The following is a 144,179-nucleotide window of genomic DNA, read 5'->3' on the forward strand; positions in this document are numbered from 1 at the left end:
ATTCCTTGTAGAGTGAACCAAAGTGAAAGTTGGAATTGGGCACTGTGGGAATTTGGCAGTGCTGGACCTAGAAGACGTTCTGAACTTGGATATTACTCCTGTTAATACCCACATGCACTTCATTTTTTACATTATACAGTAGCATACATTTTCCAGTAGACCCACTGAGTTTAAAAGGGGGAAAACACCACCATGGTTCTGGCTGCAAATTTCCTTGTGGTCCTGACTTCAAGTATTGCAAACTCAGCCCAGACTGCACATCAGATCCTGGATACATCCTGCTTGTACTCTGGACTAACAAATGAGCTAGATTGTAAACCATACAGATCTCTGAATGATTAGATGCTGGATTATCAGTTTTACAGAAGTATTTTTGTTTTTCAATACACTGCTCTTTCACACTCAAGCGAACTTAGTGTTGGTGGCATTAGACAAAGTTTCTACCAAGCTCAGGGATTTGTTCTCAACAGAGGCAACAATTTTTCTCTTTTGGCTAGGGAACAATTGAATTTTATCTGTCAAAATGAGCTGTCTCCATGATTTGCACATTTTGGGCAGAGGAACTTTAGAGATACGACAAACAATTAAGCCCTTCAGCCGACTGAACCCCCACCATCGCCATCCCTTCGCACAAGTTCTGTTATTCTACTTTTTCATCCAATCCCTACTAAGGGCAATTTACTATGTCTCCACTATGTTGATTAAGTAAAGGCTCTAGAATCATCTTTGAGATTATTTAATTTTTACATTTCTTTTTAGTTCAGAGACAACAGGCCTTTCAGCCCACTGAGTCCACACCGACCAGTGATCCCCACATTCTACCACTTTGGTACACTTGGGACAATTTTACCAAGCCAATTAGTCTATAAACCTGTACATCTTTGAAGTTTGGGAGGAAACCAGAGCTCCCAGAGTAAACCCACGCAGGTCACGGGAAGAACATACAAACTGTACAGACAGCACCCGTGGTCTGAAAGGCAGAAACTCTACCATTGTGCCACCTGACAATCCAATCTCTATAATACTAAAACTCTCCCAAAAAGTAAAACTTTTGTGTTTGTGCTGACGATGTGCCAATCTGCTTTTGCTATCTTCTTCCAAACGCTAGGCCGCAGCCTTCCCATTTTCACATCTCCTACTCACATTTTCCCCGTGGTGGCGATAAACATCTTCCAGTCATATTTCCGATGATATTACTCTTTAAAAATTTTAAAACTCACCCATTTTGGGAAAAAAACCCCGAGTGACGTCACAATGCACTTGCAAGGCAGGACGGGACACACCAGCGCTCGTGGTGGTGGCTGGTGGCGCCCGACACATGGTGGTGCCGCGGGCCCTGGCTGGAGCCGAGCCTGGTGCTCAAGCTGGAATGAGAGCCGGGGATGGGGCCATGGCCGGGGCCGAGAAATAAGCCGCCGCTGGAACCAAGGACGAGCCTGGAGATGAAGTTGGGGCCTACATTGGAGCCCAGGTGGCGGCCGAGCTGACGGCTGGAGTCTACAGCCAGGGCCACGCAGAGTACGAGAACCAGGCTGAGTTCCAGGCCATGGCGCTGCTCTATGACCCGAATAGGTCCTGGGGCAGGGAATGGGAGTGAGGGGAGGAGGATGAGGGAAATTAAGAGGCGGTAGATGGGTCGGGGAGTGGGGTGGTAGAGGGAAGATTGGGGGGGGGGTTGTTGGAGGAGGGAGTTGCCGCCTCCTCATCTACCTTCACTACCACCCTCCCCCACCTCTATCCCTCCCTCTATTGCCCCCTCCCTCACCTCCCTTCCCCCTCCCCCCCCCTCCTTCCCTCTACCCTCTCCTCTTCCCTCTCTTGGGATTGAAGGGGGGGGGGGTGGGGGGGGGGTGGGAGGAGAAATGAGCCGCGTCTGCGCAGTTGGGGGCTATGTTTTAGTGGTGCAATATTGCGTTTGGGAACGGATGAGTGTTGGAATCTTGCATTGTGGGACCAGTCTGCACTTGGTCTAGTTAACATATAAAACTACAGGGGTAAATCAATAGGAAGAAATCTCACCAAAGAACTGTGAATAATTTAGATGGTATTGCATCCAAATGGACAAAATGAAAGACTACTTCCTGCAAGTTGACTTGAAGGAACAGACTGTAAAGTATAACAATACATTGGATGAGGTCTCTGCACTGTGGGTTACGCAGTGTGCTTGGTGCAGTACTGAACCACATTGACCTTGGTTTATGATCAAAGAGTCTGCAGGTTGTTTTGTTTAATTTAGAGATACAGCACGGAAACAGGCCCTTCGGTCCACCGAATGCGCATCGATCAGTGATCCCCGCCTATTAAAACTATCCAGCACACACTAGGGACAATTTATACTTATACCAAGCCAATGAACCGACAAACCTGTACGTCTTTGGAGTGTGGGAGGAATCCGAAGATCTCCGAGAAAACCCCCGTGGTCACGGGGAGAACGTACAAACTCCGTAAAGACAGCACCCGTAATCGGGATCGAACCTGGGACTCTGGCGCTGCGAAGCAGCAACTCTACCGCTGTGCCGCCACTGCAGGTTGTAAGCGGCAGTGTTAAGTGTGTTGCAATTGGACAAATTATTGCAATAGGAAAGGACAAGTTAAAAAAAAACAACTGCTCCTGACCGTTACCTCACTTAGAGTAAATTTATTTAGAAATGCAGTTATATACATAGTACAATTAAAATTAAATTAACTTTGTACAAATATTAAAATACTATCTTGACACCCATTGCAATATACAGGATTCCAAAGAAACCTTAAAGCAAAAGCCAAAGATGGACAGGTCTGAGTGACCCCAACACATTCCCAAGCACCACTCCATTACACTAACAGGCAAGTTACAAGAAACAGCGCACTTGTCTCCGTATCAGCAGCAGTACAACCCCCGCTGCACAATGCCATCCTCTTCCTCATTTGGAAACGCTAGAGAATGTATATTTACAAAAGAAATGGCCAATCCCACTCAATCCCTCCTCTCCTCTACAGCCAAGAGTCCAAGGTACAGGCGTGTTACAAAAAAAAAAAAGCAAGTCAACCCAAGAACACGATTTGGATGCACATTCACACGTCTTGGCACACTGGAAGCCTCTCGAACATCAGGGCCAGGAAGATGGGAACACCTGGATTCTGGCTAAGTTCACTGCAGGTTTGATCTCGTTGCTGTGGATGAGGTGTGGGCTCATCAATCCCTCAAGGCATGGTGAAAATGTAAAATTTACTACCATAAGGCAAAGTCAAAAAGAAACGCTGATAGGGTTAGAATTAGATTGGTGGGCAAGATAGCAGGATAAATATTGCTATGGTCCACAATGACTGGTGTCCTATAAAGGTTTCTCTGTTCGTCAACAAACACATTTTGCACAATTGCGGGAAACCTAGTTCCGACTGGTCAGGAGTTTGGGTGGATATAACTATACTCAGTAAAACTACTGCACACTATGGGACCAGAGCGTAATTTGCTGCTTAGCAGCCACCCAAGCTACAAAGCAAAGAATCAACAGATTAGTGGGGCCCTTAGATGTACAGAAAATCACTGCCCTCATGTGGAGGTTTCACAGAGAGTAAGTTTATACATGGGCTTTGTGAAAGAGAACACCGTAATCTTCGTCTATCTGGTCAGCAGTCATCAGCCAGTCATCAAACGAGCAGCTGGCTAGATCTACTCCCCATAGTCACATGTTCCTAATCTTTCCCCATTTCCATAACCTCCTCCAGAATCTTAAATTCTGGGATTTCCTCCCTAAAGTTCACTGCCTCTCTACTCCCCATAGTCACCCCACAATCCCATGCCATGTTAGGAAGATATTTATTTTTCAGTTTTGTGGCAACACTCCCGTGAAGTGCCTCAGGAAGAATTATTTTGTTACAGTAAATAAATACAAGTGTATCGTGCACAGATGCTTTGTGAGGACAATATTTAAAAAAATAAAGTGATATGTCCATGTCTACTGTTGAGTCATAACCTGGGGCCCAAAATCTCCTAAAGTGAAGGCTAATGCAAGTAAAACACACACACACACACACACACCATTTAAATCTGCAAGGCAAAAAGATTAAATATATAGATTCCCAATTTCCCTTTTATTTACACCACATGAGGGCGAAGAATATCCACTGGTATTTGGTAATCCAGCCATGGAAGTTTGCAGGCATTTGGAGTGGGTGTGAGGAGGATTTCAGATGTGGACGCCCCAGCTTTGATCTTCGCTTGAACTCATGGGGTCGGCTTTAATGGTTCATCTGTGATCTAGGGTGGGGAAAAGGAGCAAGCCGCACAATGATCTCACGGCTGAGATATAGCTCACCTGTCAGCCTCTCACATGGTTGTGGATGCAAGTCCATCTCTAGAGACTGAAGCACAAGTCCAGGGTGGGCACAACCCAGTGCCCATCTGTGACAATGCTGCACTGCCATTTGCACAGTCATCAGGCGATGTTAGACTAAGGTACCATCTGCTCTCGTGGGGAGATGCAAATTAGCCCAATGTTTCTATATTGGTAAAGAATTTAAATTTCAAACCAACAACTCTGAAACGTATCTTTTTGGTGCTCTTATGAGTGACTAAATAGTTATGACCATTAATTCACAATGATTGTGACTATTAATAGTTATGACTATTAAGTATCTAATTTGGTGGTAAAACGTTTGAGGCATTGGGACATCGTGGACTAAATACAAGTTATTTCTGTTGAAGAAACCAACTCTCTACCACCATTTCATCAATCATGCAAGCTTTCCTGATCCCAGATCAATACTTGTGTACTACAGGTGTCGGGGATTATGGGGAGAAGGCAGGAGAATGGCTATATTTAAGAGGGAGTTAGATGTGGCCCTTGTGGCTAAGGGGATCAGGGGGTATGGAGAGAAGGCAGGTACGGGATACTGAGTTGGATGATCAGCCATGATCATATTGAATGGCGGTGCAGGCTCGAAGGGCCGAATGGCCTACTCCTGCACCTAATTTCTATGTTTCTATGGGGTTCGGAAGGAGAGATAGATCAATCAGGATTGAATGGCGGAGTAGACTTGATGCGTTGATGGCCTAATTCTACTCCTATCACTTATGACCTTGTTTGTGAACTGTGTCCCTCTGCGTGAATGGTTACCTGCTGAAATGCTGAATCTGGTTTTCCGAGGCCAAGTGTGATTTATTAAGTGGCCAGAGAACCTGGGAAGAGGATGGGAGGGGGGGGTTGAAAAGTGCTAAATGGATTCAGCACTGAGCAATTTTCACCAAATGTCACCCACTGATCACTATATCTCATGTTGTCCCTCGCAAACAGTGTGTGCTTCATGTGTTTTATATTGGTTCCCACCTGAGACAGCTTTGAAGTGAGAGAACACTGCAAGAAAATGAAAAGCTGTTCACTTTGGTCAGCAGAACAGAAAACCAGAATATTTCTTGACGGTGAGAAGTTGGCAAATGTATGGAGAATCTTGGCATGGAACTGGAGATGCTGGAATCTTGAGCAAAGTACAAAGTGCTGGAGGAACTCAGCAGGTCAGGTGTATCTGCAGAGGGAATGGACAGAGGACATTTCGGGTCGGTACCCTTCTTCAGATTCAGGAACTAGGCATAGAAATTCATGAAATCCAGGAAGTTAATGTGCATTGACGGTGGGAGTTAAAGATTAATGGTACGTTGGCCTTTAAGGCAAGGCAGAGCGGTGACACAAGAGACTGCAGATGCTGGGATCTTGAGCAAAAAACTATTTGCAGGAGGAACTCAGCGAGTCGGGTAGCATCTGTAAAAAGGACAGATGATGTTTTAGATCAGGACATTTCGGGTCCCAACCCAAATGTCCATTTCTTTCCACAGATGCTGCCTAATCCGTTGAGTTCCTGTTTTTTTTTTTTTACAAGGCAGAGGGGATACAATTGGACTCTAATGCAAATACATTGCAGTTTTATGAGCACTGTGCGCTGTTTTGGCCCGCATACCCAAAGAAGAACAGTGTGAATTAATTAGATTGATTCCTGGGATAAGGGGATGTCTCACCAGATTGATGAATACTGTGTTTTAATAGAACGAGACACGAGTGAAATGAAACTGGCCGGAGTGCCCCCATCTAGGAGGCATGTCTCAGGAAAAAGGATCAACTATTCATGATCACGACATGGTAAAATGAGACGGCTGTAAATCTTTGGAATTCTCTAGCCCAAAAGGCTATGGATGCTCAGTCATTCAACATGCGCAAGACGGAGATTGTAGTAGTTTTGGACAAGTTGGGAACTAAGGGAGAATTGTGCAGCAAAGTAGACAAGGTACAGAATCGGTCATGCTGTTATTGCACGAAAGACCGTACGATCTAATGCAGGTTCTGCTTTTGTTCTCAAGTTTCTATTAGCAGCTGGAGATAGGCGAGCATGCCTTTAAAGTGGACCGGGCAGCAGCTGAATAAGATGGATGCAAAAACGGCACTGAGGGCCAAACCAGAAAGTGTGGATAAAATGCACAGGTCAAGCTCTCACCCACCATGTTCCATCAAACCCCAGCCCTGCACTGCAAATATCAGGGTTATTCATCCCTTGCTGCACAGTCACCTCGCCCAGAATTAACCAGCGTGAGTGAAGGCAACCTCTGGGTCACACCGGTTAATTCCACTGGCAGAACATACCCAGAACAAACAGCGTCACTATCACGTCCCTGTCACCAGTGGGCAATGAGCATCTCTCTGGCTTGGGGTCTTGGAATAGAGTGAGTGAGTGAGCTGGAGATGGAGGATCAAGTGCTGAAGAGGATGGTGAAGCTGAGCAGTATACCTCGCACCCATCATGTTAAGCGTCCTTGAGCAGTGGAATATCTGAAAGAAAAGAGAACAGGGTTTGAGTGAAGCGCAAATGGGTCAAGAGACAAGCTAATCATTCATAACCTTACAGCAAACAAGAGAACATACTATCATCTCTGGAGGGAAGGAATGGGTGACATTTTGGGTCGAGAATGGTCTCAACTCGAAACGTCACCCAATCCTTCTCTCCAGAGATGCTGCCTGTCCCACTGAGTTAAACCAGCATCTGCAGTTCCTTCCTACACATACTATCATCTCCCCGGTGTGAAAGGCAGCCTTACCCCACACTGCTGCTATAGTCACTTCCAGCCCCAAAGCCCTAAATATCTCGTACCTCCTCTGATTCCGCAAATCTCTTTCCCCTTAAAGACTTCCAGTTTCCTGCCCTGATATCCGGATCGAGGGCCCGCGCCGCTGACCGGGAACCCACCCGGAAGGCCCGTCTGGCCACCCCAGAGAGGAAAGAGTCAGGCGGAGGAGCGGTGAGCAGACCGGCTGCAAGAGGCTGAGCGAGTAGACTGAATGCCGGCTACATTGGTGGAGGACACCAACAGCTACACTTGGCCGAATGGCCTCCTGCCGTCTCTTACAGGTTCCACATTATTGTTCTGACCCGTGTTATTTCCCCCCGTTGATTACAACCTGATGTGGGGGCAGTGAGCAGAGCGAGCCACACGCCATGTTGGTCATCAAAGTAGGACCTTGATCTGTTGGGCAGGTGGGCTGAGGAATGGTTAATGGAATTTAACACAGAGAAATGTGAGGTGTTGCATTTTGGAAAATCTAACATGGGCAGGACCTATACAGTAAATAGCAAAGCTCTGGGGAGTGTTATGGAGCAGAGGGAATTAGGAGTGCAGGTGCATGGTTCCTTGAAAGTGGCATCACAGGTAGATAGGCTTTCGGCACATTGGCCTTCATCAGTCAGAGCATTGAGTATAGAAGTTGGGAGGTCATGTTGCAGTTATATAAGATGTTGGTGAGGCCACATTTAGAGTATCGTGTTCAGTTTCGGTCACCATGTAATAAGAAAGATGTTGTCAAGCTTGTAAGGATTCAGAGACGATTTACCAGGATACTGCCAGAACTCGAGGAGACTGAGATACAGGGAGATTTTGAGCAGGTTAGGGCTTTATTCCTTGGAGCACAAGAGGATGAGGGGTGATCTTATAGAGTTGTACAAAATCATGAGATGAATAGATTGGGTATTTTTCCCAGAATAGGGGAATTGGGAATCAGAGAACATAGGTTTAAGGTGAGGGGGGGAAAGATTTAAAGCAAACTGAAGAGTAACTTTTTATACAAAGGGAGGTGGGTGTATGAAATGAGCTGCTATAGGAGGTAGTCGAGGCAGGTACAATTGCAGTGATTAAGAAACATTTAGACAGGTACATGGATAGGGTGGGTTTAAAGGGATATGGACCAAAACCAGGCAGATGGGACCAGTGTAGATGGGGCATGTTGGTCACCATGGGCAAGTTGGGCCGAAGGGCCTGTTTCCACGATGTATGACTCCAGGATTCTATATCTAATTCACTGTGTACTTGGAGATTCTAGACTTGAGAGCGTGGAACGAGTCTTGTCCACCAGATGGAAGCACTGATGAAGAATGACATAGCTGAGGGCAGTGAAAAGGCAGAAACAAGAGCTCAGTAACCGTAGGCATCAAGTTAATCCAGAGACACAAGGGACTGCAGATGCTGGAAGGCTTCTAAACCAGGGTGCCGACTAAAAACGTTGTCTGTCCAATATCCTCCACAGATGCCACTCTGGTAGTTTTCTTTTTTGACCGAGTTAATCAGGCCCTGATCACAACCTGGATACAAGGAACTGCAGATGCTACTTTACAGAAAAAGTCACAAAGTGCTGGAGTAACTCAGCGGGTCAGGCAGCGTCTCTGGCAAACATGTTGCCTGACCCGTTGAGTTACAGTAACACTTTGTGTCTGATCTTAAAATGCCCCTAATTCAATTCACTAACTTCCAGAGGCTTTCGGTCAACAGCAGCCCGACTATGATCCAATTAGCCCACCAGTTCTGCCCTGTAATATATTACACAGACTTAATTTGATACAACATCTAAGCCTGTACGTTAGTTAGGAGCTCCTATACATCCGCCTAGGCATACACGATCTCCTGGTTGTCAGAGTGAGGCGACAAGCAAAGTGGAGGAGCATCACCTCATATTTCACTTGGGCAGCTTACAACCCAGCCGTATGAATATTGATTTCTCGAGTTTCAAGTAACCCCTGCATTCACTCCCTTTCCCCGAACCCCAAAGCTAGACGTTCTACCAGTTCCACTGTTCACATTATCACCTCTACCCCAGCCAACAATGGGCCATTGTGGGCTCCACCCTTCCTTGGTCATCTGTTGCCGACCCTGCTTTGCTTTGTTCTAGTCCTTTTGTTACCTCCAGTTCCCTCCCTTCTACTTTCGGTTTGATGAAGGGTCCCGACCTGAAATGTCACCCATCTTTTTCTCCAGAGATGCTGCCTGACCTGCTGAGTTACTCCAACTCTGCCTTTGTTCAGTCTAAGCCAAGCTTATGGACCCCCCCCCCCCCCCCCACCTCTAGTGCAGGTATACACGTGCCTAGGCATTGTGGGAAATGTTGGTCACCGTGGGCAAGTTGGGCCGAAGGGCCTGTTTCCACACTGTTTGACTCCAGGGCTCCATATCTAATTCACTGTGCACTTAGGGATTCTAGACCTCCCTAAAGGTATCATGGTGCATCTACTACTAGGTATGCAACGTGAATCCCATTAGATGCTGTGAAGATCAGAGCGTAATACAGTGTGGAAACGGACCCTTCGGCCCAACTTGCCCACATCGGCCAACACTAGTCTCACCTGCCCGTGTTTGGTCCATATCCCTCCAAACCTGTCCTATCCATGTACCTGTCTAACTGTTTCTTAAATGTTGGGATAGTCCCAGCCTCAACTACCTCCTCTGGCAGTTTATTCCATACACCCACCAACCTTTGTGTGAAAAAGTTACCTCTCAGATTCCTATTAAATCTTTTCCCCTTCACCATAAACCTATGTCCTCTAGTCCTCGATTCACCCACTCTGGGCAAGACACACTGTGCGTTTACCAGATCTATTCGTCTCATGATTTTGTACACCTCTATAAGATCACCCCTCATCCTCCTGCACTCCAAGGAATAGAGCCACTGCCTACACAACCTCTGCCTATAGCTCAGACCCTCTGGTCCTGGCAACATCCTTGTAAATCTTCTCTGCACCGTTTCCAGCTCTGGTGAACCTCCCCGACCACCAGCTTTCAGTGCCCGTAGAGACAACATCAGGCCAAGAGGTTCCCCGCTCACCGTCAGTAGATCCTGCGGGGGAGTTGAGAGACAGGAGACTGTGGACGTCACTGCTCTCCGAGTCCTGAGTGTCGGAAGACTGTGAGAGCCTGAGTGGTCCCCGGCGGGAATTGTCGGGCAAGGAGGGTGCGGGGTGGTGGATGAGTACAGTCTCTGAGCGGCTGCTGCTGCTGCTGGTGATGTAGGGCTGGGATGGGCCGGGGCCACCGTCCCCCCCTCCCCCGGGGCGGGGGACTTCTGCTGCCGCCTGCGCTCCGGGCGCCGGGCCTTCGGCCATGACGATCTGCACCCGCGAGCCGGAGGGGGCGATGGCGGCGCCCGAACTGCCGTACACAGCCTCTTCATAAGAGGGCAGCGAGACGGGGACTCCGTCCACCACGATGGAGACCTGGTTGCCGGACACGCCCTGGTCCCGCCTGGCGGCACAAACACACGTCCGTTAGTCAAATTCCCCATGCTCCCCGCAAACCTACTCCTCTTCCCCATGGCATTCCCTCAATACTACCTATTCCCCACTCCCGCTCTTTCCCCCACGCCACCCATACTCCCCGCCAACCCACTCTGCTCCTTCATGGTCTCTCTCACTACTACCTACACCCCACACGCTCCCCCATTCTCCCCCTGCACTCCCCTCCCCCTCGCGCCCCACTCTCCTCTCTCACGCACCTCCCCGCCAGACCTTCCCTCACCTGCTGTGGTGGAACGACTTGAGTTTGGGTTGCAGCAGAACAAAGAGGACGACCAGGAGGAGGATGAGGGCAACAGAGCTGGCCGTGGACGCCACGATCGACAGTGTCGGCACCCCGATATTCTCCCCGCTCTTTTTAGCTAAACGGAGAAGGGTAAACAGAGTGAGCGCACCACGTGAGAGGCAACCAGAGCACCCGTGCAGTCACACGGAGAACATGGAAACTCCACACAGACAGCACCAGCGGTCAAGATTTAACACGTGTCTCTGAATAGGAAATGGAGAGTGCTGAAGGTGCTCAGAAGGTCAGGCAGGGACAACATTTGTTAAAACCGGAGGGATCAGGTTTGTGGAAAGGGAAATAAAGTTGGAAAATGCATGAAATGCCCAGCGGGCCAGGAAGCATTTGCAGAGAGAGAAACAGAGTTCACGTTTCAAGTCAGTGAACTTTGATCAGAGCTGGGGAAAGTTTGAAACTGGATACGTTCTAAATTGTAGAGGAGGAGGACTCCAGAGAACAAAGGAAATGTCTGTGAAAGAGAGGTGGGGTTGGGAATGAAACCAAGACAAACAGAATGACACAAGTGTTGCTGCCTGAGAAGAGGGTGATGAGTCTCTTAATATCAGCCAACCTCCAGAGGAGGTATAACAATCATTATATCAGTAAAACAGGTACATGGGCAATAAATTATTTGACAATTTTTTGAGGCAAGGTACATGGACACAATTCATATGATCATAAAACACAGGAGCAGATTTAGGCCATTTGTTACATCGAATATCTGAGATTTTCATAAGGTTACTTCATCTAATTGAAGGTTAGTTCAGATTCAGGTGGTAACCTTCAATCTTATGAAGTAACCTTTGACAATCTCAAAGAAAGATTTAAGTTTATTGTGAAGGAAAGAACTGCAGATGCTGGTTTAAATCGTAGGTAGACGCAAAATGCTGGAGTAACTCAGTGGGACAGACAGCATCTCCGGAGAGATTTGTGATCAATTTGTGAGCTTAATATCCCTTTAAGGTATTCATGAGGTTATAACATTTGCCCATGCAATGTTAAACCATTCATGCTATTGCTATGTACAACTGCAGGCCAAAATAAGTCAAACATAACGTAGGGAGTGAGTCAAGGGCCACAGAATACCAAGCATTATTGTACTGAACAGCTGACATCTTACTCGGGTGGACTCTCTTCCCAGTTAAAGGTCAGGAGATGAACAAAGGAGGGAGTGGGCAGTAACTTGCACCGTCATCTTTTGTGACCTTTGGCCCTGGTTGTAAATGTGCACGACTTCTCATCTCAAGTAAATCTCAATGCACTTTTGAACCAATTAGGAGCTGATGATACGTTTACGATAGAACTTTATTTATCCCAGGATGGAAACTGGTCTGCCAACAGTCACAAAACACAACAACAAAATACATGAAACGTGGAATTAAGGAGATCCAGGTAGATTAAGGCGGACTTAGCGGAGGTGTTCAGCAAAACGATTGCTGAGCCTGTGCGGATATAGCCACAGGGAAAAAGGATCTCCTGTGGCGTTCTGTGCTGCATCTTGGTGGAAGAGCAGGTACTGGACTTTGTGTAGTGATCACCCCGTACACTAGCACTCTCCCACACACTAGGGACAATCTCACCGAGGCAACATGAACTTACAAACCTGCACATCTTTGGAGTGTGGGAGGAAACCGAAGCACCCGGAGGAAACCCACGCGGTTTTACAAACCCTGTACATACAGTATCTGCAGTTAGTATCGAACCAGGGGCTGTGAGGCAGCAACTCTACCACTGCGCCACCCTGAATTGCAAGATGGGCCCAGGTTGAAGCCAGGAGCCCGACACTGACCTGGATTTAGTCTGCAGCTGACCTCCATGGCGGGCTCCCATTCTCCACTCTTGCAGGTCAGGTACTTGTAGTCCCCCTTCAGTGTGTAGCCCTCATGGCAGAAGTACTCGATGACCGTCTTGGGCACAAAGTCGTTGCAGGTGGATGGGTGGCAAGCAAAACCCCCATTTTCCGGTTGAAAAGGGTGCCGGCAGTTGGCTGTGAAGAAACAGGACAAGGATCAGAGAATGCAGGGAGCTGGGATTCACAGACAGCTCTTCAGTGAGCTTAGTTTAGAGATACAGTGCAGGAACAGGCCCTTCGGCCCACCAAGTCCACACCCGACCAGCGAACCCCATACACTAACACTATCCTACACACACTGGGGACAACTCACAATCGTTACCCAAGCCAATTAACCTACAAACCTCCACGTCTTTGGAGTGTGGGAGGAAACCAGAGCTCCCGGGGAAAACCCACACAGTTCACGGGGAGAGCGTTCAAACTACGTACAGACAGCACCTGTCGTGAGGGTCGAACATGGGTCTCTGGCGCTGTATGGCAGCAAGTCTACCGCTGTGCCACTGTGTTGCCCAAAGGGCTGGAGCTGGAGATGGCATGAGTCCATGCTGCCAGTGACACAGCTCATATCCTCAACTGGTCTCCTCTGGTCCACGTGACCTTCCGAGACTACAAAGGCCTCCCCAACACCGCCACCTTACTTGGCCTCCCACCCCACTGGGATCCTCCAGGCTGACCACCCATCCCCACCTGCTCAGCAGTCTTCATCTAATGATGCCATCCCTCTGAGCCATCCCTCACCAGAGTCATAGAGTCATACAGCATGGAAACTGGTCCTTCAGCCCACCTTAGGCGGCATCTGGCCCAGTGGTTGCCGTAGCAACAGCCACGGGACCTCTTCAGACACCCACCGGGGATGATTAAAAGAGGTCGTCATTCAGAGCTGGGCAGTAACCACGCTCGAGGCACAGGCCAAGGCCGAACACGGTCATTCATTCACCAACAAGACAATTAATCTCCAGTGGGAATCCCCATCAGCTCAATGCTAAAAGCACTGCAGATAAATAGATTATTGGTTAGTACGGGTGTCAGGAGTTGTGGGGAGGAGGCAGGAGAATGGGGTTAGGAGGGAGCGATAGATCCGACATGATTGAATGGCAGAGTAGACTTGATGGGTCGAATGGCCTAATTCTACTCCTATTCCTTATGACTGTTGGGTTGTTTCCAGCTTCAGGTTCCTGGGGGTCAACATCTCCGATGACCTCTCTTGGACCCACAATACCTCAACTCTGGTCAAGAAGGCTCACCAGCGTCTCTTCTTCCTGAAGAGACTGAAGAAGGTCCATCTGTCTCCTCAGATCCTGGTGAACTTCTACCGCTGCACCATCGAGAGAATCCTTACCAACTGTATCACAGTAAGGTATGGCAACTGCTCTGTCTCCGACCGGAAAGCACTGCAGAGGGTGGTGAAAATTGCCCAACGCATCACCGGTTCCTCACTCCCCTCCATTGAGTCTGTCCAAAGCAAGCGTTGTCTGCGGAGGGCGCTCAGCATCGCCAAGGACTGCTCTCACCCCAACCATGGACTGTTTACCAGGGAGATGCTAACTGCATTTCGTTGTCTCTGTATTGTACACTGACAATGACAATTAAAGTTGAATCTGAATCTGAGTAGGAGGCTGCACCTACACCACTCTGAATCAAGCTGGGACATTGCGGGCCAAGACATGGTCTCTCAAGATGTGGGCGACAATTATAAGAGGAGATTGTATAGTTTAGAGATACAGCGTGGAAACCAGCTCTTTGGCCCAGCGAGTCCGCGCCAACCAGCGATTCCCGTACAGTTACACTATCCTACACACACTTTGCAATTTTACTAAGCCGATCAACTTACGAAGCTGTACATCTTTGAAGTGTGTGAGGAAACCAGAGCATTCGGGGAAAACACGCACGATCAGGGGGAGAACGTACAAACTCCGTAAAGGGAGCACTTGTGGCTAGGAATTGAACCCGGGTCTCTGGCGCTGTACAGCAGCAACTCTACCGCTGTGCCACCTTCCCCATCCATATATATAAGTATATAAAATTATATGAGGCTTAGAGAGAAATGACAGTCAGAAGCTTTTTCCCCCAGGGTGGAAATGTCCAACACTAGAGGGCACAGCTCTTAGGTGAGAGGGGGAAAGTTTAATGGAGATGTACAGGGCAGGTGTTTGTTGCACAGGGAGTGGTGGGAGGGCTTGAACGCAGTGCCAGGGGTGGTGGTGGAGGCAGATACGATAGTGACATTAAAGAGACTTTTAGACAGACACATGGAAGCACAAGGAATAGAAGGATCACATAATCACATACAATGCAGGCAGATCATTGAATCTGAATCTGAATCCGAGGCAGATCAAATCAGTTCAACTTGGCAGCATTCATGTTTGGAACCAACATTGGTTGCTGCCTTCTTTAGTCAGAGGGTAGTTAATCTGTGGGAACTCATTGCCACGGAGGGCTGTGGAGCCCGTCAGTGGACATTTTTAATGCAGAGATAGACAAATTCTTGATTTCAATGGGTGTCAAGAGTTATGGGGAGAAGACAGGAAAATGGGATTAGGAGGCAGAGATCAGACATGATCAATGGCGGAGTAGACTCGATGGGCCAAATGGCCTAATTCAACTCTTATAACTTGTGAATTAGTGACCATTGTGGGCCAAAGGGCCAGTTCCGGTGCCTGTACTGGTCTATGTTCTAATTGTCAGCTGAGGTTCAGTTGGCCACTTGTCCACCTGTCGGGCAGGCGGCTGTGGGTCAGAAGTCCCACACCAGAGACTGGAATATAAAACCCAGCCGGTCATCCTTAAACAGCCCAGAGGGAGTGTCATCGGAGACTGGTATAAAAGATCCTACGGCTCCATTTTGTACAGCCTCTTGGTTATGAAGCGTTGATCAGCTGTGTCCACATTGGCTACAAAGCATTTCTACATTAAGATTAAAAAATAGGTGGCAGAAGCATGATATCAACACCTTATGTCTGAAGAAGGGTTTCTACCCGAAACGTCGCCTATTTCCTTCGTTCCATAGATGCTGCCTCACCCGCTGTGTTTCTCCAGCATTTTTGTCTACCTTCGATTTTCCAGCATCTGCAGTTCCTTCTTAAACACCTTATGCCTGATCTGCTACTCGGTAAGCTCATGGCTTCCTTGCACTAACTCAATATGTAAAAGTCTGTTGGTCTCTGTCCTGAATATCATCCGTGACCGAGACTCCACTGTGCAGAGAATTCCAGAGATCCGCCACTCGTTAGACGACAAGATTGCTCCCCCTGTCTGAGTATCTAACCCCTCATTACAGAATAATCAGACTCCTAAAATACCTCATTAGTTGTCAACCGCGCGTGGCTGGGTGCTCCTTGACAGGAAAAGTCTTGCAAAAATGCAAGATCTTCCTTTTCAATCACAAACTAGCTCGCTGCTACAGCAGAAAACAATATCACCAAAAGTGCCCTGGACAGCTGCCACATTCCTGTCCAAGTACGACACAGCCCATTGTTAGAGGGATTGAGATCAGACAATGCGCAGGACATGGCTGGGTTAAAAGCTGATCTCACCCTCCACGTTCATCAGACTGAACTGGGCATGAGAGACTGACAAGGGCTGGAGGTCAGCCTAAGATAGACACCAATTAATACGAGGGGAATGATCGCACACAGCTCACAGGCAGGACAGGGCAGAAATGAGTGGATAACCACATAAAAAAGAATAATCACACGCACGAACGTCCTAGACACGCACACACACGCACCAAGAATGAGATATAGAGGAATGGTACACAGACACACAGGAAAGTGATAGAGATACAGACAAAGACACACAAACATGCCGATGAAGGGAAGAAAAATAGACGTACTCCCGCACAGGAAAGGTAGTGACATAGCTACACACAGACACACCGGAATGTGATAAAGACACAAGACCACACACACACAGGAAATACAAATAGGAAAGAGATGACACACACACACACACACACACACGCCAAAGAAGGATACATTTGAGACAAGAACAAGGCAAGATTTCAGAGCAACCCATAAGCATTACAGCAACAATCATGAATCATGGCCACATTTGGGAATCATAAAGCTATTTGTACCAATACATCCTGCAATGTGTTAACAAACGGTTTGGCTTACACTAGGGACTTGGGCTTTGTTTTGATTTTGCACCATAGTGGGTCTTTTTATGATTCAACTTTTTTTAATCTATTGAACACTGTGTTTACAATGCTGTTGTGGTGCAGCAAGTAAGAATGTCATTGTTCCGTTCCGGGACATATGACAATAAAGCACTCTTGACTCAGGGAATAAGTCAATCATTTTAGTCATGTTGGTTTGAAAATAAAACACTACGCAACACACTGGCAGGATGTGCCCTGCTCCTAAATGCAGGCACCTGAGAACACAGGCTTGGTTTAAACATCTTATCAAGCGGTGGCGTTGTGACTGCGAAGACCCCCTCTGTACAGCGCTGGGAGACCCGGCCTTGATTACCTGCTCAAGTTAGGACGGCACACTGTGACGCAGCAGTAGAGTTGCTGCCTTACAGCGCCGGAAACACGGCTTCGATCCTTATTACAGCTGCTGTCTGTACAGACTTTGTACGTTCTCCCTGTGACTACGTGGGTTTTCTCCAGGTGCTCCGGTTTCCTCCCACACTCCAAAGACGTACACATTTGTAGAGTAATTGGCTTTGGTAAAATTGTAAATAATCTCTAGTGTGTAGGGTAGTGCTAGTGTAAGGGTGATTGCTGGTCGGCGCGGAGCCGGTGGGCCGAAGGGCCTGTTTCTGCGCTGTATCTCTAAAGTTCCTGCACAGAGACACTCACACCGAGTTGGACAAACTTCATTTCATAAAGGGCCTGTCCCACTGTACGAGGTAATTCAAGAGTTCTCCCGAGTTTCCCCTGATTCGATCTCGGAGAATTACGGTAATAGCCGCTCATAGGTACTCGGGCTCTCGTGGACATTTTTCAACATGTTGAAAAAACTTCACGAGCTTACCGCGTTTCCCGGGTACCTGCCGTTAGCGTTATGAGCCGCTAAGAGACGTCCCGATCTCCGACGTACATTCTACATACTTCCCGAGTTTGATTTTTTTTTTAAACTCGGGAGAGCTCTTGGGTAAATTCGTATAGTGGGACAGGCCCTTAACTGAGAGAAACTCTCTCAGGAACAGGCAGAGTGGACCATGCGGCCGAGGGAATTCAAGAGGGAGCGGCAGTCAGCAAGGCACTGTGTTTGATGAAGATAAGACACAAAAAGCTGGAGTAACTGAGCGGGACAGGCAGCAACTCTGGAGAGAAAGAATGGGTGACGTTTCAGGTCGAGACCCTTCTCCAGACTGTGTTTGGTGAGCTGTGCAGCAGGGCTGTAGTTCTGTTTCACTTCCCTAACCATGGAGCCTGACGCAGCTGTACTCCTGCACCGTGTAAACACAATCAGACCTTTGTACCAACAGCACTGAGAATGTGAGCACTTGTGCAGCCCCACAAAGATCTGTTTTCCTCTCCATGAGATGGGACAAAAAGATAATGACTCCAAACGGCAATCACAGCAGTGAGCCACTGAGTAAAGGCGTCAGAGAGAGGGGAGAAGCATGGTTCCAGTAGTGGGAGAGTCTAGGACCAGAGGGCACAGCTTTAGAAGAAAAGGACGAATAATAGAGTCGAGGAGGTTCTTTAGACAGAGGGCGGTGAATCTGTCGAATTCATTGCCAACAGATGGCTGTGGAGGCCAAGTCATTGAGTATTTTTTTTTAGAGATTGATAGTTTCTTGATCAGTAATGGCGTCAAAGGTTATGGGGAGAAGGCAGGGGAATGGGGTTGAGGGGGAAAATAGATCAGCCGTGATTGAATGGCAGAGCAGACTCAATGGGCTGAATGGCCCTATTCTGCTCCTATGTCTGATGGTCTTTTCTTTGGAAGTGAACCGTGGTGCAATTGGGGCTCAAATCTCCATTAAAAATGATTCCCTCCCTCCATCCCCCAACATTATCTCCCTCCCACACCCTAGATAAACTCAATGGAGTCAAGTTTCATCAAGAACAGGCCAGAGAGGGGGGTGTGTGTGTGTGTGTGTGTGTGTGTGTGTGTGTGTGTGTGTGTGTGTGTGTGTGTGTGTGTGTGTGTGTGTGTGTGGTGTGTGTGGGGTGGGGGGGGGGGTGAGGGGGTGGAAGTTCAGCATCTCAGAGGTTTCCACTTTGTTCCCCCTCCCAATGGTTTAACTGGAGCAGACAGGACCTGTGCCTGTGACAAGATGAAACTACCTAGGGCAGAGGAGTGGATAACGAACCAGGCAGGCCAACCTACTTAGTCATGGTAGCTTGCCCAATACTGGAGCAACTATCAACATGCAACGACATATGCAATCAAAATGCACCCAGGCACTTCACAAGAGCAGAACTAAACCATATGGGGCACAGAGCCACGAGGAAATCTTAGGGAGGTAATTAAGTGCACAGAAACTTGACCCAGAAGATAAGATTATCTCACCGTACCTCAGTGCATGTAACAATAAACTAAACTGAGATTCTCCAGAGGATTGTCACCAAGGAAAAAAAATGCCAGGCTGCTGCCCCAATATTGGGGCCGTGCTATCAGTATGACTGTCTTTAAGATAAGATTGTAAATGTTGAGAAGTATGTAGGAAGGAACTGCTGATTTCTTGATTAGTACGGGTGTCAGAAATGATGAGGAGAAGGCAGGAGAATGGGGTTAGGAGGGAGAGATAGATCAGCCATGATTGAATGGCGGAGTAGACATGATGGGCCGAATGGTCCAATCCTACTCCTATCACTTATGATTTTACACTGGTTTAATCCGAAGATAGACACAAAAAGCTGCAGTAAATCAGGTCAGACAACATCGCTGGGGATAAGGAATAGGTGACGTTACAGGTCGAGACGATGTTGGTTTCATTTTTATCTGACGTGAAGAAGAAATCCCCGAGGCACCACTTTCAGTGGGGATTCTTTGTGCCCCGGCCAATTTTTTCTCTCAGTGAACCGGTTAAATAAAAGATCTGACCATTGAGAGTGTGGTGAATGCCATTGTGGCTGGTCTGTTTCCTACTTACCAGCTGTGGCCACTATACAAGTGGTCTGATTGTAAAGTGCTTGAAATACAGTTATGCCTCAAAATATTCCAAGTTCTTATCTGCCACTTTAACAAGGAAATTAATGAGGTGGATACATTTAGTTTAGTTTAGTTTAGTTTAGAGATACACTGGCACCGGGACCAGCGATCCCCGCACATTAACACAAGCCTACACACACTGGGGGCAATTTACATTTATACCAAGTATACAAACCCAAGCCAATTAACCTACAAACCTCTATGTCTTTGGAGTGTGGGAGGAAACTGAAGATCACAGAGAAAACCCACGCAGTAATGGGGGGGGGAGGGGGAACTTAAAATTCCTTTCAGACAGCAAGGAATTGAGAATTCGGGATCGAGCCTGGGTCTCTGCCACCGTGCCGTCCTTAGGAATTTAGGGAGGGAATTCCAGAGTCTGGGAACAAAAAAGTCAAAGTTGCATCAATGAATAGCAGTGTCTTGGAAGCGAAAGGAATAGGAAGAACAATTAGGAATAGGAAGAACTGAACATTGCTGGAATCACTCAGCAGGTCAGGCAGCATCAGTGGGTAGCAACACAGATGGCTGATCTAGCACTCTGGTGCCAGGAGAACAGCCTCCTCTTGAACATCAAAAAAACGAAGGAGCTGATCATGGACTTTAGGAGGGCACATCATCCGAGGACGTACACTCCATTGAGTATAAATGGGGATCCTGTGGATAGGGTGAACTGTTTTAAATATCTGGGAGTCCACATCTCTGAGGATATGACATGGTCATCACACGCCTCAGCACTGGTGAGTAAGGCAAGGCAGCGCCTTTACCACCTCAGGCAATTGAGGAAATTCAGAGTGTCTCCGAGGATGGGCCAGTGCTTCTACGCAGTCGGCGGTGGAAAGCATCAACCCCGGGAACATTACCATCTGTTTTTCAGGAATTGCTCTGCCAAGGACAAAGAAGGCTCTGCAGAGAGACTGTTCGTTATTGGTACAAATGACGCACTATGGGAACTTCACTCACCCCTGCAGGAACTATACAACAGGAGGTGCAACTCCAGAGCAAACAAAATCATGAGAGACCTCTTCCACCGCTGCAACAGACTGTTCCAGCCACTACGGTCAGGCAAACGCCTCCGTTGCCATGCAGTGAGAACGGAGAGGTTGAGAAGGAGTTTCTTCCCAGAGGCAATTCGGACTGTAAACGACTTTCTCACCAGGGACTAACTGTACAGAACGTTTTTCCTTCTTTATTATTTATTATGTAAAATAATATGTGTGTTATGATTGTGTTTATAATTTGTTTGGTTGTTTTGTTGTTCCGCGAGCATTGACACTTTCATTTCACTGCACATCTCGTATGTGTATGTGACAAATAAACTTGACTTGACTTGACTTGACTTGACTTAAGAGCCAACTTTTCAGGTCAACATTTTGAATGGTCTGATTCACCAGAATAGCACAGTGAATAAAGTACACATTACAAGTACAGTATCTCAGTACACATCACAATAATAAATCAATACTAACATCACTCAGCCCCACAATCTTATCTTATGCTACCATTGGATCAAAGCTAAATTGTATCTTAATTTCATTTATCTGTCTTTGTTCCTACCTTTCCCAAACAAATCTTGTCAATTTCAATTGTGACTTTTTGATGACCATTTTTTGGGAGGGGGTATTGTGTTATCCGAGTACTGTGTTTGCAGACCTGTCATGCTGCTGCAAGTAAGGATTTCATTGTTTAGTTGGGGTGGGAGATTGCAACCTTCACGTGGTCCGCCTTGTTTCGTCTAATGCAATCAACCCAACGTGCACAAACAAAGAGATGTAGTGTTTTGGCGACTTTAGGCTGTGCACGCCATACGCAAGAAGACGACTGTTCAGTTATTGGTACAAATGACAATTAAATCTTGACTCTTGTCCCTGCAGCTTTTTAGAAAGGTTCCCACTATTCTTTATGCGAAGACCTTCCTGACTTTAATCAGTAGGTTGGTCCAATCCTTAGACAATGAACCTCGTTATGGACTCCGATACTGAGTAAATCCCCCAATATAACTTTCAAGACATTTGAAACAGCTCATTTATATCATCCTTTACCTCTTCCACTGCCAGAGCATTGTATGACATTACACTATGCATCCTGCCCATGCAATTTAATCCAAACTCAGTGAACCCCCTATTTGCTAATGAACTCCAATTCCAAGTTCTTATCTGCCACTTTAACAAGGAAATTAATGAGGTGGATACATTTAGTTTAGAGCTACGTCCGGATGCTCTTTGTGGATTATAGCTCAGCTTTTAATACAATCATTCCGGACATTCTCATTGGTAAACTGGTCACTCTCGGCCTCCCCACTGTCACATGTGCCTGGATAAAGGATTTCCTCACCAACCGGCCCCAGACTGTGAGACTTGGCCCCCACCTCTCCTCCACTCGCAGGTTGAGTACCGGCTCCCCACAGGGCTGTGTGCTAAGCCCCCTCTTATACTGTCTCTACACCTACGGCTGTAGTCCGGCCCACAACAACAACCGCATCGTCAAATTTGCTGACGACACTACTGTAGTCGGACTTATTTCAAAGGGAGATGAGGCAGCCTACAGAGAGGAAGTCCTGAAGTTGACAACCTGGTGCTCAGAAAACAATCTGGCTCTGAACACCAGGAAAACAAAAGAGCTCATTGTCGACTTCAGGAGGCACAGCACCGACTTAGTCCCCCTGCATATCAACGGCGAGTGTGTGGAGAGGGTAAACACCTTCCGGTTTCTCGGCGTCCATATCGCGGCTGACATCTCCTGGACAGACAACACGACAGCGGTCATCAAGAAGGCTCAGCAGCGGCTGCACTTCCTGAGGGACCTCAGGAAGCACAACCTGGACTCTAACCTGCTGCTGACCTTCTACCGCTCGTCCATCGAGAGCCTGCTGACATACTGCATTACAGCATGGTATGGCAGCTGCACCATGGCAGACAGGGAGAGGCTTCAGAGGGTAACTAGGACAGCGCAGAAGATCATTGGTTGCCCTCTCCCCTCCCTGATGGACATCTACACCTCCCGCTGCCTTAGCAGGGCAAAGAAGATCATCAAAGACAGCTCCCATCCTGCGTTTGGACTGTTCGACCTGCTGCCCTCTGGAAGGCGCTATAGGTGCATCAAATCCAGGACAAATAGACTCAGAAATAGTTGCTTTCCGAAAACTATAACTACTCTGAATTCAAATTCACACATGCACTGACTTCACAGCCCAACACCCGGACTTCCATCTGTATATATGTATATAGCGCTGCAGAATTGTGCACCTATCCCCCCCCCCTTCTCCCTTCTGTTTTTGTTTTTCTGTTTCTTGTTTTTTGTGCTAAATTGTATGTATGCACTGAGTACGAGCAGCTTTCAGTTTCACTGTACATGTATAGTGACAATAAATGGCATATCATATCAACTCAATGACTGGTGAATCTGTGCAAATATAATCCCCTCTCACTTTTCGCTCCATCTTCCCCATTTTTTTGTTGCACTTCCTTTGAATGTAAAGCAAAAGGAACCAGAATTTCACCCTGAAGGTCAAGGGATTATCCTGGGAAATCACCCCAATTGCAACCTGATCTGGGAGGGTACTACCTTTGTGTTGGTCCTTTGCTTAATACTGCTCTACAGCGGCGAGAAGCAAAATTAGTGTATAATTTAGCTTAGTTTAAGAGCAATGATCACCTGTACACTAGTTCTATCCTACACACTAGGAGCAATTTAGTTTAGTTCAGTTTATTATTGCCCTGTGTGCCGAGGTACAGTGAAAAGTTTTTTGTGTGGTATCCAGTCGGCAAAAAGACTACACATGATTGCAATCAAGCTGTCCACAGTGCACAGATACAGGTTAAAGGGTGTAGCATAGTTTTAAAAGATTTAAGAGAGAGAAGTGGTTCCGCTATCATTCATTGAAATCGCTCCAGAGACCAGCAAGGAAAGAATCGCCTGGCTTCGGCTCCATTTTGCCTTGCACGATTCACAGAAACCAATTAACCTACAAACCTGCACATCTTTGGAATGTGGGAGGAAACCAGAGCACCCAGAGAAAACCCACACATTCACGGAGGGAATGTACAAACTCCGTACAATCAGCACACGTAGTCAGGATCGAACCAGAGTGTCTGGTGCTGTAAGGCAGTAACAGTACCGCTACGCCACCGTGCCATCCCGCGCCGACTGTCGGGAAGACACAAGGACAGGGGATCTCCTGTTCCCAACCTCAGCCTCCTGGATCCAGTGCTGGCAGCCCCGGATCACTGCACATGGACATGGCTGCCAACATGTCGCAGGAAGGCCGCACTGATTTGAAAGACTTACGGGCACACCAAAGAAAATTCACATCACGATGACCAAACCTCAGCACCTGAGACTAGCCTCAGACGAGAGTCACCCTGTACAAAAACTCGACACAAAGACCGATCCCACTGAACAGCACACAATTGAAAATGTGTGCAAGTCATTCAGACATTGAAGAAGTTTTTGGCTGAAATAGTTTAAAAAAAGAGGAACTTGCATTGAAGAGGTTTGACAACACACAGCATAAAGTTCTACACTTGCTCATCTTCGCCTGAAATCTGAAGAAGGGTCCCGACCCGAAACGTCGCCTCAATTGGTTCATTTATTAATGTCCTGTGCATTGAGACAAAGTGAAAAGCTTTGTTTCCATGCTACCCAACCAAAAGACTATACAAGAATACCTATCCTTGTTCTTTAGAAATGCTGCCTGGCCAACTGAGTTACTCCAGAACTTTGTTTCTTCTTTTGCAAACCAACATCTGCAGTTCCTTGTTTTTATATTTAAACTCCACACCTTCTACAGGATGCTGCCGCTGCACTGTGAGCCATATGGTGCGGGTCTCCCAAACGCAATCTCCACCTTCTGGGGTGGGGTTGTCAAAGGCACTCAGAAATTTCACAACTTACGACGTGTGTCTCTGTCTGGAACCCCTTCCACCGCTCAAAGCATCCATTCTCCCCACCAGGGGCATGCATAGCTACAGCATGCACCATGCACAAAATGCACTGCAAAAAACATCCCCTGGTGACTCCCAGGGCACCTTTGTTCACAAACCTGATATATACCTCCTGGAATGAAAGGGCAAAGTAGTAAGCAGCTGGTCTCATTGTTGTCTCCAAGCCCTTGCCCCTTCACTTTCCCTTCCTGATGACAGTGGAAGTCCAGCAATTGCAGAGATGCATCTGGGCACAGAGGTCCCCATTTCAGATTCAACACCAGCCATGTACAGGTCCGTGGCAGGCAGTGGAAGAGACTGACCGAAAGGGTCATAAGTAATAAAAAAAACAGCTACAAGCTCGTACTCTGCAGGCTGATCAGTTGTGTGAAGAGAATCTTCAGTCCGACTCAGTGACACAGCACAAAAACTGGCCAGTACTAAATACTAGTATCTTCACGAATCCCATTCCGTTCCCTGCACATGTTCATTCCATCACTCACCCGCACACTAGGGGCAATTTACAGTGGCCAATTAACCAACCAATCCAAAAAGAGACACAAAGTGCTTGAGTATGAGTGCTCATGGACGAGTCACACCCTGGCCACTCCCTCTTCTCCCCTCTCCCATCAGGCAAAAGGTATAGAAGTGTGAAAATGCACACCTCCAGATTCAGGAACAGTTTCTTCCCAGTGGTTATCAGGCAACTGAATGGGTCATCCTACCACAACTAGAGAACAGTCCTGAACTACTATCTACCTCATTGGTGACCCTCGGACTATCCTTGATTGGACGTTGCTGGCTTTACCTTGCACTATTGCCTTATAATGTATCTATACACTGTAAATGGCTCGATTGTAATCATGTATTGTCTTTCCGCTGACTGGATCACGCGCAACAAAAGCTTTTCACCGTACCTGGGCACAAGCGACAATAAACTAAACTGAGTAACACAGCAGGTCAAGCAGCATTGCTGGGAAGCCTGGATAGGTGATGGTTCGAGTCTTACTCTAGCACTTTGCATGTTTTTTTTAAAATAAACCAACATCTGTTGTTCCTTGCAGCCACAACCTACCAATCCACACATCTTTGGGATGTGCGGAGAAACCAGAAAACCCTGGGGAAGAATTTCTACTGTAGCCCAAAATCCCAGAAGCAGATTAAATGTCATACCAATCCTCTTTGTTCAATAAGCTCTTAGCTGGAATAAAAGGGTGCACCCAACCTATCAATTATTAATCAAGTTGCGATCAGTTGAAACCAAAATGCAGTCACAGTTCACAGCTTCGTCGGTATCAGAAGCTCGGTAATTTAAGGCCCTGCTCCAGGGACTTTGATGCATAATCAGGGCCGACATCTCAGTGCAATGCTGATGGAACATTGAACCGGCCGGGTGTGCTGCAATAAGGATCAGACATTAAACCCAAGTGCAGTTTGCTCTCTACATGTGCATAAAAGAGCCCAACAGCACCGCTTCAATGAGACCAGGGCTGTCCAACGTAATATTAACTCCCACAAGTCAGCCAGGATTAAAAAGGTTACCCTTGGCTCCAAATCAAAAATGAAAGACAGAAAACACTTGAAACAGCAGGTCTGGATACACCAGTGGGAAGTGAAGCCATTAATGTTTAATGCAGAGGAGTCAGAGTTAACCTTTCAGTTCTGACGAAGGATCTTCAACCTGAAACGTTAACTGTTTCTCTTCCCACAGCTATGTTACCGAGACTGGTTAGCACATTGCTGTTACTGGCATCTTGCTGTGTAATGAAAGATAAAGTTGCATTTACATACCTCCTTTTGTGTGCGTTTTTTTTCATTTAAAATTCCCAAACGCAGTCGCCAAAGACACAGCAACAAAGTTAAAAAAAAGCAAGGAGGAAGTTCAGCATCCAATTATTGTAGAGCCATTTCATAAAGCTGTTTTGGAAAGGTTGATTCAGAGGCAAGTATTAGCTAGACATCTTCCTTACACAAAGGAAGACAATGTGCCGGAGTAACTCAGGTGGTCAAGCAGCATCTCTGGAGAACATGGATAAGTGACATTTTGTGTCGAAACCCTTCCTCAGATCCGTACTCCAGCACTTTGTGTCCTTTTGTGTATTAACCAGCAGCTGCAGTTCTTTGTTCACTCCCTTGCACTTCCTCTAAACACTGGAATTTCCTGAACCTAAGAGTGTGTCTGTTTAACCATTCCCCCCCACCCCAAAATACAGCATCTCTGACAGTGCAGAGCGCTGCAGGTTAAGCTGTTTGAAGAGCATCTTGAATCTGACTCAACGAGAAAGTGTCAAAGAGTCACACATCACAAGAACAGGCCCTTCAGCCCACCAAGTCTATTCCCATCACCAGGCAGTAGAAACAAGGAATGGCAGATGCTGGTTAGAAGTCTCCACAGAAGGCTGTGGAGGCCAAGGTATTTTAAGGCAGTGATAGAATGGGGTTAGGGGGGGGTGGGGAAGAGATAGATCAGTCATGATTGAATGAGTAGATTTGATGGGCCGAATGGCCTAATTCTGCTCCTAGCACTTATGACCTTATGAACCCGAGTTGCTGGAGCTCTGAAGCAGCAGCTCTCACCAACTACGCCACTGCACTGCTTGCTTCTTGTGCTCCCGTTACACTTACAAGGGCCACTTTCCCACTTACATTTAAATTCACCGACTGTTTCCCATGCTCCCTTTCAAGTTCACTGGGAAATATATTATTCTGTGTAGGAAGGAACTGCCCATGCTGTTTTATACCAAAGATAGACACAAAGCACTGGAGTAACTCAGCAGGTCAAGCAGCATCACTGGAGAAAAGGAGTAGGTGACATTTCGGGTCGGAGCCCTTCTTCAGACTATTAATCTACTGTATAACAAGCAAGAAATGAAACAAGTGCATTTGGGTATTAATAGACGTGACATTTAACAGAAACTCTGTGGGCCTGACACCACCACAGACACTGGGGAGTCTGATTATTGACGTTGTACTTTAGTTAGCTCTGTAGCACTGAGGGAGACTTGGAAGTTACGAAGGGTATCAGAGGAAGAGTGGCCTCAGGACATCTCAGTTAAATAGTTTTAGGATACTGATGGTCGATGGTGAAATATTGACCAAAACACAGGAGAGTGCCCATCTCCCATCACCCCAACTTGAGAGTGAAGATGGGCTGTCAGTTCAACAGCTGCTCCAACAGTGTCAAACTCAAGGCTCAGGCACTTTACCCATGAGACAGCGAGGCACTAGTGAATGCCATTGAGTGTTGGTTGGTACCCATGTAAGATCCCTCCCCACCAGCTTCCCCCACCACCTGAATCAATGGAACCAGAGCCAATTTAACAGGGTGGAATAATGCAAAGACGAGGCGTGTCTTAGCAAAGACTAGATGGCATAAACTCCTTGCGAGGTCACGCACTGCAAGGTCGCACGGTGGCGCAGCGGAAGAGCTACTGCCGAACAGCGCCGGAGACCCGGGTTCGATCCTGACTATGGGCGCTTGTCCGTATGGAGTTTGTACGTTCTCCCCGTGACCTGCGAGGGTTTTCTCAGAGATCTTCGGTTTCCTCCCATAGTCCAAACACATACAGGTTTGTAGGTTAATTGGCTTGGTGTAAATGTAAAATTGCCCCTAGTGTGTGGAGGATAATGTTAATGTGCGGGGAACGCTGGTTGGTGCGGATACGATGGGCCGAAGGGCCTATTTCCGCGCTGCATCTCTAAACTAAACTAGACTGTTGACCAATTATTTATTTATTTTTTTTTTTTTTAAATCGCTTGCTCCCCTTATAGTAATTATACCTCTGTGAGGTTGGCCTTTTCAAGAAATAAATAAAAGCCCAGTAGAATATTCATACCAATGTAATTACTGCAGACTGCAACTACAGTGAAATTCCCACATTGTGGGATGACTTGGCTTTAAAACGGCAGCAGTTAATTATCTTGGGAGAGGGAGAAGCCAATAAATTGTATTTCTCAGCAATGCGTAAGCAAATGGAGCCAGTTCACTTCCTTGTAATAAATAATTCTTCTGAGAAATGAGTATGCATGTAACCCTTTCACTGCCTTCACACTCTGCAGCCAAGTACCTTTGAAGTGTAAGTCGCTGTTGTAAAGTAAAGAAACAAGGCACTGCGAGATCTTGCACACACTTTGATCATACCCAGATAATCTATCTCTGCAGATAGACATAAAAAGCTGGACAAAAGGAATAGGTGACGTTTCAGGTCGAGACTGTTCTGCACACCATCCCCATGTTGTTGACCAAGAGACAAATGTTAACCAGGGCACTGGGTGGTGCGTCCCTGCTCTTTGACACGGTGTTGTGGAATTATTTATACATAGTGGAAGTCAGGGTTTAGTGTGGGGGGGGGGGGGGAAGCAGTTATATTACCACATCACCACACCAGGTACGAGTTCAAATCCCTCCACTGGCAGCTGTGGAAGTTACTACATGGAAGAGTACAGCACGAGAACAGGCCCTTTGGCCCACAATGTCCACACCGACATGATGTCAAGGTGGCCTAGTTCCTCAGCCTGCACTTGATCCATATCCCTCAATTCCCTGCATAGACACGAGTCTGACTAAAAGTGACTTGTGTGCCATTGCCGTATCCGCCTCCACCACTAACCACCACCCCCATGGCCATGGGTCCCAGATTACCACCCGGGCAGTGGGTACCGGACCTCCACCACTCACAATGTAAAAACTATGTGCACATCTCCGTTAAATGTTTCCCTCTTGGGGGGAGGGGGGGATCCACCCTATCTATGTCTCTTGCAATCCAATAAACATCTAAGATCTCCTTTAAACCTCCTGTGCTCCTGAGGAAACAATTTGTCCTTCCAACTAATAACCTCTAATCCAGGCAACAGTCTGGGAAACATCTTCTGCACCCTCTCCAAAGCCTCCAAATGGCTGATGAAGGGCCTCGACCCGAAACGTCACCCATTCCTTCCCTCCAGGGATGCTGCCTGTCCCGCTGAGTTACCCCAGCTTTGAGTCACTCCTCCATATCTTTCCTGCATGGGGCAACTAGAAGTGCGCAGAATAAACATTTTTTATTCATTTTATTGAAAGAAATGTACTTATCAGTAGTGATGATCACAAACTACCAGATTGTTTAAAAACCCCATCCGGTTCCGTTATGTTGTTTTGGGGGAGTAATGGTATAATTCTGACGCTGCCTGACCTACATGTCAATTCAGACCCAACAACGGAGTTAACTCTTAAATGGCCGTCAAGTGAGTCACTTAGGAATGGGAGATAAATGTTGGCCTTGCCCCTGGTGCTCAAATGCCGAAAGCCAAATAACTTTAGAGGTCTCTATTTTTTAAAATAAATAAAAAATAAAATTGTAGGGAAGAAGCATCAGATCAGGCAGTATCTATGGAGAGAGTAGCAGAGCTACTCGGTCTTGTGAAGGTTCACAGACAACCGTTTTTCTTGCTGCCTGACCTGCTGAATGTTTCCAGAATGTTCTGTTTTTGTGTGGGATTTCCAATCTGTACACTTATTTTGACGTTGCTTTTTCTCATAAACGTCCACCCAAGCCACAATGCAAGGCTGCCTCGCTGCTACCACGGGGTTCCATGGCAACGGTGATGACCTCTGCCCTCTGTGGCCCTGGCCGGGCTGACAGAGCAAAGTGCGGCCTTCAGAGAGGCCCAGCTGCTTGCCGTCTTCAGCTGCCGCCAGGGCCTCTGCCTGCAGAGCGGGCCCCGTCTAGCACCAGGCAGACGGTCAGTGGATGCTTCACAAAGCTTGGCAGCTGCTACGCTCTTTTCTCTCTGCTCTCGAGAGGGATGCGGGTGTTGAGAATGATCAGGAAAGAGGGCCGGTGTATCTCGGTCCCGCAGCTGCTGCTGCAGCAGGATGTGGCTTTGTCTATCCCTGGGCGTGAAGCTTGAGGCACAGTCCACCCCCCCACCAACCTCCCCGCCTGTTGACGCAAATGAAAGTGGTGACAAACCCCAAAAGGTTGCTGCCATGCTCTAAACACTGATCGAGCCAACAAGACACTATAGTTCACTCAAAGTGCAGAATGCTGGAGCAACTCAGCCGGTCAGATCCGGCAGCATCTTGGCAGGGACGAGCCAACATTTCTGGTCGGGGCCCATCTTCAGACTCTCACTCTACCTCTCACCATCACTACATCACCTTGCTCTTTAAAAATCACACATTGCAGCATCATTAGTCTTTGCCCCTTGCCTGCTGAAATTCTATTGCAACAGGACTTGAGGTTTTCACAGGAATAAATGTTAAAAATTCTCTCTCTCATGCTGTAAACATTACACCTCTTAGTAAAAACTGATGCGTTGTTTTCGCCTCATGTTTTTCATTAAAAGGAAAGACATATCGCAGCTATGTTAAATAGCAGTGTGCACTTTGGTATAAACGAGGCTGATGCGAGAACAGGAAGCTTTCTGGTGAGCAAAGAGCTTTAAACTCCCTCCCTGTCGCAGCTTATGTGTATCCATGGCTGCTGAGACAATTCACAGCCAATGAAGGTGTTGAAATGTGGCAGCTGTTGAAGCATGGGATAATGAAAGGGAGAAACCAGTTTTTCTATTCAGGCAGCTGGTGATCTATTGGTAGCACTGGAGGAAGCACTGCAGCTTGCAGAGCTGGTGCCTCGCAGCTCCAGTGACCCCCCCCCCCCCCCCCCCCCCCCCCCGGCCTCCATTCCATCCTCACCTCCAAGGCTATCTGAGTGTGTAGTTTGCATGTTTTCCCTGTGACTGTGTGGGTTTCCACCCCGAGCTCTCGTTTCCTCCCACGTCCCAAAGAGCTGCCGATTAGTAGGTGAATTGGCCACTGTCAAGTGCCCCGAATGCACAGGTAAGTGGTGGTCTCTGGGAGGAGCTGATGGGCCTGTGGGGAGAAGGAAATGGGATTAGTGAATGTGGGTGCATTAGTCTGAAGAAGGGTCTCAACCTGAAACGTCACCTATCAATGTTCTCCCGGGATGCTGCCTGACCCATTGAGTTTCTCCAGCACTTTGTATCTCTTTTTCTTGTTAAGATCATAAGTGGTAGGAGTAGAATTAGGCCATTCGGCCCATCAAGTTTACTCCACCATTCAATCATGGCTGATCTATCTCTCCCTCCTAAACCCATTCTCCTGCCTCCTCCCCATAACCTCTGACACCCGTACTAATCAAGAATTTATCTCTGACTTAAAAATATTCGCTGACTTTGCCTCCACAGCCTTCTGTGGCAAAGAATTCCACAGTTTCACCACCCTCTGACTAAATAAATTTCTCATATCCTTCCATAAACGACATCTACATCCACTCTATGCAAGTCTTTCACTATTCTGTTTGTTTCAATGAGATTCCCCCTCATTGGGTTTGATCCTGACCACTGTGGAGTTTACACATTCTCCCTATAAACACATCCCAAAGACAAGCAGGTCGGCAGGTTCCCAAGGCACTGTAAAGTCTGGTAGAATCCAGCAGCTCCACCACACTGCCTTGTTGGAGTTCAGCTGATCCAGAGAGCAAGGTGCGGGGGCTGTGGTTAAAGGAGAAATTATATAGAAATTCGTCTAGATAATGATACCAAAAGAACCACAGGCTGCTGTTTAGGAGGGGCTGGCATAAACAAGATGCTTGAATCGATACCAAGATGAGAGAACATTGATAAGAAGCGAGAAAATTGACAAAAGTGATATGTGTAACTCTACCTAATGCTTGTGGAAAAACCATGCAAGCACATCATGTATTTCACTCCATCCTTCATGCCAGACAATCTCAAGAAGAGTTCCAACCCCAAACATCACCTATTCCTTTTCTCCAGAGATGTTGCCAGATCCACTGAGTTACTCCAGCATTTTATGTCTATCCCTTGGGATCAAGGAGGACTTGCTTCCAGCGAAAGGCTTTCGGGAAGCTGAAGAAACCAATGTGGAAACTCCAGCTTCTGCCTGGCATGGGCTAGGACACTTACACAGTCGCCCATTCCTTTCAGTGTAACATTCTCCTGACAAAGTGGGGCTCGACAGAGAACGGGAGAGCTAGCAAGTTAGAGTAGCTGTAGCACAGTATGTAGTACCAGAAAGTGCAGATGATGGGACATAGCCAATGATTCAATGATATTTTATTGCCACATGTACCTAGATACAGCAAAATGCTTAGTTTTGCATACAACCGGGTAAAATCATACAGCAGACATCACCTCCGTACTACACGTGTCACCACATTGGCCCCGACAGAGATACAAAGGTTCACCATACGGCCTTATCTTTGCTCCCTACCCTCTGCCAGCCGCTGCAAGTGGCAGCAGCCCCACTGGGACCCCCCCTTCCTTCTCAGCCATTCACCCTTCCTTCTCTCCCCCCCCCCCCCCCCCCCCCCCCCCCGCCGTTCTTGGCAGTCACCCGACGGAAAGCTCTCAGCATCCCTCCCCGCTGTCAGATGGCTCGGGGAAAAGTCCACGGTGGGCAAGCCAGGCTCACGGGGAGAGTCCCGTCGCCAGGCCTGCTGGAAGGCTTGGACCTGCAGGTCGGGATATTTCTGGTCCCTGGCTCGCTGGAAGACGGGTGCAGTCACAGGGACAAGGTACAAGATACACTTATTTATCACATGCACCAATTGGTACAGTGAAATGCGGTTCCAGGTCCCAATGCTGTATATATTCCTTCAACAATGAGTGTGTGAGACTGTGAGTGCATCTACTGTAAACAGAGCAGATTGGGGCCTGAACATGCAAGTCGTTTCCCAGACACCAGCCTGCTGCTTCCCTCCACAGGCAGACGGATGAGCTAATTTCCTGGGCATTGAACTGTCGATTATCTGACGCAGACAATGTTCAATCTCTGCTTGTTTTTGAAAAACAATGCACCACCTACAGAGACTTAAAGGGCCAAGGGCCTGGGTTGAGTCACTAACCCACAGGGAAATATTTCACATTGGTTATCAGCAGGAAATTTAAAATTACGAAATGCGGCTTAGCCGAGTGATTTTAGCTACAATTCTTCAATAAAATTGATGTTCAACCCTACCATGGTCTGTTGAGAGTCTAGGGTTTAGAAACATGCCCAGTGTTAGTTTTATTTCAGACGGAATGTGGAATCAGTGCAGTTGGGGACGGACCTCTGTTGTACAGTAAACCCTCCCCCACATGTCATTCTCCTCTCTGTCCTCTGGAGGGAGGGGGGGGGGGGGGGGGGGGGTGATGCTCTGGATCAGAGGAGCCAAGCACTCCACTCCTCGCCAGTGCTGCCCACACCAACCTTGGCTGCAGGAAGGTCATCAGATGTCCCTTCTCTGCCCAGCAATATTATACTGAACCAGACCTCATCCAGTTCCTTCACACAAAGGGGAGACAGTCATAGAGCAAGTCATACAGTGCAGAAACAGGCCCTTTGGCCCAACTTGCTCACACCGGCCAACATGTCCCAGTTACACTAGTCCCATCTGCCTGCGTTTGGTCCATATCCCTCCAAACCTTTCCTATCCATGTATCTGTCCAACTGTTTCTTAAATGTTGGGATAGTCCCTGCCTCACCTACCTCCTCTGGGAGCTTGTTCCATACACCCACCAACATTTCTGTGAAAAAGTTACCCATCAGATTCCTATTAAATCTTTTCCCCTTCACTTCAAACCAATGTCCTCTGGTCCTCAATCACCTACTCTGGACAAGAGATTCAGTGCATCTACCCGTTCGACACCTTTCATAATTTTATACATCTCTATAAGATCAACCCTCATCCTCCTGCACTCCAACAAATAAACAATAAACAATAGATGCAGTAGGTCATTCGGCCCTTTGAGCTAGCACCGCCACACACACACTCTTTAAAGCATCCAGAGAACCAGCCTCCACCACCCTCCGAGGCAGATAATTCCACAGACTCACAAGTCTGTGCGAAAAGTTTTTCCTCATCTACGTTCTAAATGGCTTACCCCTTATTCTTAAACTGTGGCCCCGGTTCTGGACTCTCGCAACATCGGGAACATATTTCTTGCCTCTAGCATGTCCAAACCCTTTATAATGTCATATGTTTCTCCCCTCTCATCCTTCTAAATTCCAGAGTATACAAGCCCAGCCGCTCCATTCTATCAACATATGACAGTCCCACCATCCCGGGAATTAACCTGGTGAACATATGCTGCACTCCCTCAATAGCAAGAATGTCCTTCCTCAAATTGGGAGACCAAAACTGCACACAATACTCCAGGTGTGGTCTGACTAGGGCCCTGTAGTCCCAGCCTACTCAACCTCTCCCTGTATCTCACACCCTCTAGTCCTGGCAACATCCTCATAAAGGTCAAACAGTCACCCTGCCGCAGAAGGCAGCTTCCATGTCTCTTCCTTCGCCCTCCTGAATCTCCCTCCCACTGAGAAACTGAATCACAAGTTTCCTGGAAGCAGCTATTTCAAAGATCTTTCCTGGCAACCTTGTACAATTCCATTACTGTCTGTGCGGCAGAAATCTCACCACTTCCCTTCTACATCCAACTTCCTTGCAACATTCAGGACATTTTCAGAAAGCTGGTGGTTTATTATTCTGGAGACTGCTGCATGAACAGTGCTTGGTGACTGGCCAAGACATACTGCATAGTCAGACAATTGGGTGAAGTGGAGATGCGGGAGATGCAAAAATAATTTCAATCCATATTAGTTTCTCCCCAAAGCAGAAAAGGCTATTTTATTCATTTCCAGTACGGTGACATTAATTGCCATTGAGCGGATGATGGAGGGCTGCCTTCCTGACCCAGTGGCAGTCCATTTCCCACTCTATCACTAGCGAGTGGCTTGTTGCACTGCTTCAGGAGGCAGTCAAGCACCAACTATGTCATAGCCCTTTTTCACGGGGTGACTTGACGCAAGATGTAGCCAGAGTGGAGTGGTCATGGTCTAGCACGATATCACACGATATAACGGGGGTAGAGTAAAGAGTTCCCACGGAACTCGGCAATTCTGTCATTTGTGCGAGTGATTTGTCCGTCTCCCGATCTTTCCCGTTAATCGTGAATGAACATCGTGGACTATAGTGTAGTTAATCACGTGGCACAAATTATGTTACTTTGTTGTCACACACTATATTGGTTTTTTTCACCCGAGCTCTTTAATGAGCTGAAGAATAATCTGTGTTTTTTTAGACAAATGTTGTTTGGTGTGACGCACCTTCTCTCAATATGTGCAAGAAGTCATCTTTTTATTTTGTCAAATATGAATAAAGACTGTGTCTCACATTGACCGTGATGATTGTGTTATTTTATGATCTACTGAGAGGTGAAACTTTCAGTCTGAAGAAGGCTCTCGACCCGAAACGCCACCCGTTCTTTCTCTCCAGAGATGCTGCCTGTCCCGCTGAGTTGCTCCAAGCAACTGGTGTCTATCTTCAAAGGACTGACCAGGACTGCCTCTCTCTCTCTCTCCCTCCCTCTCACACAGGCATGACTGGAGGAACTCCGCGGGCCAGGCAGCATTTACGGAGGGAAACGGACAGGCGACCCATTCTTCAGGCTGCCTTATGTCTCTCTCCCCCCCCTCCCCCCCAACTCCCACCCACACACACGAATGCTGGAGAAACTCAGTGGGTGCAGCGGGGCCGAAACGTTGTCTATTTCCTTCGTTCCATAGATGCTGCTGCACCCGCGGAGTTTCTCCAGCATTCGCGTGTGTGGGTGGGAGTTGGGGGGGGAGAGAGACATAAGGCAGCCTGAAGAATGGGTCGCCTGTCCATTTCCCTCCGTAAATGCTGCCTGGCCCGCGGAGTTCCTCCATTCATGCCTGTGTGAGAGGGAGGGAGAGAGAGAGAGAGAGAGAGAGAGGCACACACAAGGTGGATGCGAAATCTCACCTGCCTGTTTCAGTGACAGACACCCACCGCCATTAAATGAAGCCATCCCCATCTGTCTCCCCCTCCTCTCCCCCACCTTTCCCTCCCAACTCCAGTCCCGTCCTGACCCCCTGGGAAACTGAAGGTTTCCCGCTGTAATTAAAGAGTTCCCACGGTAGACTGTAAAACTGGGACCCTGGTTCTGGACTCCCCCAACATCGGGAACATTCTTCCTCCATCTAGCCTGTCCAATCCCGTAGATACGATTAGACAGGTATCTAGTTATTTAATTCAATTAATGATTTCTATCACCCAGCCTCTCATCTTTCAATCGGGTTCGGCCAGGAAGGAACTGCAGATGCTGGATTAAAACGAAGATAGACACAACATGTAGCTCAGCGGGACAAGCAGCATATCAGAAGGGTCTCGACCCGAAATGCCACCCATTCCTTCTCCCCAAAGATGCTGCCTGCCGTCGAACTCACTCTCTTTAAACCGGCATCTGCTGTTCCTTCTGACACATACACAAGAAATAAGCAACTTTTCGGGCCGAAACGTTGCCTATTTCCTTTGTTCCATAGATGCTGCTGCTGCACCCGCTGAGTTTCTCCAGCATTTGTGTGTGTAGGTGGGAGTTGGGGAGTTATGAAAAATGATAAAAATGTGATTATTTCAACTCCCTTCAACTATTTTGTGTTTCAGCGTGAGAGGGATTATAACATTAGAGACATTCCTCTTGTAGTGATGTGTTAATGAAGAGTTGCAGACATCAATCTAGGAGCCATCTCTGCTTGTTCCTGTTAAAAAGATTCTCCTACAATTACAATGAGGTGGGACGTCCTCGATGGACACATGTTCAATTAGCAACATTGAGAACACCTTTTTTACTCACCTTCTGTCCCCTCTATCCAACTTCCGGGTTCACCGTTCGCAGGAGTTCCCACGGTGACCGCAAGAGTTACTACGGATATCGCACTGGCCACTACGTTCATAAAATGTTGCAATGCTCAACCACAAGTGTACAAGTCACTCTTGGACAAATTCAAACATGTTTGAATTTTCTCCCGAGTACCCAAGTTACACGATTACCTGCCGTTAGCGCCACGGCAGTCCACGAATGCCGTACTGTTACCGCACGAGGTTCCCACGATGTTAAACTCTGGTTACCTCTTGCGTCAAGTCGCCCCGTGAAAAGGGGGTTTTACACACAGAGGCCCGATCAGGCAAGGTCACGGATTTTCTCCATGAAGGGCAGAGTATTTTTTTGTGAATGTTTTATTGTGTAATTGTTACTCGTGCCTTGTTTTTGGTAAATTCCAGATTAAAAGAACTGAAATGCCATGGCTAACATGGTGGGGATTTGAACCCAGGCCCCTGGCTTGATAAGGTAAGCATCTGGATTGTGTCTGGTACTTTAACCATTGCAACAACACTGTGACACATCACATTCAGAGCATAATAACGACACTGCCTAACGATGCAGAGGAGGCCCAAACTGCAGCCTCATTCATGGACATATCGTGGGTATGTCCGTGAATGAGGGTCTTCTGGCAAAAGAAAGTAGCCCGTCCTCCAATTAGTGATGTGAGAATTTCTCTTCTTCATCTACCCCACCCCCCCTCAATAAACTTTATTCAGAGTAAACATATTACAAAGTAAAGTGTGTAGAAAACGCTACATACATTCTCTGAACATTCAATAGTGGTCATAGTTACTAGTGTCCGTGCCCATCTTTAAGAAAAACACTCCTGACACTCATTTGACCAAAAAAGGAGTGTGAGTGCGTGAATATAATAGATAAATAGATTGATCACACCCTCCTCAGTGACGAGCCCCTGACCTTTGCCAACTAGGACATTTGTTGAACAAGTGCGGGCAGAACTTGCCGATCATTCATCCCCGAAACTTGCTTGGACATAAACAGAAACAGTGCCTCTGGCAAGACACATGGGGCTGCAGCCAATAATTCATCACGTATCACACCAAGAGTGAAAAAACGGAAGAAGATTGGAGCACGAGTGCACAAATTAAACGCGACCCAGATCCGGTTTAGCAACTTGCAGCTTTCAAACACAGGTTTAGACATCACCCACCCACAGACAGACACGCTCCAACCACCTACTTTCATATGAATAATTGATACCTGCTGTAACAGAAGTCATATCTTTTGGTTGAATGCAGTGCAAAATTTAACCCGTTGAAGCTGCTTTTGTGTTGAATTTAAAGAAGGCTTCACAGATGTCCATCACTTCACCCAAGTTGCTTCCTGGGAACTGTATCGGATGACATTCTGACACCGCATGTGGAGATGGAGACTCATAGCGCGAGGATTTGAGTTTAGAAGCAAGGAGGTCCTACTACAGTTGTACAGGGCCCTGGGGAGACCGCACCTGGAGTATTGCATGCAGTTTTGAGAAAAATATTCTTGCTATTGAGGGAGTGCTGCCTTAGGTGCACCAGGTTAATTCCCGGGATGGCGGGACTGATGTATGATGACAAAATGGATCGATTGGGCTTATATTCACTGAAATTTGGAAGGATGAGAGGGCATCATAGAAAAAATAAATAAAATTCTTAAGGGATTGGATATGCTAGAAGCAGTAAAATGTTCCCCATGTTGGGAGAGTCCAGAACCTGCAGGTCACAGTTTAAGAATAAGGGGTAGGCCATTTAAGACTGGGATGCGGAAACTCTTTTTCACCCAGAGAGTTATGAATGTGGAATTCTCTGCTGCGGAAGGCAGTGGAGGCCAATTCACTGGATGCATTCAAGAGTTAGATTTAGCTCTTAGGGCTAACGGAATCAAGGGATATGGGGAGAAAGCAGGAACGGGGTACTCATTCTGGATGATCAGCCATGATCGTATTGAATGTTGGTGCTGACTCAAAGGGCCAAATGGCCTACTCCTGCACCTATTTTCTATGTATCTATGTTTAAACGAGGGTCAATATTTGGAGAAAGGGGGACGTTTTAAAGTGGACAACAAGATGGGGTTTTCATGAGGAAATGCCAGAGCTGTGGCCAGGGGCAATGGAATACAAGGATGCTGCTATAAAGGATACAACTCGTGCTTAAGAATGAGGCACACAGCGTTTTGATGGACAGATCGCTAATCAGGTACAGAGGCAATGCAGAAAGATTTACACAAAGAAGCTTGCAAGGAGACTGATGAGGGAAAAATTAAGAAGAGGCAGAAAGACCGGTCAACATGGATTGCTCTAGAAGGAGTAGGTACACAGTATTAGCGAAGATACTTCCATTAGTTGGAGAACCCAAACTCAGTGGTCCATGTACAAGTTAAATATTTAACAGCCAACAAATAACGATGGAGCAACTTCCTGATCACTGGAGCGATAGAATGAGCTAACCAGCACCAGAGTGGTTGGGGCCAAGAGCACACGTGTCTGGAGGGGACACAAGAGAATGATTAGGAAACATTGAATAGGTGTGGAGGAATAAAGGGAAAAGTTGCCAATGGAACAGTAAACAGGATGCGGAGCCCTGGGCTTGGACAGCCTCTTTAGAGTCATGGACTCTGTGTGGAACAGTCCCTTCGGCCCAACTTGTCCACACTGGCCACATGTCCCAGCTACACTAGTCCCACCTGCCCACGTTTTATCCATATCCCTCCAATCCTGTCCTATCCATGTACCTGTCTAAATGTTTCTTAAATGTTGTGATGGTCCCAGCCTCAACTACCTCCTCTGGCAGTTTATTCCATACACCCACCACCCTCTGTGAAAATGTTAACCCTCAGATTCCTATTAAATCTTTCCCCCTCACCTTTAACCTACATCCTCTGGTCCTCGATTCACCTATTCTGGGCAAGAGACAGTGCATCTACCTGATCTATTCCTCTCATGATTTTATACACCTCAATAAGATCACCCTTAATCCTCCTGTGCTCCAAGGAATAGAGCCCCAGCCTGCTCAACTTCTCCCTAGAGCTCAGACCCTCGGGTCCTGGTAACATCCTCGTAAATCTTCTCTGTACCATTTTCCAGCATGACAACATCTTTCCTATAACATGGTGCCCAAAATGGAACACAATACTCTAAATGCGGCCTCACCAATGTCTTATACAACTGTAACAAGACCTCCCAACTTCTATACTCAAATTCTTTCTGTGCTGCAAGTTGCATGCAAAGTTCCTTTAGCACTGACCAGTGTTAGGAAAAGGATATTAGGCACACTTCAGGGAAATGGCTGGTGATAGGTGAAAGCCTTTTGTGAACTGGAGCCAACTCGTCAGAAAGCATGCTTAATTTTCTGTATTATGGCGGCAATTTTTATTTACGGTGTTTGAGGATGTGTTGCCCCAGGAAAGACACAAAATGCTGGAGTAACTCAGCAGGTCAGGCAGCATCCCTGGAGAAAATGGATAGGTGACGTTTCATTTCGGAGGCTGAAGAAGGTCTGAAGCGTCATCTATCCATGTTCTCCACGGATGCTGTCTGACCCGCTGATTTTCTCCAGCGTTTTGCATCTTTCCTTGCAGCCAGCATCTGCAGTTCCTTGTTCCTACAGGTGATACCCTGCTACCTCATTGCCTTAGAGAACGTGGCAGTGGTCAGGTTCATGAGCTGCTCAGTTCAGTACAGCACGAGTGCTCCAATATTAACCCATTAGCCTTTAATTAAATTCAACTGGATGTGGATGTAGTACGTTGAAAAGCTCTGGGTAGAGCATCACTCAGCACTATGATGGCGGTGGATGTGCTAGTCGAGACGGAGATGCTTTTGTAGTTGTATCTTTGTATGTGTTGATGTTTTGGAGATCTCTGATGCTGGCTGGTAGGGTATTCCAATCCCTTGCTGTCTTGAAGAAAAATGAGTTAGAAAGTGCTAATGAAGTGCTGTGCAGAATGAAATAATTTCCAGGTTAGCTGCTTCTGGTTGACATGCCTATGGGTGTTTGGGTTAACTGGATGTGGTCCTCCAACTTTAAATCAATAGGGGTATTCTTGACCTTGTGGGATGTTGTCAGTCTGATGAACTTGCAACGAATAGTATGTGGATGATGTTTAAGGTCCTTTATCATTCTGGAGACTGAGCTCTGCCACTTGTAGTTGTTAGATGAACTAACCCATGGACTTCCGTTGAACTAACCTACTACGCCCAGTGGTTTCAGTTGCATATCAACATCCATCAATTGCAAAGTGTTGCAGAGTTAGTCGAGAGCACCGGTTTCCTGTTTGTGTCTAACCAAACCCAACAAACCTGCAGACATCTGTTGCATCTTCTCCAAGTTCTAAATAAGATTTTGCTGTCTTATTCTGCCAGCGTTGCCACCCTATTCACCATCTCCTCAACTGCTTATATCAACATAGCGCTTTCAGCAGCAGGGCAAATCCTGCCGCAATGCCAAAATTACTGCTTGCTCTCCCTTCTGTCCCTGCCCCGTCCCTAATTGACAGCGGGGCCAGGAGCTGCCTCAGCATAAGCAACAAGCTAGAAGCACTGATAGCTGATCAAGTCCTGCCATCCTCCCTAACGTAGCTTCAAAGTTTTCAGGAATACTGATATTGCCAAATACTCAATAACGATTGCGGCATGATAAAGCATTAAATAAATTAATAACATTTTAGAAATCTTACGCACTAAAAAAAAAAAAAAAAAAAAAAAAAAAAACCACAAAAATATTAAAACATTTCAAATACATAATAGCTGCGTACTTTTTTAATTTAGTTAATTTTCACGTGTAGTACATTGAAAAACTTCAGTGTATGATGTGGTAACCAGTCAAAAGTGTTCGCTGAACACCTCCGCTCAGTCCATCGTAACCTACCTGATCTCCCAGTGGCCCAGCACTTAAACTCCCCCTCCCAATATGACCTTTCTGTCCTGGGCCTCCTCCATTGTCAGAGCGAGGCCCAGCACAAATTGGAGGAACAGCACTTCATATTTCGCTTGGGCAGTATGCACCCCAGCAGCATGAATGTTGAATTCTCTAACTTCAGATAGCCCTTGCTTTCCCTCTTTCAATCCCCCCCCCCCCTCCTTTTCCAGTTCTCCTACTAGTCTTAAGCCCGTCCCACTTTCCCCGAGTTACTTACAAATTCTCCCGAGTTTTCCCCTTGATTCAAACTCGGAGAATGTTCGTAGCGAGTCCGTAGATATTTCGTAGTGACTTGTAATGCCAACCGTAGGTGCTCGGGGCATCAGGTAAGTTGGGACGTTTTTCAGCATGTTGAAAAATGTCCGCGGGTAAAAATAAAAAGCCTCGAGTACCTACGGCTGGCTATTACAGTAATTCTCAGAGTTTGAATCAAGGGGAAAACTCGGGAGAATTTGTGGTAACTCAGGAAAGTGGGACATGGTCTTTACTGTCTCCACCTACATTCTATCTTTGTCCCGCCCCCTCCCCTGACACCAGTCTGAAGAAGGGTCTCGACCCGAAACATCACCCATTCCTTCTCTTCAGAGATTCTGAAGAAGTGTTCTCGTCCCGAAACGTCACCCATTACAAACTCCTATCTTTCTAGAGACACCATTCTGAAGAAGGGTCTTGACCCGAAACCCATTCCTTCTCCAGAGATTCTGTCTCACCCGCTGCGTTTCTCCAGCATTTATGTGTACCTTCGATTTTCCAGCATCTGCAGTTCCTTCTTAGACACTACTGCTATGCCACCTGGATCTTCCTCACAAGCCTATCACTCCAAGCCACGTTTTCTCATCCTGAAGCTCCAATTTTATTCTGTGTTCTTTGGTACAAAGCCACTCCTGAACCTGCTCTGTCAGTTTCCTTTTAATAGACATCACGGTAATGAGCAGATTGATAAATAGAAACGAGTCCAACAGGCTTTCTGCCTCATAAAACAAAGGCATTATTTCACAAGGCGGAGAACTTGTTTATATTCAGCCTGGGAAATATACTGATGATCCTTTAGTCCCAAGCCTGGGATTCCCAGCAAATTAACACAGGATCACCAGGACGGCAACAATTCCTGGTACCGATCCCTTCTCAAGGGCACCTAGGGATGAGCAATACATGGTGGCTTTGCCAGCAAATTCCAGATTCTGTAAATGACTATACAAGTCGAAACAATCTACTGCAGCTGCATCACACTGAAGCCAAAGCCAAGTATTCTTGCCAGACAGCGTTGTGCACGCGAGCATGTTAAAAGATATATTTATTTATATGGCATGGAAGGTGGTCATTTGGCCCATTGGGTCTATGCCAGCTGCCAGGAGAGTAATCCTAACAACCGTATTCCCCTGCTACTTATTTTCCTATGGCCCCATAACATTCTTTCTCATCTCCTCTTCTCGCCATTTATTCTGTTAATCCAAACTGGATTTCCTGCATCTATTTTGAGGCTTGTTGCTTGCCCAATACTGACGTCAGTGTGCCAAGCAGTTCCCACCCCACTGACACATTCACTTGTTCTCACACTGAACATGTTAGAACAAGAAACTTTTAAAATCTTTCCCCTGTACGGAGAACCCGACCTTTACCCTGTCGGGTCTCCGTTGTCGTTGGGGCTGAGCAACGTGGAGCGGCCTCCAGCAGGAACGACCTAGGGCTCCAGTCGCAGAGCTGCGGACCTACTCACCGTCGCGGTGCTGGCCGAGTTCGGAGTGGGAGGAGCGGTGGTGGCGCGCTGCTGCGACCAGACCCCCGGAGATTCGGAGGCTTACCGCAGGTCTGGTGGACGGTAATACCGGGAGCCCGTGGGTCCCTGCTGGGAGATCGCTTTTCGGGACTTCCGCAACGGCGACTTCTCCCGCCCGAGTTGAAGATGACCTGGAGCGGGGCCTTACATCACCGCCCGGCGCGGCTTGGAATGGCTGCGGGACTTTGCTAGAGACCGCCGGGGGCTCCAACAACAAGACCCGGAGCGCGGCCTTGCACCACCCGGCGTTGCGTTAATGGCCGCGGGACAATTACCATCGCCCGCCGGGGGCTTTGACTGACATCGGGAGGGGAATGAGGAGTGCAGGGGAGGGATAAGTTTTTGCCTTCCATCACAGCGAGGAGGAGATGTGTAAATTGTGTTGTGTCTTGGGTCTTTTTCTTGTGTGTATGACTGCAGAAACAACATTTCATTCGAACCTCAATGAGGTTCAAATGACAAATAAAATTGTATTGTATTGTATTGTAACAGCCATTGCCCTTGCAGATACACCGACGTCACAGCCCTGGGCTCAGCTGGCCAGATGTTGGCAGCACTTTTACTGCAGATTTAGTAAAAGGGAGATGCCACTGCTGCTCTGGATGGGAAGAGAGGAAATGACAACAGAAGTGTCGGAAAGAGCGCCGTCAGCCAACATCATCTGGTCACCGTTTCAGTGCTTCCTGCTAAATTTAGTTTCGGGGTGGAAGATTGCACAATCAAATAAAATCAAATAGAACAAGTTATCCTACAACTTTAGGCTGTGCACGCCATACGCAAGAAGGAGGAGTTTAGTTGCGAGATACAGCATGGAAACTGGCCCTTCGGCCCACCGAGTCAACACCGACCAGCGACACTAACACTATTCTACTTGTACTAGGGATAATTTATATTCATACCAAGCCAATTAACCTACAAACCTGTACATCATTGGAGCGCGGGAGGAAACTAGAGATCTCTGAGAAAACCCACGTAGTTTATGGGAGAACATACAAACTTCGTACAGACAGCACCCGTAGTCAGGATCGAACCCGGGACTCTGGCGCTGTAAGGCAGCAGCTCTATCGCTATGCCACCATGCCACCCCTGTTGTAGACCCACACTGATAAAAAATACGTGTACTTGGTTTTCTGAAATACACTGCTGTTGTGATAGGCACTACAGAAATGCAATCTCTTCTTTTACTCAACTGTAGTTGGACAGTGAAATGAATGCTTTTACTACGAGGTCTCGCAACCTCCCGCAATTAGCAACTCACCCGGCAACAGTCTAAAAGACTTAACTGATAGATCACCCAGTCAAAATCTACAAAGCCAAACCAAATCCTCCTCCAACGTCGACCACAACATTCCTGCATGTAGGAACATTATTATTGCTACATTAGATAGTCCCTTCATCTACAGAATTGGCCGGGGAAAACTGAAAAATAATCCCCAAGGAACACAGAAGATTAAACACCAAGGTAGAGTTGTAAGCATTTCCAGAGAACAAGGAGAGGACTTTTTTTTTTAAATTAGCTTATTTGGTTACAAAAAGATAAATCAGCAAGGTGGAAGGAAAAATCTCTCCATTTTCCAACCAGCTTGGGAGATGACGATGGTGGGAGGAGGAGAGTCGTGGTTTATATTAAAAAAGAGAAGGCCATCAGTTCTCCAATGGCAAGCTGATGCATATCCGCCTCTGCTGTGCGGCTCAGAGAGAGTTAATGCGCTGGATGCTGAAACACACTTGCCTTTTAGTCAGCACCGTGACACACAGAAATGCGGCAGAGGAGAAGTCAGGCGGCCTTCTGTGTGGGGAGAGACCGCAGTGAAAGATGCTTGCAGCAAGTAAAACAGCTCATTGTGCATGCGTCTCCTAGCAACTGCCATCAGGCCGGCTCTCCAAAGCAATTTATGGTATCTCACGGCTGTGTGGATTGGGCAGATCCGAGAGTGCAGTAGCCAGCAGTGGTGTTTGGCAGAACCCATGGGCTGGGTGGGACAGGGCGAGAGGACAGGCCACTCATCTACAGAGCATTAGGCAGCACCCTGTAAACCTGCAGATCAGCTCACACAGAGGAGGAATGAGGAAGGGCCCCCAGGGAACCAAAACAAAACAACCCATTGCCTGTATTACACAACACTGAATGCTGACTGAAACCACGGTGTCAGAAGCAGGATAAACAGGCCACTGCAAGCACACATGGGCATGCGACTCCTTGTGCCATACAGCTACAAGCCAGTCTGTAGCTGACTGCACCCACCATTCCCCTCCCCATCCCTCTCCACAGTGCATCCAGATTAATGGAACCATTCAGTCTAAAAGCCCCCCCTTGCATTCTCATCCAGCTGCACTGGTGCTTAAACAGGGTGGAATTTAGGTTTTGTTTTATAGATATAGCAAGGAAACAAGACCTTTTGCCCACCGAGTCCAGACAACCATTGATCACCTGTTGACAGGAGCTCTATGCTATCCGACTTTCTCATCCACTCCCCACACGCTAGAGGCAATTCAGTGTCCAATTAGCCAACAAACCCACACGTCTTTGGGATGTTCGAGGGAACCGGAGCACCGGGAGGCAGACGCATGCAGTGGCAGGGAGAACGTTCAAACTCCACACTGACAGCAGCCGAGATCAGGAATGAACTCTGAACTCTGGCGCTGTGAGGCTGCAGATCTACTAGATGCGTCACTGTACAATCTTGATGCTTTCAAAATGTTATGCTGTTTGAAATAAGCAGCCTGGAGCCCCAGCTAAACCCTTCTACAAGTTGTTTTCCAAATGCAGGTTCCTACCACAACCAGAGAGCAGTGCTGAACTACTAGCTTCCTCTTTGATGACCTTCGGACTGTCCTTGATCAGACTTTGCTGGCTTTACCTTGCAGTAAACGTTATTCCCTTATCATGTATCTGTACACTGTAAATGGATCGATTATAATCATGTGGTGTCTTTCTGCCGACTGGTTAGTTTGCCACAAAAGCTTTCCACGGTACCTCTGTACACACGTGATAATAAACTAAACTAGAAGTTAATGAGCTGCTGGGTTAGTTGACCATGGTGAATGACCTCTATGCACAAGTAAGTGCGGAATCAGTGGTTGATTAAAACGTGGGGAGAATAAAAGGGCCTAGTGCAAATGGGTGTTTAATGGTTGGCACAGGCTCGGTGAACCAAGTGGTCTGTTTCCGTGCTGCATGAGTAACACCAAACAGGATAAAGTTCCTGGCCAAAGTATGGATCTGCAGGGAATGAAGGAACATGGATTATGCCCAGGTAGGTAAGAGATAGTCCTGGCATCATGTTCAGCATGGACGTTGTGGGCTGAAGGGCCTGTTCTTACGCTGCACTGTTTTATGTCCTAAGTAGTACCATGGTGAAGTACATCAGAACTAGATGGGACAGGTTGGTCAGTGTGGGCAAGTTGGGCCGAAAGGCCTGTTTCCATGTTGTATGACTCTATATAACTCTAGAGGGGGGTCAAGCACAGGAGAAAGGGAAGGAGGGAGAGAGGTGTGGAAATAGAGGTGTGGCAGTGAAAAGAGGAAGATACAGTTCTCTAATTGCAAACCACACAAAGCTTGCTTCTCACTGTGGTGGTTACAGCCGTGGGAGTATGTGCCAATTTATCCTGATGTTGGGACATCGAACGGACAGATTTAGATGTTCCTAGGATTAAAGCGCTGCAGTATTTAGGGATGATCATAAGCTCAGCAAACACTCACCGTATGTGCAAAAGTGTGCTGTTGACCCATTGTCCCGGGACTCCTTTATAAATAAAGTACCAGTTGTTGGTCCAGGATCATCCTGATTTTAAATCTCATCTTCATTTTCAAAACCCTCTCTCCTCAAAAATGTATTCCTGTTTTACAATGCTATAAATTGCGAGTTACAGCTCTTGTTTGAACATCACTCCAGATGGAAGAGTCCCAGGAAATCACGTGACGAAGCTCCCCACCAAGGCACAGAAGGATTTGACCTACCATTTGACGCTAATCCATTGGAGATGCAGATGAAGAGCACTGATATCAGCGTTACTCTATGTTGCCTGTGGCTCTTTCGTACAATCATCCCATCGCACATGTTTCAAGCCAAGAGACTCGGGCCGTTCCGTGAAAATTTCAAACCTGTGTCAGAAGAGGAACAAACAAAAAGGACCAAAGGTCATGACACTGATCAATTCAACGAGATAACAAGCTTGCTCATAGCTCATGGCTCCAGGATATTCAAAGTCCTTTTATGGCCAATTATTACGTTTAAGTGCCCCGTTACAGGTAAAAATTACACCTTTTGCACACAGCATATTCCGATGAGGACCAACATGGTAAAGATCAGATCAGTTTCCCTTGGACGATATTGAACGAGGAAAACAATGGCTGGGACAGGAAAGATCACTGTGCTGGTCTTCTCACTGGGCTCACCTGGATTGGGAATGCTCCAGTACTTCCAACATGGGGACCAGACTTGGACTTTGGACTTTTTCTCCTTTGCAAACAGTGCTAAAATATGGCGACTGTGCATTTGTGGGTTGTGCAAAAGGATTTCACTGTGCGGTCGGTGTACACGCGACAATAAAGAACCAGAGTAGTTTACTGGCATCTTTCAGTTGTATCTGACTGGCCAACTGTGGCTCTGTTTACTTGTTTATCTCCAACCAAACACGACATCTACAAGATCGACTGGAGTTGTCGCCTCAAAAAGGCAGCCGACACCACCCTGGCCACGCTCCCGTTTCACTCCTGCAATCGAGAAGGTGGTATAGGAGCAGGAAAACTGTAATGTCCAGGTTCAGGAGAAGCTTCTTACCTATAACCAACCATCAGGCTATTAAACAGTAGAACCTCCAAAAAGGCTCTGAACAAAATAGACCTGAAGGCATTATTTATGAATGTGCACTATTATTATTTATCTGTGATTTTTTAAAATATATCTGGCATCTAATGATCCGGCACCTCCTTTAAACCGGACAAAACTACAAGAGCGCACTTGAAATCCCAGTCAGATGTCCCACAGAAAATGCAGTGCCTAATCCGGGTGAGGCAGCCAATCTGGACCCCACCAGGACTCCGGCCTGACCACAGCCGGCAAATCGGTTCCCACAGCCGACTTTGCGGGCCGGTATTTCGGCTCCTCAGTGGACCGTTCTGGTACCGTTGGACTCTCCCAAGGCCATGATCTCTGTTGGTCCAGCAAAACAGATAATCCAGAAAGGCTCTTGAACTAACAATGCCGGAAAATCGGTGGTGGACCTGTACTGAATTTTATTTGTTGTTATTTATTATGGCTTTTACAAAGTATTGTGCTTGCATATCTGTGCTGCTACAAGTAATAATTTCATTGTTCCATTTCAGGATATATAACAATAAAACACTCTTGACAAGAGTCTCGACTTGACTCTTCCCCTGCACCATGTAGAAGAGACAGCCAGTGTTATTTGCCCAAGTCTCCAAGTCCCTGCGTGCGACCTGAACAGACGATCTCCTGATTGACTGAATGGCAATGAAAAGAACTGCTAGAAAGCTTTAAGAAGGAACTGCAGATGCTGGAACAATCGAAGGTAGACAAAAATGCTGGAGAAACTCAGCGGGTAAGGCAGCATCTATGGAGCGAAGTGTGGAGTGTGACGTTTCGGGTCGAGACCCTTCTTCAGACTGACGAGGGGATGGGCAGAAGAAAGGAAGAGGTGGAGACACTGTTAGAAAGATTTGGATTTTATCATTCTCTCTGCATAGAACAAACTGAGTATTTAAAAGAAAAAGTTCATTTTCAAGTCCTGTAAAATTTCCTCATTAACCCAGAGGAATCTTTCTACAACACTGAGGCTTGCTTGGCAACCCTCCAATACCCTGCAACTAAACCAGGGGGGGGGGGGAGAATCAAAGATTTATTTTTTAGTGCTATTTTACTTCTCTCTAAACAATTTAGCATATTCTTAAATTGGAGATTGGGTGAAAAGATTGTTCCAAATCCAGTCAGAGAGCCCACACTCTGTACAGTTGCCAATTGAGAAGGCAGATGGGCACCACAAATGCACAATGACAACAGTATGGAGGTGGGATAATTGTGGAGAGGTGGGTCTGTGATGAAGCTTCAAAGGCCGGACCCATCCAGCACCGGCAACATCAGCCATGCTCTGCCTTACCCTATAGCTCATTCCTGACTGTACAACACATGTACAACGATACAACTGTGTACTGGGGCGGCACAGCGGTTAGCATAGATAGATATAGATAGATATAGATATGCCATTTATTGTCACTATACATGTACAATGAAATTAAAAGCTGCTCGTACTCAGTGCATACATATAATTTAGTACAACAAACAAGAAACAGAAAAACAAAAACAGAAGGGAGAAGGGAGGGGGGGGGGGGGGGGGGAAATAGGTGCATTGCTGCCTTACAGCGTTGGGAGACCCGGATTCGATCCTGACCGGATATGGGGAGAAAGCAGGAATGAGATACTGATTCTGGATGACCAGCCATTATCATATTGAATGGTGGTGCTGGCTTGAAGGGCCAAATGCCCTCCTCCTGCACCTAGGTTCTACCTCGGGTGCCGTCTGTACAAAGTTTGTATGTTCTCCCTGTAATTGTATGGGTTTTCTCCGGGTGCTCTGGTTTCCTCCCATTCTCCTTAGACATGCAGGTTTGAGGTTAATTGGCTTCTGTAAATTGTTCTGTGTGTATAGTGTATAACTAAAGTATGGGCGATTGCTGGTCGGCATGGAATTGGTGGGCAGAAGGGCCTGTTTCCACTCTATCTCTAAAACGAAACTCTAAAATGCAGACAGTATTTCCTTAATGCAAATGGCGCTGGTCAGTTTACTCAGGATTACAAGCATAAAGCCTAGAAGATGAGAGAATGGGATGGTGAATATAGGAAGGAGGAGGAATACTTTGTCACATGTGACTAGGCACAGTGAGATTATTTGCTTGCATACACAATGTATACAGAGGGAAGTGGTAATTCAATATTTGTAGTGAACTAGTGCTGAACTACTATCTACCTCCTTGGTGACCCTTGGACTAACCTTGATCAGACCTTGCTGGCTTTACCTAGCACTGAACGTTATTCCCTTATCATGTAAATGGTTCGAATGTAATCATGTATTGTCTTTCTGCTGACTGGATAGCGCGCAACAAAAGCTTTTCACTGTACTGCAGTGCACCTGACCATAAACTAAACTGTAAACAGTCTCAAATCAGAGGAAGTAAGGTCTTTGGACAGAGGCATTCGCGATGCTCTTGGAGAGGGTGGTTTGGAAACTAGCTTCAACAAGAGATGAGCTGGGGCTGGGAGCAGCAGGGAAAGCAGCTCGAATCATTGCAATAGCAAGGGATGATAAAATCCTCTCACTCCCCCACACTCTCTAATGGTGCAGTTGGGCTGTGGGAGGCTGTGCTGCAGACAGATATGAAACCTAACTGAAAGCGACAGATCTATTTGCCAACCAGCCAGAGTAGATAAATGCCACATTTGATGACTGCCGTGCTGTGAATTAACTTACTTCAGCAGAATCAGCTTCCCCATTGAGATGAAGAGAGAGGCTATTGTCACACCCTCACCTGTAAGGCATGCACAGATGCTTTGTTCACCAACGCAGAAAAGCCCAATAAAGGTCGCATTTCCACCCACTCCCGAAATTGCCATTTGCTAATGTGACCACAATAGTCGATGACTGTTTTTGAAAGGTTAAGCTCAGAACCTACTGAAGCACTTTACAGCTAATTTTGTACACAATTTGTAGTGTCGTTTCTGTTGTGATGAAGGTCGATCCTTTATCACAGCCAGATTCAAAAAGCATCAATAGAATGAACCAACAGTCCTTTTCTCAATGAGCTGGTGGCTGGTAGACATTGCCCAGGGCACTGGGGAGAGAGTAGTCAGTCATCTCAATTATTCCTAACTTTGAACATTACTGGGCAAAAAGGTATAGATGCTGGAAACACAAAATACTGGAAGCATCAGGAGGTTAAACAATCCCATGGAGCATAGCAGATTAGAACAGTACAGCACACGAAAAGGCCTTTCGGCCCATAATGTCTGTGCTGAACATGATGCCGTTAAACTAATCATTTCTGCCTGCCCGTGATTCATTCCCTGTAGGTATGTGAGGAGCGAATACATGCAGGGTTCTTGACTCCAAACATCAACTCTGTTCTACCACCATAGATGCTGCTAATTTTGCAGAGTGCTTCAACATTAAACGGCAAGGATGAAGTACGGTGCCCTATCTTGTAAGGAAATAGGAAATATTGGAAATACAAGTCGTGGCTTAGCTTAGACTAACCATTAACCATCTATTTACATTGGTCCCACTATATTCTCCCCACATTCCCAACAAGCTACAAACTCACACCGGGGACAATTTACAGCAGCTAATTAACCTACCAACCCGCATGTCTTTGAGCCATGAGAGGAAACCCGCATAGACGCAGGCAGAAGAATCAAACTCCATACGGGCAGCACCAGGGATCAAAATTAAATCTAAAGGGCCTGTCGCACTTGCCGATTTTTTCAGCGACTGCCGGCATCATTGACTGATGTATCAAGTCGCCAAAAGATTTTGAACATTTCAAAACCCAGCGGCGATGAACAAAATGTTGCGACATTTGAGGAGGCACCGCGCGCGCATCAATACGTCGTCACGCCGCGTCACCGCTGCCACCATGGGCGACTTTTTCAGTGACCTGATACGTCAGTCGATGACGCTAAAGGTCGCCGAAAAAAATCGGCAAGTGGGACAGGCCCTTAAATCTCTGGCTCAGTGAGGTAGCACCTCTACTCTTCTCGTTGCTTTTTAATAATAATAATAATAATATCTTCTATTGTCATTGTACATAGGTGCAACGAGATTTGGTATGCAGCTTCCATCCGATAGTCATAACTTAAACAACTAATAAAATTTAGATACCCCGAGAAACATGATTTATAAAAAATTAAAAAAAACAGTAAAACAGTCTAAGTGCAAATATGTCTGTGCCGGGTCGATGTGCGTGAATGCAGTTCATGGGGGTGGGGGTGGGGCACTCAGCAGGGCCGGTTCGGGCCGGTTCAGAGCAGCCATAGCTCTGGGGATGAAGCTGTTCCTGAGTCTGGAGGTGCGGGTGTAGAAGGCCTTGTAACATCTGCAGGAAGGTAGGAGTTCGAACTGACTATTACAAGGGTGTGAGGAGACTTTGTGGATGCTGACAGCCTTCCTGAGGCACCGCGTGTGGTAGATGCCCTCCAAGGCTGGTAGCGGTGTCCCAATAATCCTCTGCGCCCTGTGGACGACGCGCTGAAGAGCTCTCCTCTCCGCCTCCGTGCAGCTGAGATACCACACAGAGATGCCATACGTTAATATGCTCTCTGTGGTGCTGCGGTAGAAGGTTGTCTACCTCGGACTTCCTCAGGAAGAACAGTCGTTGCTGTGCCTTCTTGACCAGCGCCACGGTGTTGGTGGACCATGCGAGGTCCTCCGAAATGTGTGTGCCCAGAAGCTTAAAGCTGGACACTCTCTCCACACTTTCCCTGTAGATGGAGATTGGGGCGTATTCTCCATTATGGGACCTCCTGAAGTCAATAATCAGCTCCTTGGTCTTGGAGGTGTTTAGTGACAAGTTGTTACGTGCACACCAGTCTGTCACGTTCTGCACCTCTGCTCTGTATTTAGTTTCATCACCGTTGGTGATCAGCCCAATCACTGTTGTGTCGTCTGCAAACTTCATGATGATGTTGGTGTCGAATGCAGGAACACAGTTGTGTGTGATGAGGGAGTAGAGCATGGGACTCAGTACACAGCCCTGTGGTGTGCCGGTGCTCAGAGTGATAGTGGAGGACAGGTGTGGGCCAAGTCTCACTGCCTGCGGTCGCTCCGTCAGGAAATTCAGGATCCAGTCACATATCGGCGAGCTGAGAACTAGCTGGTGGAGTTTGGTGGTGAGCTTGGTGGGGATGACCGTATTGAATGCAGAGCTGTAGTCTATGAAGAGCATCCTCACGTACGTGCCCTGTCTATCCAGGTGAGTCAGGACAGTGTGAAGAGCCAGAGAGATGCCATCCTCTGTTGATCTATTTGCCCTGTATGCACATTGATGCGAGTCCAGTGAGACAGGGATGCTGGATTTGATGTGAGATAGGACCAGTTTTCAAAGCACTTCATGGGTATTGGGAAGTGAAGGCAACTGGACGGTAGTTGTTCAGGTTGGTGACTTGACTTTTTCGGCACCGGCACTATGGTAGTTGTCTTCAGGCACTTGGGGACCGTTGCCAGTGATAGAGACAGGTTAAAGATCCTCGTGAATACCTCAGGCAGCTGTACAGCACAGTCCTTTACTACCCTTCCTTGGACTCCGTCTGGGCCTGCAGCCTTGCGTGGATTGATCCTACGCAGGGCGCACTGTACATCCTAAGTGCTCAGTGTTAAGACCTGTCCCTCCGCCATGGCCGGGGTTATTCCACTCCTGGTGGTGATGCCAGTTTCGAAGCAGGCAAAGAAGGTGTTTAGCTCGTTGGGTTTACACACAGCTGGCAGAGCAGAGACAGCTCCGTCTTCACTGAGGCAAAACCCGAACCAACTCTCACAATGGTCAGAAGCAGGAAGAACGTTCAATTTTCTTGCCAAACCCAGATGATTGATCCCTGTTATAAGGCAACAAACTACAGATCCCTTGAACTGGAAATCCAAATTGAAAATTGGAAAACTTTAGAAATGAGGAACTGTAGATGGTAGTTAATACACAAAAGGACACAAAGTGCTGGAGTAACTCTGGGTCAGGCATCATCTCTGGAGAACATGGAACATGGTTCAGGTTGACTTTTTTTTTGGACTGATTGTAGGGGGTGGGAATGAGAGGAGAAAGCTGGAAAAAGGATGAGTCAGGACAAAGCAAGGCCTTTGACAAAACATAGGTCAACACAGGCAAAGTGGTGCATTTCCAAGAAGAAACACTGGGATACTCAGCGGGGCAGACAGCATCTTTGGAGGGAGAAAGAGTCACATTTCAGGTTTACGACTCTGCACCAGAACGGTTTCCAAAGTAAACTCCAAGGGTCATCTTATGCATGAAGGACACAGTGACTGGACACACTGTACAGGCAGGTTCTGGAACTCATGGACCCATGACCCTGGTCAAAGCACAGTGAGGCCTGGCAATGCATTAGCATGAAATTCATCAACCTGAAACATTAACTCTCTTTCCCTCTCCACTGATGAATATTTCCAGCACTATATTTTTGCCACAGGGTTTCCTAAAACAGTTGTGTACTTGTAAAGCCACATCACACAAACTAAATAATTTAGTCCTCTCTTTACTGGCGAACGGTGTCAAGTTTTGCATGCAAATGTGCCTGTTTTTAATGTGTCAACATTGGCTCAGTTGCAGCGTGCTCAGGAGTCTACAAGCAAGCCGTCCGTGGCTGCAATTCCTAGTCTGGGCTTGCAAACGCAAGGCCGTAGTACTGCAGCACCCAGCGAGTGTTGGAGCCCCTGTATCTGAAGGGCCTGCTGCTACTCGTTTTAGCTGCACAATTTTGATATTTGGCCACCCAGTACAAGAGAGGGGGGGAAATCTCCCTGTCGATTTGCTCTTGGACCTTGCCAAGATGGTCATTCACGGGTCCAGGCAGTAGACAGTCGAAGGGCCTGCCACAGTTTGACTGCCTTCCTTCTTCAGGGCCTACATCCATGGGTAGGGAGCACGCAGTGTCCAGGGGAATTCTGGAAGTTTTCCGTGAACACTAGTCGCCTTTGGGGAGAGGGGGAGGGGGAGAGGGGGAGGGGGGGAGAGGGGGAGAGGGGGGGGGGAGAGAGGGGGAGGGGGAGAGGGGGAGAGGGGGAGAGGGGGAGAGGGGGAGAGGGGGAGAGGGGGGGTTCGAGTGTATTACGGATAAGGTTGACAAGATTGTAATTTGATAACTGTATGATTGTAGTTTGCAAACTTCCAATGACAGTCTTGACCTTTGCAGTAGATAAGACACAACATGCTGGAGTAACTCAGCGGGACAGGCCGCATCTCTGGAGAAAAGGGTTGGATGACGTTTCGGGTAGAGGTCCTTCTTCAGACTCACTTTTTGGGTAGAGACCCTTCCTCAGACCCTTCTTCTACTGACCTTTGCAGTGAACAAAGCTCCTTGTTAAGGAAAGAAAAGCAGCGTTGGAGATGCCATCACTGGGACGAGATGCTAATGCAAAGAAACAGAAGCAGTGTGGTACGTGGTCCTCTAAACCTCCTCCAGCATTCGGGAAGGTCGAGGGCCATCTTGTACCCAAGTGTCCAAAACCCATCAATCTTGTCGGCATACTCAGCCTTCTGCAGTCTTCATGGAGGTAGAGAATTCCAAATATTTACAACATGTCGTTCGAATAAATTTCTCCAAAGCTCAGTCCTAAATAACTAACTGTGTGGCCCATGAGTTGCCCCTCCCAGTATTTGACTTACCAGCGAGAGGAAACAGCATGCATGGGAAAAAACTGCAGATGCTACACCGAAGATAGACACAAAATGCTGGAGTAACTCAACGGAACAGGCAGCATCTCTGGAGAGATGGAATGGGAGATGTTTAGAAAAGAGACCCTTCTTGACCCGAAAAATCACACATTCCTTCTCTCCAGAGATGTTGCCTGACCTGCTGAGTTACTTACTCCATCATCGTGTGTCTTTCTTCAGAGGAAACAGAATGTCCCCCACATTGTGCAAACCCTCTCCGAGTCCTCAATGTCCCGGCAGGACTGTTGCTCCCTCTTTAAGACTGCAGAGAATGTGGGCCAAGTCACTCCATCTTCCTCCACAGTTTGACTTGTTTATCCAAGGAAATGCCTCCTTGGCAAACACTCCACTGGCTCCGTGTTCACTACAAGACATCAAACCTCATACGAGTCTCTCACCACAGTCCTGCCAATCTCAGCATGACTTTGGTAGTGAAGATTACCACACTTTTAGCCTCGCTAAATGTTTGAGAACCAGAGGACATAGGTTTAAGGTGAGGGGGGGGGGGGGGGGGGGGAGATTTAATAGGAACCAGGGGGGTAATATTTTTTTACGTGAAGGGTGGGTGGTGCATGGAACATGCTGCCGGAGTAGGTAGTATTGCAACATTTAATAAACATTTAGACAGGTACATAGATAGGATAGGTTTAGAGGAATATGGGCCAAACACAGGTAGATGAGACTAGTGCAGATGGGACAAGTTGATCAGTGCAGGCAAGTTGGGCGGATGGGCCCGTTTGCACTCTGTATGGCTCTATGATTACTGTGCATCTTTTGTCCAACCTCTCAACCAGTTTGCCCAGATTCCTCTGCGGATAGATATTTACTGGTTTCTGACCACTTGACAAAATATTCTTCCCAGAGCGCTCTCCCTCTCTCCCTCTCCCACATTTTTACCTCATCTGCTATTTCCCATTTCACCCCCCATTGCCCTCTTACAGATGGCAAATCTGCCTCACCTTCGCTTTCCAAACCTAGATTTGCATAATCAGCCAGCTTGGATGCATCCCATCGCCTTTCTTTTTCTGTCATGTAAATCGTGGACAACTGAAGGCTGCCGCATGTGACACTTTAACCAGTTAATCACTGCTCTGCATCTGATCTTCAACCAACTCAGTCTACATTACATCCAAACCCCGGGGCCTTAAACAGAAGTATAGGCTGCAAGAGACCCCAATTTCACAACGCAGTGGTGCTCCCTCCGTCCATGGCTCAGTTCAAGATTTATTTGGCAATCACCATGTTACTGGCAAATTAAATCTCACTGCAAAAATATGTCATCGCAACAGTGGTTAGACACAAAAACTGGTGTAACTCAGCGGGTCAGACAGCGCCTCTGGAGAAAAGGAACAGGTGACGTTTCGGGTTGAGACCCTTCAGACCGAAACATCACCTATTCCTTTTCTCCAGAGATTTGGTCTGACCCGCTGAGTCACTCCAGCTTTTTGGATCCATCTACGGTTCAGACCGACATCTGGAGTTTGTGCCTACATGTCACAACAGTGGTCCCTCTCTTTAAAAAGGGGAGGGAAGGGGGAAGAGGAGAGACAATGGCTGCACACACACGCTGACCAACACAAGTTACAAGTAGTCACTTGAAGTGAAACACAGTCTGTTCTGCTTTCTCAATCGCAGAAAGTTCCAACAAGGAAATACATTCTGGTTCAGCAGGAGAATTTTCTATAATTATAACATGAATAACCCAACTTCTTTCAGCAATTATCACTGCTATTTCCACACTCCCTTGTGGATTTTAAAGAAGTCAATGTAGCCTTTACATTCACATATTGTGGCTTATTCACTTGGATTCCTCAGAGTCACACAACAGAAACCCAAATACAAATGGCATGGCAAGCCAGATATTGCACTGGTTTAAATCTATCCTTCCATCCAAGGCATCCTCAGTCACAGTCAAATCCAGAATACCAGCTCAATCATATCTATCTGGTCTACCTCGCCTTCAAGGTTGGCTGCGAGAGGCGTCTCTGTGCAACAAAGGTGGACAGGCGAGGAGAGGACGTTGGTTGCTGGTCATCCAAGAATGGCAACAGTTGAACACCTTACAGATAGCACCAGAGATCAGGGTGATCCAAGGTCTTTGTTCTTGAGGCAGCAGCTCTGCCAGCTGTGCCACTGTGCTGCACTGAATAGGGCACCACTCATCACAACTGAGCGTGGGGAACTGGACTTGGAAAATTGTGCCAAAACATGGCGTCTCGTGCACACGGGCTCAGTAGACTATTTCTGTTCAATTGCTAATCGGGGATGGTATGGCAATGCTCTGTTGGACTGTTTGTAAGAAAATAATTTAACTGTGTGTTTGTACTTCAAACATGAAGCACCATTAAATGCTACTACTGACATAGGCCCCAGGAAGCAATAGTCACAAGTATAAACTGATATCAAATCATTGTGAGAGAAGAATGAGAGGGAGCATTACTTGATATCAATGTTATACACTGATCCCACTCTGGGATGGCGTAGTAGGTCAACGTTAAGGAAACTTCACCAACTCATCCTACACCTACCCAGGAATATGTGTTAGGGCAGAGAGAGCTTTGTTCCTAACCCACACTATCACATTGCAGGGATAATGTATGTTTAAAATGGAACGGTCTATTTGACTGGATGATTATACCGATTGCTGAAGAAGCACTCTGAAGAGTAGAGTGCCCTTCTCTAGCATCAGCTGTTGCAATACCAGTGCACTTTATGGAGATGTACATCACTAGAAATAACCTTCAGTTATGAATAATGACATGAACCAAGAATCAATCCCAAACATTGTGAAAAACGGTGGCGCAGCGGTAGAGTTGCTGCCTTACAGCGCCAGAGACCCGGGTTCGATCCTGACTACAGATGCTGTCTGTACACAGTTTGTACGTTCTCCCCGTGACCTGCGTGGATTTTCTCCTGGAGCTCCGTTTCCTCACACACTCCAAAGACATACAGGTATTTATGCCAATTGGCTTGGTATAAATGTAAGTTGTCCCTGGTGTGTGTAGGATAGTGCTAGTGTATGAGGATCGGTGGTTGGCACGGACTCGGTGGGCTGAAGGGCCTGTTTCTGTGCTGTATTTCTAAACTAAAAACTAAACTAAATCTCTAAAACCTCACTGTGATAGTTCCATGGTGCAGATCTGAACACAATGATTTTCAAGGTGCTGCAGTCTGACACCATTCGATGCCAAACCATGCTACATGTGAATTACTGCTATTGATATCACCCACAGGCCTCTGCTGGAAGTGAGTGCACATTACTTCAGGCTGGGTAAAAGTGAAGCTGTGGTGACATGCTTACAATGAGCAGGAAATGATCAGCCATGATCATATTGAATGGCGGTGCAGGCTCGAAGGGCCGAATTGCCTACTCCTGCACCTAATTTCTATGTTTCTATGAAAGGACAATGGCTCCTCTGGTTCCTGCTCTGATGTAATTAACTCTTGCCTGAGACTATTGTTGCACAGACACTAATGCAATAATGACGTCACAAAATGCAAAACAGATCAACATGACACAGAGTGTTGGAGTAACTCAGCAGGTCAGACAAAATCTCTGGAGAACACAAATAGGTGAAGTTTCAGGTCCAGACCCTGAAGCAGGGTCACGACCCAAAGCGTCACCTACCCCTGTTCTCCACTGATGCTGCCAGACCTGCTGAGTTACTGCAGCACTTTGCATATCAACCAACATCTGCAATTCCTTGTTTCTACAGATAAACCCATACAATGGACTGTGTCACAAGCACCAGCTTAATTCTGACCCCTTTCCTCTATTGTCCTTCAGCTGAATACACTTGGCTACACTATTCTGAAACACTAGCAAGTTCCCTGCTTCAACTATTACTCACACATGGCTAACAACTACCATATTAAACCCTCCTAGCTACTAACATTCATCGCAGGCATCCAATGCCCCTCATTATATATATCTTTGCTACAGAAAACAATGCCAACCTACCTTTTTCCTTTTATACTCTCACACATCTTTGTCCAGTCACCCTTTAATCTCCACCTCTGCCTCCCTCGACTCCCCAGGTCATGCTTCCTCATACCAGACGGTACTTCCTCCAACCTTGGATTCTCTGCTCACAGAGGGTGGCTGAATGCAGACCATGGAGATGAAGCCCATAGATGGGGTAGCCACAGGTGAGAGTGGGATGTGTTGAGGTGGTTAGGGTCACGCTTGTCAAACCGGCATCTGGGCGGGCTCAGCCATGAAGCATTGATTTCTGCCAGACTGAAACTCAGGATTAAATTTAACTCTCTAACCGCAAAATGGCCATTTATTAAAACAGAGAGCAAAACCGGAACATGTTCATGCAGCACAAGCTCATGTGGGCGGCACAGTGGCACAGCTGGGAGAGCTGCTGCCTCACTGCGCCAGAGACCCAGGTTTGATCCTGACATCAGGTGCTGTATGTGGAGTTTGCAAGTTCTCCAGGTGCTCCGATTTCCTCCCACTTTCCAAAGACGTGCGGGTTTGTAGGATAATCGGCCTCTGTAAAATTGTTCCTAGTGTGCAGGGAGTGGAGGTGAAAGTAGGATAACAAAGAACCAGTGCAAAAGGGTGATGGGGGGGTGGCATGGACTCGGTGGGCCGAAGGGCCTGTTTTCAAGCTCTATCTTTAAACTGGACGACCAGTACAGAGCCATGCAATTTAAGTAGGTCAACAGCGACCTATAAGGGAGTCAACCAACGCACATTGGCAGCTGCTGTATCACCATTGTCAGGCGTTTCTTGCCCCGAGCTCTTCAAACCGTATCTACTTCCTCTTGGCCGCAAGGTGATGGCGGTGGCGCAGCGGTAGAGTTGCTGCCTTACAGCAAAATGCAGCACCGGAGACCCAGGTTCGATCCCGACTACGGGCGCTGTCTGTATGGAGTTTGAACGTTCTCCTTGTGGGGTTTCTCTGAGACCTTCAGTTTCCTCCCACAGGTTTGTAGGTTAATTGGCTTGATGGATGTAAAATTAAAAATTGTCCAGTATAAAATTGTCCATCTTCCAGTATAGTCCCTGGTGGACTCCTCGGAAGGTACAAGGAACAAGCCAAAATAAAGTTTACTTGGGAATGAAAATGCTGCGAATGTCGTGCAGTCACCTAGCCACCACGCTGGGACCAGCTGTCGAGGCCGATATCAGTCCTAGCCTTCATAGCGGGACAGCTCGCCAGGCCAGATTAGTGGGAATGAATCAGTGGGATGTTAACATCGCACATGTTGCGTATTGTCCCCCACTAACAGCCCAAGCAACGATTTATAAACAAAAAAAGCCACCCACGCCACTATCAGCTGTGACGGCTGGTCTCGGAACTGAACATTACGAAACATATGGGGCAATGGGGCAATTGGATTCAGAGATAGATTCCGGCTACATTCGGAAGAGAAAGTCATCTAAAAAAAATGTTTCTCTACTGGTGCTTTTCAGCGAGTCTGGCTCAACATACAGACTCCTTTTTTAACACTCACGCATTTGTGCAAATAAATGGCTTGGTCTCCTGCAGTTTATTTAATTTGGGCTGGCGGTAAAGGATTAAGTGAAACCTTATTCCAGAAATACATACCCCGGAAAAAAACCCGCCGGGTTGGTAAAACAACGTCTTTCTTTCAAACCCAAGTTATGTCACCCTGAAAATAAAAAGTTTGGCGATATTTTCCCCCTAACATAACAGAAGGTCCTAGTTGCAGCAGCATTGGCACCCTCCACAAGACAATATGCACACGTATACATATTCAGGGCGAATGTTTAATTCGTGTCAGTCCCTGCCTTCCCCCAGTCTCTTTACAACACAAACCCGGAAAGAGCAGCAGCCTTGGCCGCAGCTGAAACTGCATCGCAGACAGCCCAGCCCCGGCCGAAACTGACAAAGAAAGGCCGGGCTTTAAAGGAAAAAAAACACTCACCCCCCTCCCCGAGTGAAGCGATCGCATGAAGACCAGACCAGGCCGACGTTCACATGGTATCCATCGCAGACACAACAGTATCCCAGGGAAAGCGCCGTGTATCCGATTTCACGAATGTATCCGCCGACGGGGTCCGTGTATCAGGATTCCAAAATGTATCCGACCGCCGGCGTTAACCCAGCAGAGGACGTATTTCCGATCGCTAATGTATCCAGTCGCACCTTCTCTGCTCACTTCCTCCTCCAAGCATCCCTCAGCAACTACATTCGCCACAGCTCCTACCAATGAGGCGCCACGGTCAAATCGGTCATTTTTTTGGATTTGCAGTCTTAAAGGGACAAGCCCGGCTCTCTTTACTAAGAGTGCATTTACCCCCAGCAGTCGCCAAGGCTCCCAATAAGATCTTTGCTCCCAACTGTGACCAAATGGATGTCAAGCAGCGAGGTCACCGTGATAGACTGATTGATTGAAAATTATAGCGTGGAAACAGGCCCTTCAGCCCACCGAGTCGATGCTGACAACCTATCACCCGTTCACACTGCTTCTATTTAGAAACAAGCAACTGCAAATGCTGGCTTACACAAAAAGACACAAAGTGCTGGGATAGCTCAGCGGGTCAGGCAGTATATCTGGGTAGTCTAATAAAGGGTCCCAACCTAAAACGTCACCTATCCATGATCTCCAGTATTTTGTGTTCTTTCCTAGTTCAAGGCTTCTAGGTCCGTTTATTGTCACATGTGCCAATTCGAATTATCATACGGCCATACTAAAAATAAGCACCAAGCCACACAACTACATGAAACTTAACATAAACATCCACCACAGCGGATTCCCCACATTCCTCACTGTGGTGGAAGGCAATAAAGTCCAATCTTCTTCCTCTTTTATTCTCTCGTGGTCGGGGCAGTCGAACCGTCTGCAGTCGGGGCGATCAAAGCTCCTGCAGCCGGCGGGCGAAGACTCCGTGTCGGGTCGATCCTTATCCCATTACGTTATCCCACTTTTGCAACTTCTCCAACACACAGGGTGGGGAATGGGGATCAATTTTCAGATCCAATGAACCTAGAAACCTGCATGTCTTTGAGATGAGGGAGGAAACCGGAGCACCCAGCGGAAACCCACACGGTCACAGGGAGAATGTGCAAACTCCACACAAACAGCTACATCCAAGACCGCAAGAAATTGCATTGAATTGTGGATGCAGCGCAGACCATCACACAAACCAACCACCCTTGCATTAACTCCATTTTATACCTCATGCTGCCTCGGCAAGGCCAGCAGCATAATCAAGTACGAGTCTCACGCTGGCCATTTCCTCTTCTCCACTCTCCCATCGGGCAGGAGGTATAGAAGTGTTAACCCACATACCTCCGGATTCAGGGACAGTTTCTTCCCAGGTGTTATGAGACAACTAAACCATCCTACCAACAACTAGTGAGCAATCCTGGACTATTATCTACCTCATTGGTGACCCTTCGATTATCTTTGATCAGACTTTAACCTGCACTAAACGTTATTCCCTTTATTATACATCTGTGCACTGTGAATGGCTCGATTGTAATCATGTATTGTCTTTCTGCTGACTGGTTAGCACGCAACATAAGCTTTTTACTGTACCTCGGTACACGTGACAATAAACTAAACTGATAGACTGATAAAGTGACGGACTGCAGAACTTGGCCATTAAAGCAAGCTGCACGAACAGAGAGAGAAAATCTGAGCAAATATCACAAATGGTTAACTGCAATTGTCTATTTATTTACATAGACCATAGAACAGTGCGACACAGGAACAGGCCCTTCGACCCCAATATCCGTGACGAACATGATGCCAAGATAAACTAATCTCATCTGCCTGAACATTTACCTTACCCATCCCTTCCCTGCAATGATCAGCATCTATCTGAATTTTAAACACAGTGGCTGCTTTGCTCATTTCACATACCATCAGCAGTTATTGAAAGCTGTTTAACATGTTTTTCCCCTATTGATTAAATGCTCAGTCATAGTTGTTTTCATGGGTTTAAGTTTCTTTCAAGAAATCTGAGATCATGATCCAGGCTGGCAATTTAGTATGACGCTGTGCTGCTAGGTGCTTCATCTTTATAACAGGCATTCACACTTTCATCTGCGAGGCATTAAAGATCTCAGGGCAGCGTTTTATTTTGAACAAGAGGTGGGAAGATTTCTGTGTGGTCATTATCAGCCCCTTAACCTTGTAAATAATTAAAAAACAGATTGTTTGCACACTAGTTCATGGCACTGAATAAGAACCTGCTGTGTGCAACATGATATCGCATTTTCCAATGTGGCACCAGGATGTAGATTTTATGACACATTGACACCCCACATTGGAATTTTTTACTGGCATTCTGGGGTGAAGTCGGAGGCATAGATTCATAGTCATACAATTTGGAAACATGCCATTTGGCTCAATGCCCACGCCAACCAACATGCCCCCGTCTACACTAGAACCACCTTTTAGGTTGGGTTAGTTTAATTTACAGCGCGGAAGCAGGCCCTTCAGCCCACCAAGTCCGCGCTGACCAGCGATCTCCGTAAACTAGCACAATCCTACACACATGGGACAATTCATAATTTATACCAAAGCCATTTAACCTACAAACCTGTACGTCTTTGGAGTGTAGGAGCAGAATAAGGCCATTTGACCCATCAAGTCTACTTCGCCATTCAATCATGACTGATCTATCTTTCCCTCTCAACCCCATTCACCTGCGTTTGCCCCATAACCCCTGACACCTTTTATATTTAAAAGGTACTGGGACAGCTTCGTGGATAGGGAACATCTTGATGGATACAAATCAGGAGCAGGCAAAATGTAGGACTAGCTCAATTAGGTGACATGGGTGGCATGGTCCAGTTGGGCTGATGATCTGTTTCTACCTCACTGGAGACCCTTGGGCTACCTTTAATCGGACTTTACTGGACTTTATCTTGCACTAAACATTATTCCCTTGGTTATGTATCTGTTCACTGTAGATGGTTCGATAGTAACCACATATATTCTTTCCGCTGACAGGTTAACATGCAACAAAAGCTTTTCTCTGTACCTCCGCACAAGTAACAATAAAGTAAACTAAAACTAAATCTAAAACTGAATTTTGTTTTACTTATTTGGCACCCTTTTGAACAACACATACCTCCGTTACTGTCCTTGTCAGGGCATACCAGATCCAAGTCATTTGCTGTACCATAGAAGAAGTTTCCAAATGTCACACGGTCCTTTTTTTTTACTGATGACCATAATTCTATTCTTCCTTGCTGCACAACTCGATGACTCTAAGATTTGTGCAAGAAAATCCCAAAGTCCATAGTGCAACCAAAGACAGTACATAGAAGTTCATACTGTAGCTGAAATCAGTTTTGTGCAGTATTCAAGTTGGTTGTTGGGAAGAAGTTATTCTTGAGCTTGGTGGTCACAGCCTTCGGGCTCCTATACACGATGGTAGGAGTGAAATGAGTGCGTGGCAAAGGTGAGGTGCTGCTTTGATGATGTTGGCTGCCATTTTGAGGCAGTGCCTCCTTCGATGGTGGGGAAATCAACACCTGTGATGGACTGGGTAATGAATATCATTCTCTGTAGTCTAAATGAATTAATACTTTATTGTCATATGTCACAAGTCACCGTGAAATTCTTTGATTTGCATACCCAAGGTATGCAAAGTGTCACCACATAAAGGGCGCGACAAAGTTACAAAGTATCCCGCACCACGTCTACCTTTGTTCTTCCCTCCTCCTCCCTCCCTCCCGACAGTTCCCCCACACTAGATCCTCCCCCTTCTTCACAGCAGTCTCCCTACACTGGGTCCTCCTTTGTTCTCCATTCTCCATTTCTTCTTCATTCCTGGGCATTCGATATGCTAAACCAGGCCATAATACAGTCAGTGAATGTGCTCCCCACTGCACAACTGTAGAAGTTTGGGACAGTATTCTTTGGCATACCGAATCTCCTCAATCTTCTACGGAAGCAGAAGTGTTGATGACAAGCATATTATCTGGCACCATGCCTTTGGAAAGTCTGTGTATACCATGTCAACTGCATTTCCCTCACCAATGTTCTGTTGGCTCGCAACAAGCTCCATGAAAATAGTTCAACAAGATTTGCTTTTAATAAAACAAATTAGAACTAACTTGTTTCAATCAATCCACACTTGTCCAAACAGATTCTGTCCTTGATCATTGCTCCATCCTTACTGAGGTTAACATGTCTGACCAATAGTTGCTGAGTTTGTTTCCACATCCTTTGTTGAACAAGGGTGTAACGTTTGCAGATCTTCCATCCTCACATGCATCCACAGATCTTTGGATAACAAGGGCACTCTGTCCCTTCCACTCTTGATTAGGAAAAGCCGCTGTTATTGAGATCTCAAATGCAGTGCATAGAATCCGTATAGAGTGCCTGTATAAAGGCAGAAGAAGCAGCCAAGCTTACGAACCTGCCCCATCTGTTGGAGTCTATGGGTTCCACACTGCCCTCACCAGCCTCCTCACAACCTAGAGAGCCTGAGAGGAAGCAAGTCATACTCAATGCCAAGAGACAGCTGAAGAAGTAGTATCAGTGAAATCCATTCCATAATAATTGCTGCCAGTTCTAATGAAAGCTTGTGGACCTAAAACTTCTCCCTTAAATTATTTCGCTCAAGTGCTGTTTGCTCAGAGGTTGTTTACAAATTTGAGCTCCCCAGATGAGCCAGCAAGCATGTGCACCATCCCATGTTTAGTTTGTTTAGTTTAGTTCAGAGATACAGCGAGGAAACAGGCCCTTCTGTTCAGAGTCCGCGCTGACCAGCGATCTCCATGCAATACCACTACCCTACACACTAGGGACAATTTACGATTTTTACCGGCCAAATTAGCTGACATACCTGTACGTCTTTGGAATGTGGGAGGAGAAAGGAGGGAAAACCCATGTGGTCACAGAAAGAATGTACAAACTCCGTACAGACAGCACTCGTAGTCAGGATCAAACCCGGGTCTCTGGCCCTGTAAGGCAGCAACTCTATTGCAACGCCACCCTTATGATGTGGAGCATTCTACAATCACGAGGTGGCAAATTCACTGTCCAATCTGTGGGACATTAAAGTAGGGGCTTTGCTCTTGCGCATAAAGTGGGGTGAGGGGATTGGGATTGGGGGAGTGCTCAGTTGGGAAGGACAGTCATTTAACATTTGCCCGGTTTCACTAATCTAATCAACATCAACCCAACAGCTCCTGACCTCATTATAACAACAATATTCTAACCCGTTGCACTAATTTTAGTGCAAGCTGTCACCTCATGCAATGTGGTTAAATGATCATTGCATCTCACAGTTTAATCAACAAACATCTACCACTGTTACAGAAACTATGGATGTAAATCAGTCGCAACAGACAAGCATTGGCCTCTGCACTTTTTTGTGTCATCTCTCCATCTTAGCCAGAAAGGAAAAGGGAAGAGGAGTGCAACAGGTAAGGGAAGGCAGAGGGTATTGTTTTTCTTTATTGAATTGAGATACAGCAGGCCAGGGGAACAGGTCTTTCCACCCACTGTGACCATGCCAACCTTCACTCACCCGTTCAATCATTAGTTCAATGTTATCCTGCTTTTGTAACCACTCCCTACACACTTGGGGCAATTTACAGAGGCCAGTTAACCTGCAAAGCCACACATATTTGGGATGTGGGAGGAAACCTGAACACCCAGAAGGAACATGTCGTCACAGGGAGAACGTGCAAACTCCACACAAACAACCGAGGGCAGGATTGCACCTAGGTCTCTGGTTCTGTGAGGCAGCAGCTCTACCAGTTGTGTGGGAAAGAGAAGAGCACGTCAACCTAGCAACCATCTTTGAAGATCTTCGGTCTACAAATGACAAGCATTATAATGCCAGAGTGCAAAACAGCAATATGGTTTAACAGTGATTCTGACTCAGTGGAAACGCAGGTACAGACCAGGAGACAGAGTCTTTCAGAAGGACACTAAGTGCTGGAGTAAACTAGCGGGTCAGGCCGCATCTCTGGAGAACATGCATCTGTGACGTTTCGGGTCAGGACCTTTCTTCAGTCTGAACCGTAATGTCACTTATCCGTGTTCACCAGAGATGCTACCTGACCCACTGAGTTACTCCAGCACTTTGTGTATTAACCAGTATCTGCAGTTCCTTGTTTCTGAAGACAGAATCATTGATTTAAGAATAAGCTTGCAGATAGAAATGCCATGTTGAGGCGATGAGTGGTGTTAGAAATAGAGGTGGCCATATATCCACATGGATAAAATATAGTGAGAAAGATGCATACAGATAAAATGTATATCACAAAGTAGAGAATCAACAAAAAAAGAGTGGAAAATAATTTTAGTGAATCAGTCAGAGCATTGAGTATAGAAGTTGGGGGTCATGTTGCAGTTATATAAAGCATTGGTGGGGCCGCATTTGCAGTATTGTGTTCAGTTCTGGGCACCATGTTATAGGAAAGATGTTGTCAAGCTGGAAAGGGTGCAAAGAAGATTTACGAGGATTTTGCCAAGACTCAAGGGCCTGAGCTATAGGGAGAAGTTGAGCATGCTACGGCTCTATTCCTTGGAGCACAGCAGGATGAGGGACGATCTTATAGAAGCGTACAAAATCAAGAGGGGAATTGATCGGGTAGGCGCACAAAGCCTCTTACCCAGAATAGGGGAATCAATAACCAGATGACATAGGTTTAAGGTGAGATGGGAAAGATTTAATAAGAACCTGAGGGGTAACTTTTGCACGCAAAGGGTGGTGGGTTGTATGGCAGCCAGAGGAGGTAGTTGAGGCAGGTACAATCACAATGTTTAAGAAACATTTAGACAGCTATATGAATAGATCAGGTGTAGTGGAATATGTGCCAAATGCAGGCCATGTAGATGGGACACGTTGATCGGTTTGGGCAAGTTAGGCCGAAAGGCCTATTTTCACACTGAAGGACTATGAGGAAAAAAACCTGTCAGGTGGGAAGGGTGAGAGGTGGTGGTTGGCAGCATGTGCTGGTTTTATATTTGGAATTCTGCCTGGTCGGCTGTAAGCAAGTTGGACGTTTCCCAACATATCTCATTTTCCAGGGCAGATTGGGAGGGAGGAGGAGAAGGGGGAGATCAAAGGGAGAGTAGACGAGGTGCAGCGAGCCCAATGAAGCCATTTCACCGAGGGTCAGCTTGCTTCAGGCACCGACCGTCCCACCATATGGCTGGTTTGGGCCATCTGTTGTGTTGCAGTGCACATAGGGAACACCGCAGGATGGAGTTACAAGCGACAGCCTCTCCCAGCCCTCTGAAGAAAATAGCACATTCTGACAACGTCAGATTTACAACAGGAAGAATATTATTTTATTCAAAAATTAAAGCCTTCGATGAAAACATAAAATAAATATGGGATAAATTGGATAGGCATATGGATGAGAAGGGAATGGAGGGTTATGGTATGAGTGCAGGCAGGTGGGACTAAGGGGAAAAAAGTTGTTCGGCACGGACTTGTAGGGCCGAGATGGCCTGTTTCCGTGCTGTAATTGTTATATGGTTATATGGTTATATGGGATATTTGAAAACATTAAGCAATAGAAATAGGTGGATATTATGATATGGCTGTATAAAGCCCTGGTGATACCCTGCCCAGAGTGCTGTATTTATATCTGGATGCTGCAGTTCACGATGGATACATTGACTGGATAGAACGCAGCACAGATTCACCAGAGACCGGAATCAAAAGGGATAAGTTACAGGAACAGACTCAAAATGGTGCAGTAACTCAACGGGTCAGGCAGCATCTCTGTAGAAAAGGAATAGGTGACATTTAAGACCAAGACCATAAGTTGCAGGGACAGATTGTTTACACAAGGTTTGTATTCCCGTCAACAAAGGATCTTCTGATTTTGGTGTTTTTATGCTGGAGAGGGTGCAGATGAGATTTGCCAAGATGTTGCCTGGATTGGAGGAGTTTTATTCATTCGCTCGTGTGTCGGACGATGTTGGCTTCTGTCGTCGTCCAACATGTTGACAGAATTGTTACCTGATGCGTCGCAGAGTGCATCGCGTCGTCGCTTCCAGGGATCGCCACATGGAGGCGTCTGTCATGATCCCTTCTGCCATGAGAGGAAGTTTTATTAATGCAAGAGATTGGACAGGCTGAGCTTGTTTTCTCTGGAAGGAAGGAAGATGGAGGGTGACCTGATAGAGGCACACAAGATTATGAGAGGCATAGATAGGGTAGATAGTCAAAATCTTTTTGCCATGGTATGCCACTCCTACCAGGTTTTAGGCGAGAGGAGTTTTAAAGGGGATCTGAGAGGATTTTTCTTTTAACCAGAGATTGATGCACTGCAAGAGATAGTAGTGGAATCATTTGTAATCACAGCACTTAAGAGACATCTGGAAGGACATTTGAATGGTTTAGTTTAGTTTAGTGATACATTGCGGAAACAGGCAGTTGGGCTCACAGAGTCCGCACCGACCAGCGATCCCTGCACATTAACCCATTTACACTAAGCCAATTAACCTACAAACCTGTACGTCTTTGGAGTATGGGTGGAAACTGAAGATCTCAGAGAAAACCTACGCAGGTCACGGGGAGACTGTACAAACTCCATAGAAACATAGAAATTAGGTGCAGGAGTAGGCCATTCGGCCCTTCGAGCCTGCACCGCCATTCAATATGATCAGACCCTGAGCATCCAGTGATTCACTCAGTATTTGATACCTGCCTTCTCAGTTTACCCCCTGATCCCCTTAGCCACAACTCTGGCCTACATCTAAATAAGGAAATTCTGAAAATATAGACAGGCTGGCTCTCAGGATCAAACCTTGGTCTCTGTGGTTGTGAAGGCAGCTGCAACTCTATTGACGCTGCTGCCACCATGCAGAATTGGCAATGTATTGAAAAATATAGCCCTAATCAAGGCAAATGGGATTAGTGTCGACAGACAAAATCGTGGGCATGGAGACAATGGGCTGAAGGGCCTGTTTTCACTGTTCAGGATCGAACCTGGGTCTCTGTGGTTGTGAGGCAGCAACTCTACCGCTCTGCCACCATGCAGAATTGGCAATGTATTGAAAAATATAGCCCTAATCAAGGCAAATGGGATTAGTGTCGACAGACAAAATCGTGGGCATGGAGACAATGGGCTGAAGGGCCTGTTTTCACTGTTGTGCGAGTCTATGACTCAGTGACCCCTTTGATTAAATGATTTGTTGGGTTGCTAGGGGGAAGTGTGTAAAGGATTGCAGAACAAAGGGGCATTGTTTTTGTAATCAGACCCTCTAGCAATCAGAAGTGATTCACATTTTTTGTGTTTGTTTTTGATATCCATGATTGCTCAGTTTTACTGCTCGTGCTGCATTTGGGACAACTCTATGCCCTAAAAATAAAATAAGGAAACTGCTGAAAACCTGGATCGGCTGGCTGGTTGGGCTCAAACCTTCAACACAAGGTAACCGCTCCCTGTGAATTCATTAGCTGCGTCCTTTTATTGAGACAGTGAACACTAAGAATCTCACAGCAGGTATGAATTCCTAAGAAGTTCCTAAAACCCCCAAAGAACACTTTCCCCAACAGCCACAGAGGCGGGGAAAGTCATGTTGGGGAGGGGGACCTCTATTGGATTTTTTTGTTTATTGAACTTTTAGTTTTGTTGAGTTGAGAGATACAGCGCGAAACAGGCCCTTCAGCCCACCGAGTCCATGCTGACCAGCTGTCCCCGCACACTAACACACAGTAGGGATAATGTACATTTATACCAAGCCAATTTGGAGTGTGGGAGGAAACCGAAGATCTCAGAGAAAGCCCACGTAGGTCATGGGGAGAACGTACAAACTCCGTACAGACAGCACTCGTAGTCAGGATCGAACCCGGGTCTCTGACGCTGTAAGGCAGCAACTCTACCACTGCGTCACCATGCCGACCATTTTTGTGTTTGTTTATTATATTATCCATTGAGTACTGCGTTTACAAACCTTTTGTGCTGCTGCTGCAAGTAAGAATGTCATTGGTCTATGATTGTACATAAGACAATAAAATACTCTTGACTCTTGAACTGTGCTGTGTGGTTGGGCTCACACCCTCATGCCACAAGTAACCGGCAGTCATCATTAGATGCGTCCTCGTTAGGGAGACAGTAATCAAGCAGCTTCTCACTCTGAGGTATATAACAACAGTAGGATGTATGTACAAAATCCCGTCTCAAATAGTCAGGTGGGTACAATTTCAAGTTAGGTTAGGGCACGGAAAAGGGTACTGAAATGGAAGGAAAGCCCACTCAGTTCATTGTTGTAAAGGTCATAGTGAGCAAAGATCCCAGAGTTTCTCCTTTCAACTCTAGTTCCACCATTCAATCATTACTGATTTGGATAGACCCAAAAATCCCATTATGCTGCCCTTCCCCTTATAACCCCTGGAACCCAAACAAATGGAGACTGCAAATTGCTGCCTTAAGCAAGATTCCTGTATCTTGGCCGGAGGTTTTTGTCAGTCTCCCTACCTGCTTCCACTACCTGCAACCTCTGGCAACCACCTGCAACCTCCGGGAACCGCACGGAAACCTTGGGTGGGGCGCAAAGTCTCCAGAGGTTTCCGTTCAGGTTTCCTAAGTGCGACAGGGGCTTAACTCAGCGGGACAGGCAGCATCTCTGGAGAGATGGAATGGGTGGCATTTTGGGTCGAGACCCTTCTACAGGCCGACCCGACCCGAAACGTCACCCATTCTTTCTCTCCAGAGATGCTGCCTGTCCCGCTGAGTTAATCCAGCTTTTTGTGTCTATCTTCGGTTTAAACCAACATCTGCAGTTCCTTCTTACAGCTATTACTATTAGTTCCACATGCCTGTGCTAAGTGGCACGGTGATAGAGTTGCTGCCGTACAGATCCAGAGACCTGGCTTTGATCCTGACCTCGGGTGCTGTCTGTATGGAGTTTGTACGTTCTCCCCGTGACCGCGTGGGTTTCCTCAGGGTGTTCCGGTTTCCTCCCACACTCCAAAGACCTACAGGTTTGTAGGTTAAATTGGCTTCTGTAAATTGTCCCTAGTGTGATGGATCAAACTAGTATATGGGTGATCGCTGGTGGGTTGAAAGGCTTGTAAATGGCCTGTCCCACTGTACGTGGTAATTCAAGATCTCTCCCGAGTTTAAAAAAAAATCAAACTCGTGGTAAGCACGTAGAATGTATGTAACGGGTACGTCGGAGCTCCGGACGTCTCTTAGCAGCTCGTAACGCTAACGGCAGGTACTCGGGAAACGCGGTAACCTCGTGAAGACTTTTCAACATGTTGAAAAATGTCCACGAGAGCCCCGAATACCTACGAGCGGCTATTACCGTAATTCTCCGAGTTCGAATCGGGGGAAACTCTGGAGAACTCTTGAATTAGCTCGTACAGTGGGACAGGCCCTTTACCGCGCAGTATCTCTAAAGACTAAAGACCCCTTCTGATCAGCTCACTGCTCTGCCCCTGTGCCACCAGAAACTGGTGGGACTGCAATTTCCGGAATTTTTTCCCTTTTTAAGTAATAAGCGACATTTCAAGTCCCAAGTCTCAGCAAGTTTTAGAAAAAGGAGAACATTGAAAAGGACAATTCACCGTGATTACTTACATTCCAAATTCAATGCCTCAACGTAATGCAGTCACACCGGTTTAATAGCCACCAGTAATTTAAAACCAGTTCTTTGGTGGCTCTGCAGGAACAAAGGTTTCAATCTCCTACCATGCCATTCCTATTCACTCCTCCCAGTTTTGTTCCACTTCACTTTAGTTTAGAGCTACAGCTTGGAATTAGTCACCTTGGCCCACCGAATCTGCGCTGACCAACGATCCGCGTACACTAACACTATCCTACACACCACGCTCTGATTTGTCCTGGTCTTTCCTGGCCTCCAGTTCCTCCATACACCCCCCCCCCTGGCCACCTCCAACATTTTCAGTCTGAAGAAAGGTCCCCCAACTCGAAAGGTCACCCATTCCTTTTCTCCAGAGATGCTGCCTGAATCCACTGAGTTACTCCAACACTTTGTGTCTAACTTTGGTATAAACCAGCATCTGCAGTTCCTTCCTATCGCAAGTTCTCCAGCAACCTGCCCCCTGCTGTTTGACACTAAACCCTGACAATAAATGCCCCAGATGTTTGGAATGGTGTCTATGGTGCAGAGATTGGGAAACATTTTTACTTGTCAATTCCTTTTGCCACAGCAAGACGTTCTTTAGAGTAAATTTCATTGCCTCCTGCTGTTTTTCATAACTTGATTTCAGAATACTGCCCGGTTTCTCATTCCTGTTATGGTGTGAAAAGCCTGTATGAGATGTATTCGGGTAACTGAATCAGGTGGGCATTGCAGCTTCCATTTGCCTTCCCTGCTGTCTGATGACTTTCAGTTTAAGCGACGCTATCAAAGGACGGCATCAGCGTTGATTTTGTTCTGATTGCTGGTTGACTACTCCAGGAGATGCAAGACCTCCCACAGCTGAGGAGTCAAAGTCCATGTTCTCCTCTGTTTCTCACCATCTTATGAGAAGACCTTCAGCACAGGAATCCTGGAGTACTTTTACCACCTTCTCTGTTTCCCATTTTTCCTGCTTCCTTCCTGGATCCATTGACTTTTTGCGGTCTGGCAAGGGTGAACTTTTATTTCAAAATAGATTTTATTCGAGAAATAAATATATAATACATGATCCTTACAAAATTCCATCCAACATTCTAAGAGGCTATACATACATTCAATACAGTTTCCCCAAATCACAATTTTACCCTACACCCTTGCCACTCATGTGGCCCACTGGAATGGAATCCCTTCCCTTATTTTGAGGGGGTCTCCACCACACCCTGCCCCCCATGTCCAGCAGCGGAAGGACTCTAGACTGTGGTCCTCCCCCACCAAGCCTTGGCGTTGGCTGCACCGAGCTTCAGTGCGTCCCTCAGCATGTATTCCTGCAGTCTGCAGTGGGCCAGTCGGCAACTTTCCCGAACGAACATCTCCCTCTGCTGGGTGGTCAACAACGCTCGAGAGTCTTTCACTGAGTTGATGACCTCCCAGCAGCACTTGATGTCCATCTCTGAATGCGTCCCTGAGAACAGTCCGTAAATCACAGAGTCCTCTGTGACAGAGCTGTTCGGAATAAACCGTGACAGGGACCCTTGTAAACCTCTCCAGACTCGCAAAGAGAGTCCACACTCTGCAAAGAGGTGGGCCACCATCTCCTCTCCAGAACAGCAATCCCGAGGTAGTGAAGTTCCCACGGTGCAGGAAGGATCTGACTGGGAGGGCTCCACTCACAGCCAACCTAGCCAGGTCTTGTGCTTGTTGGTGAGTTCTGGCAATGAGGCATTTTGCTAGACAAGCTGGGCAGTCTGCTCTGGGAACCACGCCACAGGATCCATGGAGTCATTTCATTGTAGTGCCTGCAGGGCGTTCTCTGCTGATCACTGCCTGATGGACTTGCGGTCAAAGGTGTTGGTCCAGAAGAAACTTTCCACGAACGACAGATGGGGCGGCAATGTCCAGCTGACTGGCACCTTGTGTGGCATCTGCACCAGGCCCATCCTTCGCAACACCGAGGACAGGTAGAACCTCAGCAGGTATTGACACTTGGTGCCCACGTGCCTTGGCTCTACGCTCCACCTGATGCAGTCACACACAAAGGTGGCCATCAGGGTGAGGGCGATGTTGGGCATGCTCTTACCCCCAGTGTCTGCTGACCGGGTGATCCCTGTGCCGTGGGAGGGAGGGACAGGCCACACTTGCGCCAAGTACAGCAGCTCCGAGAGCACCTCACACCTGATGACCACATTTTTCCCCGTTATGGAGAGGGAGTGTTGCTTCCACAGCTCCAGTTTCTTCCCCACCTTGGACATCCGCACCAATCAATTCTTGTCACACGCCTCAGCCTCTCCAAACCAGATCCCCAGCACCTTCAAGGAGCATGGAAGATTGGTCGGGCCAGTTGCCAGAGAGCATGGCCTCGCTCTACCTGCGGTTCACCCTGGCTCCCGTGGCCGACTCAAACTGGTCGCAGACGCTAATCAATTTGCGGACCGACCCTGGATCTGAGCAGAAGACGGCGACATCGTCCATGTACAGGGAGGTTTTGACCTGAGTGCCCCCACTGCCTGGAAATGTCACTCCTCTTATGCTCACGTCCTTCCTGATGGACTCGGCAAAAGGTTCAATACAACAGACGAACAAGACAGGAGAGAGAGGACAACCCTGCCAGACTCCAGACCTGACGGGGAAGCTGTCTGATTCCCATCCATTGATTTGGACTGCACTACAGACATCGGTGTAGAACAGTTGGATCCAATTTCTGATTCCCTCCCCAAAGCCAATTTTGGAGAGCACGTCCATCATATACGTGTGCGATGATATCCTGTCAAAGGCCTTCTCCTGGTCCAAGCTGACTAGGCAGGCATCCACCCACCTGTCCTGCACGTAGGCAATGGTATCTCTCAGCAGCACCAGGCTGTCTGAGATTTTGCTGCCAGGTACAACACAGATTTGGCCCGGGTGGAATGCCCATCCCAGAGCAGACTTGACCCGGTTGGCGGTACACAAAATTGCTGGAGAAACTCAGCGGGTGCAGCAGCATCTATGGAGCGAAGGAAATAGGCGACGTTTCGGGCCGAAACCCTTCTTCAGACTGATGGGGGTGTGGGAGGGGAGAAAAGGAAGGAAAAAGGGAGGAGGAGGAGCCCGAGGGCGGGGGGATGGGAGGAGACAGCTCAAGGGTTAAGGAAGGGGAGGAGACAGCAAGGGCTAGCAAAATTGGGAGAATTCAACGTTAATGCCATCAGGATGCAAACTGCCCAGGCGGAATATAAGGTGCTGTTCCTCCAATTTCCGGTGTTGCTCACTCTGGCAATGGAGGAGACCCAGGACAGAGAGGTCGGATTGGGAATGGGAGGGGGAGTTAAAGTGCTGAGCCACCGGGAGTTCAGGTAGGTTATTGCGGACTGAGCGGAGGTGTTCGGCGAAACGATCGCCCAACCTCCGCTTAGTCTCCCCGATGTAAATCAGCTGACATCTAGAGCAGCGAATGCAGTAGATGAGGTTGGAGGAGATACAGGTGAACCTTTGTCGCACCTGGAACGACTGCTTGGGTCCTTGAATGCAGTCGAAGGGGGAGGTGAAGGGACAGGTGTTGCATTTCTTGCGGTTGCAACGGAAAGTGCCCGGGGAGGGGGTGGTACGGGAGGGAAGGGAAGAATTGACAAGGGAGTTGCGGAGGGAGCGGTCTTTGCGAAAGGCAGACATAGGGGAGATGGGAAGATGTGGCGAGTGGTGGGGTCATGTTGGATTAACAGCCTATAGATACAAACGAGCGTTTGGGAAGCTGGCGTGATGGATTGGCCAGCTGCTACAGGGTTATAGGCACCACCAGGATGCAACCCATGTCCCTGCAGCTTTAAGGCAGCAACTCTACCGCTGCATCACCGTGCTGGCCTATGATTATATTTAAATAGATTTCTGTGAAGCTGCATTTCCGACGTGAAAATTGTTCAGGTTATGATGAGTTCTCAGCAATGTAACACTGAACCTGTGTTAGATTGGTTGCTCGTGTGATAAGGTTTTATTTTTCCAAGATGAAAGAGTGTAGTTCACTGCCTCCCTATCACACCAGGAGCACAGGAGCATTGATGGAACATTTCCCTTTGATTGTACCATCCCCATGCTGTTTAGCATGAACCATCTGATGAATGAATGTAGACACACAATGCTGGAGTTACTCAGCGGGTCAGGCAGCATCTCAGAAGTCAAGGTATAGGTAACATTTCAGGTCAGAACTGTTCTTCATTCTGAAAGGTAGAGGTGGGGGCTAAGTGCTGGGGGGGGGGGGAGTGCTGGAGGCGAGAAAAGGCCAGAACAAATCAGGGTCGGCTACGGACGGCCTCAGAAAGGGTGGAGTCCATAATGGCCCAATTGGCTGGGGAAGATGGACTAACGAGAGGGATACAAGCATGTGAACAGTGGACTAGCAGGATGACTAGGGTGGGGGAGGGGGGGATGGGATGCAGGTTACTGGAAATGAGAAAAAACAATATTCATACCACTGGGTTGTAAGCTGCCCAAATGAAATATGAGGTGCTGTTCCTCCAATTTGTGTGTGGTCCCACGATAAATGCATTGCACAACAAATATGCTCTTGTGGAGTAAAAGTCTATCAGCATTCTGCAAGTTGTTAACAAGTTCTAGTTCAGATACTTACACTTGCAGACACAATTGAGGACAGAATCAACCACATTGCAGCCTTCACATGACCTATGTAATAACTGGTACATTTGGTGACATTGTGTGTAAGCTTGTGTCTGTATATCAAGGACTATAAGATTTCCTTTCCATTTTGCCACTGTTGGAACAGTTCAGCACTGACACTGCGCAACCACAGCATCGTGGCCAGTTCTGATGCACGTGAGATCTGGATGCTGGGGGTTGCAAAAATACAGGAGTCCATCCCCAAGTGACTGAAACCTGACATCTCACGACAGCTGTCACTTCCACGGGTCCAGGCAGTGGGCAGTTGAGGCTTCTACCTGAGTCGACCACCTGCCCCTCTTCCACAAGCTCACGTTATAGGAGTAGAATTCGGCCATTCGGCCCATCGAGTCTACTCCGCCATTCAATCATGGCTGATCTCTGCCTCCTAATGCTATTTTCCTGCCTTCTCCCCTAAACCCTTGACACCCGTTCTGATCAAATGTTTGTCTATCTCTGCCTTCGAAATATCCACTGATGTCCTCCACATCCCTCTGACTAAAGAAGTTCCTCCTCACCTCCTTTCTAAAAGAGCCCCCTTTAATTCTGAGGTTATGACCTCTGGTCCTAGACTCTCCCACCAATGGAAACATCCTTTACGCATCCGCTCTATCAATGCCTTTCATTCTTCTGAAAGTTTCAATGGGGTCCCGCCTCAACCTTCTAAACTCCAGTTAGTAGAGGCCCAGTGCTGTCAAGATCCGGAGTTATGTCCATGCCCATGTGTTCCTGGAGAGGGAGCACGCAATGTCCATGAGGATTTTGGAGGCTTTCCGTGAATGCTGGTCGCAGCGGGGCCTTGAGTGTGACATGGATATGGCTGACAACGTGATGGTCAATGTTTGCAAACTGCATAAAAAGTAGTTTTGATTAATGTAGTAACATAAACTGTGAATACATAATAAAAGTTCCTTCTTAAGGGAAATAAATGCGAAGAATTCTAACCCGCTTCTCCCGTTCCCTGTAGAGTCAGAACTTTATGCATTGACTCACATTGCTTCTTCATCTGTTGTCATTTCCCATTCACTGCTATATATAACAAGTGACAACAGGATAACAAACAGTACATGACTCATAACCCTTATTGCCTCAAATGTCATCCCTGTTCCTAACTTGGTGCCACCGTGGAGTATTTCTGGTGCCACACGTCTTGTTCCACTTCACTCTGTCAAGGTTTTAACTGCCTCATTAAGTGTTGCATTGCATCAAGATGACTAAACCTTTGGGGTCAAGTTCATTCCTTCTTCTGGTTCCTTCCATCTGGTGGAAAGCACAGAATGTTGAAAGCATGCACCACCAGGCTCAGGAACAGCAACTTCCCCTCTGTTAGTAGAATTCTGAATGGTTCTACCTTGAGCTAGATTCACTTCTATCCCACCATGGACAGTGGACTTTGTCTATGGAGCTGATATGCCACAATGCTGAGTATTATATTCTGCACTCCTGTACCTTACCCTTTGCTCTATCTATTGTACTAGATTGTATTTATGTATAGTGTGTCTGATCTGTTTGGATAGTATGCAAAATAAACCTCTGTATACGTAACAACAATAAACCTGCACGTAAGCAGATCAACATCGTATCTTAAAAAATCAATAAGAGGCAGATGCCAAAAATCTGAAACAAAAACAGAAAATGCTGGAAACACTCACTAGGTCAGGCAGCTTCTATAAAATGTTAACTGTTTCTCTTTCCACAGATGCCGCCTGACCTGCTGTAGATTACATCTTAATTGGCTCACATATTCCTGTAGATTTAAAACCTGCAACTGATTCTGTCTGTCTGTCTGTCTGTCTTGAGATGCAGCATGGAAACAGGCCCTTTGACCCACCGAGTCCATGCTGATCAGCAGCCAGCCCGTATAGCACTATCCAACACACCAGGGGCAATGTACGCATTTACAGAAGCCAATTAATCTACCAACCTGTACATCTTTGGAGTGTGGGAGGAAACCAGTGTACCCCAAAAAAAACGACGGGGTCACAGGGAGAGCCGTCCAAACTCCGTACTGTGCCACTGTGTTTTGTTTCCTTGGGATGACACTAGTGAACATGCGCAATGCAAAAGGCCGGATATATAACTGAGTTTTTCGGATTATTTCCATTGGTTAAAAAAAAATTCACGGTTGCAGTTTACAGTACATTTCATTTCCTCATATTTTCCCCTTATGAGAATCACCAATATAACGAGACAAATTGAAATGTTATGTTTGTTGACCATCCCATTTTAATACATTGTCACATCTAATTAACCATCCTTAGCAGTCATCTTTGCTGCAGTTCCAGCCAGGCTTTCCGATCTCTGTTTTTATCACTGGAGACAAGCCTTAATTAACAACCCACAATAATGAGCAGTTGTGTCACAGCCAGAAAATGGCAGGCTTCTAATCTAAGAATGGATTTCAATATCCGTGTCAGCATCCCACTTGGATGACTCATTCCTCCTCCCATTGGGATCTCCTCCTTCATTTTACTTGTTATCATGTGTTCGGATTAAATATCACTTTTGAATCACGTGACATGGTGCTATATTTGTTCATTTAACCTCTTCACTGCCACTAAATGTGCCCTGTCATGCAACATATGTTTCATGAAATTCTACTTCCCAGCTCTCACAGGTTAGATGGTGAAAATGAAAAGTTCTGACAAATAACAGTCTGACCCTGCAGAAACAAAGAACTGCAGATGCTGGTTTATACCACAGATAGACACAAAGTGTTGGAGTAACTCAGCGAGTCAGGCATCATCTCTGGAGGAAAGAGATGGGTGACGTTTTGGTTCGGGACCCTTGTTCAGACTGAAAATAGGGGGGAGGTAAGAGTTAGAGGTGAGAAAAGACCAGGACCACACATGCCAGCAACAAATGACCTCAGGCAGGGCGGTGCCTGGTAGGTCCATTGATGGCTAGGGAAGGAGGGAAGGTTTGACCTCAAGAAAAATAATGGTGTGTGGCTCCATCTGGTGGTTAGGCCAGTGATAGATTGAACCCTCGTTAGTTGAACTGGATCGGGCATGGGAAGATGACGTCATGAGTCACGGGTGAGCCCAACTGCATCTGCAGGGACTCAGATACTGCTCACTCTCAGCACACGAGTGTCTGACTCTGTATCTGCCAATAAAGGTCGCTTTGTTCTCAAACGTGTATCTGACAATATTGGTGACCCCGACGATCCAAAACGGTTCTTTTGGATTCTCACGATGCACGCAGCCGACAACCTACCTCAGCAACCCGAAGCAGCCGACATCCCGGCTCAACAGAATGCCGTTTCTCTCAAGCTGCACAAGTTCTGGACATCGCAGCCACAGGTGTGGCTCCAGCAGGCTGAGGCCCAGCTGCATGTTCGACGCATTACGGCCAATGACACAAAGTATTATTATGTGGCCGGCATGCTGGATCAGGACATGGCCGGTCACCTTGTACATTTCCTGCACCAGCCGGCAGCTGCCGACAAGTACAAGGGCCTCAAGGAGCTCCTCCTGTGTACCTTTGACCTCAGCCGCCGCGATCAGGTGGCAAGGCTCATGCACATGTGGGGGGGGGGGGGGTAGGGGGCCTCGGTGATCACATGACATCTGTGTTAATGAGCGAGATGCTCACCTTGATGGATGGTCATCAGCCCTGTCTCCTTTTTGAGCACGCTTTCCTGGAGCAGATGCCTGAGGACACCCCACTACTCCTTGCGGGTGAGAATTTCGATGATCCGCTGCAGCTTGCGGGAATGGGTGGACAACCTGTGGCAGACCAAACAGCAGGGCCGTGCTACTATTGTTCAGGTGTCGGCGGTGCCCCAGTGGGCCCAGCGACCAGTTCCTGAGTCCACCGGGCGTGAGCAACACCTGTAAGGAGTCATGGTGCTTCTGTCACCAGCGCTGGAGGGTTCAGAGGCCTGTCAATGCCGCCCACCCTGCACGTTTACGGGAAACGCCGCAGCCGGCCGCCAGTAATGGCTGCTGCGGTGGGCTTGAAACATCGCCTCTATGCATGGAACCTTCATTCAGGGCGGCGCTTCCTCGACACGGGTTCAGAGGTCAGTGTTTTGCCCCCGTCAGGATGCAACACTCATTCTGGCAAGCGGGGACCTTCTCTTACAACGGTTAATGGCAGCTCCATCCAGACGTATGGAGTTCGCACGGTCCCTCTCATCTTCGGCTTCTGCCATTTTACTTGGACTTTTACCACCGCCGTCTCACAGCCGTTGCTGGGCGGCGATTTCATCTGGGCTCAATCCCTGCTGGTCAAAGTGAGAGGGCTGCCTGTTCGTTTTTGTTACTCCAATTCTGGGGGGGGAGGTGATGTGGCGCCATCTGGTGGTTAGGCCAGTGATAGAACCCTCATTAGAAGAACTGGATCGGGCAAGTGACGCATTTGGCAGGAAGATTACGTCATGAGTCACGGATGTGCAACATCTCTGGAGAAGGGTCTGGACCCAAAACGTCACCTATTCCTTTCCTCCAATGATGCTGCCTGTCCCGCTGAGTTACTCCAGCATTTTGTGTGTATCCCCGTTGATGACTGGTGCTCGGTTTCTGCCGGCACCGAGGAGGTTAACCGACAGCCACTGGATAAGGCAAGAGGGGCAGCTGACGGTCCCCGGCCCTTCGGGGAACGGGTTCCTCGGGAGTTGGAGCAGAGTTGAGCAGGAATTAGCGCTTCTTCTCCGCGCTGGCTGTAAGCCTGGAGCGGCCACTGCTCCGGGCTGGTGTCCCGTCAGTCCCGGGTCACCCCGGACATCTCCAGTCGCCCCCAGACAGGGATGGGACACTCAGGAGGGGACGAGGACAGTCCTGTAGGAATTCAACAGCGCTTGCAGCGCCGGAGACCCGGGTTCAATCCTGACTATGGATGAAACGCAGGGCTGTACACGCAGCAGCTCAGCTGCCGAGAACGTCTCTCCACCAGTCCAGTCTCTCCCCCTGTCTCACACTCGCATCTGCCCCCGCTCTCTTGCTGTTACATCCCTCTCTCCCGCTACCTGGCACACCCCGTTCTTCAGATTAAATATATTTTTACACATAAATTATGATTTAAAATAAGAAAACGTTTCAAACACAAGTAATATTTTCTTATTCCAGTAGCAAACACATTAAGGATTAAATGAAACTAATAAATTCTTTAACATTTTAAATATCTCATAATTGCAGATTAATGAACTGGGACTGTGTAAGTAGTGTGTGAACAGCTGAACAAGAAAGGAAGCTATTGAGTTGACAGAATTTTAGACTAATTCATCGGTACAATAGTTAACAATTTATACACAGTTTATACAGCTAGCACTTTGTTCAATTTTTCTTTTTCACAAATGATGTCAGGATGTTTAGGCACTAAAAAACTTTGAAATAGGCAAGCAAAAAGGCAAAATTAAATTACAAAAAAGACACAAAAAAGGCATTTATTGACAAAAAAAGGCATAAAAAGGCAATTATTTCCACCACCAAAAAATGGTAAAAAATAATTATATAAAGGTGTACTACAATAGATGACCAAAGTTGCCTGATTGCACATAATTACTAGCATTTGTTTCAAATTATCTGGTGTTAAACTATGCCGTCTGTCAGACAGAATGTGCTTCAGTTGTGAAAAACGTTTTTCACCCCAGCTGAGGTCACAGGTGCATACCCGAAACAAGCTAGACTCTATATTCATGTTGATATCTTGTGCATTACAACTACCTTTGAGAACCTAAGCTATGTGTTGCATTTCTTCAAGATCTTTGTTAGCTAAAATCACTCTCTCACATTTTCCTTGTATGTCTTTACCTACATCGCCAAGAACTTTATGAATATTGTCAGTTACTTTGTTGAAAATCTGCAAGTTATTCACTAATGTTTCACCACGTTTCTCAAGGGAAGCGGCAGGTTGTGGGAAGTTTGCAAAATTGGGAGCAATAAACACAAGATCGCGGTGGAGGGACTTTTTCTGCATGATTTACATAGAAACATAGAAATTAGGTGCAGGAGTAGGCCATTCGGCCCTTCGAGCCTGCACCGCCATTCAATATGATCATGGCTGATCATCCAACTCAGTATCCCGTACCTGCCTTCTCTCCATACCCTCTGATCCTCTTAGCCACAAGGGCCACATCTAACTCCCTCTTACATATAGCCAATGAACTGGCCTCGACTACCCTCTGTGGCAGTGAGTTCCAGAGATTCACCACTCTCTGTGTGAAAAAAGTTATTCTCATCTCAGTTTTAAAGGATTTCCCCCTTATCCTTAAGCTGTGACCCCTTGTCCTGGACATCCCCAACATCGGGAGCAATCTTCCTGCATCTAGCCTGTCCAACCCCTTAAGAATTTTGTAAGTTTCTATAAGATCCCCTCTCAATCTCCTAAATTCTAGAGAGTATAAACCAAGTCTATCCAGTCTTTCTTCATAAGACAGTCCTGACATCCCAGGAATCAGTCTGGTGAACCTTCTCTGCACTCCCTCTATGGCAATAATGTCCTTCCTCAGATTTGGATTTCACTGACGATCCTGATTGCAGCAGATTCTTCTTCTTCAAAACAGTTGATGATTTCTTTTATCTCTTCAGAATTTGCAGCATAATGGAGTAGAGCAGAAAGCCATGTACCCCACCTAGTCAAAATGGGCTAAGGAGGTAGCGGAATCTCGGGTGCCATTTCCTTGAACAACTGCACATGTGACGGTACTTTGAGGAAGATTTTCTTGACATTGTCTAGGCGATCAATATTTGGAAACAAGCTACATCTGTGTTTGGCAATTCTATGAAGTCCTGAGCTAAGCATGTCAAATGCAACATTTTGGGGAATCAAACTTTATGTCACAAACTGAAGTACATTCTCGTGTATTATACTTTCTGGCCAAAGTACAGCAAATGAAGATGTAAACAACTGAGCAATAGTTGAGCTGTTTGACTTCCCCAATACTTCCGATGTCAACAAATGTTCCTTTGATGGTTGACCTGCCTCCAGTGTACCGATGACCACATTGGCAACATATCTCCCCACAACATCGGCTGTCTCGCCTATTGGGATCCATATTTTGTTGCATGCATCTTCATCTCTAATTTTCTGCACAACTATGTTGAAGTTGCTGTCAACATAATTTTTCCATAATGATGACTCGCTTGGTATATGTTCCTCTGTGTATTTCTCTAAAAAAAACTCTGAGAGATTTGTTTTCCAATTTCCACAGTAGCATTCCAGCGTCAATGAATGCCTTGAACAAATCACTTGAAAACTCAGATTTGCGACTGGAGCCAGCAGTAAATGTAGTGAGGAGACAAGCTTACGTATTTCGCTTGCGTAATCTGCACCCCAGCGGTATATCAACATTGATTTCTCTAATTTTAGATACCCCTTTGACTTTTCCCTCCTCCCCATCCCCTTCCCAGCTCTCCTTCTTCCTACTGTATTTTAAATGATACTATCGTATCTGCTTTAACCTCCAATCCTGGCAGTGCATTGCAGGCACTCACCACCTCTGTGTAAAATATTTTCCCTGCACATCTCTTTTAAACTTTGCCCCTCTCACCTAAAGGACAATCAAAACAACTGCACACATCAGTCTGAAGGGTCTTGACCCGAAACGTCGCCTATTCCTTCCCTCCATAGATGCTGTCTCACCCGCTGTTTCTCCAGCATTTTTTGTCTACCTTCAATTTTTGTGCAGTTCTGCAGTTCTTTCTTAAATAGATCTTGGAGAAAACTGAACCGACATGCAGTGGCACGAACAAATGAACAACCGACGGTGGTGCCCCTGGTTTCACCCTGGTGGTGGAAGTTTTCTTGTAAGTTATACTATGTTAACAAGTTAATAATAACATTAATATTAACATGTTAACATAGAAAACGTCATTGTAATCACGGTACAACGAGAGAAAATAGCACGATCTTCTAGCAAAACGGCAAAAAAAGGCTGATTTAGGAACTCAAATGTGAAAAAGGCATTATCCTGGTGAAATCATCAAAAATGGCATAAAAGGCACATTGCATTTATGGCAAAATCCTGGCTCTGCAAATGACCTTTGACAAATCATGTTTCCTTGCGGTTTTCGGAATACCAAACACGCTTATACTACCTTTTCCCTGGGTAGGCTGATCTCATGGGAGGTGCTGGCTTTGAGTGTCCCAATCAAACACACACCCTGGTGAAGTGTACTCCATCACGGTGCAGGGTCAGAGGACCTTGTCTCCAGCTTGAATAAGTCCTGTTAGATCTAAAGATGCTCGCGTTACCTATCCACCTTTGATACGCAATTCAGTGGAGCAACACATTTCATCAGGTCATTCTCTTTCAGGATTCCTTAACGTAACTCATCTCCTGACAGCAGAACCAGACACCACCCCTTCTTGCCATCTCCCATCTGCATCCTTGTAGATTCTTTGTATAATAAACTTTTTCTTAATCCTGTAAATGTGGCATTAGCTTCTTCATGACGCAATATCTGCAGTCCTCCCAATCCTGATCTCAGACAGCTTAAACTGAATGTGGTTCAACACTGGTTGTACACCATTAACACTTATCCCTATTAATAGGCAAGGGACAATGTTCTGTCCACTACTGTTTTTTTTAATTCTCACTATTCCATGTAGCTCATCTCAGCCACACAATGGAAATCCCTCGCAGCTTCACTTCATCTGCAAAATCCAAAGTAGAACAGGCTCTACTGCCTTTTTAAGTTTACTGCTCAGTGAACTTGGCCTTGGATTTACATGACCTCAAACAGACTTGTTTTTCAAGATACTTGCATCTGTGACGCCTTCACGCCCACGTTGGTTTTGCATAGAGCCTGTCAACGCTGGTGAATCGGCAGCAGCCTCACGAGAAGGTCACGATGGCACAGCGGTAGAGTTGTTGCCTTACAGCGAATGCAGCGGCGGAGACCTTGGTTCGATCCTGACTACGGGTGCTGTCTGTACAGAGTTTGTATGTTCTCCCCGTGATCTGCGTGGGTTTTCTCCGAGATCTTCGGCTTCCTCCCACACTCCAAAGGCGAACAGGTTTGTAGGTTAATTGGCTTTGTTAAATGTAAAAAAAAATTGTCCCTAGTGGGTGTAGGATAGTGTTAATGTGCAGGGATCGCTGATCAGCGCGGACCCGGTGGGCCGAAGGGCCTGTTTCCACACTGTATCTCTAAACTAAACTAAACTAAACTAAAGAGCTCAATAGCAACTCCAAGGTCAGACGCACCAATTGGCCTTATCTGCACATGGGTTATGATCAGTGAGAATGTTGGTAAAATTGGGCTTCTGGAATAAACACGACACAAGGTGTCTGGCTCAACTAAGTGTCGTTTGTCCTCTGCTTTCTGTCGTGGGATTCAGTAGATCCTACAACTGGTGACCCCGACGTGACCCAGTTGTAGGGTCTACTGAATCACATGACAGAAAGCAAAGAACAAACGACACTTAGCTGAGCTAGACACCTTGTTCCTGCGGGGTCCTTCAAAGGGTCTGAAAGGGAGACTGCCGGTGGCTGCATGATAAAATGTGACCCCAATACTCCAGAGATCCACGGTCGCTCCATACGTCTTCTGGTGAGGTTTTCTCAGCACAGCACGTTCATACATGTCTGGGTGCAAATACTCCTTAGTTCCATAAAACGAGAGAAACTGCTCATCATTTTCCAAAATCCTGGCAGCTCCGAAGTCAGTTAGCTTGTAAACGGACGTTCCATCCTCTCCGATCACACGCATAATGTTTTCAGGCTTGATGTCTCTGCACGCTATCCCGTTCTCCTGTAGGTGATTCATACCGGCCACTGCATCTCGCAACACGATCAAGTACTCTGACTCCGGCAGACCAAATGCATTCTTGGTCTCTGCCAGTACAGTGTACAAGCTTCCACAAGAGCAAAACCATCACGAGCACTTTATTTTTGCTGGTATACTCCTCTTCCACAGCAAAAAGCTTTACAATGTTTTTATGATGCAGACTCCGGAGGACCACAAACTCTGCATCTGGACTTTAATCGGCCGCAGGAAGCTGATGTTGTTGAATACTTTGACGGCGTACAGGTCTCTTAGCAGTGGCTCCGTGGCCAACAATGTCAAAGGTGAGCCAGAGGTAATTTGCCGTGCCCTGCATGTCTGATGACTCTGAAATCTCTTGTCCAGAAAGCTCCTGACGCCACTGTCAGCCGTTGCAAAGGTGGAATTTGACCATAGGTTGAAGCTCGGGTTCATCTGCAGGTCTAAGAGCTGCTGGGCATCACCTCTTCACATGGTCCTGAGGAAGTCTGCCGGAGATTGGCGACCCTGCAGCGACTACTGTTCACTAAACAATGTCACTATTCCAGATCGCTACAGTATCCCACATTTGCAGGATTTCTCTGCAAGCCTACAGGGTAAGTGGGTGTTCGCAAGCTTCGATCTCGTGCGCGCATATTATCAAATTCCAGTTGAGCCTGCCGATACTCCAAAGATAGCCGTGGTCACTCCATTCAGGATGTTCGAATTTCTACGGATGCCGTTTGGTTTACGAAACGCAGCGCAATCATTCCACCATTTACCACATACTCTCCAGCCTCGATTTTATCTACACATACATCGATGACGTGTTGGTAGCGAGCTCCAGCAAAGACGAACACAAGAAACACCTTGGATTACTGTTCTGGTGTCTCGACAAATATGGTATTGTCATTAACACGAACAAATGCGTGTTTGCCATCGCGATCTCACTTTCCTCAGGCATCGCGTGACGGTGAACGGCATCCTGCCCGGAGAATCACTGATGCAGGAAATCCGAAACTACCCAGTGCCAAATTCGTTAAATCAATAACGGCAATTTTTGGGGATGATGAATTTTCTACCGCCACGGTTCTCTATTACCCTTGACCAACTTACTCAAAGATTCAGATAAATCGTCTTCAAAGAAACCGTTTGGTTTACCCGAAGATGCAATGCAAGCCTTCAACGCCGCTAAGAGGACTCTCGCCGAAGCAACTATGCTGGTCCATCAGAGGCCCAATGCCTTATTTTCACTCACCACTGATGCCTCCGTCAACGCCGTGGGAGCCGTCGTGGAGCAACGAGTCAACGGCAGGTGGAAGCCTCTGGCATTCATTTCGGCAAAATTATCACCCACACAGATGAGGTACAGTACGTTCGGGGGAGAACCTTTGGCTCTGTACCTCGCAGTCTAGCATTTCCGCCTTCTGTTGGAAGGCCGTCCCTTCACTATTTATATGGATCACCAACCGCTCACATACATTACTCGTTCAAGTGTGGGGCACTATTCACCGCGGGAAATAGAAACATAGAAAATAGGTGCAGGAGTAGGCCATTCGGCCCTTCGAGCCTGCACCGCCATTCAATATGATCATGGCTGATTATCCAACTCAGTATCCTGTACCTGCCTTCTCTCCATACCCCCTGATCCCTTTAGCCACAAGGGCCACATCTAACTCCCTCTTAAATATAACCAATGAGCTGGCCTCAACTACCTTCTGTGGCAGTGAGTTCCAGAGATTCACCACTCTCTGTGTAAAAATTGTTGTTCTCATCTCGGTCCTAAAGGATTTCCCCCTTATCCTCAAACTGTGACCCCTTATTCTTGGACTTCCCCGACATCGGGAACAATCTTCCTGCATCTAGCCTGTCCAACCCCTTAAGATTTTTGTAAGTTTCAATAAGATCCCCCCTCAATCTTCTAAATTCTAGCGAGTACAAGCCGAGTCTATCCAGTCTTTCTTCATATGAAAGTCCTGACATCCCAGGAATCAGTCTGGTAAACCTTCTCTGTACTCCTTCTATGGCAAGAATGTATTTCCTCAGATTTGGAGACCAAAACTGTATGCAATATTCCAGGTGTGGTCTCACCAAGACCCTGTATAACTGCAGTAGAACCTCCCTGCTCCTATACTCAAATCCTTTTGCTATGAATGCTAACATACCATTCGCTTTCTTCACTGCCTGCTGCACCTGCATGCCTACTTTCGATGACTGGTGAATCATGACACCCAGGTCTCGTTGCATCTCCCCTTTTTCTAATCGGCCACCATTTAGATAATAGTCTACTTTCCTGTTTTGCCACCAAAGTGGATAACCTCACATTTATCCACATTATACTGCATCTGCCATGCATTTGCCCACTCACCCAGACCCAGCCTATCCAAGTCACCTTGCAGCCTCCTAGCATCCTCCTCACAGCTAACACTGCCCCCCAGTTTCGTGTCATCCGCAAACTTGGAGATGTTGCATTCAATTCCCTCGTCCAAATCATTAATATATATTGTAAATAGCTGGGGTCCCAGCACTGAGCCTTGCGGTACCCCACTAGTCACTGCCTGCCATTGTGAAAAGGGCCCGTTTACTCCTACTCTTTGCTTCCTGTTTGCCAGCCAGTTCTCTATCCACATCAATACTGAACCCCCAATGCCGTGTGCTTTAAGTTTGTATACTAATCTCTTATGTGGGACCTTGTCGAAAGCCTTCTGAAAGTACAGATATAACACATCCACTGGTTCTCCTCTACCACTGGATTTTGTTCTGCAATTCTCCAGTGACATCAGGCACATTCAAGTAAAAGCAAGATTGGAGGTGGATGCTCTGAATGCGGCCACACTCATCGATTTTTATGCCATGGCTCGGGCGTAGCGTACTGATGTCGATTTTATCCATTACCACCGAACGCACAATGCCCTAAAAATGGAAGGTGCACCTATCGGTGACACCATATCCGTCGAGCGGTTAAAGCCAGCATACGTCGAGAACCAACCGACTATCTCTCCCACCGAACCAGCAAAGTCACAAGACCCCCAACATTTCCTGTCAAAGACCTCCCACACTGTAGTACCAAACAAGGACAGGCCGTACAACCAACCCGCCAGACCGGCACGGGGCAGGACAAAGCCAGGCAGTTGCCACCTTGTATGACTCGGTGGCTGAAGAGGGAGCTGTGGCACTTTCACGCCCACATTGGCTTTGCATACAACCCGTCACGTAAAGAGGTAATAATGAGGTTAAAGAGGTAATAATGGGGCTAAAGAGGTAATAATGGGGCTAAAGAGGTCATAATGGGGCTAAAGAGGTCATAATGGGGCATTTGGATAGCAGTAAAAGGATTAGTCCAAGTCAGCATGGATTTATGAAAGGGAAATCATGCTTGACTAATCTTCTGGAATTTTTTGAGGATGTCAACACCCTACCCCCAATACCATGTGCTCTAATTTTAGTCACCAGTCTCCCGTGCGGGACCTTATCAAAGGCTTTCTGAAAGTCTAGATACACTACATCCACTGGCTTCCCTTCATCCATTTTACTTGTCACAAAGATCGATAGAGTTGCATGGTATTGGAGGTAGGGTGTTGACATGGATAGAAAATTGATTGGCAGACCGGAAGCAAAGAGTAGGAGTGAACGGGTCCTTTTCAGAATGGCAGGCAGTGGCGAGTGGAGTGCCGCAAGGCTTGGTGTTGGGGTCGCAACTGTTTACCATATATATTAATGATTTGGAAGAGGGAATTAGGAGGAACACTAGGAAGTTTGCGGATGATACAAAGCTGGGTGGCAGTGTGAACTGTGAAGAGGATGTTAGGAGGTTGCAGGGTGACCTGGACAGGTTGAGTGAGTGGGCAGATGCAGTATAATATAGATACATGTGAGGTTATCCACTTTAGCGGCAAAAACAAGGGGAAGATTATTATCTCAATGGGGCTAGGTTAGGTAAGGGGGAGCTACAGCGAGACCTGGGTGTCCTTGTACACCGGTCACTGAAGGTTGGCGTGCAGGTACAGCAGGCAGTGAAGAAAACTAATGGAATGTTGGCCTTCATAACAAGAGGATTTCAGTATAGGAGTAAAGAGGTTCTTCTGCATTTGTATAGGGCTCTGGTGAGACCACATCTGGAGTATTGAGTACAGTTTTGGTCTCCTAATTTGAGGAAGGACATCCTTGTGATTGAGGCAGTGCAGCGTAGGTTCACGAGATTGATCCCTGGGATGGTGGGACTGTCATATGAGGAAAGATTGAAAAAACTAGGCTTGTATTCACTGGAGTTTAGAAGGATGAGGGGGTATCTTATAGAAACATATAAAATTATAAAAGGACTGGACAAGCTAGATGCAAGAAAAATGTTCCCAATGTTGGGCGAGTCCAGAACCAGGGGCCACAGTCTTAGAATAAAGGGGAGGTAATTTAAGAGGTGAAAAAAAAACGTTTTCACCCAGAGAGTTGTGAGTTTATGGAATTCCCTGCCACAGAAGGCAGTGGAGGCCAAGTCACTGGATGGATTTAAGAGAGAGTTAGATAGAGCTCTAGGGGCTAGTGTAGTCAAGGGATATGGGGAGAAGGCAAGCATGGGTTATTGATAGGGGACGATCAGCCATGATCACAATGAATGGCGGTGCTGGTTCGAAGGGCCGAATGGCTTCCTCCTGCACCTATTTTCTATGTTTCTATGTCACTGCTGGAAACTCACCAGCAGCCTCACGAGTAGGTCCAGCAATAAGAGCTCAATAACAACTCCAAGGTCAGACACACTCGCACTAATTACCCCCCTTGATAGTATATTAACATTATTAATTTGCTCCTTTTACCTATAACCACCCTATCTACTGACGCATAGCCCCCAACTTGCAGTCACATCTAGAGAGAGGGGGGGGGGGTAGAGAGTGAGGGCAGGGAGAGATGGGGCAGAGACAGAGAGAGACACAGAGAGAGGGGCAAGAGGGATAGGGGGGGGAGAGCAGAGGAGAGGAGGGGGGGGGGGAGAGAGAGGAGAGGGGGGGGAGAGGAGAGGGGGGGGGAGGGGAGGAGGGGGGAGGAGAGAGGAGAGGAGAGTGAGAGAGTGAGAGAGAAAGGGAGAGAGAGAGGAGAGAGAGAGAAAGAGAGGAGAGAGAGAGAGAGAGAGGAGGAGGGGGGGGGGGGGGGGGGGGGGGGGGGGGGAGAGAGAAAGAGTGCCTTTTTTACTTCAACCCAAACCCAAACAACCATTTGTAGGCAGAGTTTTTTTACTTCCAACTAACCATATATCCATTTTCAAACCACATTATGGGTACTCACAGCTGTGGAGACATTTGTTCAGTGTCATTCAGAGCTCTGATTGAGGCACACCACTTGCAGAGACTGATTGAGGCACACCACTTCCTGGTTTTATAGTCCCTCCCCCTCCCTCCAGCAGGGGCAGCAGAGAGAATGGGGAATTTTGTAAAATCATTAATATCTCTGTCATATTTCATCGACGGGAAAAATCCTCGTCACACATGTGGCGGAGGTGGGCTCTGAGCGAGGTGGCCAAAAATGACGGCCGTAGGTGGCGGCGTTCTCTCGGAAATCGCAGCACAGAAGGCCAAAAGCAGTCAAGAACAGAGATTTAGTAATACAGATATTCAATGCATTGGTTGGGCAGCTTACAACCCAATGGTATCAATATTGATTTCTCTACTTTCAAGTAACCATTGCATTCCCTCTCCGCCCCTTCCTGTCCTCCCAGTTTCACTGTTCGTATCCCTTTGTTATCACCTCTTCCACAGCCAACAATAGACCATTGGCGTCAGAGAGCCATCCAGGGGCACTGTCTTGTGTACGGTTGCCCAGCCAGCAGCTGTCCTGTCCTTTCATCTTTTTTCCTTATTTTTAGTTAGTTTAGTGTTTTGTTTTAGGAGTTCTAGCTTTTTTTATGTGTGGGGGAGGGGGGGAAGGGGGAAACTAATTTTCAGGGTCCCTACCTGGTCGGAGATGCAGCTTTTCTCCGGGCTGCACTCTCGACCCGTCCTCGCGGCCTAACAGCGGGCCTGGAGCGGCGTTTCCTGAGGGGACCGCCTAGTACTTCGGCATTGGCATCGGCACTGGCATCGGCGTCACCGGCATCGGCATCGGCATCGGCGGAGCTGCGGGTCTGAGGACGGCGGTGCAGCGCTGGAGCGCCATTGCGGGGCGGGCGGTGCCTTGCCTGGGTCGCTGAGCTGGAACTGCGGTGAGCTGGGTCCGTTGCGGAGCTGCGGGTCTGTGGAGCGGCTGCGGGCGGCGGCGCTGAACTTTCCATCGGGAGCCTGGAATCTCTCGATGAGATTGCCAGTTGAGCTCCATTCGGCGCGGCCTTGTCGGCTCCGGAAGCCACGGTCTCGAGTAAGGAGGCGGCCGTTTCCAGGGTTCCCATGCCGCTGAGAGGACTCTCCCGACGCCGGAACAACATCACCCGGCAAGAACGGCCTGGAACATCGGGCCTCCGTAGAGGCAACTGTGGAGGCCTCAATTGGCCCGACTATGGGGGAACTGGGGTCGGGGACTGGACTTTGTGCCTTCCCTCATAATGGGAACCATTGTGGGGGGATGTTTTCATGTTAAAGTTCTTTAGTATTGTCATGTTTGTATTCTTTTTTTATGTGCTGCATTGGCAAAACAAATTCCACCAGCCTGGCTGTGTGGTCATTAAAAGAATCAATCAATCAATCAATCAATCAATTGTGGGCTCCAACTTTCCTGGGTCATCAGTGCTGGCTCTGCTTTGTTCTGAACCTTTTCATACCTCCAGTTTCCCTCTCCCACGATTCTCAGTCTGAAGAAGGGCCTCGACCGGAAACGTCACCCATTCCATTTCTCCAGAGATGCTGCCTGACCCGCTGTGTTACTCCAGCAATTTGTGCCTATCTACTGTGATTCTCCACCCAGTGTCTGTTTCTCTCCTCCTTTGCAAGCATTAGCATCTCTGTTGTCACTAAGCCTCCCTTGTCTCTTATCCATGCATTGGAGAGTGCGTAGACTCACTGGAATGTTATCTGGGATGGACCGTTTTAGTTATGAGGAGAGATTGTTCAGACTGTGCTTGTTTTCCTTGGAGCAGAGGAGGCTAAGGGAGACCTGATAGAGGGACAGGAAACTATGTGGGACATAGATAGTAGAAAACCTTTCAGCACAGCAGACATATCCAGATCTAGAGGGCATTAGCTGAGGATAAAGGGGGTAAGGATCTTAGAGGGTATTTGAGGGGGAGCTTTTCATCCAGAATTGGTTGCAATGTGGAATCCCTTGCTTTGGTGGGCAATCAGGGGCAAACATTTGCAGAACGTTGAAGTATTTTGATAAGCACTTGATTTGCCAAGACTATGGACAAACTACTAATTAATTGGATTAGTACAGATGAGTACTTGATGGTCTGCATGGCCATGGTGGTCCAAAGAGCTTGCTTCTAGCCTGTGTGACTCCACGACCCTGTAACTCAATCACTACCCTCCCCTTTGTTTCCTTGCTGTCGCTTTTAGTGCCTGCATCTCAAAATAATGCTGAATTCTGCTGTTCAAAATGTGAAATCTGCTTCCCTCTCCATTGTTATTGCTAGGTTTGTTTTGCTGACATTTTCAGTTTGCCTTTCAGACTTACAGCATCGGCAGTATTTTGCTTTTGAAGAGGTGAAATAAGCCAGCGGCAAGGTCAGAAGAGACAGCGCATAACCAGATCACTGGTAGGGCATTTCCCAATGAACACTCACAGGGTGCCTGATACTTCAGCAAGCAAGATTCAGCACTATGGAGAGAGATCATGCAGCAGAATTTCAAGTCGAGTTTATTGTCATATGCACAAGAACGGCCAGGTACAGATACAATGAAAATATAGGCACAAACCCCCCAAAAATTATACATATATTATATTGCGGGTGGCATGGTGGCTCTGTGGTAGAGTTTAGTTTAGTTTTTTTAGTTTAGAGATACAGCCCTCTGACCCACCGAGTCCACACTAAACAGCGATCCCAGCACATTAACACACTAGGGACAATTTACACTTATACAAAGCCAATTCACCTACAAACCTGTACGTCTTTGGAGTGTGGGAGGAAACCGAAGATCTCTGAGAAACCCACTCAGTCAAAAAACAATAGACAACAGGTGCAGAAGTAGACCTTTCGGCCCTTCGAGCCAGCACTGCCATTCAATGTGATCATGGCTGATCATTTACAATCAGTACCCCGTTTCTGCCTTTTCCCCATATCCCTTGATTTCGCTATCTTTAAGAGCTCTGTCTAGCTCTCTCTTGAAAGCATCCAGGGAACCAGCCTCCACCACCTTCTGAGGCAGACAATTCCACAGACTCACAACTTTCTGCGTGAAAAGGGTTTTCCTCATCTCCGTTCTAAGTGGCTTACCCCTTATTCTTAAACTGTGGCCCCTGGTTCAAGACTCCCCCAACATCGGGAGCATGTTTCCTGCCTCTAGCGTGTCTAAACCCTTAATCATCTTATATGTTTCAATAAGATACAGGTACAATGAACCTGTACGTTTGTTCACGGGGAGAATGTACAAACTCCGTACAGACAGCACCCGTAGTCGGGATCGAACCTAGGTCTCTGGCGCTGTAACGCTGCAACTCTACTGCTGCGCCACTATGCCCCCCTTACAGTTGCTGCTGCCCAAGTTGTTGCCTTACTATGCCAGAGACCAGGGTTCGATCCTGACCACCACCCAGAAATGATGAAAGGATGAAGCACATTTTTTTTTTTACAAGGGGAACAACATATCTAGTGGCATTCAATGCAAGACCCCCAAAAATTCAATCAGGAATCCAGGTAGAAATGCATTTGCCCCAAGTGTGGAGAGAGATTAGAACATGCTATAAGAAGCAACTAGTACAGTTACATTTAAGAGGAGGCAGGACAAGAACATCAGGGGATAGAGAAGAGGGTCATGGTGACAGATTTATGTTGGAGGGGCTCAACAAAGACATATCAGATCAACTGGCCTCTTTATGTGCTCAATGCCCTCTGTAATCCTACGAGATAACATCGTCTCACGTTGTAGCGATCTCTTTAGCTGGACTCCCACAAACGATTGCTGTTTTGATGACCTGCAAAACAGCACAGAACCGGTTGGGCCGAATGGTCTGTTCTTCCAGTAATCAAAAACGCTCCATAAATGCAACTTTTCTTTTCCAAATTTAGCAGCGAATAATGTATATGGGGTCCACAAGGCAATTGTGAGAGTGAAGGCTCTGCTTTCATCGGGCGAAGAACCTGTTAACCTGATTGTGCATCTCACCCAACACGCAACTAACTGCACGAATGAGGACAGGACAATGTCCCCAGGCTACGACTTGCTTCAGCTGGAAATAGTTGAATGTCAGGCAAAGGAGATCCAGTCTGCTTCTTGCTTATTCAGATACTTTGCTGACACCATTTATATTGATCAGGATGAAACTGACTTTCACCGTTTTCCCTTCCAGAGTCCTATATAGAGAAGCTGACAAGAGCTGTAAATTAGTAAGAGGTCATCTGCAAATATTCCTCCTTGCTAACCTAACGACATTCAGATAAGTGATGTCTCTCACCCCAGAAACTTTGGGCTCCGGCTCTTCTCCAGAGATCGGAGTTGGTGATTCAGGCCAACACTAGGTGCAATACTGGGGGAATACTGCGTTAAAATGAGGCACCTCTGAGAAAGGATGGAAACAATCTAAAAGGCACTGTCCCAAGGAGAGAAGAGGTGCCCTCCTCAATGTCCAAGCTGTTAGTTATCCCTCAATCAACACTGGATTCCCCTTTGAAAATTCATCTTGCTGTCTACTCTGATCCCATAGCAGGGTAACACATTTCATAGAAACACCATAGATTTATGCTCATCAACTCTCCTTTGAGTTTTTCACCATTAACTTAAATCAGGAGGTAATTCACAGTACATAGAACATAGAATACTACAGCACATTGTGTCCCCTCAGCCCACAATGTCTGTGCTTAACACAATGCCAAATTAATCTAATCTCATCTGCCTGCACATGGTCCATATCCCTCTATTCCCTGCATATCTATGTGCCTTTCTAAAAGCCTCTTAAATGCCACTGTCGTATCTGCCTTCACCACCATCCCCGGCAGTGAATTCCAGAACTTGCCACCCTCTATGGAAGAACTTGCCCTGCACATCTCCTTTAAACATTGCCCCTCTCGTCGGCTTTAGCTCAGAGGTTACATTGATTTAACGATGACAATTTTAATCGTGTGTTCACAGCTGGTTAACCACGGGCGCTGACTGAAGTTTTAGTGACTTGGATAGGTTGGTGAGTGGGCAGAAGCATGGCAGATGCAGTATAATGTGGATAAATGCGAGGTTATCCACTTTGGTGGTAAAAACAGGAAGGCAGATTATTATCTGAATGGTGTTAGATTAGGAGGAGGGGAGATGCAACGAGACCTGGGTGTGCTTGTACATCAGTTAGCATGCGGTACAGCAGGCAGTGAAGAAAGCCAATGGTATGTTGGCCTTCATTGCGAGAGGATTTGAGTTTAGGAGCAAGGAGGTCCTACTGCAGTTGTACAGAGCCCTGGTGAGACCGTACCTGGAGTATTGTGTGCAATTTTGGTCTCCTAATTTGAGGAAGGAGATTATTGGGATTGAGGGAGCGCAGTGTAGGTTCACAAGGTTAATTCGAGTGATGGCGGGACTGACGTATGATGAAAGAATGGGTCGACTGGGCTTGTATTCGCTGGAATTTGGAAGGATGAGAGGTGATCATATAGAAACATATCAAATTATTTTCTAGTGTCCGTGATTGTGAAAGGTCTACTATGGTCGTGAGAGGTCTCCAAAGAGTTGTAGTGTCTTTCTGGTCGCCGCTGAATTTTCAACATTTTGAAAATTTTGGCGACCTATCACGGGTGCCAGCAGTCGCCTGTAAAGGTCGCGAAACCTTACAGGCCCTGTACTCCAGCATTCTGTGTCTATCTTCCATATCCATTCAGCCAGCTCTCCTTGGATCTACCTTAGAATTTTCTGCTAGGGTATTTTACCTCTTTCAGAGCTCTCCTCAACCTTTTCCACAACAGAAAAAAACAGCCCCAGCCGTTCTAATCTTTCCCTGTAACTGTAGACCCTCATCCCTAGAGTCCCTATCGATATTTTTTTCCTGGAAGCCTCTCTAATGGCTGGGGGGGGGGGGGGGGTGGGGGGGTGAAGGGGGGGGTGGCGGAGGTGAGGAGGAGGAGTGGTCGGTGTGTGAGGATTGCCAGTCAGAACCGCAGCCGTTGTTGTTTTTGGCACCAGCGTCGCAAGGTGGGGAAGCCGGCGGCGAAGGGTTAATCGGAGCAGCGAGAGGCGGGGATGAGCCCGGGGACTGGTACAGGGAGTGCGGCCGAGGATGCATTAACATAAGCAGCCGTCCGATCCGATCCGGGGCCGTCTGTCCTCCAGTCTCAACAAAAGGCGGGCCTTTCCTCTGCAACTGCATCGACCCCTCACCCGTCCCAGATTCATCCTGCCGCCCCGAAGATCGTTGTTATCGGGTTGCATTTGGCCGGCGGCTGTGTTCTGAGCTTGTATTGCACAGATCTCGGACAAACGTGCACCATTTGACCCACCAGCAGGGCGTGTGCGAGCGGATGGATGAAGTAGCTGCCTCGCCGCCGTGTGTGTAGAGGGGGTTGAAGTGAATCCACTGAAGTGCATCGCAGATAGGTGTAGCCGCCGTTGCATTTGCGAGGTTGCAAGCTCTTGTTTTGCGCTACGCGTGAGGGTTAAGTTATATAACCGAATGAATGCGCTACCTCGGTGGAGAGGAGCGAGTGGGCGATGGTGTTGAGCTTTGCACCGGCAATCTCTCCCCCACCCGAGCGGCGCTCTTCGCTGCACCGTGAGAGGCGAGGATGGTGGACCCGGCGGGGCACGGGGACGGGGTCGGGGCTCCGGGAGGAGGAGGTCCGGCAGCGGCGGCGGCGGCGGTGTCCAGCGCCCCGGTGCTGAGGCAGGAGTCGCCTCTGCTGCGCTTGGACCTGGACAACTTCAACAGCGCCGAGGCCGAGGGCAGCCGCTACGTGTTGACCAGCCCCAGGTCGCTGGAGGCTTGTGCCCGCTGCGGGGTCAAGCCGGTGGAGCTACTCCACAAGTCCATCAACGAGTTCGCCAAGGAAGCCCCGGCCAGGTCCATGAGGGTGGCCACTGGACTCTACGAGGTGTACGAGAAGGAGAGGCGGAGGAAGCTGAGGGACTGCAGGGAGGAACGGGAAAGGATTATCAGGCTGGAGAGGAGGAGGAGTTGTAATCCGATCAGAAACAGCCTGCCATCCTCGCCAGCTCCCAGGACTAAAAAACCACCGGCCACTGGCCTGAGCAGGTCGAGGAGCTACTCCATGGAGTCCTTGCAGAAGAAGAAAAATAGCCACTCCAATGTCACCTCGTCTGACTCAGGGGCCTCTTCCTCCTTCAGTGGTGACACTTGCAAAGGCAGGAGCCAGTGGGTGAAGGTAAGTCCCAGAGGAAGGGAGCTGACCGGGATACCGTCCGCAATAGGCAAGAGCCTCAGCCTTGGCGACCTGTCCCACTCGCCGCAGACCACCAAGAAGGTGGCCAAGTTGGTGAAGGAGGTGAGGAGGGGAGGGCACGGCGAAGTGTCGGAGCGAGACAGGAAGATAGCTGCCCTCATGCTGGCCAGGCACCAGGAGGAGGCCCTGATGAGTGGCCAAAGCTACAGGGCACACGTGGAGTGGGAGACGCGCAGGAGGAGGGAGGCCATGCGGAGGGATGAGGAAGAGAGGGAGAGGCAGAGGGCTCTGCTGCAGTGCCAGAGTATGTGGGAGTCCAGGCTGGAGGCCCGGAGAGCCAAGATGTGCCGCGAGCAGAAGGAAGCGGCCAGGCTGAGGCTGCAGCAGACCTCGCTGCAGGAGGAGAAGTGGAGGATGTTGGCGGAGAGCCAGGAGCAGCAACGGAGGGGCAAACTGGAGAACGCCAAGCTGGAAGCCCAGGACAAGAAGATGCACCAGGAGGAGCAGCTCAGGACCAAGGAGGTGGCAGTGAAGATGGACCTGGAGCTCAAAGACCAACTGCTGCGTCAGAAGCTAACCCTGGCCAAGCAGAAGAAGTCGGAGAGCGAGGAGAAGCAAGTGCAGGAGAAGAAGATCGTCAACATGGTGCAGAGGTTGAAGCATGACGCAGCCTTGAAGGAGATTGCCAAGGAGATGGAGATGGAGAGGAAGGTTCTGAGGAAGTCCCTTCAGCAGAAGCTGACCAAGTCTCAGGAAAACTACGAGCAACTGATAGAGAGGAGGAACCGGGAGCTGAAGGAGAGGGCCGCCCGGGAAGAGCTGCAGATACAGAAGGCGCGGGTGGTAGTGGAGCAGCAGGAGAAGGAGCACCAGGAGCACCTGGAGAGCCTGGCCCGGGCCGCCGAGAAGAAACTTCAGCACGCCACCCAGGTCGCCCAGGAGAAGATCACCCAGATCTCCCGCAAGGCCGTCCAGATCAGGGTGGAGAAGGAGCGGATCCACAGGATCAACAAAACCAAGTTGGAGGAAGATGAGGTGTACAAGCGGAGGGAGATACAGGACTCAATAGCCAAGAAGCTAGAGAAGAGCGAAAGGATCTTCAGGGAGAGACAGATTGCACTGGAGAACTCCCGCTCGCTGGCCAGAGCCTCCTTCCAAATCCGAGATAAGGTGCGGGGGGAAATCAACACCAGGACTTTTGACAAGATGGTACTGGAAGCAGAACTGCAGGCCCACCTGGACAGAAAGTAGGCTGGGCAAGACCACTTTGTGGACTTACTGGAAACTAATCCGAACAATGCCTTTTTTTAACAGTTTCTATTCCATAAGATTCATGAGGCTGCGTGGTGTACCTTGTGCATAATGCTTGATGTTTAAAGGTGTACAGAGTACCACAGAGTATATGGTTGCTTTCGTTTACGCTTGCCATTAACAGGTTGTAACTCATTCAACTTATTTTTCTTGGTAACTTTGGCAAGTGCATGCAATCTTGTGCTATTTTTATGGGCCATAAGAATAACGCAACATTGAGTATGGAAAGGATGTTTGTCATTGCACATAATATGGACCAGATCTCTTCTAACAGTTAATTCAACGATTCAATTATACTTATTGTCTCATGTACAGTGGTCACTAGGTACAGTGAAATTCTTTGTTTTGCGTACAACCCAACAGGACCAACGTCTACAGCTTCTTGCTGTAACACTTTTTCAGCTTAATAATAATTATTTAAACACTGGATTGTCATTTCTCTGACATAATCTGGTTCGTTCATACTACAGAAACACGGGAGAGTCTTTAACTGATCTGTTTACATCGATTTTAATTGAACAAAATGAGCGCGCAACTTTTGATGGCTCAAGTTTAGGGTGAAAGGATGTCCTAAGTGAATATGGATCGTGACACAACCCGATCCACTGTACGGTTTAGATCACGAGTGGACAGAGAACTACACTCAGGTACTGGGAAGGGGGAGAAAGGGGAAAAATAATAGCTGAAGCCGTTGGGAGTTCCAACATTTCATCTCAGGAATGGATCTCCGAACCAGACTCGGAAAGAAAGATTTTGGGTTTCCTCAGGATAAGTCTCTCTTTGAAATGAATATGGTGGCCTTTGTCCAGTTGGCATTGCAGATAGGATCGCTTCACGAAAATGGTGCTGGCCTGGCACTTCTGGGGAATGAATTCGCCCCACACACCCAGGCTCATACCTCTGATATTTCCCCCCCAAACTGAAGATCAAATGATACGTGAGAGGATGGCATTCTCATGAAGCAACTACGCTCAGCTGCATTAGTGGGAGAGTCTAGGTCCAGAGGCCATAACCTCAGAATAAAAGGACGTACCTTTAGAAAGGAGATGAGGAGGAATTTATTTAGTCAGAGGGTGGTGAAATATGTGGACTTCATTGCCGCAGAATGCTGTGGGGGCCAAGTCAATGGATATTTTTAAAGTGGAAATTGATAGATTCTTGATTAGTACGGGTGTCGGGGGTTATGGGGAGAACGCAGGAGAATGGGGTTGAGAGGGAAAGATAGATCAGCCATGATTGAATGGTGGAGTAGATTTGATGGGGCCGAATGGCCTAATTCTGCTCCTATAACATTAACATAAACGCATTACTGGATATGAGCATTAAGAAAAGGAACAGTATGGTGATGCTGCGGCATCACATAAGCACACAACAATATGTATTTGCGATTAATATATAGATGTGGAGCTGACTGTTTACTGTTAAACCTTAAGTAATGGGTATTGGGTAGATCAGATTTCTCTTGCAGGAAATCAAAAGTTTATTGTAGTAACTGTTATATTGCTGGAGCAGCAACCCGGAGGTCGAGGATAAGGGTATATATCCCATTTTGAGAAAATGTGTTCAATTTTAAGATTATGCAATTAAACAGTTGGCGTCAGTGTAAACCAAAAGTGAGCCTTGAGTTGTTTGATTATTGTTAAAATCCTGCAACTAACCTGTTTAGTGACTGTGGCTCAAGCCCCTGTTAAGTTATAATTGCCCTCTGAACTGGCCTGGCAAGGCACTGTGCTGTGCAGAAGCTCAAGAGGAGACAGATAACATGGACAACTGAAGTCACAAGCCTACTTCTCTCCTCTGCTCTCTCCATCCAAACATCTCCGACTGCAATCTTATTTGCACATCAGGTAAAAAAAAGAAGACATTTTGAAATGTTATTACCATTCAGCATGTGTCTCCATCCTTTGAACCTAAGTAAAGTGCATCCTGATTGTTTCTTTATATAGGTGCATGAGAAGCCATGATCTGGTTTGTGCTGGAGTACAACTAATGTCACATTGACTACATTGTCATCAATAGGCTAAACATCCAGAAATAGTAGTATTATATACTGTTTAGTTCTCCATAAATAACACTCCGCACTCACTCAAAAAATATTATTTTTCTTTCAAAATGCTTCTATTTTTTAGTTTTTTCATCTCCAAGCCAAACTTTCAATTGGTTCATGACAGCCACAGAGTAATTGGTTCACTTCTGTATAGTCCATAGCTGACACCCTGTATAACTCCACAGCCTCACCACTCATTATCACAAAGTCATGATGCAGCTTGATAGGACTTTGTGTAGGAATGAACTGCAGATGCTGGTTAACACCAAAGATAGACACAAAATGCCGGAGTAACTCAGTGGGTCAGGCAGCATCTCTGGAGAAAAGAATAGATGATGTTTCGGGTCGAAGCCCTTCTTCAGGCTGAGAGTATATCGGCAAGACCAAGAGCAGACTGGGCAATCGTTTCGCTGAACACCTACAATCAGTCCGCGATCTCTCGTTTGCCAAACATTTTAACTCCCCTTCCCATTTCCATTCTGACGTTTCTGTCCTGGGCCTCCTCTACTGTCAGAGTGAGATCACACGTAAATTGGAGGACCAGCACCTCGTATTTTGTTTGGGCAGCTTACAACCCAGCGGTATGAATGTTGAATTCTCTAATGTCAAGTAATCCTTGCATTTCCTCTCTCTCGCTCCCCCTCCCCCACACTGGTCGTCCTGCCAGTTCCAATGTTTACATCCATATATCCCTTCGTTATCACTTCTTCCACAGCCAACAATGGACCATTGTGGGCTCCGCCATTCCTTGGTCATTGGTGATGGCTCTGATCTGTTCTGACTTTATACCTCCAGTTTCTCTCTTTTACTGACTTTCAGTCTGATGCAGAACGTCACCTATTCCTTTTCTCTGGAGATGCTGCCTGACCCACTTTAGTCTCTCTATAGGACTTTGGTTAGGCAACTTTTAGTTTAATTTAGTTTAGGTTTGTTTATTATTGTCACATGTACTGAGTTACAGTGAAAAGCTTTTATTTGCATACTATCCAGTCAAACAAAAGACTATTCATGATTACAATCAAGCCATGCACAGCGTACAGATGATGGATACAGGGTACATTTAATGCAAGATAAAGTCCAGATGATGGATAAAGGGTACATTTAATGCAAGATAAAGTATGATTAAAGATAGCGCAAAGGTCTCTGATGAGGTAGATTGGAGGAAAGAACTGCTCTCTAGCTGACTAGAGGAAGGTTCAGTGGCCTGCGCATGGCTGGGAAGAACCCCAGAATCTGGAGGTGTGTGTTTTCAAACATATATATCACTTGTCCAATGGAAGAGGGAACGACCAAGGTGAAACAGACCCTTGATTATGCTAAACACCTTGCCAAGGCAGCATGATGTTTGGGTGGAGTGAATGGGTCTGGGCTATGTCCATAACCCCCTGCTTTGGAGTATTACATGCAGTTCTGCTTGCTCCATTACAGGAAAGACGTGGGGGCTTTGGAGAGGGTTCAGAGGAGTTTTAACCAAATTGCTGCCTGGATTAGAGGGTTTCAGCTACAGGGAGAGGTTGGATTGTTTTCTCTGGAAAGTTAGGGGTCGAAAGTAGACTAGATAGAGGTATATGAAATTATGAGATGCTTGGATAGGGTACACAGTCAGAACCTTTTCCCCAGGATGAAATTGTCCAACACTAGAGGACATTGATATAAGGTGAGAGATAGAAAGTTTAATTTATTTGTGCAGGGCAATTTTTTTACACAGAGAATGGTGGGGCCTGGAATGCATTGCCAGGGGTTGTGGTGGAGGCAGGTACAATACTTGACTTTAAGAGTCTTTTCGATGGAAGTGCAGGGAATAGAAGGATATGGATCATGTACAGGCAGATGAGATCAGTTTAACTTGGCATCATGTTTGGCACAAACATTGTGAGCTGAAAGGGCCCGTTCGTGCGCTGTACTGTTCTAACTCTCTACCTCCTCATGCCCTTTACCTCCAGAAACACCATCCACCCATCTTTGGCCATTTGCAGATTCTGGATTCCTTGGTCCAGTCATTGAGTGTTGTGCCACCAGGTGTCTCAGCTCCAAACACTGGAATTTCTCTTCCTAATCTTTACTCCTCTTGCTCTTGTCTGATAACTCTTGATATCCATTTGATCGGCACCCCACCGATCAGTTTAAACCTTCATCCCCCCCCACCAGCAGCACCCAATGACTGTACAGCCACCTCTCATTTTACGCTCTCTTTTACATTCTTAAAAAGAAGCGAGTATCTCAAAAACGTGTAAATTAACCATTTTTACCATAAGAATGTATGTAAATGGTACAAGTTAGAGGATGTCACATAACTGTCTACATGTCACAATAAATAGTTAATTTATGTCTGCCATTATTCTTTTACCTACTCATTACTAATTGTTCCTATAATTAAAGAAAAAACAATAGTAAATACATCTTAAATAAGCATTGGTTATTTAAATTCAGTTTTTGAATGCAAATGCTAACACTTGCATTGAAGGCTGGTGACTTCTGCTTGTCCAAGATGGTGTAGGTGGGGGGTTGAGGGTGGAGTGGGGGGCAACACATCAGCTGATGAAATCGGAGACAGGCAGAGATGAGGGTATGTGAGGGTATGGGTGACTCAGTAGTTGAGGCAGCGGTAGTCTGAGGTTGTGAGATACCAGATATCGATGGTAACTCATTCAACACCATCACTGTTGTACTGTACAGTAGCTTGTCAGGCATTGCATGCGACTACACTACCAGGCCTAAATTTGAGTGCGTTATTTAGTTAGGTTAGGTTAGTTCAGTTTATTGCCACATGTACCATAGTACAGTGAAAAGCTTTTATTGCATGCTAACGAGTCAGCGGAAAGACAATACGTGATTACCATTGAGCCATCCACAGTGTACAGATATATGATAAAGGGAATAACATGAATAACATCCAGTAAAACCCAATCAAAGATGGAGGGGAGAAGAGGGAGTGGCCGGGGTGCGACTCGTCCTTGATTATGCTGAAGGCCTTGCCATGGCAGCGTGAGGTGTAAATAGAATCAATGAAAGGGAGATTGTGATGGTCTGGGCTGTGTCCACAATTCACTGCAATTTTTTGCCGTCTGAGATAGAGCTGTTCCCAAACCATACTGTGATGTGTCCCGATAAAATGTTTCCTACGATAAACTATGTCTGTAGATGTTGTAAGTCATCTAAGGAAGTAGAGGCATTGGTGTGCTTGCTTGGTCGTTGCTTCAATATGCATGGTCTAGGTGATGTTGGTGGTGGAATTTGATGCTTTTAACCATCTCAACTTCGGCACTGTAAATGCAGGCCGGGATATGTGTACCGTTTCGCTTCCTGAAGTATATCACTATCTCCTTTATCTTGCTGACATTGAGAGAAAAGTTGTTGTCCTGCCACCAGGTCACGAGATTCTCAATCTCCTTCCTGTACTCTGTTTCATAATTATTTGATATCCGGCCCACAACGATGGTGCCGTCGGCGAATTTGCAAATTGAATTAGATTTGTACATGGCTGCACAAGGGGTAAAGAAGGAGGCTGAGAACACATCCTTGCAGAGCATCAGTGTTGAGGATTATCGTTGAGGATTATCGTGGAGGATGATTTGTCCCCTCTCCTCACTGATTGGGGTCTATTGGTTAGGAAGTCGAGGATCCAGTTGCATAGATGAGTGCTGACTCCAAGTTCCGCGGGTTTGGTGATGAGCTTGGATGGGGTAATGAGGTTAAAAGCAGAGTCGTAGTTTATGAATGGGAGATTTACGTAGGTGTCTCCCTTATTCAGGTGTTCCAGGGATGAATGTAGGGCTAGGGAGATGGCATCGTCCATGGGCATATTGTGGCGGTAGGTGAACTGCAGTGGGTCGGGGCCGATGGGTAGACTGGATTTAATGCATGTCCCATTTCTACAGAAAGCACTTTTAAAGTGACCAAATGGCATAGCAGCCCTGAAGCCTTTACTCATTTTCAGGGTCCTGGCCTCCCCAATTTGACATTCCTTCCTTTTTTATCATATATGATAGTTGTATCATTTTCCATCTCCAAAAACCAAATAGTCATAATTTGTTTTCAGCTTAACCAGATATACAATATGCAGGAGTATCCATTCTTATCCACCTCCTCCAACCTCACTATTGCATCTGCTGCTCTTGGTGTTGCTCTACATCGGTGAGACCAAGCGCAGGCTTGTCGATCGCTTCCCGCCAACACCTCCGGACAGTTAGCTTCGAACAATTTCACCTCTGATTGTAAGTCTTCACCACCTGATTTTTCGGGAGCGTAATTCCCCCCATCCGTATGTTGTTGCCCATTCTCCATCCCTTTCCATAGTCCAAACCTCTAACCTATAATTCCTGAAAAACGTGGGACAAAGCAAGTTACCCATGCACCCCCCCATACTGAAGAATTCCAAATACTCTCCCTTTATCCATTTCAGGACCTACTGATCTATTATATTCCCCTATCACTGTATTCCGATTCACATGGGGGGTGGGGTCTCTTAGCAATCTTTACTATATCGATGGATCAACATTGATCAGCTCTCTCCATAACCCAATCTCTCCATATTAACACAATGTATTATAACATGTTTATCTGAGGATGGGTTCCCATATACATTTTCAGCTGGGTTGCTAGAAAACCAGATTTCTCAATACCTCATCCAATCAACATAAAAGCAAAGTAATGCTTTGCATGTTCCAATTTAACAAGGTTCAGTCTCAGCATTTCAATTTCTATGCATTTTAAATTTCAGGGTCTCCAGATGTTCAACCTTCTCATTCCACAGGATTGTGGACCGAGACACACAATTCCATTCTGTTCCTGTGGAATTCTACAGCTGTTCTTTTTGACCAAAGTAGCAGCCCTGAAGCCTTTTCCATTTTCATGTTCCCCAATTTAATTTTCCCTTTTATCATAATTTTCCAGGATTAAATTAATAATGTCTAATCTAATAACAAATTTCTAATCCAATTGATAACATAAGCATCCATTACCATCATCAGCAACACAAGATGATGCTTCTTCCCAGAATCTTGTCACGCTTCCCGAGTTTTTGTGGGCGTAGCTTCACAATTTCCCTCTGATAAGTCTTCACCTCCTGAGTTTTTTGTGGGAGCGAATTCCCTCCATCCGTGTTGTTGCCCATTCTTCCATCCCTTTCCATAGTCAAACCTATAACCTATAATTCCTGAAAAACGTGGGACAAAGCAAGTTACCCATGCTTCCCCATACAGTCACTGTAATTCTGAAATACTATCCCTTTATCCATTTCACTATTACTATCTATTATATTCTACTATCACTGTATTCCTATTCATATTATGTTCCCTAATATACTCTTTACTATCCTTGGATCAACATTAATCAGCTCTCTCCATATTCTCTCCATATTCACACAATGTTATAGTATGTATATCTGATGATGGGTTCCCATATACATTTCCGCTGGGTTCAGTCCAGATTTCCGTACACGCATGACTTTTTTAAAAGCAAACCATGGCAAATGTTCCAATTTAACCAAATTCAGTCTCAGCTTTCAATTTACTATTTTAAATTTCAGTGTCCATCTCAACCTTCTCATTCCACAGCATTGTGGTCGATAACACAATTCCATTCCAATTCCTGTGGAATTCCCAGCTGTTCAAATTTAAGTAATAAATTTCCACGTTGATAATTTTATCATAAATCCAATTAAGAATGCCAAATCTAGGAACAATTTCTTTCCACCTTGATAACAGAAGCCGCTTTACCATCAAGGGTTAAACAATTTAGATCCATCGGTTAAATATGCATCAGCTCTGCTATTCCTACACCCATTCAAGTTTCTCCCTCTTATTCACTAGATTTCTCCTTATACTATTTCCTTTTATCTCTAAGTAACTCTTCTGGATGGTCAGTATTGACTTTCCGAGGGGAACATAAATTTTCAGTCTACCTCATCATTTTATACTACTACCGTATGTTTCCAGGATATGTGTTAATTCCTGTTATCTGCTAGGGTCTGTCCCTTTATAGTAACAAAATAGTCCAGTCCTATCTTCGACTATCCTCCGATGGGTGAGACAAGAGAATAATGCCAAATTAACAGTCAATTCTCTACCAATTTTAAGTGTATCCCATAGGCCCTCTTTAAATTAATTTGATTATAACTACATTTTGGCTCAAAGTGAGTATTTTCCCCCGAACCACAGAGGAATTTCCTTTTATTCAAATCCAGTTCTTTAAAGAGGAGCTTGTCCCAATAGTTGTTACAGGTTGTCGGTGTTGGTTCTTTAGGGAAGATTAGAGAGTGTCCTTTACTTTCATTGCTTCAAAAGCTAGATGATGTTTAAGTTGGGCACTAGGGTAGGTCTTCTCTGATGTCAGTTTTAAGGGAATAGGGATACTGAGGAGCTCTGTTTGTTGGTTGGCCTTCCCAGATTTGTCTTAAAGGGGCAGGACAGTATCAATTCCTCCTGCTTGTTGATTCCTGTTTCTGGGGAGCTACAATGTCTTTGCTGTCTTCTGCCCCTTCTCAAGGGGTCTGTATATTATTTACTTCACTCCCCAGATAATATGTTGTCGAATATACTCTCCTGCAGGCTCAAACTCAGTAACACGTTAGTATAATAACTTCTTTCCCCACTCCCGTACAATGTTTGTTTCTTCTCTCCCTAGTGCCATTTCTTCTCCTTAGTTGCCATTCCGTCTCACGACAGCTACTATGTTCCTTTTCTTACTTTCTTTATTGTCCCTTGATTTTCCTTCCGTCCTGCTATATTCTGTCTTCTCGCTGGGCACCCCTTGCTCCAATGACCTAATTGTGTACAGTTTTAACAAGCTCCTTGATTTACAATTTTCTTTTCTCTAATAGGTTTTCTGGGGCAGTCATAAGATGGTTTACAATTTCATTCTATGTGATTTTCAGTTTTTACTACAATAGTACATCCAATTCGTTCATTCTGGTAAATTACTTGAGGGGGGTTCTAGAGTAGGGGTCATGTCTCCACGCCCACAATTCCTGGATGGGTTGGTAAATCTGGACTGAGAAAACGGGTTACCTTGTGTGAACGATGTGTGACTTTGTGGTTCCTGACATTCAGGCCATTTCTCTCTCTGTTCTCTTGGGTCCCAGTAGTCTCTTGAATTAAAGGACCTCCCATAATTCCTGTGTTCTCGGATGTTTCTATATTCTCTAGGATCTCTAATTTCTTCGTAATCCTGGAAATCCCTTATTTGACCCCTCTCTCTCACTCGCTCCCTTGTTGGACAGGTCCGACTCCAATTTCCCATTCCCCCACATGTATAGCATTGATTAGGCAATATGGTTGGTTTTATTCTACCCCTTGTTTCCATTGGATTGTGTTCTAAATTGGGAGTGTAGTAGTGATAATAATCTGAGTGATCTGGAACCCTAATTTCTCACAATCTGTAATTTGCTGGTACTCTGGGAATCCATGGTTCAGTTAGATCTTGGCAATTCTTTCTTGGCTATGCATTCACTTTCTCATCTAGTTACAGGGTAATTTTCCTGGTTCCTACCCTCCTTCCAATAGTGCCTCACAGCTCTGGCCATTTGACTGGTCTCAGACCAGTTCCTGTTATCAATTTTGATTAAATCTGCTACTTTAGTGGGGAGACAATTCAATAAGATAGCTCAATATTGAGGGGAACTTGCTCCATTCTGATATCATGTTGCTCCAGTCTAAATCACCTGATTGGTCCATATATAATTTTGAAAAATGATCTAGAAAATCCGTCTGCTCCTTCACCTTTTTCTAGTTTTATTTCCAGAACTCGTTTTAAATCGCCTGGTTTCTGAAACGTTTTTGCAAGGGCCGTTAAAACAGCCTCTTCTCTTGCACTGTCATCCATTACTACATTTGCCAAGGCTTCATAAGTTGTGCGTCCTAGGGCTACTAGAAATTTGGTATTTTCAGCTGGAGTAATTATCTGTTGTATGGTCTCCCTCAAATCCCGGGAATCCGCATTGTGCTTCTTAAATAATCCATAAAAGCAGCAGGTGACTTCTTTCTATCAGGGATTCTGTTTAGTACTACCATTATTCGATGGGGCTTCCATGGAGTACGGACGTCTGTGGCACGGGGATTATTCATACTTACTGCACTGGTCGAATCTGCTGTACCCAGCCCTTCCCTCACAGGGAACTGCCTATGCAATATCTGTTTAATTTGTATCTATCTCGATATCTTCAATCACTGTTTCACCCTCATGAATCTTCCCGTTCGCTAGGGGGCTCCCGATACTGCCCAAATAAATTGGTCCTCTTTCTTACTACTCATGTAATCTGTCTAGGTTGTGGCTCACAGGAAATACTCTGGCGGTTGCACTAAATCTAACATACCTTCCTTTTCTTTAAACACCGGAGCTAACCTTTTCGTTCTACTCTGGGTGCCATAAGCCACTGGACGATCTATAAATGATGGCGTGGATAGGATCAAATAATCTGGTATCCCAGTATCTGCTGTTGGTAGAATCTGTTCAGATGTAGAATTTGCAGGAGTTATATATTCTGCAGACCTAAAATATTTATTACAGGCACAAGGCATACACGGTGGTAGTGAATCTTGGGAAACGAAAGAGAAACATGGTGGGAACTGTGAACATCTACTAGCGTTAACATTTGTCCATTCTTCCAAATATTCATCACCTTACCCCTGAAGTCAGCACTAACCATCGGATTCCTAAATTTTAAATTTACAGGGACTAGTTTCCTTCCAGGAGATCTGCCTTTCCCTTGTTCTGTATGTTTCCCTTCATCTCCACTCCAGTCCTTCCTACTGCCTGGAGGTTGTTCTATGTTCTATTCCGAATTTAGCGATCGCTTTTTCCCAACTAACCGTTCTCTTAACCTCTTTATTTGCCTTCCGTTCCTCGTCATCGTTTCTCCATAACCCTATTAATTATTTTGCACTTTTGTTATTACTATGCTGCCGAATAATCCGTTCTATGTATTTTATCCCTTTTACTGTTCTAATGCCCCCTTGCGGCCATAGCTTATATCCTAATTTCTTATTCAATGCTCCTGATAAATTTCTTAATTTCTCTGCCTTGTGAGGGAACTCATTACACATTAGTTGCAATGGGCTCCTTTGCTTTTCTGTCATATCTCGATCTATATTATTCCCCATGCTTCCGAACACCCGAAACAGAATTCCTAAACCCTTCCTTTTGATCCCTAAATTTATCAAGCTTGCTCTTAAACAATGGCTAATGGCTCAAAGCATTCGCAGCATCGCAATCCTTTACTCCTTTGCGCCACCAATCCTACTCTCCTATTCAAATTCTTCTCCTATCTCCCACACGTCCACACCTTTTCAACCTTACAATCAACTCATCCAAGCACAATCAAACACATTCTCGCGCTCATTTAATCCTCAATCGAAACACCCGAAAATGATCTTCAGACACGCAAGTAACACAGTACACAAGCATGAGATCACGCCACCTATTACTATCAGGCACAACCAGACTCCTACATAAACCACAAACATTTGTTTATTGTAAATCACACACTCTAATGAATCCTCCTCGTGGTGTAATCAGTAAGCAGAACGACTACTCCCTCGACACAGCGATCAAAAGAGTACAATCCCTGATCGAACCACCATGACTCAGATTCTCACAATACTAGGCATAAGCTCAGGGGCGACCGCGCCTTTGCAGTTGCAGCCCCTAGACTGTGGAACGGCATCCCCTTTCCCATCAGAACTGCCCCCTCCATCGACTCTTTTAAGTCAAGACTAAAGACTTACCTACACTCCCAAGCCTTTCCCGACGTCCTCTGAGTGAGGGCTACATGTATATATGTATGTAGTTTGTTTTGTGGCGCTATTCTTATAACAAATGTAAAGCACTTTGGCCAACGAGAGTTTTAAATGTGCTATATAAATAAATGTGACTTGACTTGACTTGACTACTACAATGTAAACAATTACAAATATTTAATTCAAACGCACTTTTCAATTATCTAAATCCTTAAACACTCACACATGCAGCAATACAAATAGCAGCCCGCGCACGTGACACACTCTAAATCTTACTTTCTAAATTTTAATACACTCTAAATTTATTTACAGACACAAAAATATTTACACAATTCGGATCCGCTAACTACAAAAAGCTAGATTTTTTAAATTTACAAAAATGATTTAAGCACTAGCGCACAGTTTAAGCACGAACACACAGTTTACAAACACTCAATCTCAACGCCGCGTCACACTGTTATCAATCAGTGAACCTCTCTCTCCGATACCAAAGATCGTCCTCTTCCTAGGTTACTCTTTGCTGAAGAGTACTACTCCTTAAAATGACTACTTTTCCTCCCGAATGTTACTATTCTCATGCTAAGACTGGACCTCTATCCCTCCTCTCTAAGTTCTACAGAATTAGGGGTACCCTTCGTATTCAGATTACTTTTCATCAAGTAAACCAGGTTCCCATCTCTCAGGAACTCTTCGCTATCAGGTACTAGTCAACAATCGATCAGAGGGATACTATTCACTGTTGATCAGCCGCTATTTGGAATCGATCATGGACATGCACAAACTCCGAAGTTCTATCAACAAGAATTCAAATTCTACCTTACGGGCAGAACTTCAATGTGATATTCTGTATTTGGAAATTTGATTCTGCAAAGCTAGACTTGTTCTCGAACTCCTTGTTTTAGTGCATATCCTTCCTCATATGCAGGCTCTCGAATCAAACTAAAATTGCCCAATTAAATTCTCGAATGAACTAGAGTATTCCCAGCCAATCTATACTTTGACCATTGAGCCCAGTACCTTTACGAGATTCCTTGTCCGTCACACAGATATGACTCAGATATCTTCATGCAGATACCCCTCTCTGCTGGGCACTGAGGGTTCAGCGCCTAGCCTCTTTGCACTGGCACTCGTCGATGCCGATTTTCAAAGCGCGCCTTTCTTATCCGCACTCCCGGCAAAGATAGATCAATACATTGGTCAGACCTATGTTTCAATACCCCACCAATTGGATACCAAATCTAACCTTGGGCCACCCCTCACCCAATGAAGCACGTCAGGCTCTCGTTAAAGCAGCTGCAGTCTGCCAACTACGACCAAGTTTTGGGCCTCTAACCCAGGAAAGGGCCTCTAACCCAACCCCAGCTGGGCCTATAACCCCACCCTGGTTTTACGGGCCCTAACCCAAAGGAGTGCTAACGACCCCCCCCCCCCCCCTCTGTGCTTGCTAGACTCTGATCTAATGATCTCGTTGGGACCCTATCCCAAGCCCACGAATGATCGATCCGCTCCGACTAACGAAGTGCCGAAAACCAATCTGAAAACCGAACAGTGATTTCTGCACTCGCGATCGAAACAGCTCAACACCCTTGATTGCAAACTTGTGTTTGGGGGTCTGTTGAGATCCTGGACAAGCCCCCAATGTAAATTGCTCTTTCTAAGCTTCTCCCCAGTCTAGTTTCGGTCACAAATCACCGAGTCAAGCACTTGCACATCTAGACTTTATTTTGACAAAACACAATTACAGTTCCCACTACTGCACCTAACCACCGCGGGTTCGATCCTTGTATCTGCCTGATCGAGCTGTCTAGGCCTCGCTCTAAAAAGAGACACTCGAGAAGGTCACGCAGTCCCAAGCGCTCTTCCAGAAGATCGACACAGGACCTCGTAGCAGCCGACCTCGAGGGGCCGAACCACATGGGGGTGGTCTCTTTACAATCCAATTACAGATAGCGATTAACCCCATACATGACAGACATTTCCCTAACCCAATAATACAGTGGCTAATACATTGTATTCAAACAGTGTTTCTCAAAGGAAACAAACATCGCACCATTTGCCCTGATATGCAAGAAAACCAGACAAGGCTCAATACCTCATCCAATCAACATTCAGCAAAGTAAAGCTTTGCACCATTATTTACAATTATTTACAAAGTGTATGTTTGGTTTGCATTCATCCAATCCATTCTATGCATTTTGCACCTAATTATCAGGGTCTGCAGATGCTCCCATTCTCTTCCTGCAACTCGGATCTAGTCTCTAGACAAATTGGCTCCATTCTGCAGCTTGTCCCATTTCTACAGAAAGCACTTTTAAAGTAACCAAATGGCCTAGCAGCCCTGAAGCCGTGACTCAATTTTAGCATCCTGGCCTCCCCAATTTGACCAGGATTAACAGCCTCACCCGCTGAGTTTCTCCAGCATTTTTGTCTAACTTCGATTTTCCAGCACATGCAGTTCTTTCTTAAACATTAAGAAGCATGAAGCCAGTGGAAACATGGGAGCACCATCACTTGTAGGCTCCCCTTATGTTCACACAGCTTTTTGACGACTAAATGTTTTACCAGTCCTTCATGGTCTAACGGGTCTAAATCCTAGAACTCCCTACTTGACAGCATTGACGGAGTACCTACACTAGATGAACTGCAGTGGTTCAAGAAGGTGGCTTCTCAACAGCATCTGAGGATGGGGATAAATACTGGCCTTGCCAGCAATCCCCAGGTCACACATTGTTAATGAAATTTTGTTTTTCTCTTTTAAGGGCCTGTCCCACCAGCATGCGACTGCATGCGGCGAACGTGGCCTAACGTGGTCGCTTGAGCCATACGGCCTCGCGGGGCTGGTCCCACTTCGATCGTCGGAGCCGTATGGAGTTGTGCGGGGCTGGTTCCGACATCGCGCGGGGCTCCGAAAAACTGACACTGTCCAAAAATCCCGCGTGGCAACGGCCTGACGACCCGCAGCCGCATTGAGGCCTACGCAGCGCCTCAACGGGCGTATGCAGCATCTCAACGCGGTACGCAGCGTCTGGACGGTGTACGCAGCGTCTTGACGGCGTGGCGTTGTGCGATGATGTCACCGCCCGGCATGCTGTTGCGTGATGACGTAACCGCCCGACGCCATGCGGCGTCCATATTCAGTCAGCCCGCCTCCTGCCCAGCTGATTGGTGAGTATGATGTCGGGTCCAGCCCCGCACAACTTCAGACGGCTCCGCGGTTGGAAGTGGGACCACACAGAGATGCCATACGTTAATATGCTCTCTGTGTGGTGCAGCGGTAGAACGTTCGGTGTCAGCAGCTGTTGGGGCAGACCAGTCTTTTTTAATGTCCTCAGGAAGAACAGTCGTTGCTGTGCCTTCTTGACCAGCACAGCGGTGTTGGTGGACCATGTGAGGTCCTTTGAAATGTGAGTGCCCAGAAACTTAAAGCTGGACACTCTCTCCACACTTTCCCTGTAAATGGAGATTGGGGCGTATTCTCCATTATGGGACCTCCTGAAGTCAATAATCAGCTCCTTGGTCTTGGAGGTGTTTAGTGACAAGTTGTTACGTGCGCACCAGTCCGCCAGGTTCTGCACCTCCGCTCTGTATTTTGTTTCATCACCGTTGGTGACCACTGTTGTGTCGTCTGCAAACTTCACAAATGTTGGTGTCGAATGCAGGAACACAGTCGTGAGTGAAGAGGGAGTAGAGCATGGGGCTTAGTACACAGCCCTATGGTGTGCCGGTGCTCAGAGTGATAGTGGAGGACAGGTGCGGGCCCAGTTTCACTGCCTGCAGTCGCTCCGTCAGAAAGTTCAGGATCCAATCGCATATCGGCGAGCTGAGGCCTAGCTGGTGGAGTTTGGTGGTGAGCTTGGTGGGGATGACCGTATTGAATGCAGAGCTGTAGTCTATGAAGAGCATCCTCACGTACGTGCCCTGTCTGTCCAGGTGAGTCAGGACAGTGTGAAGAGCCAGAGAGATGGCATCCTCTGTTGATCTATTTGCCCTGTATACAAATTGATGAGAGTCCAGTGAGGCAGGGATGCTGGATTTGATTTGATGTGGGAGAGGACCAGCCTTTCGAAGCACTTCATTGGGATTGGAGTTAGGGCAACCGGGCGGTAGTCGTTCAGGTTGGTGACTTTAGACTTTTTTCGGCACCGGCACTATGGTGGCTGTTTTCAGGCACTTGGGGACCGTTGCCAGAGATAGAGACAGATGGAAGATTCTCGTGAATACCTCCGCCAGCTGTACAGCAGTCCTTTAGTACCCTTCCCTGGACTCCATCCGGGCCTGCAGCCTTGCGTGGATTGATCCTATGCAGAGCGCACTGTACCTCCTGAGTGCTCAGTGTTAAGGCCTGTCCCTCCGCCATGGCCGGGGTTATTCCACTCCTGGTGGTGTTGCCAGTTTCGAAGCGGGCAAAGAAGGTGTTTAGTTCGTTGGCGAGTGAGATATCACCGTGGGGGCAGGCGGGGCTGCTCTTATAGTCAGTGATGTCCCTGACACCCTGCCTCATGCTTCTGGTGTCCGCGGCTTTGAAGTGGTCTTCCACCCTTTGCCTGTGGATGTCTGGCCTTTTTTATGCCTTTGTTCAGGTTCGACCTGGCCGCACTGTAAGCAGAAGTGTCCCTGGATTTAAAGGCATTGTTGCGTGCCCTTAGCAGATCCTGAACCTCCTTGTTCATCCAGGGTTTCCAGTTTGGGAACATCTTTATTTGCTTGTCCACTGTGACTGTCTCCACACAGCAGTTGATGTAGGAGAGCACAGTGGATGTGCACTCCTCCAAGTCTACCTCTGTACCACTGGTTGCCTGTTGTGCAAACAGGTCCCAGTCGGTGCGATCAAAGCAGCCGGTTTAGCCGGTTACATCCATTCCGTCCCTCCCTGCAAAGATGTGAGATTTCAATTTGAGGTCACTTGTTTGAAGTCGGGGGGGGGGGGGGGGGGGGGGTAATCACGTTGGTGTGGGGGTTGGGGTCCGTTTGCGGTGCGTCAGTGACTATGGGACATTCCTGCCGGTGGAGACGGAGGAGAGAGAGAAGGTGGAGAGAAATGGAGAAGGGGAGAGAGAGAAGGGTTAGAGAGGGGGGGGGGGGGGGGGGGGGGGGAGAGAGAGAGAGGGTGAGAATGGCGAGAAAGAGGGGACAGAGAGGGCGGAGGGAGGGAGGGAGAGAGGGAGGGAGAGGGAGAGAGGGAGAGAGAGAGACAGAGAGACAGGAGAGGAGGAGAGAGAGAGGGGAGAGGGAGAGGCGGAGAGAGACGGGAGGGAGAGGGGTATAGAAGAGAGAGGGGGAGGGGAGGGAGAGGGGATAGAGAGAAGAGGGGAGAGAAAAGAGGAGAGGGGAGAGAGAAGAGGGGAGAGAGAGAAGGAGGAGAGATAGAAGGGGGAGAGAGAGAAGAGGGGAGAGGAGAAGGAGGAGCGATAGAAGGGGAGAGAGAGGGGAGAGAGAGAGAAGAGGAGAGAGAGAAGGGGGGTCGGGAGCGTGGGGGTCCTTTTCCCACACAAGCCATAGGTGACTGGGCAATCTGAACCCAAGCACTGTTCAAAGCAGCCGAAGGTGCGCATCTCTCGGGACAGCCCCCACTGTCCCACGGCCACCCTCCGCTGGCTGCGGGTCGGGTGGAGCGGAGATTTGGGACAATGTTCATCCCTTCACAGTGATGTGATGGGCGCGGGGGTCTGGACCAATAGCTGACAAGTCCCGTCCCCCGGCAACGTCATGTCCGTTATTGGACTTTTCTGTCGAGCAGCAGTCAGTCCTTTGGCCTATAGGCGACACCGCCTTTCGGGTAGGTGGTGTTTCGACAGAGCGGCCATTCGCTAAGTTTGCTTTTAGGCGATGCAGCTTTTCGGTTCGTTCGCTTTTAGGTGTCCCTTCAACCAACTCTCACAATTGAATTGCTCTATGCCCGCTGCATACTCAGATTCAGATTCAGATTCAATTTTAACTGTCATTGTCAGTGTACAGTACAGAGACAACGAAATGCATTTAGCATCTCCCTTGAAGAGTGACATAGCAAACGATTTGAATAAATAATAATAAGTGTCCGGGGGGGGGGTGGTGATCGGCAGTCACCGAGGTACGTTGTTGAGTAGAGTGACAGCCGCCGGAAAGAAGCTGTTCCTCGACCTGCTGGTTCGGCAATGGAGAGACCTGTAGCGCCTCCCGGATGTTAGGAGGGTAAACAGTCCATGGTTGGGGTGAGAGCAGTCCTTGGCGATGCTGAGCGCCCTCCGCAGACAGCGCTTGCTTTGGACAGACTCAATGGAGGGGAGCGTGGAACCGGTGATGCGTTGGGCAATTTTCACCAATGCCTTCCGGTCGGAGACAGAGCAGTTGCCATACCATACTGTGATGCAGTTGGTAAGGATGCTCTCGATGGTGCAGCGGTAGAAGTTCACCAGGATCTGAGGAGACAGATGGACCTCCCTTATCTTCTCCCAGCAGCAGGGGGGGGGGGGGGGGGGGGGGGGGGGGGAGTTGTCCCTCCAGCTGGATTGCAGTTGTCACCTTCAGAGAAGGCAGCGCTGGAGGTCGTCGCCATTTCGGAATTATCAGTCACCGGGCTCGATGGAATGTGTCTGGAGAGATGGCAGATCTCAGCTCCAGCAGGCAGAAGGTCCTGGTGACCCGAGGCTACGCACCTACAACGGGCCTGGCTCTCGCACTTCTTAACCGGGGGACGGAAGCCACCGAGCCCGTCCACTGCTTGACCATGAATACCGGGAACCACCAGAGATGAGATCGAGGGAGTAAGCGACAGTGGCAGATGCTGGGGTAAAGGCCCGGTGGGAAGGAACCAGGAATCTTTCCAACCACGCCCTTAAGGCCAGCTACAGGAGGTGCCCCTGGGGCACATTCGACACATGCAAGCAGGAAAAGGGAAAATAACAGCGAGTGATCAACTCATTGCATCAGGCTTCTTGAGTGGTTTATTTAGTGCACTGTGAGATTGGTTTGTGTGTGAAAGTTATGTAAAAATCCAATTTGAGCTGTTTAGCACAAAGATTGTGACTTCAATGGAAATGGCAGCGAAAAGCACCGAAGAAATCCACTCTTTACAACATCATATACTGTATAATGGCAGCCGTCTGTCAAGAGCCAACACATGCTTTGGTCCAGTCATGGTGCCAGCGTCATGGAGCCATAGACTCTTACAGCATGGAAACAGGCCCTTCGGCCCAACTTGCCCGTGTAGATTAACATGCTCCATCTACATTAGTCCCACCTGCCCACACATGGCAACCCTCAAAACCTATCTTATCCATGTACCTGTCCAAATGTCTCTTAAATGTTATGATAGTACCTATCTCAACTGCCTCCTCCGTATATAGACACAAATAGCTGGAGTATCTCACGGCACGGTGGCGCAGCAGTAGAGTTGCTGCCTTACAGAGCATTCAATGCCAGAGATCCGGTTCGATCCCTACTACGGGTGCTGTCTGCACAGAGTTTGCACATTCTCCCTGTGACCGTGTGGCTTTTCTCCGAATCTTCAGTTTCCTACCACACTCCAAAGACATACAGATTCGTAAGTGTAAATTGTACCTAATATGTGTAGGAGTGTGTTAATGTGATGGGATCGTTGGTCGGTACGGACTTGGTAGGCCAAAGGGCCTGTTTCCGCGCTGTATCTCTAAACTAAACTAAACTCAGTGGGTCAGAAAGCATATCTGGAGAAAAAATATAGGTGACGTTTCAGATCAAGACCCTTCCAGTCTGAAGAAGGGTCTCGACCTGAAATGTCACCTATTTCTTTTTTCCAGAGATGCTTTCTGACCCCCTGCCTAGTTCCAGCTAATTGTGTCTACAGTTTAAACCAGCATCTGCAGTGCCTTCCTGCACATTCCTCCTCTGTATACCGTCGACCGTTCCATATACCCAACACCCTCTGTGTAAAAAACTATCAGGCTACCAACACAACAACAAATAGGCTCCAAACTATTTAGACTTGGGTGGATTATTTTTGACTTGCAGTAATATTGTTTATTTATTTATCTGTTTGTTTACTTAATATATTTGTTGCTTATGGGTTTTACATGGTACCAGGCTTACATGTCTGTTATGCTGCTGCAACTAAGAATTTTATTGTTCCGTTTCGGGACATGCAAAGCTCTCTCGGCTCTTGACTTTACTAACTGGCAGCACAACTCTTCTCAAATTATTCCTCGGACCCCCACTAGATGGAGGTATTGCACTATCGTGGATTCAGCAAGAGGATGAAGTTGCACTTGGGAGCAGTGGTTGAGACACCACTTAACACGATATGAGAACAATGGAATTATCAACTGTAAATACGAGAGAGATTAGTTATTAAGCACAGTTTGCTTTTATTAGTTTGTGAGAAAATTGAGCTTCAAAACTGATCCCAGATGCATTAAATAACAGCTCAACAATGGTATTTGATAATAATCCACAGCATGATAAACTCACACTGACACAGAAACTACTATTTAAGGCCTTTCACAGCCTCCAGAAATTCCAAAGTGCCTTGCAGACAGTGGATTAGTTTGAATTATGGCCACTCTTGCAGCAAATGTCTGAGCCAATGATGCACAACAAGATCTAAGCGGTAGAGTTGCTGCCTTACAGCACCAGAGACCCGGGTTCGATCCTGATTATGGGTGCTGTCTGTACAGAGTTTGTACTTTTTCCCTATGACTGTGTGAGTTTTCTCCGGGTGCTCTGGTTTCCTCCCACACTCCAGAGACGTACAGGTTTGTAAGTTAATCGGCTTCGGTAAAATTATAAAATGGTCCCTAGTGTTTAGGACAGTGTTAGTGTGTGGGGTAATTGCTGTTTGGCGTGGACTCGGTGGGCCGAAGGTCCTGTTTCCATGCTGTATCTTTAAAGCCTAAAGCATACAATCTATTTTTAAGGAACTGTTGGAAGAAAGTTGGTCAGGAAGCTATGGAAAATCATTTTCTTCTTTAAAACAACAGCCACAAATCTCGTTTTAAAAGACACAGCATGGAAACAGGCCATTCAGCCCACAGAGACCATCTCAGCCCTCGATTTACCAGTTCACACTAATTCTACGTTATCCCAATTTCACGTCCACTCCCATTCACACACTCATAATTTACAAAGGTCTTTAGGATGTGCAAAGAAACTGGAGCACCCGGAGGAAACTCATGTGGTCATAGGGAGAACATGCAAACTCCACACAGACAGCACCTGAGGTCAGGATCGATCACGGGTCTTGGGTGCTGTGAGGCAATGGCTCTACCAGCTGTGCCACTGTGATACCCCATTCACCTAAACAGTAGAGGTGGTTCAACACTGTCATGCGACCAGCAACCCTTGATTTGCAACCTTCTCTATAAGGTGTGCCAACCCAGAGTCTGCTTGAGTCTTGGTGCTGTCCCTTGATTCAATAACCTTCTGACTCACAGGTGAGGGAACACACTCTGAGCCCCAGTATCCAGGCAGGGGACGTGAGATTGGGTGCTGCACATGCGACCTTCAGCTTTTAGCCAAAGATGTGGGAAAATTGATTATGCCATTAAGCTGGAAAGAATGTAGAGAAGATTTATGATGGCGTTGCCAGAACTCGAGGACCTACTACAAGGAGAGGTTGGGCAGGCTGGGACCTTGTTCCTTGGAGCACAGGAGGCTGAGGGGTGATCTAATAGAGGCGCATAAGATCAGGAGATTAGGTAGTGTGAATGCACACAGTCTCTTATCTAGAGTAGGCGAATCAAGAACAAGAGGACAAGGGCTTGAGCTAAGGGGCAAAAGATTTAATATGAACCTGAGCGTCACAGCGGGGTGGTAATGTCAAAGATAAATTGCAAAGCTTCAAGAAGACAGCAGGTGATAGGGACAGGTGGAGTGCTTAAACACGTTTAAAGTCCTCTTCCTGTGTTACAATAATTCTCTGCTTTATGGAAGGTTGAAGCTGAGCATGCATAGCTGACATTCACTGCAGTCTACTTTAGTCAGATTCCGGTCCCTGTTGTCAAAGGACAAATGGCAACTGTAAAATAATAAATCAGGTCGAACGGTTTACATGGCATTTGTTTATCTGTAACGGGGTGGAATTGGGCTGTGTTTATTCTGCTGTGCCTTTCAGTGCTGCGCAATGTATATTTGCTATAAGACCAGTGGGAAGAAGGAACAGTTCTAAAGTGCCTTCTGCAATAATCAAAGCATCAAAGGAAAATTCTGTCTATAAGGAGTGGATGAATCTTTGTTTGTTGAGCGATCTTCTAGATTGCTCCCAGTATTTGGCGCTCTTAAATAAAGTCTTGATTGGCTTGCCCAATCTTTGTGTTCAGTTTTAAAGTTTTCTTTAACAGTAGGAAGCTCCTAGCTGTCCAAGTGGCGGTGGGCAGTGGAGGACAGGCCCACATGAGTGCTGGAGGTTGGACGGGATTGTGTGGGTGCCAAATGTCAGCCAAGGATGCACCATCAAGAACAAAAAGGGACCCAACATGGGGGGAGCCATAGAGAACAATGCCTTTGGGACGACATTGAATACATTTGTAACTTGGTCGGACCCTATACGTCAGTGGTTCTTAACCTCGGGGTCATGACCCCCATATCGTTTGGGGTTTTGCCGGGGGTCATGAAGGGGACACAAATAACATATCAATTTGTTGAGCCCATGTTTAGGAACCTAACAAAGATACATACCACATACAGTTTTTTGTTTGCGTATATGCGTACTGGTGCCAAAAAGGTTAAGAACCACTGCTACGTGGTGAATCTTTGCATACTTTCATAATATAATATGCAAAACAAAGAATTTCACTGTACTAAGGTACATGTGACAAAGTGTCATTGTCATTGTCGGGTATCTTTTTGCACACAGAGGGTGATAGGTATAAGGAACAAGCTGCCAGAGGAGATAGCTGAGGCAGCTACAATAAAAGCTTGTATTGAAAAGATATTGGGACGATAAGGTGGATAGGGAAAGGTTTAGTAGGAATGGGTGGCATGGTGACCTGGTTCGATCCCAACTGCGGATGCTGTCTGTACAGAGTTTGTCGGTTCTCCCCGTGACCACGTGGGTTTTCTCTGAGATCTTCGGTTCCCTCCCACACTCCAAAGACGTAAAAGTATATAGGTTAATTGGCTTGGTATAAGTGTGAATTGTTCCTAGTGTGTGTAGGTTAATGTGTGGGGGTCGCTGGTCGGTGCGGACTCGGTGAGCCAAAAGGCCTGTTTCTGCACTGTATCTATAAACTAAACTGAGAAATGGGCCAAAGGCAGGCAAATGGGACCAGCATTGATGGGGCATCTTGGTTAGCATTGACGAGTTGGGTGAAGGGCCTGTTTCCATGCTGTGTGGCTCTATGAGCTCTATGAGGCTAGAACCACATAATGCTTCTGATCGGAAAACATATTCCTTCATAGCTGGGGGGAATCGATCGGGGCAGTTTGTAGCTGAATTCAATGGTAAGTAAACCTCCTTTACAGAGTATTGGGAGTGAACAAATCTTCCAACATTACAACTGGAACAATTCCCTCTCCCCGTGTATAAAGCAGAACGCTGTAAGTAATTGGAATCTATTTCCTGGCATGTCCTGCCACTTGCTCCAAATGGTGAGTGAGTGGAGAGAACCACTGCAAGAATAAAATAGCCTTGGAACCAGTGAAACAGAGGTAGGAAAGATTTACCAGAGATTATCCATCACTCACCGCAGAATGCAAGGACAGGAAGTTGGTCGGCAATATTTTCTCCCCCCAAAATATCCTACACAGTTAATCAATCACTTTATCATCTTATAATATCGAAAAAATCTAATTAAATCATTGGTATGACAATTATGTGGACCAGGAAGCAAACACTTTAATAAATGTTTACAGCGTGCAATTTAATCTTTAATGCGAAACCACGATAATTTAATTTTCATCCAACCGTAACTCACTGGCTGGTAATCATTGCTTCCCATCAGCCTGGCTCTGCTCACATTGAGCTTTATATAAAGGAGCTCCAAGAAAAGAAGGACTCACATTTTTTAAAAGGAATTTCAAAAACTGAGGATCTCCCACAGTCAACAAAGTATGTTTTAAAGTGTGGTCATTGCACACAGGAAGCTCGTATATACAGCAATTAGGTCTTGAATCTATATACTGCAATTGGGTGTTGAATTTATATATAGCAATGGGGTGTTGAATCTATATATAGCAATGGGGTGATGAATCTATATACAGCAATTGGGTGTTGAATCTATATATAGCAATGGATAGTCATGCTCTATTGCCACAGCATTTTATACTTTATCCAATTTAGTCTCGAGAGCTTCAGTTGTCCTTGCACCCTATTGAGATTTCTAGATTAACGCCGTGTCAACGTGTCCAAATGTTTCTTGATTCCATTCCTTGCCACAATAGTTTCTTGAATCCTGCCTGTCGAATGTTTCTAGCATTGAAAACATCTCAATTCCAGGAAGAAGAGAAGGCTCCAGATCTTTCTTTAGGAGAAGGCCTCCTCTGTGACTGAACGGTTCTGAGGAAGGGTTTCCTTCTATCTGTCCTATCTATGCCTCTCAAGATTTTGTACACCAACCGCTATTAGATCCTTCCCTCAGCCTTTCCTCTACTCCAGAAAAACTAAACCAACCTCCCCTCTTAACAGAGACTTTCCATCCCAGGTAATATGCTGGTGAATCATCTCTGCACCTCACATCCTTCCTATAATATGGTGACCACAACTGCACACAGTTCTCCAACTGTTTCCTAATCAGTGTTTTATAAAGTTGTACCATTATCTCTGTGCTCTTATAGTTAAGGCAAGAATCCCATGTGCGTTGTTTATTAACCTATCTACCACCTTCAAAGATCCTTAGTCTTGCACTCAATCCTACCATTCATTTTGCCAATTGAATATTTTCCTTTTATCCTTTCTCTCTCTGTCCTTCATTTAATCTCCTATTCAGGTCTATATTTTTCATTCAGTTCTAAGCTTTCAACTTTAGTTTAGATACATAGCCTTTATTGTCATTCAGACCGAAGTCTGAACAAAATTTCAGCAGTCATACATATAATACAATAAAAACAACAAAAACAACAATAAACACACATTAAGATCCACCACAGTGAGTCCACCCAACATCTCCTCACTGTGATGGAGGCAAAAGTCTTAGGTCTGCAGTCTCTTCCCTCCTCTTCTCCCTCTGCGCTGAGGCGATACCCCGCTGGGCGATGTTAAAACAGTCCCACGGCTCAATCACCGCGGCCCGGGGTGGTCGAAGCTGCCGCCCACCAGTCCTGCTGACGCAGTCGCTGGTTCGCGGCCGAACCCCGGACTCAGGTCACCGCCGCCAGAACACCGTCCCAGCCACCGGACCACCGTTCCAGCCCCGAGCCGGATCGCCCTCACGTGAGTACTGTTACCGTCTCAGCCTCGCGCCAGGCCGCCCCGACACGGGCACCGCTCCTCCCTCGGGCTGGGCCGCCCTGACATGGGCGCCACTCCCCCCTCGGGCCGGGCCGCCCCGACATGGGCGCCACTCCTCTCTCAGGCCGGGCCGCCCCGACATGGGCGCCACTCCTCCCTCGGGCTGGGCCGCCCCGACACGGGCACCGCTCCTCCCTCGGGCTGGGAGCGCCGTACCTCCCCGAGCTCGGCCACTCCAACGGGAGCACCGTTCCTCCCTTGTGCTCGCCGCCCTCACGGGAGCGTCACAGCCCCTCACGGAAGCCCTGTTCCAGCCCCGAGCCGGACCGCCCTCACGGGAGTGAGCTCAGGGCGAGTCTTGACGGGCTCTGCCTCCTGAGCCTCGAGGTCGCCAGCTCCATTAGGCCTCAACGCAGACGGAGGCAGAGAAGGGGAATACGACCGATAAGTCGCATTTCCCCCGCAGGGAGAGTCTGCAAACCCCGTTACAACCCCCCCCTCCCCCAAAACACAAACTAAGAACCAAAAACTAGACTAACCAAAACAAAATAAACAACACAAAAAACACAAACAAACGGGACTGCCGCTGCTGCCAGTGCAGCGCCGCCACTCCGAACTAGATTGCTTGTGAGGGGCATGTTTCGATGCCTTGTGGGATTCATATAAATATCATCCATAGGCATTCACGTGTGCTGTGTTACATGGTTGCTGACATTGTCTGATCAAATTCAGATTCTGGAGGTGTTCATTCATTCTGTCATTAATTGAAGGCTGGCGTAATTTGCTAACAGCAGATGTTGGGCTAATTGAGCCTTTTTACCCCATCTAACTTTCTCAAATAACATGGAGCCGTGCAGAATGTTCAAACCCAGTGGAGCAGCCACAAAGCTAAGAAAACTTTGTAAGAAAGTTACAGCTATTATATCCGCTGTTTCCAGGTATGGACTCCTGTACATCGGTGAGACCAAGCGCAGGCTCAGTAATCGTTTCACTGAACACCTCCACTCAGTCTGCCTAAACCTACCTGATCTCCTGGTTGCTAAACACTTTAACTCACCCTCCCATTCCCACACTGACCTTTTTGTCCTGGGCCTCCTCCATTGTCAGAGTGAGGCCCAGCGCAAATTAGAGGAACAGAACCTCATATTTTGCTTGGGCAGCTTACACCTCAGTGGTATGAACATTGACTTCTCTAACTTCAAGTAGCCCTTGCTTTCCCTCTCTCTCCATCCCCTGCCCCTTCCCAGTTCTCCGACCAGTCTTACTGTCTCCGACTACATTTTATCTCTGTCCCGCCCACTCCCCAGACATCAGAAGTGTCTCAACCCTGAAACGTCACCCATTCCTTCTCTCCAGAGATGCTGCTTGTACCGCTGAGTTACTGCAGCATTTTGTGTCTATCTTCAATTTGAACCAGCATCTGCAGTTCTTTCCTACACATTTAGAGCTAGGATATCTGAAATGCTTCAACAAGTTACCTCAAAACCCTAGGAATGAAATTATTTGGTGCCAAAGTTTGGTGCACCTTTTCTACATTGCTGTTATTTTTCTGACATTTATTTTGGCGAGTCTCTGATTCAATATTAGTTTCCTCAGGATTCTAAATATTCACTTCACTACAAATATGAATGTAGATTCATTGTTCAATGTATGTTAATTTATAGTTTCACTGTTAGCATCTTGAACATTGATTTTATTGCCTTTCTTTCCCTAACCAAGGAAGGAAGAAAGAAGGTGAACTTCCACTTCACGTGGTGTCCTTGTGAATTTAATCTATTTATTCTCACTCCCTGCTTTTATGCAGCTCTGCAATTATTCTCCCTTTAATTATTTACTAAGTTATAATATAATTGCAAAAAAAAGAGTTAGTGTCGACTTTAACATTCCTTGCAGGTTCCTTACTTATTTCTTGTCTTAATAGTTCTTTGCCATTTATTGCTGCTCTTTGTATCTCCCCCAGATACTGACATCCGTAAAACAATTTGCTCAATTATTTGACTAGTTTTATGTTGCCTCTTGACTTGAAGGTCATCCATGGATTTATTTTGTCAAGCAGAGCTCTTAACCTTTTGGCAAAAAACTGATCCTGCTTCTTATTTAAAGATGGAGGTCTTCCTATTTTGCTATGAGTCTCACTGCATCAAAATTATCTTTAGACTTTAGACTTCAGAGATACATTGGGGTAACAGGCTATGGCCCACTGAGTGCCGTACACCAGCACTGTCCGTCACACAAGGGACAATGTACAATTTTACAGAAGCCAATTACTTATGATCTAATAACCTTATGACCAGAAACGTCACCCAGTCTTTCTATACAGAGATGCTGCCTGTCCCGTTGAGTTACTCCAGCATTTTGTGTCTAACTTTGGTGCAAACCAGCATCTGTAGTTTCTTCCTACACACTGAAAATGTACAAGTTATATGCTACAATTTAAGCCCTTAAAATCTGAATCATTCTAATAAAACTTTATTACACTTCTCCAACTTTCATATACCCTTGCTGGGTGACGTGCCCTGAACTGAGCAGCATAGTGCAGATGGGGATTTGTTTTAAGTGCGGTATAACACTTCTTTATTTATCCTGAGTTAATGGCCATCACTTCATTTGCGTGCTTGATCGCTTTTTGTATCCATCCACCATCATTTCTTGACCTTCCAGATGTTCTTTGATAGCATCAGCGTAATGTTTACTGTTTGCCTTTGCACCAGTGATGTTGATGCCAGCCCTTTAAAAGAGAGTTTATTGTGAAAGCAATTGCAGTGTTAAACTTTTATTTAAACCTCATGCTAATGAGGACAGGGACAGGGAGAGGGAGATATTAGATCTGAATGTGTGGCTGAGGAGCTGGTGCAGGGAGCAAGGATTTAGATTTATAGACGACTGGGATCTCTTCTGGGGTAGGGGTGACCTGTACAAAAGGTGCGGGTTACACCTTAACTGGAGGGGGAACTAACATTCTGGCAGGCAGGTTTGCTAGGCTTACACGTGTAGGTTTTAACTAAATAGTGGGGGGGGAGGGATTGACAAATTGGGAGTATAATGATGTAGTTGAAGGGGAAGTGAGTACAGGAAAAGTTACAAAAGACTCAAATTAATGGGAAGGAAAGTTCGAGAAGGGATAAGAGAGTAAGGTCAGGGCCAATTGCAAGCGGTGCGAGATGGGTGGTGAATACCGAGGTCAAAGTGTTGTATATAAATACGCGAAGTATAAGAAATAAAGTGGACGAGCTTGAGGCTCAGTTAGAAATTGGCAAGTATGATGTTGTGGGAATTACAGAGACATGGCTGCAAGAGGGCCAGGGCTGGGAACTGAATATTCATGGGCATACGTCCTATCGAAAAGACGGACAGGTGGGCAGAGGGGGAGGGGTAGCTCCGTTGGTGAGGAATTAAATTAAGTCCCTTGCAAGGGATAACATTGAAACAGGAGATGTGGAGTCAGTATGGTAGAACTAAGGATTTGTAAGGGTAAAAAGACCCTAATGGGACTTATCTACAGGCCCCCGAACAGTAGGCTGGATATAGGGTGCAAAGTGAATCAGGAGTTAAAATTGGCATGTAGTAAAGGTAATGCTACGGTTGTTTTGGGAGATTTCAACATGCAGGTAGGCTGGAAAAATCAGGTTGGTACTGGACCCTAAGAAAGGGAGTTTGTGGAGTGCCTCCGTGATGGATTCTTAGAGCAGCTTGTACTGGAGCCTACTAGGGAGAAGGCATTTCTAGATTTAGTGTTATGTAATGAACCGGATTTGGTAAAGGAACTGAGGTTAAGGAGCCATTAGGAATGTAGTGATCTTAATATGGTCAAGTTTAATGTACATTTGGAGAGGGAGAAGGATAAATCGGAGGTATCAGTGTTAAAGTTGAATAAAGGGGACTATGGAGCCATGAGGGAGGAGCTGGCCAAAGTTGACTGGAAAGATACCCTAGCAGGGATGACAGTGGAACAACAATGGCAGGTATTTCTGGGAATAATACAGAAGGTGCAGGATCAGTTCATTCCAAAAAGGAAAAAAGATTCCAAGGGGAGTAAGGGGCGACCGTGGCTGACAAGGGACGTCAGGGACAGTATAAAAATAAAAGAGAATAAGTACAATGCAGCAAAGATGAGTGGGAAGCCAGTGGAGTGGGTAATGTTTAAAGAGCAACAGAAGATAACTAAAAAGGCAATATGGGGAGAAAAGTATGAAGGTAAGCTAGCCAAGAATATAAAGGAGGATAGTAAAAGCTTCTTTAGGTATGTGAAGAGGAAAAAATCAGTTATGACCTGTTAGAACCTTGAAGACTGAAAAGGGTGACTTTATTATGGGGAAATGGCAGAGGAATTGAACGGGTACTTTGGATCCGTTTTCACTCAGGAGGACAAACAATCTTCTTGCTGTACTAGTGGCCAGATGATCTAGGGTGACGGAGGAACTGAAGGAAATCCACATTAGGCAGGAAATGGTGTTGGGTAGACTGATGGGACTGAAGGCTGATAAATCCCCAGGACCTGATGGCCTGCATCCCAGGGTACTTCAGGAAGTGGCTCTAGAAATCGTGGACGCATTGGTGATAATTTTCCAATGTTCTATAGATTCAGGATCAGTTCCTGTGGATTGGAAGGTAGCTAATGTTATCCTATTTTTTCAGAGAGAAAACAGGGAATCATTGACAAGTTAGCCTGACGTCGGTAGTGGGGAAGATTCTGGAGTCATTATAAAAGATGAGATAGCCGAACATTTGGATAGCAGCAACAGGATCGGTTTGAGTCAGCATGGATTTACGAAGGGGAAATCATGCTTGACTAATCTTCTGGAATTTTTTGAGGATGCAACTAGGTAAATGGACAAGGGACACCCAGTGGATGTAGTGTACCTGTACTTTCAGAATGCATTTGATAAGGTCCCACATAGGAGATTAGTCTGCAAAATTAGGGCACATGGTATAGGGGGTCGAGTGCTGACATGGATAGAAAATTGGTTGGCAGACAGGAAACAAAGAGTAGGGATTAATGGGTCCCTTTCAGAATGGCAGGCAGTGACTAGTGGGGTGCTGCAAGGCTCGATGCAGGGACCGCAGCTATTTACAATATACATCAATGATTTAGATGAAGGGATTCAAAGTAACATTAGCAACTTTGCAGATGACACAAAGCTTGGTGGCAGTGTGAACTGTGAAGAAGATGCTACGAGAATGCAGGGTGACTTGGACAGGTTGGGTGAGTGGGCAGATGCATGGCAGATGCAGTTTAATGTGGATAAATGTGACGTCATCCACTTTGGTAGCAGAAATAGGATGGCAGACTACTATCTAAATGGTGTCAAGTTGGGAAAAGGGGAAGTACAAAGGCATTTTGTGCCTGGCTTGATGCATGCCGATTGCAAACATTTCAGCTTAAGATGAAAAATAGACAATAGACGATAGGTGCAGGCCATTCGGCCCTTCGAATTAATCAGTCAATGAAAGTAAGCATGCAGGTACAGCAGGCAGTGAAGAAAGCGAATGGCATGTTGGCCTTTATAACTTGAGGAGTTGAGTATAGGAGCAAAGAGGTCCTTCTGCAGTTATATAGGGCCCAAGTGAGACCATACCTGGAGTATTGTGTGCAGTTTTTGTCCCCTAATTTGAGGAAGGACATTCTTGCTATTGAGATAGGTTCACAAGATTAATTCCCGGGATGACTAAGAGAAGGGAGTGGCTGGGCTTGTATACTCTGGAGTTTAGAAGGATGAGAGGATATCTTATTGAAACATATAAGATTATTAAGGGATTGGACACACTAGAGGCAGGAAACGTTCCCGATGTTGGGGGAATCCAGAACCAGGGGTCACAGTTTAAGAATAAGGGGTAGACCATTCAGAACAGAGATGAGGAAAAACCTTTTCACACAAAGAGTTGTGAATCTATAGAATTCTCTGCCAAGTGAGGCCAATGCTCTGTATACTTTCAAGTAAGAGTTTGATAGAACTCTTAAAGATACTAGAGTCAGGGGATATGGTGAGAAGGCAGGAACGGGGTACTGAATGTGGATGATCAGCCATGATCGCATTGAATGGCGGTGCTGGCTCGAAGGGCCGAATGACCTACTCCTGCATCTATTGTCTATTGTCTATTTTTCATCTTAAGCTGAAATGTTTGCAACCGGCATGCATCAAGGCAGGCACAAAATGCTGGAGTAACTCAGCGGGTCAGGCAGCATCTCTGGAGAGAAGGAATAGGTGATTCTTCGGACTCTGGACCCTTCTTCGGAGTCAGGCTTTAGGCTCTTAAGAAGAGTTCTGACCCAAAAACCTATTCCTTTTCTCCAGAGATGCTGCCTGACTCGCTGAGTTACTCCAGCACTTTGTCTAATTTTGGTATTGACCAGCATCTGCAGTTCCTTCCTTCACGTGCATCAAGTCAGGCAACCAAATGTTACATTGGTTTCGGAAGCTTGGAAGCACAATTGAAATCTCGGGAATGATTGGGAACATTCTACCAATCTATCAACAGCTTATATGCTGTAGCTGAAATATTTCAATTTAAGCCTTCAATTGAAAATAGCTTGGAAATGTTACAGATATGATTCACCACCTAAGGATTGCATTAGAGGGAGATGCCCTGGTACTTCTTCCCTAGGCAAACCTGCAGCATAAAAGGTTATATTTTCACACAACAGGTGGTGGGTGTATGGTATGAGATGCTAGCGGAGGTAGTTGAGGCTGGGACAATTGCAATGTTTAAGAATCAATTAGACAGGTACATGGATAGGACAGCTTTGTAGGTATCTGGTCCAAACGCACATAGGTGGGACCAATGTAGTCAGGACAAGTTAGTTGGTGTGGGCAGGTTGGGCCGAAGGGCCTGTTTCCATGCTGTATGTATGACTCTTTGGCACTGGGTACCAGTCCACCCAATATGCCAATGCCAGTGATTGAAGCAGCTTTTCGATTACATCCCCTCCCTGATCATTCCCCTTAAATGCTTCTCTTCTGAAGCATATTTCCAATTTCCTTTTGAAAGTTACAATTGACGGCTCTTCAACAACCTTTGAAATAGTAGCATTCTGGAATACACCAATTCAGCGGTTAAAAAGATACCCCTCAAGGACCCCTTTGGGGAAGCGGACCTTGTTTTTCACACAGATTGTGGTGCTCACCTGGAACAAGCTGCCAGAGGAGGTGGTGAAGGTCAGATCAGATGCAGGTCATATACACTAGGGTCCAAATGAAATTCTTTTACAGATGGAGGTCACAGAGTAAATAGTATCCAGTAATGATAGATATACTAACCAATACAACAATGAATGCAAAGTGGCAGAGTGGTGTAAAGACTGTAATGCATCTGAAGTAGTGCAAAAAATGTTAAAGTACAATAATGAAAGTATCTATAAGTTAGTGTTAAGAGTAAAAGTACATCACAGCATGTTAACAAAGTGGGTGTGAAAGAGGCGATTGATTCAAGAGTCTGGGTAGCAGTGGGGAAGAAGCTGTTTTTACGAGTAGCAGCAACAAAGAACTGCAGATGCTGGTTTATACTGAAGATAGACACAAAGTGCTGGAGCAACTCAGCGGGTCACACAGCGTCTCCGGACAAAAGGATGAAAGACCCCTCACACCCCAACCATGGACTGTTTGCCCTCCTCCAATCAGGCAGGCGGGACAGAAGCCTCAGGTCACATACTAGCAGGATGAGGAACAGCTTCTACAACAATACAATCACACTGCTGAACTCGGAGTCCCGCCGATAGATTTCTCCGGTCCCTCCGTCCCCATTGTTTAATTATTCTGTATTTTTTTATTATTCTGTATCTTCTCTCTTTCTATTTTTTTAAATTTCTTTATGCACAACTACTACGGACTGATGCAAAATTGCATTTCGTTGTACTCATACTTGTATTTGTGCGATGACATTAAAGTTGAATTGAATTGAACATGAAGTGTCTCAAAAGTTCAAAGTGAAGTGTCTCTTCACAAAGCCACAGACAGTACTCTACAGGAGAATCTGTCTCTGCAAAATATTCCTTCATCAACCTTGATCTCATGCCAACTCACCTGCTTAACATTATTGTAGACATTCACACTGAGGGCCATATTGGTCATGCACTGACTTAATGAACAGATCTATTTCAGCTTTCTACTGGATATTAGTTTAGTTTAATTTAGTTTAGTTTAGTTTATTGTCACCTTTACTGAGGTACAACAAAAACCTTTTGTTGCATGTTGACGAGATAGCGGAAAGACACACATGAATACGGGCAAGCCATTCACAGTGTACAGATACATGATGAGGGAATAACATTTAGTGCAAAATAAAGCCAGTAAAGTCTGATCAAAGAGAATCCGAGGGTCTCCGGTGAGGTAGATGATAGTTCAGAATTGCTCTCTAGTGCGGTAGGATGGTTCAGTTGCCCGATAACAGCTGGGAAGAAACTGCCCCTTGAATCTGGAGGTGTGCATTTTCACACATCTATACCTCTTGCCCTGTGGGAGAGGGGAGAAGAGGGAATGTCCCCTTACATCACCTTGAATTCTCCTTCCTTTTGTATCGCTGCATTTAGCTTTCCGACTGTCCTCTTGGCTATCTTTCTGTATTCCTCTCACAGGGCCGGCAAATTCAGTTTGAATCCCCAATAATGCTCAGAGCTATTTTGTAGAATGTATAGCTGTTCTGCTGGAAAGTTTAATAAATGCACTTTTTAGACATCATTTAATACCAGGAGCTTGTGGGATCTGAGTGCCAGAAGACATCATTTCCAACATCAATCAGTGCTGTCCCAACGGATCAGCCTCATTGCTTTGAGTATATTGTGTGCTTGCTGTGCAGATACAAAACGATCTTTGCAGCTAATGTCATGGGAGTGACCTGGCATGTCTTTTGTGCCAAACCTAATTGAGATAGCAACGGACCATTAACTAACAACCCCACATCAGGTAGCCCAGGCTTCTTCTGATCTCAAAGCTGTTGGATAAATCGCAATGATCACAATGCCTGGTTAATAATTCCCAATCCATAGTGTGAGATGCATAGTGCAACCTGCAGAAGTACTTTCCTTCCCCCAACTGCATGTTGCACTGTTATAGGTAGTTTCAGCAACTCAATGTCATCTAGGTTCATTTCTGTTGGAGTTCAGTGGCTAGTACTTACACCTCTGATGGCCCTAGGTTTAAGTTTTACTATAGAAACCTAGGAGTCACAATCTAGATTAACTGTGCCGTGCAGCAGAAAGGGACTGCTTTCCATAAGTATCTCATATCGTAGACTCACAGCACAGAATGCAACTCCTTTGTGTCCAACAAAAGGACATAAAGTGCTGGAGTAATTCAGCAGGTCACGCAGCATCTCTGGAGAACATGTATAGGTGACGTATCAGATCTAGGTCCTTCGGACTTCCTGTCTGAAGAAGGGTCCTGATTTGACGTCACCTATTCGTGTTTTACAGATATGCTCTCTGTCCTTCTGAGTTACTCCAGAACTTTGTATCGTTTTGTGTAAACCAGCATCCACAAAGCTCTTTGTTTCCCCATTTTCCCCCTTTTGTCCCATCTCATCAATGCTGACCGTGATGCTTATCTGTGCTACTCCCATGTGGCTGCATTCGACCCATGTCTCCCTATGCCTTTCCTATCCTAGTACCTGTTCAAATGCCCTCTGAATGTTGTATCTGCACCTGCTTCAACCATCCCCTAAATCCAGATAATTCACTATTCACTAGTCTTAGGATGTCCGTATTAAGGTGTTTGAAACCTGGGGAACACCTGCAATGTAATCCCTCTCCCACTTTTCTCTGGATGCTTTGAAAATGTGTGAATACAACCGGTTTGGGGCATGGTTTATCTTTTTGAGATTGATTAGTTTATTGATACACCCCTGCCCTCACTTTAAAAGTATCTCTATCATCCAAGGTTGTGTCTATTTATTTTATCTCCCTGGTAAATATTGAAGTGTAGCATAAATGCAATATTTTTGCCATCTCTCTATTATTACAGGAGCTTATTTCATTAATTGTTTCTTTCTTTCTTTAATTCTCTTACAAATATTCACGTTTTATACCAATACGTGGAAATAAATTACTATTTTGTTTAGTGTTCCTTAAGAGTTTAATTTCACAATTCTTCATCAACTTCTTAATTGTTTTGTTTTATTGACTTATCTCCCAATACTTTAGTATTTTCTCTTTTCACAATCTGCCCTGCCATCTAGTTATTTAATGTATACCTCTTTCCTTTTCTGCAATGTATTTCTTTCCATGGAATATGTTTTTCCTGTATGAAATTACTCATTTTATCTCACCACGTTTTATTTACACCATTCAAAACCAACTTTCCCTCAATTGTCAACATGGATTTTATTATGCTTAGTTTAGTTTAGAGATACTGCATGGAAACAGGCCCTTTTGGCCCACTGGGTCTGTGCCGACCAGCGATCCCCACACTATCCTACACCCACAAGGCACAATTTTGCACATTTACCAAGCCAATTAACCTACAAACCTGTACGTCTTTGGAATGTGGGAGGAAACCGAAAGATCTTGGAGAAAACCCACAAAGGTCACGGGGAGAACGTACAAACTCCGTACAGACAGCACCTGTAGTCAGGATTGAACCCAGGTCTCTGGCACTGCATTCGCTGTAAGGCAGCAACTCTACCGTTGCGCCTCCGTGCTGCCGTAAGTATGCTTTTGCCTTCTATTATTATATTCAACTGTTATTTACGATTGAATGATAATATCATTATTATAACAAGTAATATTACAATAGGATAATATATGTACTATTGGTGAGATTATCACGTGCTTTAACACTTCTTATATCCTCTGGCATGTCCCCAGTGACTAGATCCACTAATTAATCCACCTTTGTTGAATGCTTAATTATTGTCATGTGCATCGAGATTGACTTATCGAGTGAAAAGCTTTTGTTTGCATGCTATCTCACCAAATCAGATAATTCTATACATTATAGAACTGTGTGCTCAAGCCAAACTCAAGTACCAATATGTAGAGTGAAGGAAAAGATACAAAATACAGATCAGAGTTCTCAACATTATACTGCAATAGATGCAAAATGCTGGATTAACTCAGCGGTACAGACAGCATCTCTGGAGAGAATGAACGGGAGATGTTTTGTGTCAATTGCAGTTTCATACCACTTCAAGCAGGGTGCAAGGGCCACCAAATTCAGGTGTAGTTTCTTACCACCAAGCAGGTCACAAGGCCACCAAATTCAAGTGCAGTTTCCGACCACTTCAAGCAGGGGCAAGGCCACCAAATTCAAGTGCAGTTTCATACCATTTAAAGCAGGGTGCAAGACCACCAAATTCAAATACATTTTCCTACCATTTCAAGCAGGGTGCAAGGGTGCAGTTTCCTACCACTTCAAGCAGGGTGCCACCAAACTCAAGTGCAGTTTCCTACCACTTCAAGCAGGGTGCAAGGTCACCAAATTCAAGTGCAGTTTCCTGCCACTTCAAGCAGGGTGCAAGGCCACCAAATTCAAGTGCAGTTTCATACCAATTCATGCAGGGTGCAAGGCCACCAAATTCAAGTGCAGTTTCATGCCATTTCAAGCAGGGTGCAAGGCCACCAAATTCAAGTGAGGTTTCATACAAATTTATGCAGGGTGCAAGGCCACCACATTCAAATGCAGTTTCCTACCATTTCAAGCAGGGTGAAACCACCATAAAATCACACAAAACACCACATAAACACCACACTCACAGTTCAGTAGACATTCAGTGTGTTCAGTTGATTCACAACTCAGACAGTCATGACCATGACCTCTCCCTCCCTCCCCTCTCCCTCTCCCTCCTCCTCTCCCTCTCCCTCCCTCCCTCCCCCTCCCCCTCCCCCTCCCCCCCCCCCCCCCCCTCCCCCTCCCCCTCCCCCTCCCCCCCCTCCCCCTCCCCCTCTCCCTCTCCCTCTCCCTCTCCCTCTCCCTCTCCTCTCCCTCTCCCTCTCCCTCCCCCATCTTGCAGGACTGAGCCACACCCACACTTCCAGGTTTTATAATCCCTCCCCCTCACCAGAAGGGGCATGGCCTTCATGGCATGATTGACAGGAAAGATATTCTCTATATTTTTTTAAACATGAATAACACTTTTATTTTTCATTGATGGGAAGAATCCTCTGCACCTGATGAGTGGAGGGGGACTAAGCAAGATGGCCAAAAATCACAGCCGTAAGTGGTAATGTTTTATCTAAAATCGATATACAGTGCAAACAGGAAGTTGTCAAGTTTTGACTTTTAACCATTTGCAGTGCAGCATTTCAAAGCAACCACCACCAACAACCATTTGCAGTGCAGCATTTCAAAGCAACCACCCCCAACAACCATTTGCAGTGCGCCATTTCAAAGCAACCACCACCAGCAACCGTTTGCAGTGCAGCATTTCAACGCAACCACATTTTCATTTTCAAACCACATTAAGGGCGCTCACAGTTGAGCAGACATGTGTTCAGTGTTATTCACAGCTTAGAGAGACGTGACCCTCTTGCTCCCTCCATCTTGCAGTGACTGACTGCGGCACAACACTTCCGGGTTTTATAGTCCCTCCCCCCTCCCACCAGCAGGGGCAGCAGAGAGAATCTCAACATTTTTTAAAGATTAATAACTCTTTTATTTTTTAATCGATGGGAAAAACCCTCTTGCCCTGCGCAGCCGAGGGGGATTCTGAGTAAGATGGCTAAAATTCACATCTGTATGTGGCAGCGTTTTTTCTAAAATCATGAAACAGAAAAACAGGAAGTGGTCAAGATCAGAATTTTAGCAATATAGATGAGAGGCATAGTCAGAATCATTTTTCCCAGGATAGAAACGTCAAAGACTAGAGGGTGTAGCTTTCAGATGAGGGGGGCACCATTTAAAGGAGATATTTTAGTTTAGTTTAGAGATACTGCGTGAAAACAAGACCTTCGGCCCACTGAATCCGGACCGACCAGCGATCCCTGCACATTAACACTATCCTGCACACACTAGGGGCAATTTTAAACATACACCTAGCCAATGAACCTACATACATGTACATTTTTGGAGTGTGGGAGGAAAGCGGAGATCTCAGAGAAAACCCATGCGGTCACGGGGAGAACGTACAAACTCCATGCTGACAGCACCTGTAGTCAGGATTGAACCGGGTCTCTGGCACTGCAAGTGCTGTACGGCAGCAAATCTACCGCTGCCCCACCATGGCCGCCCCACGATATGGGGGCATGTTTTTTACATTGTGATGGGTGCCTGGAATGCGCTACCAGGGGTGGTGGTGGAGGCAGATATGATAGTGGTGTTTACGAAGCTTTTAGATAGGCACATTGATGTTCAGGGAATGGAGGGATATGGATTACGTCAGGCAAAGAGAATAGTTTAACTTGGCATCATGTTCAGGTCGGACATTATGGGCCAAAGGGCCTGTTCCTGCACAGCACTGTTTTTTATGATCCTGAAATATTGACTGGTTCTTATTCTGCATAATCTGACCTGCTGAATGTTTCCGATATTTTCCATTTTTGTTCCAAAGTTCAATTGGCCTATTTGCTTTGCTGCAGGAATATCTTGAGTGGACTTGAGACCTTAACAAGATCAGAACCTCAGCCAATGGAACTGTGCAGTAAAAGGCTTCTTAATATTTTATGGCTGGCCTTTACAAGAAGGTACTAAGCTGTGTTGTACGGCACATTCATTTTTTCAATTAATTAGGAGTTTATTCTTACATTATTAAAAGAGTTCTAATCGAATTACTTCACAATCTGGGAGACCTTTTTGTCTCTTCTCCCCCTCGTTAAATATTTATTAAAGGAATAAATGCTGAGTGCACTGGAACTTTCACAGGGCAGCAAATGTAGTGCTTCCATCGCACTGTAGCAGGTGCTGTTGCTCTCTCTTGCCACTTGTATGTCAGGGAGCAGCTTGGTCTCTGTGGGGTAGAGGGAAATGTTCTTAGTTGCAGAATAGTAGGGGAGGAGGGGACTCAAGAACCAGAGGACATAGGTTTGAGGTGAATGGGCAATGATTTAATAGAAACGTGAGTGGCAACTTTTCCACACAAAGGGCAGTGTGCGCATAGAATGGGCTGCCAGAACAAGTAGTTAAGGCAGGGACTATCGCAATGTTTAAAAAGATATTTGGACAGGTTTGGGGGAGGAGGGGAGGGGGAGAGAGGGAGAGAGAGGGCAGAGTGAGCGAGAGAGAGAGAGAGACAGAGGGAGAGATAGGAGAGAGAGGAGAGAGAGAGAAACAGAGAGAGAGAGAGAGAGAGAGAGAGAGAGAGAGAGAGAGAGAGAGGGAGGGGAGAGAGAGAGAGGGGGGAGAGAGGGGGGGAGAGAGGGGGAAGAGGGGGGAGAGGGGTAGGGGAGGGGGGGAGAGGGAAGGGGAAGGGGAGGGGGAGGGGCAGTGGGGGGAGGGGGAGGGGGGGAGGGGGGGAGAGGAGGGGGGGAGAGGAAGGGGGGAGGACGGGCAGAGGGGGGGAGGGAGGAGGGCGGAGCGGAGAAGGCAGTGTGGGCAGAAGGGTGAGAGGAGGGGGGAGGGTAGTGTGGGGGAAGAGGTGGAGAGGAGAGGGGGAGAGGGGGGAGTGGGGGAGGAAGGGGAGAGGAGGGGGAGGGGTGAGGAGGGGAGGGGAGGGGGGAGAGAGGGAGAGGGTGGGCGGCGTGGACAAGGCCGACTGCAAACGGGCGGCGGGCCTCGGCACCTCTCAGGACCTCTCGGGATCTCTCAGGACCTCGCGGGACCTTGCATGACCTCGCGGGACCTCTGAAGGCCTCGGAAATCCAACCAAATTACTGCGTAACTCACAGTTTTGGCGCGTTGAAAACACTGCGCAGCTGGCTGTGAGGAGCAGAGGCATTGTGACGTCATCCCGCTTGCTTCAGCTCGTTAACTTCAAGAAAGATCTCTGATTGGTGAACAAGTTTAGTAAAAAACTTGGGAAATAATGAATCAAATTTTCAGATGAGGGGATTTTTGAAATCAAGAGGTAAATCTCTACCGGAATATTTAAATATTTCACCGTTACCGCATCGGGTCTTCGAGGAGATGTGATTCAAAGAAAAGTTCAAGCAAGCAAACCCATAAAGGGGCTATCCCTCTGCGACGACCTAATCCGCGAGTTCAGACGACTGTCTTCGACCTTCAAGCTCGAGGGCACTCGCCTGGAAAACCTCGAGCTGGATCGACCGTGAGCGTTGAAACCGCGAGCTGGATCGACCGACTGCACACACACCAACACAAGGCAAAGGCGGGGGCCAGGGAAAGCGGGGGAGCGCTGTCTGAAATTCAGACCGGCGATGAAGAGGAAGGTAAAAGATGGCTGGCACAGTTACGGTAAGTCCTTTAGAGAGCACGGAGGGGGGAGGGAAGGGGAGAGAGATGGGGTGAGAAGGGGAGAGAGGGGGAGAGAGGGGGGTAAAGGAGCGAGAAGGGGAGAGAAGGGCCGAGAATGGGGGGAGAAGGAGTGGAGACATTTTTAAGAAGTATAATAAAGTTTAGCGGGCATTTAACTTACCGGTCGGTTTTCCTTGGTCCTGAAAACCACAATGAGCCAATCAAAATGCCCGGTTAGCGAAGGAGATTGCCTATGGCTACCCTCGACTGCCTATAACTAAATAGCGACCTCACTCCACTGCACTATGAGTTCAAAAGAACCTTGCCGACCAATTTTACTCGCAGAAAAATTTTCAACATGCTGAAAACTTTTCCGCGACCTAGCTGAGGCCGCGAGTATGCGGGAACTTCCCTCAAGCATGAAGGAGAGTTTCAGTGACCTCATAGGACCTCCTAGGACCACGTGTCGACCATGCTGCGAGTTTGAGTCGAGGGCAAACTCTTCTAAACTTGCAGACAGCCCCTTAAGTAAACATCCAAGATCAGAGTTTTATAATAATAATATAGATGGGCCAAACGCAGACAGATAGGACTAGTATTGATGGGGGCACCTTGGTCGGCACGGGCAAGCAAGGCCGAAGGCGGGCTGCATGATTTATAACTCTATGACTATCATTATCAAATGTATCGAGGTATTGAAAATTTTAGTTTTGCATGCTATCCAATCAAATCAGATAATACAATACATGAATACAATCAAGGCTAGTGTAGATGGGGCATCTTGATAGGTGTGGGCAAGTTGGGCCAAAGGGTCTGTGCCCATGCTGTACCACTCTATGACTCTTGCCTCTGGCTCAAAGTATCACGAATTGAAGCCTCACACCAGGGAGTTAAACACCTGATTTAGGCTAACACTCCAAATGAAGTATTGTTGACACTGCACTATTGAGGGTGCTGATATTTAAGTTATCCTTTGGAAGGACGTAACAAACATTGCTAGTTCAAAGAGAAACGGGAGAGTTCTTCTGGCACTCTACCCAGACTGTGTCATCTCTGTAAATGTCCAAATGCGAGCTTTCGGTAGGTAAGACAGAATATGCTGTGAATACTCATCAGGTCTGGCAGCACTTGTGGAGAGAGGTTAGGTAATTGGCTGATCAGACTGAAGAAGGTTCCCGACCTGAAATGTCACCCATTCCTTTTCTGCAGAGGTGCTGCCTGATCTGCGGAGTTACTTCAATGTTTTGTGTCTATCTTAACAACAGACATACCTTTGTTACCCTATCAACCACAGTGGCAAACCAAAATTGTGTCTTTGTGTCTATTGTGGGTAATTACTACTACCCTGTCCCCCCCCCCCCCCCCCCGCTCACATTCACACGCACACACATGTTAAAATTGATCTTTTTTTTCACCGTTTCACAGATTACATCTTGGGCACATTTTATTATTTAAGCATTTTGTTAGAAGAAATGCTTTACAATTACATTTTAATAATTCATCTTAAATCCATATTAAATTCTGTGCAGGCCTACACGAGACAATAAACAAAACTATAAATGAGAGTTCCTGCCAAACTAAAAAAAAATACTAATAGCAC

The 144,179-nt window shown here is 46.6% G+C and overlaps 3 protein-coding genes across 4 annotated transcripts; 1 reads left to right on the top strand and 2 right to left on the bottom strand.

The window, feature by feature from the left end:
- Positions 1–2,612: 2,612 nt before the first annotated feature.
- On the bottom strand, positions 2,613–62,822 carry LOC129700404 (sushi domain-containing protein 6-like). Of its 2 annotated transcripts, XM_055640852.1 has the most exons (7): positions 62,492–62,822; positions 48,098–48,241; positions 31,424–31,600; positions 12,651–12,848; positions 10,802–10,940; positions 10,113–10,528; positions 2,613–6,797 (listed from the first exon to the last, which is right to left on the bottom strand). In XM_055640852.1, the coding sequence occupies exons 2-7, from the start codon at positions 48,195–48,197 to the stop codon at positions 6,772–6,774; spliced, it is 1,056 nt and encodes a 351-aa protein (XP_055496827.1). In that variant the 5' UTR covers positions 48,198–48,241; positions 62,492–62,822; the 3' UTR covers positions 2,613–6,771. The 2 variants fall into 2 exon arrangements, with proteins under 2 accessions (XP_055496827.1, XP_055496828.1); XM_055640853.1 differs by lacking the exon at positions 31,424–31,600 and having other exon boundaries at positions 62,492–62,815.
- Positions 62,823–86,146: 23,324 nt separating this feature from the next.
- Positions 86,147–88,786, bottom strand: LOC129699947 (serine/threonine-protein kinase TBK1-like). The gene is given in 4 exon segments (XM_055640044.1): positions 86,147–88,558; positions 88,560–88,656; positions 88,659–88,720; positions 88,722–88,786. Coding segments are annotated over 4 exon segments (714 nt in total). The 3' UTR covers positions 86,147–88,068.
- Positions 88,787–100,251: 11,465 nt separating this feature from the next.
- On the top strand, positions 100,252–102,840 carry ccdc177 (coiled-coil domain containing 177). Its single transcript, XM_055640854.1, has one exon. The coding sequence runs from the start codon at positions 100,262–100,264 to the stop codon at positions 102,125–102,127; it is 1,866 nt and encodes a 621-aa protein (XP_055496829.1). The 5' UTR covers positions 100,252–100,261; the 3' UTR covers positions 102,128–102,840.
- The last annotated feature ends 41,339 nt before the right edge of the window (positions 102,841–144,179 follow it).

This window comes from Leucoraja erinacea, chromosome 9, assembly GCF_028641065.1.
Source record: "Leucoraja erinacea ecotype New England chromosome 9, Leri_hhj_1, whole genome shotgun sequence".
NCBI lineage: Eukaryota > Metazoa > Chordata > Chondrichthyes > Rajiformes > Rajidae > Leucoraja > Leucoraja erinaceus.

Bases quoted from the DNA above. Each gene is read 5' to 3' on its own strand.
- LOC129700404 (XM_055640852.1), bottom strand. From the start codon at position 48,197: ATGTGCGATGGGATGATTGTACGAAAGAGCCACAGGCAACATAGAGTA. The intron at 12,849-31,423 runs GTGAGGATGGAA...GTTTCTTCACAG, and splicing joins ACACTCAGATAGCCTTGGAG to CCAACTGCCGGCACCCTTTT. The intron at 10,529-10,801 runs GTGAGGGAAGGT...TTGTGCCGCCAG, and splicing joins AAGTCGTTCCACCACAGCAG to GCGGGACCAGGGCGTGTCCG.
- ccdc177 (XM_055640854.1), top strand. From the start codon at position 100,262: ATGGTGGACCCGGCGGGGCACGGGGACGGGGTCGGGGCTCCGGGAGGA.